The sequence below is a fragment of the Gymnoscopelus microlampas genome (assembly GCF_963454915.1).
Source record: "Gymnoscopelus microlampas genome assembly, chromosome: 3".
Classification (NCBI taxonomy): Eukaryota; Metazoa; Chordata; class Actinopteri; order Myctophiformes; family Myctophidae; genus Gymnoscopelus; species Gymnoscopelus microlampas.
Genome location: NC_139940.1, coordinates 34,992,705 through 35,130,592, shown reverse-complemented (window position 1 = coordinate 35,130,592; position 137,888 = coordinate 34,992,705). Strand labels below are relative to the sequence as shown.

General features: G+C 41.0%; 6 protein-coding genes across 7 annotated transcripts; 4 read left to right on the top strand and 2 right to left on the bottom strand.

The window, feature by feature from the left end:
* Nucleotides 1-18,082: 18,082 nt before the first annotated feature.
* On the bottom strand, nucleotides 18,083-27,145 carry cndp1 (carnosine dipeptidase 1; the record flags this gene model as incomplete). Its single annotated transcript, XM_084052510.1, has 11 exons — nucleotides 18,083-18,158; nucleotides 19,598-19,745; nucleotides 20,648-20,789; nucleotides 20,997-21,161; nucleotides 21,532-21,692; nucleotides 23,246-23,330; nucleotides 24,136-24,333; nucleotides 25,282-25,370; nucleotides 25,617-25,779; nucleotides 26,395-26,538; nucleotides 27,035-27,145. 11 exons carry the CDS (start codon nucleotides 27,143-27,145, stop codon nucleotides 18,083-18,085), a joined length of 1,482 nt encoding a protein of 493 aa, XP_083908636.1.
* Nucleotides 27,146-52,934: 25,789 nt separating this feature from the next.
* ncoa7a (nuclear receptor coactivator 7a) lies at nucleotides 52,935-60,869 on the top strand. Of its 2 annotated transcripts, XM_084053828.1 has the most exons (7): nucleotides 52,935-53,005; nucleotides 56,478-56,670; nucleotides 58,418-58,570; nucleotides 58,965-59,117; nucleotides 59,844-59,939; nucleotides 60,383-60,456; nucleotides 60,709-60,869. In XM_084053828.1, the coding sequence occupies exons 1-7, from the start codon at nucleotides 52,980-52,982 to the stop codon at nucleotides 60,860-60,862; spliced, it is 849 nt and encodes a 282-aa protein (XP_083909954.1). In that variant the 5' UTR covers nucleotides 52,935-52,979; the 3' UTR covers nucleotides 60,863-60,869. The 2 variants fall into 2 exon arrangements, with proteins under 2 accessions (XP_083909954.1, XP_083909955.1); XM_084053829.1 differs by lacking the exons at nucleotides 52,935-53,005; nucleotides 56,478-56,670 and adding an exon at nucleotides 57,485-57,728.
* Nucleotides 60,870-64,712: 3,843 nt separating this feature from the next.
* Nucleotides 64,713-71,014, top strand: LOC311042809 (TLD domain-containing protein 2-like). Its single transcript, XM_084053831.1, has 3 exons — nucleotides 64,713-64,859; nucleotides 69,984-70,057; nucleotides 70,310-71,014. The coding sequence occupies exons 1-3, from the start codon at nucleotides 64,722-64,724 to the stop codon at nucleotides 70,461-70,463; spliced, it is 366 nt and encodes a 121-aa protein (XP_083909957.1). The 5' UTR covers nucleotides 64,713-64,721; the 3' UTR covers nucleotides 70,464-71,014.
* Nucleotides 71,015-97,014: 26,000 nt separating this feature from the next.
* On the top strand, nucleotides 97,015-104,305 carry hint3 (histidine triad nucleotide binding protein 3). The gene is made up of 5 exons (XM_084053830.1): nucleotides 97,015-97,184; nucleotides 98,691-98,808; nucleotides 101,221-101,290; nucleotides 101,613-101,739; nucleotides 102,648-104,305. The coding sequence occupies exons 1-5, from the start codon at nucleotides 97,047-97,049 to the stop codon at nucleotides 102,693-102,695; spliced, it is 501 nt and encodes a 166-aa protein (XP_083909956.1). The 5' UTR covers nucleotides 97,015-97,046; the 3' UTR covers nucleotides 102,696-104,305.
* A 1,840-nt stretch (nucleotides 104,306-106,145) lies between these two features.
* LOC311041828 (actin-binding Rho-activating protein) lies at nucleotides 106,146-106,664 on the bottom strand (the record flags this gene model as incomplete). The annotated part of the gene is made up of 1 exon (XM_084052313.1): nucleotides 106,146-106,664. One exon carries the CDS (start codon nucleotides 106,662-106,664, stop codon nucleotides 106,146-106,148), a length of 519 nt encoding a protein of 172 aa, XP_083908439.1.
* A 3,443-nt stretch (nucleotides 106,665-110,107) lies between these two features.
* On the top strand, nucleotides 110,108-123,854 carry LOC311042083 (tRNA (guanine(10)-N(2))-methyltransferase homolog). The gene is made up of 11 exons (XM_084052629.1): nucleotides 110,108-110,175; nucleotides 111,896-111,977; nucleotides 113,648-113,740; nucleotides 113,897-114,031; nucleotides 114,489-114,645; nucleotides 115,630-115,710; nucleotides 116,142-116,306; nucleotides 117,193-117,265; nucleotides 117,442-117,576; nucleotides 121,309-121,429; nucleotides 123,126-123,854. The coding sequence occupies exons 1-11, from the start codon at nucleotides 110,153-110,155 to the stop codon at nucleotides 123,261-123,263; spliced, it is 1,203 nt and encodes a 400-aa protein (XP_083908755.1). The 5' UTR covers nucleotides 110,108-110,152; the 3' UTR covers nucleotides 123,264-123,854.
* The last annotated feature ends 14,034 nt before the right edge of the window (nucleotides 123,855-137,888 follow it).

Genomic DNA, 137,888 nt, shown 5'->3' with positions numbered 1-137,888 from the left:
ACCTGGTGTTCCAATCTGGGGCATTATTGTGAACACTTTCAGAACTTACTTTATTTACATTTTTTTAAGCCACTTCGCAATATGGGGGCCGCAGGCAGAGGCTATGGCTAGGTCCGTGGCATTGAAAAGCTTGGGACCCCCTGGCTCAGCCAACAAAACAGAAAGAAATACCGTAGATGATAAAAAAGAATAAAAGGGGGTGAAAGATATTGTCTGTGAGAAAATGTACGAATATACTTTTCGTTTCTTTTTTTCCCCTTCTTTTTTTCTTTTAGACCCAGAAGCTTGTTCCATATTTCGGTGTGGATGTTTTCAATGAGATGACAAGCTTTCTGCAGGAAGCTGTGGTAAATGGATTTCACACCACACTCCTCGCAACAGGGGATTTGGGTGCTGGCGGGCGAATGAGCAATATCTGTCGCCGAAATGTCAGCAGTTTCCAATCCACCATTTGAACTGCAAAACACTGTGGCGCCCACGACACAAGACAGTTCATGGCCCGGCAGGTATGAAACAATCCAAGAAATATTTAATAGAGAAAAATACAACCGCACCAGTGTTTTCACCACTTTCACCCTGGAAACCCTATTGTGGGCATGAACAAAAACATTAAATTAAATAGTGGAAATAGCAGATCTACAAGCTCACAACGCATTGCACTGTGAGCTTGTACATCATCAATTTTCGTTATTCGTACTGTATATGACAACGTATAATAGCCTACTGTAGGGCTGGTAAACAAAATGCAAAATAATAATGATAAAACAAGTGAGGCGATGTGTTGCAGGTAAACACTGAGTCTAATGGAGTTCTGTTTGGCAAACCCAAAGTCTTTGTGGAGACCTCAAATCTTGCATTTTTAATACGGAAATTATTACCGCCAAGATAATCCCATACTGCTTAGCTACTTAGAGAGAGAGAGTGGGGAAGGGGGTTGTGCGGGGGTATGTGAAAGAGAGCGAGAGAGGGTAAGAGCGAGGTAGAGAGAGCGAGAGAAAGAGAGAGAAAGAGGTTAGCCTTTAATTCCAGCAGAGGATGGTAGGTATGTTAAAACCAGATAAACCGAGACATTAATTGAGTGACAGAGCCCGCTATAGTAGGTTGTGTGTGTGTGTGTGTGTGTGTGTGTGTGTGTGTGTGTGTGTGTGTGTGTGTGTGTGTGTGTGTGTGTGTGTGTGTGTGTGTGTGTGTGTGTGTGTGTGTGTGTGTGTGTGTGTGTGTGTGTGTGTGTGTGTGCGTGCGTGCGTGCGTGCGTGCGTGCGCGCGCGCGTGTGTCATGCAAGTTGTTCACAATTATTTATTTTTCTCTCTCATGCTTCCTCACTATAGCTTTCTCTCAAGCATGCCAATTTTCTCAGTTTTTCGTTTTTTTCACCTTGTTTGGTTGAGTCCTGTTTCTCAGTTGGAGAGAGAGAGAGAGAGAGAGAGAGAGAGAGAGAGAGAGAGAGAGAGAGAGAGAGCGCGAGCATGCCAGGTGCATGATAGTATCAAGAACATCAGCAATGACTTTCAGAAAAGCCTCTTAATACCAACAGAAACTTGAAATCAGAGGGCTTTGAAATGCCACACTCTGTTTTTGATTAAAAAAAAAGTCCTGAGGAGATGAATGCACAGCTGTCAATTGCAGTAATTGTATGGAGATGGTTCGCTTCTCGCGCATTGTTAACTCACCCCAGTCACAAAGGAAGACAGATAAAAATCTATATCTTTTCTCTCTCTGACTGCATATTATTCAAACCCAAAGCATGTGTGTGAGATAATGTGTTTGTTAATCAATACTCAAATTCTTTTTTTCTGTTTCACTGCGATGCAGTGCACTTCTAGGGCTCCTAAGGCTCAGGGAAAGGGTCCTTTCTCACACGACAGTGGGTGACAGTAACAAAGTGCATTTACTTGCACAGTACTTCAGAACATTTTGAGTATCTGTACTTTACTTGAGCATTTGTATTTTTGGATACTTACCGTATGACAAATATTGTACTCCACTACATTTCTAGGCCGGGAAAAGTACATTAACCACTTAAGCCTTAATATATAGGACCAGGAGTATCTACTGTACATATACTTTGACTCAAGTACTGGAGTTGAGTAATTTGTCCACCCCTACACGGCCAAGCTGTGAGGATACGTTTAATTTCATTTGTGCCCCAGTCTGAGGTAATTTTGACTGGACCCTGGAGCCTCTCGTCTCAGGTTTCTTCAATCTGTTTTTAGTCTGGCCTAATTCCATATCCTCATTTCTTTCTCTACAGTCAGCGGTGTGTTGCGTCAGAGATGCATATATTGATAATTAATATTTAACCACTTAGACCCTCTATGCTTAGTAAAACGGCAATGAGTTGACACTGTACTTCGTCCGCTTTCACTCTACACCACATTCTTCGCCAAATTCTTCGCCAATCTACAAGCTCACAACACATCGCGCTGTGAGCTTCGGCTATTTTTGGCAAATGTTAAATGCCTTAACCACATGGACCTTACCATCCCAGAGACACATGTTTTTTATTTGGCTGAACAGTAAAGTCAAGTATTTTAATGTGTTGTTACAGTACAGTATATTCCTGTGCTGTGAACGGTCTTTCCTTGCCTGTAAAGCCTTTGCAAATCCTTTAGCTGTGTGTGTGTATGTATTTTCTACACACGTATGAGTGTGTGTGTCTGTCTATGCGTGTGTATGTGTGTGAACAGTCTGATATGTGCAGGACTTTATGATCGGCAATAAGTGTCAAAGTTGCTGTCACTGTCTTTATGCTGGTCGTTACTCTCTAGTAAAACGGGCGGTGACTGTGCAACGACGCTGCCACCCTTTACATTTCCCACGTCATTATGAATTTAATGCAACGCAATATAAGTCAACTGCATGCTAAGAGGTGATTCTGCAGCATTTACAATCAACCGGTCAAGCACACGGCATCAATAATACATTTGAATATGGATATTGTGCATCCAACACACACATTGTATACGGACTGATGTGGCTGATAGTTATAGTTGTATTCTGTACATTTCACCCTTCTTTTACTGTAAAGTATTTTTTTAAGGTGTGACAATAAAGTCTTTCTGATTCTGATTCTGATGCCCACAGACTGATGTATCTCAAATGATTTACCTGCTAGAAATGAATCATCTATTCATGATGATTATTCTTTGTCATATTTAATATTCTATTGCATTATACATCTTATATGCTTATATTATATTATGGCATTGCTGATGGGCAGAAACCTTGTATCTCCATGTTTCACTTTTTAACGTTGTTGGGTATTTTAATGCCCTACTACTAATACATATAAGTAGAAGAGTGTCACACTAAATTATTGAAAATAGCCGAAGGTTTCCACCAGACAGCAACGATATTATATTATGAATAATTGCACAAAGGCGTTGGTGCATTGTATTACTGGGATGCAGTGTTCCTTTTAAAGGTGTAACTTAAGATCTTATTTAAGAATATTAGATCAGCTCACCCTGACATGACACCCACCTTTAAATTTCTAAATCTGACCAAATCTGCAATAGTGTGCACTTTTCGCTGCCTCTGATATACCTCAAAAATATACATCTAACCATCTTCTCTCAAAGTCAAAACATTCGGATTGCATTCAGTCCCGCTTTCAAGCTTTAATCGATAATAAAAGCCACAAAAAAAAATCACACCCGAACAATCTCAGCCTTGATTGGTCCCAGGCAACTATGGTCTGTTCCAGGGCCAATCAATGGGGATAATCATAGCTGTGATATAGAGGGGGATACGTGGGCTGTAGGATGCATGATTAATGGGCTTATTATCAGCATGGAGTGGATCTGATCACACCACTTACTGCCTGGGAGGAGGGCAGAGGGGGGACGCCACAGGGAGCCAACACGTGCATGCTATAGGACAGTGGTTCTCAACCAGTGGTCCTTAAATGGGTTCCAGGTGGTCCCCAGCTAAATGATGGACCCTTATAGATCTTTAACTCTTGAGAGTGTAAAATGAAACCAAATGGACCCTTAGGGTTCCATTTAGTTTCTCTCAAGAGTTACATTATTGTTAAACATCTGCATTTCTTAATTAAAGAATTGTTATTTTGATCAACGTTTGCCTGTTATCTCTCCTATGGTGCCACGTCAATACAGCATGGAATTGTGGACAAATCTTATCCAACGATAACAAAATATTCAAAGTCTTGGGTCTGAGAGTCTAAATCTCATCAAATGGTGGTCCGTGGCTCAAATGCCGAATAAATAACGGCCCTTGATATGAAAAAGGTTGAAAACCACTGCTATGGGCCAGCCATTCCCAACCTGCGGGCCGGGGCCAACTGGTGGGCCATCAGGATATTGCAAGCGGGCCCCCAAATAATTGGCAAAACACCACGATTTTATTGATGATATTACATTAATATTAAATAATGATATAAAAGACATGTCATGATATTTTCTCTTTAAAAACCCATTTAGACCTGGAACCCTTATGTACGTTGTTGTACCTTTCAGTCCAGGAACAGTTTGAAAACTTAGGTCAGAATTTAGAAGGCATTTTTTAGAATCGGCCTCAGGTCTAAATTCGTTAAAACCTTGAAAAATATGTTTTCATTGTAATTCCGATAAATTGGAACTTAAGAAGTATAATACGTTAGTTCCATTGGGCCAGGCCCGGAACACAATGGATTGATTGATTGATCATTAAAATGGAACATGCTCTGAAAATGCATGAGGCCCACCCATCTGCCATGTTAAATGGTCAGATTGGTGGGCCACGCTTTTTGAGATTTTTGAGAAGTGGGCCCTGATCCAGAAAAGGTTGGGAACCAGCCACTGCTATTGGGACACATAATTGCAAAATGGATAAGAAGGGCACACACACCTTTATATAGAAGGATATGCACACTGATAGTATGCAACCACAAGCATGTTCACTGTTTAACCCATTCTATCCGGGAACGCATCTGTGTCATTTTAGATTTCTTTGGCTATTTTTGAAAAATCGTGAAAAAAATCGCTTCAAAACATATATATATATTCAAAGATTTGCACACATTTTCCGCAGTTTAAAAAAAAATAGCAGATCTACAAGCTCATAGCGTGGCACTCGGTGCTGCGCTATGAGCTTGTATATCTGCTATTTGTTTGGCTTGTATATCTATTTTTGAATAGCCAAGTGAATGTGAGCACACAAACGTGTGTGTGTGTGTGTGTGTGTGTGTGTGTGTGTGTGTGTGTTTGTCACAGCTCAACTTTGACAACGCTGGGATGAATTCCTCGAAGAAAATAAATTAATTCCTTTTACATTTTCTTTCCTTTTGCAGGTGGGCTGTCAACCTGTGTTTGAACTGAAAACGGCTGGTCCTCCCCACCTCTCTAAGCCTGGCAGCAGTCAACTGAGAGGTAGATGAGTGGTTCTCAAACATTTCCATCATTTTGGTTTTTAGTCTTCTTTAGTTATTATATAAGTAATAATTTCTCTGTTTCTGCATTTATCTATTTTATTTCATTTGTACATTTCACTCTAAAGTGTGTGGTAATTATACACAGTGAAAAACAATCAACCAACCTCCAATAGGCAACATACTGTATAAATATCTTAGATTTAAATGATCAATAGAGTTGTAAATCCAAATAAATAATGAGAGAGAAAGAGAGAGAGTACCTCTGTTCAATATTAGAAGCTGTGTTTCATTCATTAAAACAATATATCAATATAAATGTTTGAATTAAAAAAAAAGATTATTGTAAAAACTTAATATGAGTATTTTGCACAAAGTAATTTGTCATTATTTAAGCTTTGAATTGATATGTTTAGTTAATACTTTACTCAAACAAGCAGTTTCTTTTCTGTCCTGATTCGTTGCTACCAAACAGGTTACGGTCATTCTGGGGCAATACCGGGGCAATACCATGGCAATGCATTTATCATCTCTCAAAACCTCTGCTTATATGATTCAATAGAAAATGATTGTGAAAACTGTTATTAACCCATTAAAACCAGGAAAGCATCTGTGTCGTTTTAGATTTGAGCTGAAAAGCATTATTGTATACTTTGGCTATTCAAAAATAGCAGATATACAAGCTCACAGTGTGTCACTTTGTGTTGCGCTATGAGCTTGTAGATCTGGTATTTTTGAAAAATCTTTGAACTCAAATCTTTGCTTCTGGGGGTCCCTGGAACAAAATATTTTGAGATGGCGGTTGGCGGCCAAATACATCCTTGACATGAAAAGGTTTGAGAATCACTGATATAGCAACATACGTTTTTCAGAAAAATACATTTTTAGAATCGGCCTCAGGTCTTAGGGTTTAAAGGCATAATTTGACAGCTTTACCTCTTCTCTTAGTTTCAATAATGGACACAAATAATCCAAATTACAAATTGTAAATTGTGTAAATGTTTAGAAATCACAAAATATTTGTATCTTATGCTTGGCAATGCCCAAGAAGACCAGGCTTAACAACACTTTGGTATACAGTCTACAGGCTAATAATCCCTTATCAAAGGTTCAATACCAAAATGTGCAAGCTGCAATTTATAGAACAAAATGGTCATTTTGACATAAGATGCCAACAATGTATTAATGGGTTTTCTTATTGACTTCTCTGGCTTTGGTTCCCCGTGATAACTCAAACCATGTTTTTCTTTTTAACGGAAAAACATTAATTATGCATTTTAAAGATTAAAGACAATACTGTCAATTTGATAGTATTATCACTGTATTTGATTACCGTATTTTTGGTCTGAAATGTGCTGGAGAAGTGGTGTTTGACAAAACCCCAAAGTGAAAATTGACCCAAAAATTGATTTTGGCTGCTACAGGAAACGGCAAACAAAAGCCCATACAGTACATCCCTCCCTCTACTCTTTTCTTTTCTGTTCTTTTCTTCCTCACCTCTTTGGAAATAATGCCGTGGTCGCGTGTCCATTGTGACAGGCTGTTAGGCCTGAGCGGAAGGGCAGTTTCTCACTGCCAATCCATCCATTCAGCAAGTTCTGCCCCAATGGACCTCTTTCTTTCTTTCCCCTCTCTCTCTCTCTCTCTCTCTCTCTCTCTCTCTCTCTCTCTTCCCCTCTCACTCTCTCTTGATTTCTTTAGACACACAAATACACACACTCCCCCAGGCTCTTGGCAGACCTCCTATTCTCAACAAATCAGGGGATAAAGCAAACTGCTGGCCACACCATGAAGTTCTGAAGGAATGCTGTAGAACCCCCCCCCCCCCCTACTACTACTACTACTACTACTACTACTACTACAACTAGTTCTTGTCCTATCATACTGTATACTATAGATGTTTATCACACAAAAACTACTTGTTGGATGAGAAGGCTAGGCTTCATCAGATTATCCCATATTGCTCATAAAGAATTACTCATGAAGTCAACGATTGGTAAAATGTTTAAGCCGTACTGCACATTTAAAATTTGTAATTACATTGTATTCAACTGTCCCTGTACAATTTGTTTTGTGCAACTGTGGTGCTATCCAAAGTATTCACAATGATGGTTTCTTCCTTTGGGATCCATATCAGAAACCCAGCACAACTGGGTAATTACATAAATGGAAGACGAGAAAAATCATTTCAGTTATGTAACAGCACTTCAAACACCTCATTCAATTTTTTTCCTATTAATCATTTAATCATTATCAGACTTCATTTTTCTTCCATCATTTTCACATTAAGATTTATAAGACAAGGGCCCTCTCTTTCACCTGGCCTAATCAAGAAAAGCGTTCAGTCTTATTACTGATCTTATCATTTAATGCGGCCTGTAAGTGACTCCGGCCACTGTGTAGCCTCCAGGTGCTTGCCTCAGATTTAAATTATTCTGGGGAATGGATTATAAAATGACCCGCATTTTAAGATGGGACGTGCCTGGCTTCCCATTGTGGTTCACAATGAAACTAATTAACAAAAGTAATATTTTAATGCCGGGAGTTTATCCAGCACCACCGGCACTCATATCCACAGATGACAACTCAGTTGGGGAGATGTGCACACAGAGAAGTGGGCTTATTTAGTAATACCCGCTTAAAGGTAGAAAGAAAGTAAGAATTTGAGCCCTGCGAGTCAGGTTTCACACAGTCTGTCAGTGCTGCTACGCATACTTTTCATGGCTGCGTATGTCAACGAGACACAGAGAGAGATCATGTGTGGTTCAGTCTATCATTCTTCTTTTTATCTCTCTGTCTGTCCTTCATTCTCACTGTTTCTCCAGCAAGACTTCTGCCTGTCTCTGTCTTTGTGTGTCTGTCTGCTTGTCTTTCTGTCTCTGTCTTTGTGTGTGTGTCTGTCTGTCTGCTTGTCTTTCTGTCTCTGTCTTTGTGTGTGTCTGTCTGTCTGCTTGTCTTTCTGTCTCTGGATGCCAGCTGGTTCATGGATGGTGCAGTGTGCCACGCCTGCCAAGCATTCAGAAAACCATTAGCCTAGAGTCGCAGTGTTTCTGTCTGTCTGTCTGTCTGTCTGTCTGTCTGTCTGTCTGTCTGTCTGTCTGTCTGTCTGTCTGTCTGCCTCTCTCTCTCTCTCTCTGCAGCTGTAAAACTTGTTGTTCCGCTGTGAAATGATCTGTAATTCCGTGGGGTTTGCATAGCAGTGTTTGATGCATGTTGTTATGCAGTGACTCACTTGCAGACACAGGCGTTAGTACTGTGTCACTATGCCAGGGATCTCACTGTGGTTTGAAATGGTCTCCTTTACAATAAATCGATGTGCGATTATAAACGGTAATAATTAAAATGAACGCAATTCTGTAATTTGATGATGACAATATTCAAACGGTGGGTCAATTATGTTTGTAAAATAGTTTCATTATGGATTGAATTTAAATATTGTGTGTGTGTGTGTGTGTGTGTGTGTGTGTGTGTGTGTGTGTGTGTGTGTGTGTGTGTGTGTGTGTGTGTGTGTGTGTGTGTGTGTGTGTGTGTGTGTGTGTGTGTGTGTGCGCACACATCCACACGCACAAGTGTGCGTTTGCGTTCCTCGTGCCCATCTGCAGTTTCCACTAACCCCACAGAGTCTTTGATAGCAGCCCATGCAGAGCAAGAGACACAGACCAGTGCTTCCTTCTAATGAGCAGACTGTTGTTTGTCTGCCGAAGGGACTCTGCCTTAGGGCTGGAACACTTTTATGAACTAATTAAGCACTAAAGTTCATGTCTTAAGACTGAATGAATGAATGAATGAATGACTGAATGAATGAATGAATTCAAATAGGAGTCATAAAAAGCCACTGTGAAAAGAAAATTGAATTGCATCTTTCCATCCCTGTCTCTCATTCAGTGGTGGAAATTAACGTATATCAATTAAATGTATATTAATTAAGTATATTTACTCAAGTATTGTACTTAAGTACAATTTACTTGTACTTTACTACATCTCAAATGCAAATGTTGTACTTTTTAATCCACTACATTTATTTTAATACTTTAGATACAATTTACTTAGATTTAGATTATTAGTACAAAACATACTGTACATTATCCAATTAAGCCTTATAATATGTTTCGTCTATTCAGAAATAGCTAATCAAGCTCACAACGTACATCTGCTACTTTTGAAAAAGTTTGACAGTTTTTTTAAAGATATTTTTTAGGCTTTTTCTGCCTTTATTGATATGATGGTGGGCAGACAGGAAATGGGGAGAGAGATGGGGGGGTGACACACAGCAAAGGTTGTCAGGGTCGGGTGTCGAACCTGCGACACACTGTCAAGTTAGATTACCAGCAAATGCAGTATGCGCCTGGACCGCTAGGCCAGTGGGTGCCCCATGGTTGACAGTTTTTTAAACATCTTGAAAAACAAGCTCATTCATAGTGAGTTTTGCTTTTGATACGTATATTTTGATGCCAATACCTTTGTAGTTTTACCCGAGTGAAATTTGGATTAGGACTTTTTGGATTACAGGAGTATTTCTACACTGTGGTATTGCTACTTTTACTCAAGTAACAAATATTTCCTCCACCGCTGCTTTCACTTGTGTTGGACAGCCTAATTGGAGCCAAGTCGAGTTAAAATGTGTAGTGTCTGCTGACCCTGAAAGAAGCTATTTGCCGTTAATAGATGATAATTATACTTCCTGTTGCCCTGGCATAGTCCAGATGGAAGTGGAGATAGTACTGTCATGTTGAGTTTGGCACTTAGATGTAGATCGTTCCCATGTTGACTTTACAGATATCAGGTCTGAGGAAACAAAGGCTTCCCAAGTGACATTTATAGGGAGAAGAGAGTCAATATTTGACATTTGTGGACCTTAGAATTATTATGAGGCCGCTCCAGTGGATATTCACAGTCTTAGCACAGATTGATTTAAAAGTCAAACAGCACTTGCTCCATTCCAAACTGCACTCACAGATGTATTCTAAAATGGCACCTACTAGTATGGCGTATTTGAATCAAGATAATACAGAAATCCTACTTTACATTTCACTGGGTTACAAGAATACTGTAATGTCAAATGTTTTCAATTGCATTTCACCAGGTCTCCAAATCTCTTAATTTCTTTCCCTGTCACCTGGTTTTGACTTGTGGATACTGCAAAAACTAACTCAATCGCAAACATTCAAATGTCCATCAGCAGTTTATTTTTCCTCCCTGCTTTGAGGATCCAGCCATAGAAGCTGGATTGGCAGGCAGAGCTGCTGTCAGCAGGCTGAGGCAGCAGCGTCTCTGTCACCTGTTCCGCTCCGCAGCCGGCTGCTTCTCCTGTGATAAGGGCCCAGTTTATTCTAGGGGCTGAAAATACAGGCCTCGGCTTGGCCGTCTGCCGATCGGGCCGGTCTGTGTGTCTGTCTCCTCCTGTGGCGGAAACTGCACTCGATATTCCCTGCTGTCAATCACGGGCAAGCCCAGACGAGCTTGTTTGTTAATGTCTTTCTCATGTGGCTGAGTGAAATCGCATCAAATGTAGTTCATTTTAGGCCTAACTCTGTTTCATATAAAATGTGTATGATTGCATTTTTTTTTTAATGCAGCCTGCATTTATTTATGATGAGAACAGGCCTCACTATGGGAAACGCGTTACCCTAACAAATGAAATACTGACGTGCAAAAATAGGTTTAAAAACAAAAATAAAAATAAATAATACATCATACTTGTAAGGTAGAGAAGACAGACAATCTATTCTCTTGAATACATGGATGAATGAGTAAACAAGTGAATCGATGAATGAACCAATGAGGGTATAGGCTACAGTATGAATCAATGACTGACTGAATGAATGCTGCATTAGCAGCTTTCACCTCATTCTTCAGAACGCGGTGACAAATCAAGGAATGCCAGCTGTTGGCCTCGTCCTCCTCTATCTCAGGAGATGAATTATGTTAAATCAGTGATGCCAACATCAGCCTCCGGCAGGATGATTGATCTAACTGAGATGGGCAAGGCTCCATTAGGAAACAAAAAGCTTGTTTTCATCCAGCAAGCAGTCTTTCTCTCTCCCTCTTTCTCTTGCTCCCTCTCCATAGTGCAGTGTAAGCACAGCTGTCTGAAAGCAGAATGAGGGATGGACGTGTCCGTCAAGCACATAGAGCCAAGCGCAGGGACTTGGAGAGAGAGGGAGGGTGGAGACCGGGGCAAAGCGAGGAACCAAAGGGAGACATGGTCCGGCACCTCTGGTGGTGATACAGGGAACCTGGGTGTGGTTTCGCTACCTGTGCACACTCAGGGAACCTCTGTAGTAGTGTTGATTTTGACAGCAAATGTTTTATTCCGTTTTAGTCATAGTCTTTTGAATCAAATTCCATTTAGTTTTAGTCATATTTTAGTCATCTGAAATGTTTAACTGTTAGTCTAGTTGACTAAATATCATAAGATTAGTCGACTAAATCTACAGTTGATTTAGTCGACTAAAATGTATTTCGGTGGGCATTGATGGCGTCGTAATGGCTGATTTTACACTTGGTGGCATGCTGAAAATAGCCGATCTACAAGCTCACAACGTGTCGCGGCACAACGTGTTGTGAGCTTGTACATCTACTATTTTCTGTGCGCAACACCTGAGCTCAACCAAGCATAAAATGAGTTGTCTTTTAGTTCTACTGGATCTCATCTCCACTATTCCCTACCTAACATTTTAGTTTCTATTTGTTGACAAAATTGTCAATATATTTAGTCCTAGTTTTAGTCATCATAGCTTAGTTTTTATTTAGTTTTCATCAGTGAAAAAAAGGTAGTCGTCGAACATTTTTCGTCATAGTTTTAGTCGACGAAATCAACACTGCTCTATAGCCATTGTACATCTGGCAGTGCCACTGGACATTGGCCTCTGAGTGAGTTTACTTTTTGAAGTTAACTTATGCAGTTTGCTGGCTAAGGTCCAATCTGCTTGGTATTTTTGTCTTCATCGAGACAGATGGAAGGAGGGCTGTGAGTGGAACGGTGCTGGGAGGGCACAGGAGGAAGTGTTCAAGCAGGATTCCTGCAGGCCAGCATGTGGCCAATTGTGATGAACCACTCTGCCATTGAAGGACACAACTCACATCCATTGCATTCCATTACATAAATAAATCTGAGGTGGCAGTGGCTCTAAGTGTTTAACCACGTAAACACTATAATTCATTGTACGACTGAAAGCGAAAATAGCTACAAAGCTACAAGCTCACAATGCGTGAAGTATGTTAAATTTGTTGGTGTACATTGACTGACTTTACTGATTTGTCAAGGTTATAGATTATCACAATAGACTTTACACAGAATGACAGCAAAATCACAAACATAATAAATTCTATTATAAATAATACTTTATTTTGTCATTGGATGGGGGACCAGGACCATATAATATACAGCAAGGACTTTAATTCTTAAACACTTACTGTAGACAACAAAAGACGCATATATTTGGATGGCCCACCTGTTGAGTCTGACCAACTGTACTGAAATCATCCACTTAAATTGTGTCAGAATTATTGTTATTATTATGGTACCTACCTGACATATACAGTACTTGGCAAACCACATTGTAACAGTACCTGGTACATATATCATCCTCTAGTATGAATGTGTAAAATAAGCATCATCCCTGCCTTGGGACTAGACTGCTCTGCCATTCCTCTGTTAAATGAATCCACTTACTATATGGCTACATGCTGTCTTGTTTCAGAAGCGAGTCATCACTCCAAAGGTGTCTGGTAAGCAAAATATTGTGATGAATGGAATGGGATGATACAAGCAGAATAGTGTCCCGGTCTGTCAGAGGGACTGCTGAGAAAAGTGTGGGCCCTGGCAAAAGTGGAGCAGTTTGCCCCTGAATTGGATTCAATCAGGGGCCACCACAGCCAGACAGAGAGAGAGACAGACAGAGAGACAGACAGACAGACAGACAGACAGACAGACAGTGGGGTTTGATACAGTAGGGGCCACGGAGATTGGATAAAATGAGGATGAAATAGATTCAGGCAGACAATATAGAGGTGTCACAGATAGAGAAAGAGCTTGCTGGCAGATGGTCCCTGAGGAATCCTTCCAGAGATGATATGCGAGAACCACTCAGGCTTTTAAATATAGAGTGCATTTGAATAAAAAAAGTACTTTCTTTTTTGTTGAAAGGAATCAAATAATATCATCACTGTGGCTCTGAAAAATAAGATTGAATGTGAATCTTTTATTTTTCAGATACATTTTACTATATATGCTGTACAGTATGTCCACAAGCGCTTGCAGACATGCAGATTGTAACCCAAGCAATACTTGAAGCCGAAGCCGTGCTGAAAATATTTACAGGATCAAGGCAGCCTCCAGCTTGCACATTTGAACAGTAGAGGGAAATTAAAATGGGAATTTTGCAGAATCCACCGAGCACACCAAACACAGCTGTTAAATAAGATGTCAACCAAAATTATTCTCTGAGTCTAGCCTGTGTTGTCCAATGTGGGTCCAGAAATAGCAATGCACATCTCCAAGCAGCTCTCTTAAGTCTCTCTGTGTCTGCTTATATCAGCCCTCCCTTACCATCCCCAGCCTCTTTCTCCTGGCCATAATCCCCGAGGCTACTGTTAAGATTGCTCCTCAGTTCTTTGTACCCCGATAACAAAAAGTTCAACGCTATGAAATGAGCTAAGATGTGAGGCAAGTGGTGTAGTCAGCTTCCTTTCTTCTCATGCATTCTATGCCTCCTTTTTCTTCCTCCTGTGTTTCTTCCCATTAAAGCCTCATTTATACCTCGGTGTGCGACGGTGTCTCATGCTCAAAATATCCGATCTACAAGCTCACAACGCATCGAGGATGCGCCTCATTGTGAGCTTGCAGATCTGCTATTTATGGCGCGAGACACTGCCGTACGACGGAGCGTACGTTACGCATTAGCCTGTGCACAGTGACATTCTTTGTCTGAAGGACACTGGCGTTCATCCAAAAGCTTCCACCGGGCCGGCCCAGCCGTTTAATTGAAACCGTAAAAGAACTTTCTCTGGCACAAAAGCCCTTATGTGGGCTTTGTCGCAATTAGATTGACCAGAAAGGCCAGCGAACCTGATAAAAAGGGATTAGGAGAAATGTATTGCTGGGATATTATGTTTAGTGTGACACAGGAGGCTGTAGAGAAATTAGTAAGGGCTGACCCTTCCTGGGTTGGTCCAGCAAAAGGATCATTGATTAATGAAGTGGTCAAAGGCTATGTTTCCCCCCCATGGCTTACCGACCAATTGTACTACAAAAACTGTTGGACATTTTTGTATCATGGGCACATTTCAGTGGCAGACACGATAACACTAAAACTACTGTACTGTACTCGCCTGCTGTAGCCTGACACACAGCACTCTGAAATGGTTGGATGGAACTTCATTATATGAAATGGCCTATTGTGGAAACGCATCACAACACTGAAATGCAGAGGAGTGTTTACCCAATAACGTTGTAAGGCAATCTTGCTGTATGTCTTATTATTCTCTCTCTCTCTCTCTCTCTCTCTCACTCTCTCTCTCTCTCTCTCTCTCTTTATTTCACACACACACACACACACACACACACACACACACACACACACACACACACACACACACACACACACACACACACACACACACACACACACACACACACACACACACACTTCACAGAACAAAGACTCATCCCTACCCCATGCTGAATCAGGCAAGCAGAGCAGGCATCCTTCCATCTACCCACTCATAGAATCAATCAATCAATCAATCAATCAATCAATCAATCAATCAATCAATCAATCAATCTAGTGTCTAGTCAGTGAATCTCTTTATCTGTCCATCCCATTTTATCATTTGTTACCAAATACTGTATAGCAATTAATTGAATAGCACTTGCATTCATTTAACACAATGCAAAAGTACATTTAGTTTTTCTTGTTTTGTCTTCATATTTTTTTAAATATTACTTCATATTATTATCATATTATATACAGTATACCATGTATGATATGTCCTCTGATTGATGCAGTTTGTCCACACATCATTTGAAAGAGCCAATATTAATGATGGAAAGAAAGCATCTAATGGCCACTTGGTGGTATACATATTGGAAACTAATTCAGCTAATTCTTTTTTATGAATCGACTTTACGGTGACATGATTTCAGCGCCACCGCTACACAGAATGCAGCGGGTTTACTTAACGTGGATTAGATTAAGTCTTGCCGCTGTGAAACCACAGGTTATTCTCAGCTCCATCACAGCTCTGTCCTCGATTCCAAAGCACTCCACTCTAAAATAGACAACCAAATAGAGCGATGCTACTATATACATCTGAGGGCTGACTTGTGTCTCTAGTGGAATTAAGCCTGATTTATACGACACTGTATGACCGCGTCGCTTCCCGCCAAGAGCAGATCTACAGACATTTTGTGAGCAACATGGTTGTATGGGCGGAGTATGAATGAAGCTTTACAAAGATCATGCAGTTAAAATGGGTTTGCTGTTATAGTCAGCCGCAGTGGATGAGATAAAGCAGTGGTTCTCAAACCTTTTCATGTCAAGGACCCCCAAATTGATATGTATTTGGCCGCGGACCCCCTTCAGATTTTTTTTGTGCCAGGGACCCCCAGAAGAGAAGATTTGTGTCAAAGAAATTAAACATTTTCAAGATTTTCAAATCATTTTCAAGATTTTTTATTTTTTTAATAGCCAACATATACATGGATAAAGTGATTAAAATTTGTGTGATAGCTGGGTACCCCCTGAACACCCTGAACCCTCCCAAGGACCCCTGGGGGTCCCCGGACCCCACTTTGAGAACCACTGAGATAAAGCATTCGCAGTATTGACAAAGGTGTATGAGATTAAATGTCTGCCTCTTGTCACTTGCATTGGGCTCTTGAATCACTTTTTATGTGTTACTTTTATGGATGACTTTCATGGGGTGGATTCGATTTTCCAGGAGATCCAAAATGTCTAGTTGATGTGGACATCCAACATAATGTATATTTTTGTTTTAACAATCGTGATCCTATTGATGATTTAAATAACGATCTTCTAACAACTTGATTTTAATTTCATCCTCTTCCTCTCCACACAGGTCCTGATGGAAGCAACTCATCATCAGAACAGAAAACGGAACGGAGAACCCTTCTATAAACACTGCCCCTCAGTGGGCAGAAAACAGCACTTCATCTATGCTGCTCTGTCTCACTGTCATCCCAGTTAGAACTTGATTTCTCATTATTTAACACACTATACCACAGAGGCAGCTGAGAAGGTAAGTATACAGTACTGGTTAGGTGACATTGTAGGTATACTGTACTTCAATGTTGCTATATATTCCAGACAGTGAGCTTGTACATCTGCTATTTATTTTTTAATTGAAAAATCTTGAAAGTCTGAGAACTACTGAAGGCATTTGTAGAATCAAATTAAGAATTTGTAGAATTTGTAGAATTTCAAAACTATTTAAAAAAAAGTAGTAGATCTACAAGCTCACAGTGCGTGCCACGCTGCGAGCTTGTACATCTGCTATTTTTGAACATTCTTTGAAAAATCTTTAAAGTCTGAGAACTACAGTACTGATTTAGAAGGCACTTTAGAATCGGCCCGAGGTCTTAATGGGATAAACTGTACTGTAGCCTTCAGCCTGTCTAGTCGATTGTTCTGGTCCTGTTCAACCGTGTGGTGGTCCCTGTGCTCCTTGGTGGGGCTCTGGTTCCGTTCTACCCTGGTGGTTCTCGTGGTCCTTGGTGGGGCGGGTCAGCTGGTGTTGTGAATCAGGCCGATGAAGTGTCAGACACGGCTTCTTCACAACACCAGGGTTCCTCCCCACCGCACACACACACTCTGCTGCACGCTGGGATACGACACGCACACATCCTGCCGGAGAGGACAGTACTGTCTGCCACATGGGGCTTCTGAAGCCTCCATTGTTTGCTAATTGTCAGCCAACGTATAGCGAGGGAATATAACAACAAGGCCACCAGTCTGTCACGTTACTACAAACAATAGGACCCTTACAGTGTGCATCCTTTGTATTTGACATGTGCTGGAATTGTTATATTATCAAATAAATACTCTCTAAATGTGATAATAGTCTACGTTTCTTTTTTTTTTTGCATAATTAAAACGAGATGTTGGTGTAGTTCATGTTGCATTGTAGTGCTAGATCACATACAGTACGTATCATTGAGTATGTATACAGTATTTAACATAAAATTATGTCATATGAATTGTGAATGAATTATTTTTCAACTAATGTGAGGCACCTCAGGAAATAAGTGCAGTCACACATAACACCAGGTTTATTATTAGCAAATTCAAGTAATAGCATAAGACAATATATATTCCCATTATGTCCAAAATAATAACAGTTAGATAGGTAGGTAGGTAGGTAGGTAGATAGATAGATAGATAGATAGATAGATAGATAGATAAATACTGTAGGTAGATAGATAGATAGATAGATACTGTAGATAGATAGATAGATAGATAGATGATTGATTTGCATAAGGGAGACAGATATAGCAAGAGAAAGAAGAAAAAAAGACTAGGAATGATAGAGAACATGTGTTGTACAATACAACAGCCTTATGTCAGCCAGAACTCACTGCATCGCTGGCTGGAATGTTAGGAAGTCACACGAACAACGTTGTGACACGCAAATAACAGCGAAACCGCAGTGTTAACTGCCTTGATGCTGGAGATGAGAGCACACCGCTATGATCACACACTCTTCTTAATCTGGGCCACTTCATTTAGGTAGGTGATGAAAAGCTTGGTCCCTTCAATGTAGTTGTACCTGTGAGAAATGAAAGAGATATGGAAATACTGAACGACAGGGGATTTGGAAAAATGAGAGGCTGTGACACAGTGTTTAAACTCCACAGTAATATCTTTGGTCCTTGTCTCATCCAATAGCTGCTGGTGAAAAGGCCTTAAATAAGGCTATAGAGACCCTCGCAGTCGTCGATGTGTTGCACTGGATAGCTCCCATTTGTGATGATGTAACTGTGTATATATATACGTGTATACATACTGTTGACCATTGGTTTCCCCCCTACATTCCCTCATCAAACTACAAACTTCACCTCCTGTGTTGTTCAACAACCAAGTTCCACCCATGATGGCCTAAAGAATGGCACTACATCGCTGTTATTTAGGCCCTGTGGGCACCTGAAGTGGACGTTCTGTCAGACGCAGAGATGCTCTCCTGCTCAATAACAATTTTAACAACCCACCATGTATCCCTGTGCAGCTGTATATTTCAGTTTGCTGTAGCTGTATCCGTGGTCTGTTATCTCTGGAGGCTCTCTCCCTTTTCTTATAGCGATGTTTGTTGTCAGCCGGCAGTAACTAGTCTAATATTAATGTGTCTGTGCTTGGTATTGTTCTGGTCTTATTACACGTTGCCCCAATGGCTGTGTCTGCCCTGTTTTGCTTTTGTTTTAATATATACTGTATACTGCTTTTATTCCCAAAGTTTCGGTGTACACTGTAGGCGAGCTTCTGTGCTGTTTGTTGGGATGTAGTTGCAATCTATGTTCAATGTTCCCGATCCACAGGCTTTTTTCGCCTCATGCCAGCTTGTCATCTAATCAACATTTGATGTCAACTGCTCAGCCATTAATGTAATTTCTGTTTCCAAATAGTCAAGTCATAATACCTTGTTCTATAATAGTACAATATTAATCGATTCACTGTAACATCCTTTGATCCAGAATCCTGAAATAATAAGGACAGATTATTTATTTATCTAACCATTATTTAACCAGGAAACCCTCACTGAGATTAAACATCTCTTTTAGAGAAATGCAAAAGTCTCCTCTGTATTGATCCCATCACCCTCTTTATGTCAGTGAAAATTTACTAGCTATTGCATTTGATAAATGATCTACTGTATTCATAAGATCCCGTCAAGGGAGAACCTAACTAGTTTATTTTCATAATGGCTTCAGAAGCATCTGGAATGTGACCAATATTAGCTTCAAGTACTTAACCCATTGAAACCGGGAAAGTATCTGTCTCTCATTTTAGATTTTAGCGTTGGCTATTCCAAAAAATATTTTGTTCCCCCCCCCCCCCCCCCCCGCCCCAGAAGCAAAGATTTGATTACACATGTTCGCTTTAAAAATATATATATTCAAAGATGCTCACGATTTTTCAAAAATAGACAAATACATCTAAAATGACATAGATGCGTTCCCGGTCTTAATGGGTTTAATGACAGCGGTGTCTAACCTGCTCATTTTCTCGTTCTGGGAGTGTAGCCCATCATCAAAGCCGCCGATGGGCAGCATGATGATGCTTTTCCCTGTCGCGTCCTGAAAGGTTCTGGCGATGGGGATGGTCGCTCCCTCTCGGATCAGATCAGGCTCCACGTCAAAGACTGTAGGAATTAAGGAAAGACTTGTGATCAGCACGTTATCAGTTTAGGTTGATTGACCTTATTAGCTGCAAAACCAATTCAAGTATCCTAATGAACGATGTCAATCATGTTATGGGATTTTCTATAACACGTCTGAAACTAGGTCACTACTTGGTTGTTGTGTGTGTGTGTGTATGTACAGTACTAAGAGTGCCTGTGTGTGTATGCGCACAGATATTTGCCTACTGAGGTGGGGATGGTGTGTGTGTGTGTGTGTGTGTGTGTATTTGTACGTTTTTATTGAGAAGGCGAGATGTGTGTATTTTCAGCATTTCTTTGATTTATAGCATTTGTGAATGTTAATCCAGAGCACTAGGCCTGAGGGTTTCTGGCTATATGTAAAAGAGTCCTTGGAGGCCCGGACTATTTGCCTAGCGGTCCGGGCACTGACTCTAATGTCCCGTTTCCGACGATATTTACTGCATGTCTCCCCCCATATTCATTATGCAAGTTTTCAAATGTATAAAAAATCTTTTGAAAATAGCAGCTCACAATGCGACACATTGTGAGCTTGTAGATCGGCTATTTTCAAATGGCCAAAATGTATATAGGTCTGAAGTGGTTAATGTATGTTTTGTAATAATAATACAATTCTACAAAGTAACTAGTAATTCAAGTTTTCAAATAACTGTAGTGGAGTAAAAGTACAATATTTGCCTCTGAGATGTAGTGGAGTAGAAGTAATGGAAATACTCTAGTAAAGTAAAAAATACCTCAAAATTGTCCTTAAGTACAGTACTTGAGAAAATGTACTTAGTTACTTTACACCACTGATTGTATAATATACAATCAGTGGTGTAAAGTAACATATTATACACTTATTATGTGTACGTATATGTGCAGGCGAGGCGTATATACTGCACCTTTCTTGATAGCAGTCTTTCCAGCTTCATACAATGCGTGCTTGGTGTCAGCCAGCCAGGGCTTGGCCCCAATGATCATAGTCACCTTTAGCGTATTAGGACTCTTCCTCCTAGCAAAAACTGAATGCAGGTAGTCTGTTACCTAAACAAATGAACAGAGAAGATATAAGTTACAGCACAGTTAGTCTGTGGGAGAAAACAATTTACAAACGGACCAGAAAACAACTGACAAAATGGCTAAATGTAACAGTGTATTGTTTATCAAATGATATATTTTATATTCAGAACAGAATATAAAAGTGTTGTCCAACAGATGGGACTTTTCATTTGCCGTTGCACCACAATTTACCTGTTTCTTCACCATAGCAGGCTCCATGTCTGGAACTTGTCTGATGGAGAACTTAGCAATAACCTTGGCAGGGATGACAGTCTTAGAGCCAGGAGCAGAGAAGGCTCCCTCAATACCATGGATGGTAACAGTAGGGTAGCGCCACCTATGGGCCAACAAGTCTACCTGGAATAGACATCAGTTATATGTGCATGCGCACAAACACCATATTTTCATATTCATACATTTACATTACAGATAGACTGCAACATATTAATTGCGACAATTCTTTTGGGCATTTCTGAATTTGTTTTTTATTATCCTCACCTGCCATTTATAAATTACAAACTTGTCCTTGGCCATTCAATATTTCCCCCCCCAATTAAATTAGATTTTAGCTACGGTATATAAATTATATAGCACATTGATTGGCTATGCTAAAATAGCAGATATACAAGCTCATAGCGCGTCACGATGAGCTTGTAGATCTGCTATTTTTGAAAAATCGTGACCATCTCCATATAATGATTTCCAGTGTAAAAGAAAGCTGTTTTACCTTATTAGAGTACATTAGCTGGCTGACGCCGATCTTGCTCTTGTAGTCGTTGATGTCGAACTCAATGTCCTGGTACATCCTCCACTCCTCATCAGACAGGGGAGCCACAGCCTCTCTGATCCCAGGGATCAGGATCTTTCCACTGGGACTGATCAGTGTAGCTGAGGTGTGGGGAATGAAGACAGAGACCAGACAAAGTAAGATTCAAGCAGCTTTATTTGTTGAGAAAAAACACAGAGGCCAACCGGGTGCTCACAGGAGATAAAAATGTCTTAAAAGAGAATAGGCTCTATGCACAGCAGCCATATTGGACAGAAATTGGGCCCCTTCCTTGCTTCCTTCACAGGTGTTACCAATGATACTAATTAAGGATCTGTTCCATTTAGTGGTTCTCAAACTTTTTAATTTCAAGGACCCCCATAACTCTCAGAGTTACACCCCCTCAAGGAACTATGAGGGTCCCTGGACCACACTTTGAGACCCACTAGTGTTTCTAGTGAGCCAACATGCACAATATCAGCACCCTGACTGGAACAGAGCCTTCATTAGTATCATTGGTAACACCTGTGAAGGAAGTAAGAAGAGGCCCAATTTCTCTCCAAAAATGGCTGCTGTGCATAGAGACTATTGAAGATGCTTCTAGGATCAGCGGGAATAGAAGCGGTTATAGGGTCTTCATCAGGGCGAGAACTGCAGAAGACCCTAACCGGTCAAAACATGTTGGCATTTGAGTGCTCGGATCTCCTCCTCCTTTCTACGTTTTATTTGTTACTGACTTATAGAGGTACAAGCAGCAAAATGTTGTTGGTCCCACAGATTGTGCTACTGTCCATGTAACGAAGAAGAAAATGAAATATTAAGCAATACAATAAAATAGAATGACAATAATATAAAAGATAATACATACAGATGTACAGTTATAGGACTATACCCTGATACTTAGGGACTTGTCTTAGACAGGCACAGTAACTTATCGTAATTGTTTTTATTATCTAGAGTTTCTTTTATATATATCAAGAAATTGACTTTTTTTTTTAATTAACTAAATCGATTAGTCTGACTGACCACATAAGCCCTATTTTATACTTCGAACTATATGGTGTCATGCTAAAATAGCCGGTGTAGCTCACAGTGCATCATGACGTGTTCTGAGTTTGTAGATGTGCTATTTTTTGCTACTGTATTTTTTTTATCGATTCGTTTTTATAATAGATTAAATCGATTAGTTAAATTAACCCATAAAACCGGGAAAGCATCTGTGTCATTTTAGATTTTAGCTTGTAGATCTTCTATTTTTGAAAAATCGTGAACATTTGAGCAAATCTTCAAATATAATACATTTTTCAAGCGAACATATTTAACTAAAATCTTTGCTTTTGGAGGGTCCCTGTAACAAAATATTTTGAGATGGGGTCGGCGGCCAAATACAGTACATACTGTATCAAATTGGGGGATCTTGACATGAAAACGACTCATATAGCAACATACGTTTTTCAGAAAACTATTAGGATTTAGATTTTTAGATTAGGCATTATATTAGGCATTTGTAGAACCGGCCTCGGGTCTTTTAATGGATTAACGGTTGGAAACCCTTCTTCATATACACTGCTGCATGGTGCCGACATTCAAAAGACAGAGGAGAGCTCCCAGGGCTACAGAGAGGAGACAGACACAGACTGCATTCAGTCAAGTAGATAAGAAGAGACGCACTCACCCAGAATGCCGATGAGGTCTGTCATAGGTTCAATCACTGTGCCTCCATACACGCCTGAATGTAAATCTTGCTTGGGTCCCTCTACCTGCAAACACACATGCAGGAACAGGAATATGTTGTGCTGTACTGTACTGTATGTCCTGAGGAAGGAACATGGAAGAGAACTGGTCCTATAAAAATTACAGCAACATATAACATCTAGGATTTGCTTTGTATGTTTCTCTATATGCACTGCTTTCAGGTGAATATGCACTGCACTATAATTAGTAGACATCATAAATGTAATGCTTTATAACAATAATCATAACGCCTAATAGTGCTTTAAGGATAGCATTTTATGACTTATACCGTCTCATAATACTAATTGCTGGTCACTAACTGACCTTTTCGTTTGTCCAGGATCACAGTGTATTATAATGCATGTGTGTATAATATAATATATTACACAGAAATACTTTTATAATGCATTATAATCACTGTGTTTATAAGTCAGTATACAGTAATTGGTCATTGGGTGCTTTAAGTAAAGTGATGACATTGCTGTCTGTTCACACACACGCACACGCGCGCACACACGCACGCGCACACACACACGCACGCACGCACGCGCGCGCGCGCGCGCGCGCGCACGCACGCACGCACGCACACACACACACACACACACACACACACACACACACACACACACACACACACACACACACACACACACACACACACACACACACACACACACACACACACACACACACACACCACACACCCCCACACACACACACACACACACACACACACACACACACACACACACACACACACACGCAGAATACGTAGAATAGTTAAATACACACAATTTACAAATAACTTGCCAAGAACGTGTGTAACCATACCTCAGCAAAGAAGTAACAGTTGCCTCTGGTGCCATAGGTGAGTGCGGGCCGCCTGCTGAGCCAGCCACAGTCTGAGATGATGATGAAATCCACATCAGAGAAGAAGGTGTCACGCTGGGCCAGGATCATGGCATCCAAGCCATTGGAGCCTGTCTCCTCCATCCCCTCAACTATAAACTTCACATTCACCGGCAGCTCCTGGTGGAGTAATTTAACATTTTATTTTGTACATAAACGCTCTAGACTTAGTATACTGGACCTGAGTTGGTACTTTGACAGATTTTTTCAGTTTACGCTAAATCCCATCGCCAAAAATATAGCCGATCTACAAGCTCACAAACTCACAACGTGTGAGCTTGTAGAGCGGCATTTTTTTTGCCAATGTTCCCCCCAAAAGATAAATGCCGGGGTTCAATCACATGAACATCTTGCCTGGTGATTGTAATGATATGCTGTTGGATGGAAATCTTCAAAATACCAGGTTCCCACTTGATTCTATTACAAATAAATGTATTTAATCATTTCAAAGTCAGCAGCTAGTGTAGCTAATGTGAGTGCCAACTGCAACAAAAAAAAATCTGCAAGATTCCTGCACATAATGCTTTTTGATGACCATACATATATTATATATATTACTTCCTGGTGTAGGACATATGGAAAGAGACTTTTAAATGGTTGTAATAGACTACTGCAGTGACTTTGCAGAAATTGCAGTGACTTTGCAGAAACGGTTTGGCTGATCAACCCCGATCTCTCCCTCTCCTGAAGGCATCAAGTTCCTTTCCACATCATGTCTGCAGTATTTTCCTTGTATTTAATGGTGTACACAAACATAAATAGTGGTAATCTATACAGTAAGTGTCTGCCTTGCCCGAGGGCACCTCTCTGCATTTAAAATGTTTTTCTAGACAAAGATGTTTTACAAAGTACTTTAATCTATCATTTGCTCTCAGTTAAGGTCACAGTGCCCCTTAGTGGCCATTTGTGTCCAATCCCAAAATATGCTGGAAATGCAGAATGGCATAAAAACAACAACCACAAACACAGGTTTACATTTTATCTTATGCTATGCACATAGAGTCCAGCAAGTGTAAGAGTGATGATAGAGAAATATAAAATGTAGGCCTATTGTGAATGTTTTCTGACCATGTTGAGGGCTTGGTAAGCTTCCACCGCATGCATCCAGGCTAAGACTGGTGCCTTGTTGTCTGAAGCCCCTCTTCCATACAGATTACCTGCAAACAAAATGACCCAAGATGAATGATATTCATTTGTTATACAGATGCATCATATAGTATTCTTCTATTACCAACGCCGTAATTCAGAGGTTGATATCTAAAAGCTCCTCTGTCAAGCTATCTTAATACTATTGTGTGTTTTGTGATGCTGCATTATTTTCTAAACTTCGTATAGCGCGAGTTAGTTTGCGATTAGAGAGAAGACAATCTGTAAAATGTGGTGGAGGTTTTACTAGCACTTACCATTAATGTCAGTTAAGTTGTAGGGATCTGTTGCCCAGCCATCTTCTATCTTAGCTGGCTGGACATCCACATGGCCATAGACACACACTGTGTTTTTGGTGGGGTCACTGCCAAACTGTCCAGTCACTACTTTAGGTAAGGCCAACGTCTGACCATCAGGAAGCTGAACGGACCAGAGAGATCAAAATGGTTAAAGAGGTGGTGCCATGGTTTTGCACTTTTTCAGTTTTTCATGTGTCTATGAGGTTGATAGAACTTCATTAAGCCCCCTGGTGGTGTTTTTATGGTGTTTATGTCTTCTCTGACTATTTTGAGTTTCTACCTGGAGGCTGAAACCTTGAGGGTCAAACGTGCCAATAGAAAAACTTGTTTGTGGTTTATGTGCATCATATCATGATGAACTTAACCCACACACATAAGTGGGGGGAATAAAATTACTTGAGTAGGCCTATCTGAGATCTGAAACTACATGAAGGCATTTAAAAATACATCATGTTGGAACAAAGGGGACAAAGCAACTTTGTTTTCCAGAATGAGAACGAAATAAATAATCTATTTGCGTGTCATTTTTTCCAAAATGACTATCACTTTACCTCATCAAAGTATAACTTCTGGTTCACCAGTCATTAAGGTACTCTCACACAGAGACAGACGCACGCACGCACGCACGCACGTGAAAATTGTGTGAAAACATGATCATATCATTAATTACATACAATAAATACAACTTTGGAATGATTGATCAATGACTTCTGTGTGAAATGGCTCAATCACTGACCTGTTGTACCCCAATATCCACTAGCTGCACAATCCCTCCCATTGACCTGAGCTTCTGCGCTGTCATCTCCACCATGCGGTGGAGTTCTGGCCTCTTCAGGACGTCACTGGAGTCACTCTCCACTGCCACCCAGTCACGCAGAGCCTGGAAGCAAATACCTACACATGTCCAGTACATACAAGTAATGGTCCCTTGTATTTTATTACATTTTTCTACCTTGAACTTCGTTATACTGGGTATACACTGGAATGTTTATGTTTTTGTTTTTGTTTTTGTTTTAATTGATGTGTCTGATAATCCCATGTGGGATGGGTCAAGAAATTGTCCGGATACGGAAATAAAATATTAATTCGAAATATTCATTCATAGACTGTGTTTTTGAATCACTGTAAGTTGGGCTTGTCAAACTTATTATTATTATTTTTAAATAGCCAATACAAGCAAATCTACAAAAGTAGTCAATCTACAAGCTCACAACGTGTTGCAATGCGAGCCTTCTGATTATGAGCTTATAGATCGGCTATTTTTCAATGTTTTTCATCATATTATGCTACATATTTACATATATGTCTTTAATTTTCTTGTGCAAAAAATAAATAAATGGTGTCCTGGAGTAAAGTGAACTGATATATTACTGTACCTCTACATACTCTTCTTGATGGCTGTCAACATACTGTGTCAGCTCCTCAAACTGGAATGCATGCACACCGGATATGACCAGCAGAACGGAAGGCAGCAGCAAGAGTTTCATCTGTTGAAGAAGTCAGTTTGGTACATAATGGTTCTGTATCTGCTCACCTACTCTCATGCCATAGCATTCCAGTATGGCAGAGTCAGATTATAGACAGATAAAAAGTCAAGGCCAAGGTAAACTGTCTTGCTTTGGTTGTGAGTCAAGGGGAAGGGGAAAGCTGGCCTGTTTTTGACATGCGACAGCGTAAATTCACCTTGTTCATCTACAGGGGGTTGCATATCGCACACTGGGGCTATAAATCATGTATTAAATATCATAGAAATCAAGTGGCAAGAAAGGTTACAGAAGAACCTGTGCCTTTTTTTCCCTCTTTTCTTTTATCTGCAAATTAAGTCATTACCAATTTCCTCATGTGTACTATTGTATTCCTTGTTGCTGCCAACCCCCGTTGTTGTAACATTCAGCGAAAACAGGAGATCTACAAGCTCACAACACATCACAATGCATCGCAATGCATGTAGAGTGGCACAGACCTCTGGGGGACTGCAGCCAATTAAGTCTATACTGTAGGGGTTATGTGGTTAATTAGAAACCAGGCTTTCCACAGATACTGCAGAAAGCCTGTGACACAAGGTTATCAATGGCTAATTTAAGAACTAACTTGCGACAGAGCTTATTATACAATAATAAGTGTATTGCTATAAATATTAAACTTCACCACAAACTGTATTTTTTTGTGATTAATAAAATATTTTAAGCTTATTTGTGGAAACCCTTGTGGTTTCTTACACTCTGCATTGCATAAGTCTAAAGCATTAATATAGGCTACACATTTTTCAGATAAGCACTTAAAACTTAAAACCTTTCAAACTGATTTGACGCAAGGAAAGCAAACAGATGGGGTGTGATGTCACGCACCATGCGCCACAGCCTCATCAAAGCCAAGCATAAACACCTGGTATGCACGCATATGCATGTCTTTACTTAGCCTCTAATTGGACAACAGACCAATGTTGGACAGCCACATAAGTCAGAGGCTGTACTGACTGCACTTAGTGAGCAGTGACCACTCATTGAAACCAGTTTTCAGTGAATGCTGATCTGAAAACCAGATTTTGGTTGTAAAAGTCCATGCAGAGTGCAAGAAACCACCAGGGTTTTAATTTGTAAACTTGAGAAAAAACATTTTGAGGGGGGGAGTGGGTCGTTGAACAAATGCCTAGAACTTAATGTGTAGCCTAATAAAATTTTACAGGTGGAGATAAACAAACTGGTATAATAATTTTGTGGAGGCCACATCCTTGATTGTTGCACATTTACTTAATTAAAAAGTGAAAACGAGCTCCTTGGTCCGGGTACTAACGTATAATCTGTTTCTCTGTCCAAATTAAAAAACGTGCCCATTTTTCGTTTTTTTTCTAAATTAAACCCAAAGTAAACATTTTAAATAAAGTTGTACAAAGTTGTCAATTTCATTTTCCCATTTTCCCTTCAAAAACCAAAACAAGAAAACAGAACACTGACCCGTGTTCAGTTGTCCATTATCCATGTGCACTGAAAGTCAATTGTAACTGCAGACGGCTTGTTTCATAGTTTGCTATTCATTCACATTCATCGCCAATGGAACCAACCAACCAGACGTGGTTGAGGACCTTCAAAATAAAGGTCAAGTATTTGAGGATTTTACTGTCGTGATATTTAGCCAATTCATTGTGTAACAGGGAGACCTGCCTCCATTCAGGCTTCTGGGTCCACGCCCCAATTACACATGTGTAGGTAATCACTGATTAACCCCTCCCCTATAAAGCCTGGTGCTCATGCATTCATTCTAGCTTGGCTCTCTGACGCTTTAGGGGCACTGGCTTGTCTGAGCAAGGTAGGCAATGGATGTTGTTTTGCTTTTAAACTGTTTACTGTTGTTTTGTATTTTATTAATGGTATATGTTCCTCAGGCGCCCTCCCCTCTGCCTCACTGTTGAGTGCAGAGCAAAGGCCAAAAGGTGGTTTCTAGACCAAGTGGTAGGGCCCAAACCTCACTTAATCTGAGGTATGTGGTGTAAAGTTGCCTTTGTATGGATTGTGCCCTCATATAGTATGGTGGTTATAATATAATTCTGTATTTATAGGCCCCTGTATGCTCCAGCCATTATAGCCCTGCTATGGTGCCACTGTGTATGCTGCCGTGCCCCTGCCCTATACAGACCTTGACTGTTGAGGTACTTAATGTTTTGTATTTTGATTTGAAAGTATTTTGATATATAATTATAATGCCTGGTGGGCTAACTGTTGTCTTCTGTTTTATAGGTGCTCCTTAGCTCCATTGCTGCCTTTGCCCCTTTTCTTGTTAGTTGTTTCTGTATTATGGGTTTTACTTTTGCATCGATCACCCAACTGCCACTGATTATGCCACTGTTTATATATATAATTATCTAATTGCCATTTCTGTACCCCATTAGTTGGAGGCGACCAGTCGCATTGTGGGGGAGACCTTCTACTGTCCACTGCATGCCGTGTGTGTGGTTTTGTGTGCACCAACCCACCTAGTATTGTGTGTAAGTGTGTTTTTTTAGTAGTTTGAAGTGTTTGAAGTGTCACTGTACTAACTCCTCCGTCTCTCCTCCCCCCCTACAGTCTGACTGTGCCGTTCACTGATATATTTTATTATAGTGCTCTTGATTCGTTTAACTTTTATTTGTGACTTAAATTGTGATTTACCTGTTTAATTAAAGTACTGTATAATAGCATGATAATATTACTGTGGCATTTATAATAAATATGATTGATTACCTTGAGAAGCACGTCTCTGCTCCAGTCAATTACAAACGAACCTGTGTTGTACCTCTGTTATACTTAGTTACTTTAGCACTTTAATTGATTCTTTGGGCGAAACTCCCAAAGTGGCGTAGTCGAAGTTACATGATCTGTTATATTTGTGCCATGGTTACAATTGGTTGCCTGTAGCTTTAGATTAAGCAAAAGTTAGCTAGTTAGTGCAATATTACTTTAGTAGAGTGGTGTTAATTAAAGGTAGGGTAAGTGATTTTCTTTGGTTAAAATAAGTGTTAAATAGCTTTAAATTCTGATAGTACTACTGCTATAGAGTGTTTGTTCAGTAAAAGGAGTCTCCTTGTCTCTCCAGCTCTTTATAAAACAGGAAATGCATTTTTGTTTCAGTTTCAGTTTCTTTTCCAATTTTATCCAATCAGGATCAAGCCCCCAGAGCCGCTGAGAAATCTTGAAGCTGCCACCCCAGTGGCCAAAGCTGGAACTGCAGGCGGGGAGAAATACATGCGCGAGCAAAACATACTGATATATATTTATATATAGAGATATAAATATGTAAACATATTATACATAAATACATATGCATTTACATATACATAGGCATCTCCAGTGAATTTCATAAATATCTCGCGTTCAATCCTTGACACACGGGCTGCCGTAGAACGCAAAAATGACACTAGTGCGCATGCTCATAACTTTATGCCAACCCAAAACCGTCTCAATAATTCTACTTCCGGCAGGCTTCCGGGTGCTTCAAAACGCCAGTGAGCACATTCATTGAAATGATAGCTGGGGGCGGGGCAATCCTCCCTCTAGTTATATTATACCTCTATGATCAGGATAGAGAACTCAATCAGGATATAGATTAAACAAGTGAAATTGGAAGTGATGACACTAAGAAATGAGCAGGCAAAATTGGAACTGGAACTGGGAATGAAGCTTAAAAATGGGTACTTTCTCCTGATTGGCTGAGATTTTGACACCTATCGGTAAATGTATTTTCTGTTTATTAAAGAGCTGGAGAGACAGGGAGACTCCTGTTACTGAACAAACACTCTATAGCAATGATTACTATCAGAATATAGTGCTTTAACCTTTTAACAAAATACTTTTTGTTTTAAACAAAAAATATCACTTACCCTACCTTTAATATGCTTGGTCCAAATTGTCACCCCTCTTCTATAGGGGTATATATATATATAGTCTTTGGTATGACCTGGCCAGGGTTTGAATCCCAGACACTCTAACCACAAGGCCACTGAGCTGGTAAATACCAATCAAGCAACTTATATTAAAACAAAATGTTCATGGGGTCATTTTAACATCTACTCAGGATTTTATGTGCATCCTAGACAGTTTTTAAGTTTAAAAAAAAATATTGAATCAAGCAACTTAAAAACTGTGAGGGATGCACAAAAGCCTGAGTAGATGTTAAAATGTCCCATGTGTTTCAAAGTGAAAATAAATGTATCTACCATTAAATGTGGCATCATTGACTTAATCTATACGTATTTTTGTAATTTTGATAAGAAAATAGCTGTGTTACAAATTGCTAAATTACTGTTGAGCTATTTATATTTTGTTTGGGTTTGAGGGTAGTTAGGCCTCATCTTTATTTTATTTTTGTCTTGGGGATAGGTTATGTAGCCTACAGTATATATGTTATTTTTTGGTATCTGTGTTATCTGGGGGAAAGAAAGAAAGAGCACATTCTGAGCCAACGTCATTTGTCAACCTGCTGAATATAAATATTTGAAAGGGGATCAAGGGCCTCCAGACACCATACTGGCTGCCACACAGGTTGAAGAGAGCATCATTGCATGATGCCTGCATGGCTTACAACTCACAGTTTTACCACCATCTTAAGCTTCTTTCTTTTCCTGGAAATTCCTTGCAGTCCGGTGGATTGAGACGAAAATCGTTCACTTTTTCATAAAAGCGTGAAACTTGGTAGACTTGTACAGTTTGGGGCCCTGAACATTTTCAGATATGGAGCCATTGCAAAAAAAACCCCTGGTGGCCATGGCAGCCATTTTACTTTACACTATTACCAAATGTATTTTTCATCATAACTCCCGAACCAAACATGATAATATAGAATAGGTGATGTCTACACCTATGTTTTGATGGTCAATGATTACAATTATATCATGTACATTACAACATCATAAACTGTTCAGGTGAATAGGTAATGGTTAATTCAATAACGTTGTTTATGTACTCGGCTATTACGCCAAAAAATAGTTGAAAAAAACTGTACAGGAAAATAGGGCATATTTTAGTAACAGTGTCCTAACTGCGTGGCATAACATACAACAAAGCACATATGTACCTTTCAAGCAGGCGTGATTCAGCCAGTCGGGGGCGGGATTTGCCAACCCGTCCTGTACGTTCCCAAATCACGCGTCAAATATTTCCGGTTTTCTGAAGTTTGCGGTTATTATTGTGATTTAATATTATGTGTGTATTTCCTGCTTATTTAGGATCTTATACCGGAGTCATAGGCCGAGTTATTATTCTAGGAGTTGATACATGCTTATATGAAGGTTAATACTGCTTATTTGGAGTTATAAACTGAAGTTATAATCCGAAGGTACAAATATATACAAATTCTAAAAGCCACAACACAGCAGTGGACTTCACACATGTCACTTAAGTGTCACATGAGGGCATGTTGATTGATTAGGTCTGATATGAGGAGCTGGGCGACAGTGGCTATTGTTTAGAACAGTGCTAAAGCCAGTGTTTTGATTAATCAACAGAAGGTTACACCCACATGGGTAGACCAAACCGATATAAATGGAGTGGATGCTCACTATCATGACGAGGTGTTCTACCTGTACGTATGCACCAGTGTTACTAGTTACCAGGGTGTTATCGCTGCATTCGTAATCTTCCATTGCGAGCTCCGAGAGACTGACGGTAAGAATTAAGAGCGTGTTTATACAACGATAATATATTTCTGATATGGTTTATAGTTTTGTGTGTACTGTATATTTCATGTCAGTAATTTGTTGTTACGTTGTTGTTTGTATTTACTTTTTTAGGTTTATAACCTGACTCTTTACTTGACTACTGGCCTACTGGCTTACTGGCCATACTGGCCTAAAAGTGTTAGAGTGTGTTTGTAGTGTGTCAGTATAATAAAACCATCAACGACACGGGTCTGAGTTGTGTCCGCTAACTCGGTTGCTCAAATAACCGTCCCTTTACAAGGGGTATCTCCCCCTTTGTGTTCCCTTCACTGGCTTCTGGTTGCTGCCTGCACCCATTGCAAAACACTGGTAAAGGCCTGCAAGGCATTCAAGGGCATGGCATACCTTCAGGACATGATCCACCCCTACAGCCATTACCTCTCACTTAGATCAGCTAATACAGGAAGGCTGTTTGTCCCTTACCTAACTTGCCAAAGCTCCAAGCGTCCTAGACTCTTCTCCCTCCTGGCTCCCAACCTGTGGAATGACCTTTGGCCTTCCCCACTCAGTCAGGACTGCAGACTTACTCCCCATTTTTCACTGTAGTCTAAAAACGACTTGTTCACGTATGTTATGTTATATAGATAGACATACTCTTTACCACAAATGCTTAGATACCTTGTGTCCTTAGTTCTTTGAAACATTAAATTGTTTTGTGCTCTATTTATGTGATTTACCCTGTTGTTCAGGGTTCATGCCATTTACTCTAATTAGGCACTTTTCAAGTTGCTCTGAAAAGAGCATCTGCTAAATGCCTACAGTATATTGTAAATCTAACAGTGTCCTCCATGGCATGTCTGATGAGGTGTGTGTGTGTGTGTGTGTGTGTGTGTGTGTGTGTGTGTGTGTGTGTGTGTGTGTGTGTGTGTGTGTGTGTGTGTGTGTGTGTGTGTGTGTGTGTGTGTGTGCGTGTGTGCTTGTCACCACCCTAGTTAGATGGAGACTCGTAAGGGGCCACATACTGTAGTTGGTCAACCGAAATCACAACACATACTTTCAGTCCAATATTCTAATTGATTAAATGATTGCAGACCTGCCCACATGCCGGCTGTTGCGTACTCTTCTACCTATTTTAACATGGAAGTTGTTCAATATTGTGTCTCATAACCAGAAATTGTTGATGTCCTTGTCAAAGTTCATCAAAACATTTTACACATTGTATCTTAGTGCTAAGATGTATTGGGTCTAGAGACTTCAAGGTCAATGATCCCTCTGTGACAAAGAAGAGTACATAAACATGTATCATTATAATAGTATGGTCCCGACTCCTTTGTATGTTTAATTCATTTACTGTTTCCCAAACAGTGGGTCGGGACCCATATGTGGGTCGCGGACCAATTTTTATGGGTCGCGAGTAAATACCCCTTTATTTTTTACTTCCTACATGTTGATTTTTTTTTCTTTAATATTATTTCAAAAGATTTTCACCTATGTTCATCGACCAATTTTTATGGGTTGTGAGTACATAAATATGTAAATATCCCCTTTTTTTCATTTCCAACATAAAAATATATATTGCAAAATATTTTCAAAAAGTTTAAACAAAATAAACTCACAACTTTTCATCAATTAAAAACAATTTCAACATTTTTCTAAAGTGTTTCATAAATAAAATTAAAACATCTAATAATTTTCATAAATAAAAAAATAGAAAACGTTTAAGAGGTAGTGAAAATAGCAGATCCATAACACGGAACGAAGCGATGCATTGTGAGCTTGTAGATCTGTTATTTTCGTCAGAGCAAATATCTTATTTCTCTTTTGGGTCTTGAGCTAAAAAGTTTGGGAACTGCTCTAAATGTACCCATCCTAACTATTGGAACTGGATAACAGGCCAGTCTACTTACAGTTATCTGAAATGTCCTAAGCAATATTGTAAAATCAGTCCCAAGATTTCTTACAACTGACCACATAAGGTTCCTATAGCATGACGCAAATGCCTTTGCATTCTAAATTACATTACATTAAATCTCTGACTCTTAAACACATTGGTTTTCCAGAGGAACAAGCAGCTGACTTACCTTGGCTCTTATCGTGTGACAGTCTCCTCTGCCAGGCTGACTGTGGTTGTTGTTTCCCGGGTTCTTTTGTACCACCGCCTCCCATTATACCTCCTGCAGGGCCCCGCCCCCGGGGTTGTGACTGAGGTCAAACGTTTCCTGGATCAGTGCCAGGACAGCTGACAATTTGGATTTTTCTTGCTGACAGGCACAAGAATTAAACTCAAACTATTGATCTCCCTCCAAGAATGCACACTGGGGTGTCCAGCAGGAACAAAAGCGCAGAGTGAAAGGGGGTGAAATGAAAATAACTCCTGGTGTTTGTGATCCCCAGGTAACTTCAGGCAAAACATGCAGCAAAGCTTTTCCCCGTTCCATATGAGACAAGTGTCCTGTTGTGTGGAATTATGAAGGTCTTAACCACTTAAGCATGATTTATATTTCACCATATCATGATGTCGTGCGGCGCTACATGTTTTCGTTTTCTTTTTTTGCCTGTGACCAAATTAGTGACGCCAGGTTGAACGTTTGACATGCAACCATGTCAGCCTGTTCAGGAAAACGATATTGTATGCAGATATTAATGTCATTAAATATTGACATGTATCATGACATGTATTGAAATAACTTGAGTTTCTTTAATTGATGATGTATGGGATTGATCCAATGCATCAGTTGTAAGTGTCATGCATGTATTGTACATACACACTGTTTTCAAAGGTCACAGATTTGTTTTTGGAGAGTCAACAGACTGCGGTCAGACCTGGTACTGTATCAACATAGGTGTTACATGACAGTGTCTCACTGTGTGGCAGTCCTCCAATCAGGTCTCATTAAATTGGGGATCCCATCTTTATAGTCCTCCCACAGCTTGAGATCTAATTATAGATCTAATTGTTCGGAAAATACCGTAATCGCATCACCGTCTCATGTGCATTGGATAGATTGTCCTTGTTAAAGACTTCCTGTCCCTTGAAGTGGCCCAGTGTGAGAGAGGATGTGGCCCCACTGATTTCGCTCCAATTGTTCCCATCAAATGAGAGTAAAAAATAAAACCTGCTAGTTAGTTAGTGACTTTACTGTGTGTGTGTGTGTGTGTGTGTGTGTGTGTGTGTGTGTGTGTGTGTGTGTGTGTGTGTGTGTGTGTGTGTGTGTGTGTGTGTGTGTGTGTGCGCGCGCGGGTGCGTGCGTGTATGTGTGTATATCTGCCTGTGTCTGTCATTTATGAGCTTGGGGTCTTTTATGTATTCACTTAGTGCAAAGATTTAGGTTGGTACCTGGGAAACAGATTAAATGCATTCCTCTGAGATTAAACCCTGGGTAATAAAATTAGCAACCAGTAAAAGAAAAGAAAAACAAAAAAAAACAACTTGGTACCATGTCTAATTTATAGAGGGGAAAGTGAAAATGGAGCGAACACTGAGAAGGGATTTAAATTAACCCATTAATTAACCCAAGTTTTCTGAAAAACTTAAAAAATATATGTTGCTATATATTGTCTCTGTCGGGTGGAAACAGTCCCAAACTGTGACTTTTCAGGATTCAAATTAAAAAATAGCAAAAGTAGCAGATCTACAAGCTCAAAACGCTGTGTGACGCTATAGCATGATCAAGTAGTAGGGCATTAATTTACGAGAAAGGAAAAAAAGTTAGAATATGTAGATAAGAGGTTTCTGCCCGACAACAGCGATATATAGCAACAACTAAGATGACACAGAGGCGTTCCCAGCTTGAAAGGTATCACAACGTATAGGTCTAACAGGTCCTAATGGGTTAAGTGAAGAGGACTGAAGCACACTCAGCACATAAACAAGACATGTTTAAGTGTGTTTAAGAATATTTCAAAGTGAGAATAATACACTTTCAGACGGTACTTGTAAAAAATAAGTAAATAGTAAGTTAAACTTGAGCACTTTTCAAAACTTGACTACTTGAGTAACACAAAGTTTCACCAAAGGTAAACTCAGTACTGTACATACATGAGACAAGTTAAAATGTATTCCTGGTGTCCCTATTTTGGGCATGTCATTATAGGCTCACAACGTTGTGAGGTTGTAGATCAGCTATTTTCGCCATTTGTCACAATGACGAAGTATATAGGACATGTGTTACTGCTCGAGCACGGTCCAAGTAGGAGACCTTGCTCAGAGGATGTAGACTCACTTAAGGTCAAAATGGGTTTATAAGGGACCGGCGATTCACTGATAGATGATGGGGCCAAATTGTGTAGCGCTAAGTAATGAGAAATGTTTAAAAATAAATCATGATTGAATTGGAATCTAGTGCAATGGAACCAGGACTGGCGTCATAATATGACATCACGATGAAGACTATATGCAGTATAGATTAGTACTACATTTACGCTTAAGAGTCATATATAGACACTTCACTATCCTAGTTGAGAAACAATGTGATGGAGCCCAATGTAAAATGTAAACACCAAAAGCAAAACAGCAGTTTGTTACACAACAAGTACAGCTGTTTACTCTATTTATTTGGCAATTCAACCTGCAAAGGCAAGTTGTGACCACTAGATAGCAGATTCTGATTATACCATTTAGATTCTTTAGAGTCTTTTGCACAAAAATGCTTTGGCTATTAGTTTTAGTCAAATTCTAAAATGTCTTTACCAATTAAATTGGGCCAATACAAGTATTGGATTTAAGACATGACTGCACAAACAGTATTATCATGATATATATATCAGATTTTGAAGATTTAAATTATTGGCTATCACAATAAAACTAGCCTATTATTATATGCTCATCATCATGTGTTACAAAATGTTCAGAAAATACTGCAGACACTAGAACATATAATAGCCAACTGACAAACAAACAAAATAAATCTTAATAGCTTAATAACCTCATGAATGGCACCCTGTATTTTTAGCCTTCTGATCTTTCTAAGCAACTACTGGGAAACGATGCAGTTGGGGATGCCACACCTTGTTATGGAATACCTATTATACCCGTTGTCAGAGTACCCGTTGTAACCATCTGTCTGTCTGTGTCCCTTTTGAGCCCATATATGGAGATCTCTATCTGTCTGTCTGCCTGTGTCCCTTTTATGTCCATATATGGAGATATCTATAAGTGTCTGTCCGTGTCCCTTTTATGCCCAAATATGGAGATCGCTGATGTTATCAGCATGGGAATATAGGCCAGGGCGTTGCGCATATATACTGCATGATCTGTGGTTCTGGAAAGTCATTGTGCAGTGGTAAACATCTGTGGGAAATGTCTGAAGAGTGCAAACTGACTGTGAAAAGTGGACTGAAGTAATCAAATGGCGGGCGTGGGGAATTTGACAAGTGTGGGGAATTTGGCAAATTAAGTTTAGACTGGGGTTTCCATGGCAATCAATCAAGTGGGCCACGGCCAGAGCCATTTTTGGCGGTTCTGGAGAACCGCCTATCTGACCGACACAACGCTGGGCACTGCACTCCCCCAGGACACTTACGGGCAAGCAAATCTGTATTGCCGAATACAGATTGCCGACATTAATTTCTTTTTTCGGAATCAGTGGGGTCAAATAATGCTGGCATTGTCTTTGGGGCTGTTTGGAGTTGGCAGAGCCATTTTCATGAATGTACCACCTGGTCTGAGAAAAGGGGGGTGGACAGTTCTTGCCAAGCATGAATCCGAATAAAGCCCCCCTTTAACTTCTTTTTAATCAGAGTCATTGGGATCAGATAGTTCTGACATTGTGTTTTTTTTAGCTGGAATGAGGGGGGGGGGGGGGCTGTTTGTACTCCTTTAAACCTCCCAAATACTCAGCGTACAGCGTACAACATACTATGGTTTATTGTCAATGCTTTCGGTTGGTTATGAATGTTTTGAAATGCATCTGCTACAGCTCTGTCGCTGTTAGTGATAGCAAGCTAGCGCAAACCACTAACCGTTAACATGGGGTTTCCCATAGACAATGGTGGAAATGCTACGAGCTAACCAAATGAGCTGATCTACAAGCTTGGAAACTGCCTTGAGTTTATTTATTCACTTAAAGTCAGTTTGGTATGGATTACAAAGTATCTGATTCATGACTTTTTATTTGTGTATTGAAGTAATGACACTTTTGGTTTATTTTATAAAGAATAATGAAATGATTTATTCAATATATAAACAATCCTATGAGAATTAATGCATGCATGACATTTATATTTAATCATGTTGAAAACAGAATTTAATTATATTGTGGTCTATTCCCCCTTTGCATTCTTTCCCCAAAAGGAGACACTGAACCCTTGGCTGATGCTAAGGCCATGTATTCTGCCTCACAGGTAGACAGTGCACTGTGGGTTGTTTTCTTGTCTTCCATAAAATGAGATGAGAGAGTTTCTCTCACTTAGACTGGCATGCCCAGTCAGCATCATTATGGACTATTAGGCCTGTCATCCTTATTAAAGCCTAACCAACAACAACAAATCAATCAATCAAGATTTTCACTATTTTAAAATGTTTTTCAAAATAAGATATAAGACGCCGCGCAAAGTAGGGCCCATATACTGTATAAGCACTTGTCCTTACAGTAAGCAAGCGTGCAAAAGCTTTAATACCTGAACATCTTACAGTACTTGCTATAAACAGGAAGTTCCAAGTCAGAAATAGAAATTATTCGTCTGACATGATACTGTTTGTGGTATATGGGTGCAACCTGATAGAGATAGAGATATCTAAAGCTCAACCACAGAAGTTGTTCCTTCCGTCAAGCACAGTGTCAGAGTGTGGCAACATACAGGTTACTTTTTACTTCTAAGATCTGATTCAATTGAACCAGCTTAAAGTTGGTCATTCAAAAGGGCAGTAGACTGAGAAGGGAAAAGCAGTAATAGTTTGATTGGCTATTCAAGACCGCAAACAAAATGGGGGGAGGGGGGGTCTTAGTTTATTTTATTTATGTATTTATTTTACTTTTAGAATGTTAACTAGCTCTCCACTCTTATATAACTTATGCTAAAGTAGGTCACATGTGTGGGGCAAGCAGAGATGGGACACTGGTCATTGATGCCAACTTTCAAATTCACACATTCTGTGTGGCTTCTAAAAGTTGGTTCACTTTAAACTTTTGCTCGGGATCAATATCGACCTCTGCTTGCAAAGCCTTTTCAGTTTTTGTAAATGAAATTGTTCCTATGAATGTGGATGGCTGCAAAACTGAATGAATGAATGAGCAATCTCTTTAAAAAAAAAGTAAAATTATCGAAGACATATCATATTGCTTACTGACATGTTGCAGCAGCAGTGGCTAAGGAGGTAGAGCAGCCGTATACACTGCTGTATTGTATAGAATATTGCATGAAAATGTGTCTTTCATCACATGCTCCAACAATCATCAACAACATAAAACACAGAACATCTGACATTTGAGCATGATTAGCTTAATGTGCAACATTGTTTTCTCACTCAACAGTAAACAAACCAACATATAGTATAAGTGTACAAGGTATCTGCACATTTCTAAATTGACAATTTAAGGACTTTTAAAACCTTTTAAGACCTTTTAAACACCTCTGAAATGCCTTTTTTCATTGCGTCAAAAGTAATCAACAAACTATACTATAAAAATGGTCAAACATTGGCCAAATTATCAACTATTACCTGAGAGAGAGGAAAACACTGAAAATAGCTGATCATCTTGCTCACAACGCCTTGCAACGTGAGGCGTTGTGAGCATGATCTACATGTGAGCATGTAGATCAGCTATTTTCACAATTTTTAATTGTGGAACCAAGTCAAACAAAATGTTACGCCTCAATACCTCAACCTACAATTCCAAGTGCTTGTCAGGGTGGGGGGTCCCAGTTCACATATGATTATTTTGGGGGGTCGCGGCCTGAAAAGATTGCCACTGCTCTACATCAGCACTCATCCCATAAAATTGATGGGATATGGAACTACTAATTCAGTGGTTCTAAAACTTTTTTCATGTCAAGGACCCCCAAATGAATGCGGCCAAATATATTATATATAAATATAAAATACAAATATATTATATTTGGCCACGGATCCCCATCTGAAGATAGCCAATGTATATGGTTAAACTGATTTTGATGCTATGTTAACAAATTTAGCTGGGGACCCCCTGGAACCCCTTCGAAGACCCTTGGGGGTCCCCGTGTTCCACTATATTGAGTATATAGAGAGACCATACATAATTATGCAATTTTTCACAATCTGTACCAGGACTCAGCCTCCAGAACAGGTAATAGGCTTCATGTTGTATAGGTTCTGTACAGGACAGACACATTTGTTCAGCCATAATGCCACTGTGAGAGACTATAAAGTTCTCCTTTTTTTAAGGGTCCTCTGAACTCTCACACAAAACACCCAAATGATTAATGTAATGCTCTCATTTACTGCATTCTTTATTGCTTGTGACAAAACGATTGTGACGAAAGAGACTTCACAAACTGAAATGATTAAACAGGCTCAAGTTACCATAAAACTCCTCCTCCAATCCCAGCTCTCTGTTAAGCATTTAGGATTCTAAGCTCACATTTTCCTAAGAATACCGGCCTGTCAGCAGCAGTAACTGAAATTAACCACTTAAATCCCAGCATCGGAATTGTGGGGAAAGCTTTTGCAGAAAATTGCAGATCGACAAGTTATCGATGGGCTATTTTCAGCGAAAGCTTTCGCCATAATAACAGAAAACAGAAAACACACGAGTATCGAGCCCTGAGGGACTCCGGTTACCCATATGGGTTTAAGTGGTTAATGATGAATTCACTCTAGAAAACACAGATCCAAGTCTATTCCCTTTCCATGCAGTCTTGAGGTGGCGGTGGTGGTGATGATGATGATGATGATGATGATGATGATGATGATGATGATGACGGTGATGATGATGATGATGATGCTCAAGGACACTTCGACACGACTGGGGCCGGGAAGCGAACCGGGAACCTTTTGTGTCCCAGCTACGGCCACCAAGATGATGTTGATGGTGGTGGTGATGATGTACTGACCATAGTTTGTGCCTTGCATGGTTGCCTCCGCCGTTAGTGTGTGGGCAGAAGGTGACTAGGAGGTGACTGGTCTTTGTGGCAGTTGAAAGTTATTTTTTCAACGTGGGAGCCGTAGATACTGTAGGAGAGGGTATTTGTGTGTGCGTGCGTGTGTGTGTGTGTGTGTGTGTGTGTGTGTGTGTGTGTGTGTGTGTGTGTGTGTGTGTGTGTGTGTGTGTGTGTGTGTGTGTGTGTGTGTGTGTGTGTGTGTGTGTGTGTGTGTGTGTGTGTGTGTGTGTGTGTGTGTGTGTGTGTGTGTGTGTGTGTGTGTGTGTGTGTGTGTGTGTGTGTGTGTGTGTGTGTGTGTTTGTGTGTGGTGTGCGCGTGCGCTGGAAGTCATACTGGGACAAAACCTGGCCCAGATATGGAGATGAGATGACTGACGTACTGTACCATGATGATGGTTCGGCCTACATCTTGACTGGTTTTGGAAATCTTCCAACGTTTTAACCACAGTGTCGGAGCATGCATCTTCAATGTGGGTCATGGCAAGCTTTGCTCTGTCAGCAGGGGTGGACAGAGAACTCAACCCCGGTGTGTGAGTCAAAGTATAGACACTCCTGGTTAAATATTATTCAACTACAACTTAAAGTTGCTCTGTCTGGAGAGTTGCCCTTGATTAAAAGTACTGGAGTACTTGCTTTCAAAAGTGCATGCTTTTAAGTTTTCAAAAGTACAAATTTCAAAGTATATTTTCTCTTTAAAGGAGTACTTCACCCAAGAAATTACTTTATTTCTAAGGTTTACCTAACCAGTGGTGTCTTTGACTCACAGATAATTTTTGATGAATGGAATTAATCAGAGACCTGATTTAACAACATCAAAACTATATCTTGCATTGCTGCATTGAAATGTAGACACTTAAAAAGCAATAATCGTGAAAATAGCAGATCTACAAGCTCACAATGCATTGCGATGCAATGCTTTGAGTCAAAAATGTGTCTTTGAAATGCAAAAAGTCCAAAAATACAATTGCTCAAGTAAACTGCAGGTACAGTACTCAAGTATTACGTACTTCGTTACTGTTCACCACTGAATGTGGGTCATTGCAAGCTTTGCTCTCTAAGAAACCTCATTAACCCTGAATAGCACTGCAAGGTCAGAGCAATTACACTCTCATCAGGCATAAAACGCACTCCTTCACTGCTCATTACTACATGCCTTACATCACCTTCACTGCAAATTCCTGCACATTCAACTTCATTTAACTCTCAGTAAAAGATAAACCCATAAGGGTTCATTTTTACACTCACACGGTTAAATTAAGACCCATGATTTTACTGTGTTTCTATAAAGAGACACTAAAGTTAAATCTACCTCAGAGCACCTTTGCTTAGTGCTGGCTAAGCAAAAATGCTTAACTGAGGTACTGTGAGGTGGTGAAGAGTGCCAAAGACTTGTCTGGGTAAGAATGAAGGAAAGGAAATGGAGAGGACAGTGTCATAGTTTATTACCTACATACACTATGTATATGAATATCATTCAATAACCTTTTCTATTGTATTGTTTTTGCATTATTTTTTATTCTACTGTTAAAAAATGAGTAGTCCCTCACTGTCTTCACTCTTTACTTTCTTTATCCTTTATTTATTCAGGGAAGCCCATTGAGAGCAAGCTCTCTTTTTCAAGGATGCCATTGACATTGACAAAGACATTTGCATGACATTACAATGTCACAGATGCAAATAAACATAGTGTTACATGAAACAGGTGCAGTCACTATGTAGTGTGTCCTCAAGAAGCACCCTGAATGTCTCTATTGAGACCAATCGCACCAGTTTCAGAGAGTCCTGAAGTTTGTTCCATTTGTGTGGAGCATAATACATGAAAGTGCACCATGTAAGTGAACTGACCTTCATCAGGCAACTGTTATTTAAGTTTTCTGAGTGCTTGACAAACGTGACCATAATTGTAATTCCAGATCCACCAGACCTGGTCACACGCACGCACGCACGCACGCACGCACGCACGCACGCACGCACGCGCGCACACACACACACACACACACACACACACACACAGTCCAAAACCAGATGTAAGCTGTTATTTTGGCTATTGCAACACCCCCATTAACTACCTTCGTGCAGTTAACGGAGAGAGTCCTGTAGTGTCTCTCAGAACCGTTGTGTGGTCTATACCTTGACGACCTCCTTGACCACACAGCAGGTTTTTGAGACCATTCTCCAGGCAGGCCTCCATCTCCACCATGGTGAAATGCAATCTCCTGCGACGAGATACAGCGTTTCTGAGCCATGTGGTGGACTAGTGGTGAAGCAGTTCAACACTGACCAAAATAATGTTGCCAGGAGTTTCCTGGGCCTGGCGTTTATTTATTTATTTGAAAACGATTCCCATTAGCTTACTGGGGTCCACACAAAAACATATTAAAAACCAAAAAAAAATACATTAAATTGCCTTAATTTTTTTATTAGACGAATGTCAAGTGCATCCTTAATAAGTGTTGAATAGGTTTATACAATAAAAGAGTATATCCGCACACTCGTAGCTGCTGATGCATATTTTAAGGTGGACACAGAGACAGAAAAATTAGTGCAACGTTTTGGACAGACTAAGCTGCCTTCTTCAGGGAGAGGAGAGAAGAAGCTTAGTCTGCTTAGTCTGTCCGAAACGTTGGTCATTTTTCTGTCTCTGTGTCCACAGTAAAATTTGCATTGGCAGCTACGAGTGTGGCTAAACTCTTTCATTATTTAGTGTTTAATCCGTTGGCTGGCACCTCACAAGGACCGGTGTGCTGTGCACCTTTTGATAACCGAATAGGTTTATATTCCCATATAGCAATAGAACGTTTGTGCAATATCAGCAGTCTCCCCATCTCTCCAGTCCTCAACAGAAACATCCATTTTCAGGTTGGGGTACCAATTGCAGAAAATCAGGAGAGAGAACTCATACATACAGGATATAGACAAGTGAAATTGGGAGTGATAGATAAATGAGCAACTATTTCTAAATAAGCAGAGAAGATAGGAACTGGAACACTACCAAATTGAAGCTCATTAAGGATCTTTGTGGGGTTCTCGCCCCTGATTGAATAAAATTTGTAACCTGAACATGTATTTTCTGTTTACTAAAGATTGGGAGAGGAGACCCCTGTTACTGAACAAACAATCTGATTACTATCATAATATAGAGCTTTAATATTTTAACATACACTTTTTATAAATAAAATAAAATAACTTTAAGCACCTTTAATCTTTTGACCCCATACAAATCACAAAGAAGTATAAACTGATCCAACTAATACCACTGTTATACCTCTCACCCTGTGTGAACTGCGAACTCTGCTCTGACTATGCTATTGATTGATTGACACACGTGGGAAGTGATTGGCAAATGCTGGGACTTACGGGAAGGTAAGTGTGCATGCATGCAGAGTACGTGCTAGGAAGTGTGCATACACATGCAGGCACATAATTAGGCACACCCACAAAGCAGTAATGTACGCACGCACGCACGCACGCACGCACGTACGCACGCACGCACGTACGTACGCACGCACGCACGCACGCACGCACACACACACACACACACACACACACACACACACACACGCATGCACACTGGAGAGCTAAGTTTGGACAATAGCCTCTACATGAACATAATGGAAAGCTTAAAATAATCAATGTCTTCAGTTCAGAGGTCATGTTGTATTAGCAATCAGCTCTGTACTGCATGTTGAGTCAACTGATATAATTATGTGAAAGTGCACACTATTATAGCCAAAAAGAAACTGTTGGATCCCTTGAGTTTAACCAACTCTAGCGTCCCTAGCATGGGTATGTCATAATAGGCAAACATTGTTGCAAATGTGGGCGAATATTTGACGAAAATAGACGAATGTAAACTTGTACATCGGTTATTGTATTCAATTATTATTATTATGCATACAAAGTAGTTTGACAGTTGAGGTCTAGAATATTGTTAATGCACCCCCCCCTTTGAGCTGCCCAATAGGCTTGTACAGAAACAAAAATGTGGCAAAGCTGCATAACAGTACACACAATATTAACACAGCAAAAAAACTAAAAACAAAAACAAAAGTAGGCTAGAAGTGATAACAGTTGTTAAACAAATAATAATAAATAGAATAGAAAAGAAACAAATATTACACATTATGATACACAACTGCTGTACATTTTAATAATATTCATTACAATATAACAATATATTGAATATTAATCATAATAATTATATCCATATACGTATGTATTTGATATAAGAATAATAAAAATCACACCCAGTGTGAAGTGAGCGGTGTTATTTAAGGTCATCACCGTGATGGAAGCTCACTTAAAAAAAAAAGTAATTTTTTTGAAGTGCGTGGTGCTATTTATAGGTTATTAATTTCATCATGCGTCTCGCTAGCCAATCACAGTACTGAGCAAAGAGTGTGAATAGAGTCAGCCAATCACAGTACAGCGAAAGACACATTTTCACGACGGTCCCAAACCCACTTATAGGAGCGGCTACACCGCTCAAAAATAATTACAATAATTATCCTTCTCACGAAAGTGTGTGAGTGTGTCCATCTTGTATCTGTAGAATCGCCTGACTGATTAACACCTGACAAACTTGGCTTGTGTATCACAGAGGAGCTGATGGGCTGAGTGGGAAGTTGTCGAATCGGCAGTTGTCCAAAAATATTGATAAAATCCCCATATATGGTACCCTGATATCATCAATATGGCATCATAGTACTGATGTCATAAACTTGCCTGGACTCCATATTTGGGCATGGCCGACACAGACTCCATGTATAGGTATAAAAGGGACACACACAGACAGATACAGAGATCCCCATATATGGGCTTAAAGGAGACACAGGCAGACAGACAGAGATCTCCATATATCGGCATGGAAGGGACAGAGACAGACAGACAGGTACAATGGGTACCCTGAACGGGCACCAGTGGGCTTGCAGGTTTGGAAAAAGAAAGCTGTGCAATCCAGCAGTGAAATTATATTGTTCCTGCATCTTTACATTTAGCTGCTCGTAAGAATTAACCTGGGATTGTTGACCCTGAGTCCCTGACCAAACTTTGAGTTTCCACTGAATCAAGTATGTTTGGAATTTGAGCTCGTATGAGTTTAAGCTCACACAACAATGTTGATGATGACCATAGTGCATTAGAATTGACAGGACAACTGTAGTTTGCCCCAGGCAACAGTGTGCCAGACAGTCCTTGCTTATTCTGCGGCAACTATGTGCCAGACAGGCCTCACTCTGTGTACGATATAGTATAGGCTACAAACTGAATATGTTCAGAGAAAGACCAAATGCCAACACAGATTCTGCCTTTGAAGTAACGAGAGAGAGAGAGTGTGTGTGTGTGTGTGTGTGTGTGTGTGTGTGTGTGTGTGTGTGTGTGTGTGTGTGTGTGTGTGTGTGTGTGTGTGTGTGTGTGTGTGTGTGTGTGTGTGTGTGTGTGTGTGTGTGTGTGTGTGTGTGTGCGCGTGCGTGCGTGCGTGCGTGCGTGCGTGCGTGCGTGCGTGTACCAATGAATGCTCACATTCACAGCATTATCTGAAATTAATGGCAGAAGTCGTAAGGTCCTGACCTGACGGTGTACGTGTTTGTAAGCATGTGTGTGCCTTGATATTTGAGTCTGCCTGTGTCTGTCAGTGCGTTGCTGTACCACGCTGTCTCTCTCTACAGAGTGGGCATGCTGGCTGCTACTGTGCCGTACTGTAGGCCTACTATACGTCCCATTTGTGGTTGCAGGCATGTTTGGACAGAGTTGAAGGAGAGGTGAAACAAGCTCTGCAGCAACAATGGCTGAAGTAAATGACTCCCATTGCCTAATGTGAGACTCTTGTCTATTCTCTGCATACTGTATGTATAAAAATGGACATTGTATACATGTATTAACTGATTCTGGATAATAGGGCAAACTACTTCAAAGCTTGAGGGGCTGTATATAATTATGTTCAGAAAGAAAATAAGACATAAAGCAACAAGACAATAAGACATATTATAACAATACAATAAAGACATACTGTACATAGACATATAAAACAGTCAGATAATCATACAGTTCAAGATAAATAGTAATCGTAATGAACATTGTAACGTTATAATCAACAATGTCTGCAATTCTAGTGGGCACATCCCTTTGCAAGCAGGGTTGAGATGATTGTCCTCTGTCTCTTAACAATATTGGATGGATAGATGTATGGATGTATGGATGTATGGATGTATGGCTGGCTGGCTGGCTGGATGGATGGATGGATGGATGGCATCAATCCAAAAACAAAGTGCATAGAAATATCGATACATAGATACTATACTAATAAATAAATAATCAACAGTAATAGGCAGCATAAGAGTCAATTTGTGTAGGGGGTAGAAAGAACAGGGGAGAGAAAGAGGGGGTGTACTGTCACTGACATTAAGAGAGAATAATAGCTTAATAGCTTAATAGAGGGAAATAAATTAAACTCCTCTTCCTTGTTTTAACAATGTAATTTCAAGGCACAAGTTCTTAGTATCGGACAATTGATTCCTTGCATTGCAAAAAGATTTTAGATCGATACAAGTCACCCTAGAAGTTTGCTGTTTGCATATCGAAGTAGTTGGATCGAAGTAGTTGGATCGTTAGAATTTAAATTGATGCATCCATGCAACAATTACTGTATCGTTATACCCCTACTCTGCAGTGATTTCCGCTCCAAAACAGTGCAGTTTCCATACCTAGCTATGATGCAATAAGTGAGGAGGGTACTTTCTATGGTGCAATGGCAAAAATAATTAGCCCTATTCTCTAATTTGCAGGCATTGGAAAGACACCAAACCTCACGATTGATACGCGCTGCCGCCATGTTGTCTCTGCCGATATAGCCAAACCATTGTTTCACCACTGAAAACCATCGGTTTTCAACTGAGAACGTCAATATAATTCAAGATTATTTGGGTTTGATTGATTGATGTACTTTATTTAGTAAGACATGAGAACAACAGTACATGGAAGTACAAATTCACAATACAAGGTCTACTAAACTGGAAGACTCATAAAAGCACTGAGCTTGTTTCAAATGAGTTCCCCATGCACACAAATCATGATGACATATAAGAGACAGACAGATATACACAACTACTATAGAATGTCATACAATCAGTTTACAGGTTACTGGTATGAAGAGTGAGAAATATGTACAAAAGGAGAAGGAGAGAGGGGGGGGGGTAGGGGGGTAGGTTAGGTTAGGACTTAGACAGGGGCCATTTTCCAATTGCAGCCTCCTGAAGGTGTATCTTTAGGGCTGTTTTGAAAGAGAGTAGGGTTTTACACTCCTTTACTCCTTTTGGTAGGGCGTTCCACATTTTTGATGAATAGCATGAGAACGAGTTACTTCCCTTTGTTGAGCCAAAAAAGGGTTGGACAAGGTTTGTGGAGCTGCCTCTGGTATTGTGATCATGGACATCATTAACATTTTGGAAGTATTTTGACAAATACAGGGGGATCCCAATGTTGTGATATATCTTGAAGACCAGGCCCATAGCAAGTTGCTGTACTCTGTCCGCAACCCTAAGCCATCCAATCCTATCAAAATGATCAGCGGTTAGATGGGTTTTGTAGTTGAGGCCAAGAAGTAGCCTTACAAGTTTGTTTTGGGATGTTTGGAGCCTTGTTTTTAAGGCCTTGGAGGTGTTGTGATACCATGAAGTACATGCATAATCGTAATGACCTTGTATGAGGGCCACTGCAAGAGTCTTCAGAGTCTTCTTACTGACTTTACGATCAATACTCCGCAAATAGCGTGTTTTTTTGTGGACCGTTTTGATCGTTTTTTCAGCATTTTTGTCACCAGAGAGGTCAGCCTCCAAGATAGAGCCCAGGTAGGTAATTTCGTTTTTTCTTTTGATGATATCATCACCCGCTTTGATCGTGAAGCTCTCTGCCTTTCTGAGGTTAGGAGTGGACCCAAAGAGGATGCATTCCGTTTTGCCCAGGTGTAATGAGAGCTTGTTGTCGGAGGTGCCAGATGCAGATCTTGTTGAGTTCAGAGCTGAGAGTTTTCTCAACCTGTCCGAGACTAGCAGGGCCGAGTCATCTGCGAACAGGAACAGGTTGCAGTCGCAGGCTGACGACATGTCATTCACATATATCAGGAACAGTAAGGGTCCTAGTATACTTCCTTGGGGAACACCACAAGTCACTGGGAGGGGGGGGGACTGGGTGCCGTTTATTTCCACCACTTGCTCCCTCCCTTCCAGGTAGGATCTCATCCAGTTCACTGACGTGTCATCAAAACCTATTGCTTTGAGCTTATTGATCATAATCGGGTGATTAACGGTGTCAAAAGCCTTCTGGAGGTCCAGCATGACCATGCTGCAATATTTGCCCTTTTCAATCTCTTGTTTGATAGAGTCGTTCAAATAGAGAAGGCATGTGTCAGTGGAGTGGTTTGTTCTGAAGCCAGATTGGAATTTGTAGATTAGATTTTTCTCGGCAAGATACTTGTCGACCTGTTCATAGACTATTTTTTCCATGACTTTCGAGATGGAGCTTAGAATAGAAATAGGGCGGTAGTTGCCAGGGTCTAATTGGTTTCCTTTTTTGAACAGAGGGGTCACCCTAGCTTTTTTGAAGTCGTTGGGGACCTGTCCCTGTGTGGTGGAGAGGTTTAATATGTGGGTAATGATTGGAGCAATGGAGGCGGCTGAGTCTTTTAGAAATTTGGGGGGGATATTGTCGAGGCCTGTGGCTCTGTGTTGATGAAGAGCACTCAATTTTTTAAACACCTCTTCTGTTTTCACAGGGGAGAGTTTAAAGTCATCTTTGCAAACACCCTGTTTTTCGTAAAATGAGACAACATACTCCTCACCATATCTCCCAGAGTGTGGAGGAAGTTTTTCAACCAAATCTGAGGCTACGGTCGTGAAGAATATGTTGAGGATTTTACTCACTTCGTGTTTGGATGAAATGAGAGTGTCATTCACCTTGAGGCTTAAGTTTGAAAGCCTGGTTTTCAATTTTTTGCTGCAGCCTAGGAGGTTCTTGAGTACCTTCCAAAGCTCTCGTGTTTTTTTTTGATTTTCCTCAATCTTGTCATCGAGGTAGCTTTTTTCTGCTAACAGGAGCATGCTATTTACCTTGTTTCTTAGCTTGTTTTTTTCCTTTTCAAGTTTAGCTACGTGGGATTCGAGACCTTCGTTAAAACATTTGGCTAGTTTGATCCTACTTTTATGAAGCTCAGAACACTTTTTGTCTCTGACTTTCATGGCAGTAAGGATGTCCGAATTCATCCATGGTACCGAGCGGGTTTTGACCCTGATGGTTTTCATGGGAGCCACACTGTCCAAAATTTGAATGAATTTGGTTTTGAAACTAAGCCAGGATTCGTCTACCTGTGTGCTGTTTAGAACGTCGGACCAATCCTGTTCCTCCAGTCTGTGATCTAAGTCCTCACTCTTATAATTTTTGAGGTCTCTGATTGTGACTGTTTTGTGGTAACCGGTCTTAGGTTTACGTTTCTTTCTGGTGCAGAAGATCATGTTGTGATCAGATATGCCACAGGTGGAAACACCACTATTTAGGATTTTTTCCTTGTCCGTTGTTAGAATGAGATCTATGGTAGTTTGAGAGGAAACACACAGCCTTGTGGGCTGAGTGATCAGCTGGTGGAGTGAATGCCGATCACAACACGCCTTGAATGACTTATACACTGACGCTTCCTTGCGGAGTATGTCAGTGTTAAAATCACCAAGAAGAATCGTCTCCGCATGGTCCACTTTAGCTAAGCATTCATCAAGTCTATCATAGAAATCAGTCTGGTTAGGAGGTCTGTATATGGTACCGACTAGCACAGGTTTGGCATGTTTAACTAGTTGTACGAACTCTTGTTTTATTGTGGTACTGTTTTATTGGATCTTGTTTAGTCGATACACTTTTGCTCATTTGATTTTGCTATTTTGTCTCATCTGTTTAAAAAAGTTGGTAGCTGATATATTGCACTTTTACCTTAGCGCTAGGTATACTGTTGGTCGCTCGTTTTTGCAGGAAATGAACTTAAGACTTCTGGTGATTAGTAGTTTCGTTCCCTACCTATGTTGAATGCACTTATTGTAAGTCGCTTTGGATAAAAGTGTCTGCTAAATGACTGTAATGTAATGACTCATGTTGTCTTATCTGAATTCTATCTACGTGCATTTGTCCACACACAAGCACACCCACGCACGCACGCACACACACGCGCTTATACTCATGTATACAAATACTGTATGTATGTATTTGTCTATTGATCCTGTCTGTGCCTTAACCTGGGCTATCTCATATTGATACAATCCATCCAATGGCCTCATTGATCCTAACGTCTCCTCATCTCATAGTCTTGAGATGTGACATCTGAACAAGAGTTAACCAGCTTTTACCTGCTGCAGTGGGCAGGGACTATAGAATCAACGTAGCAAGCAATAATGGCCTGTTAAAGCAGAGTAAAAATAAATAAATCATTATATAATCTAACTTCTATCTCATCTTAATGGCCTGAGATAGAAGACAAACAATTCTGTGATTCTATTGCGCATTATTGTAAAGAGATACTGACTAAATAATGTAGCAGACACATAAAATGTATCATGAACTGTATAGATTGGAGACGCTTTGGATAAAGGCGCTGTAGCAATGCAATAAATGGTCTGCATTCGTATAGTGCCAGTCTCTATGTCTCTAAATGTTCCAATGTATCTAAATTTGAGAGACATTGGGTTATGTTAGGATGGACAAACAATGGTAAGAGAGAACAGTCAGTTGGATATCCAAAATATCAGATGTATATTTGGGACATGGGGACAATGATGATAGACAATAAAGTCTAATTTATAGTTAATACAAAATATCAAACCTAAGTCTTTCCAACAGACTGTCTCACCCTGACACATTGCCTTGACATATAGAGAATGTCTGAACTCCAGCCAACCTATAGGGACAGTGAAACAGCAGGTTGAGTTAATATGTCACCAAATTTACCATTGTGAAATCTTTGTGCGAGTATAAAAGACTGACCATGCAGAGATCACACTAGACACACTGCCTGAGTGTCTCACACCCATCCACTCTCTCTCTTCTTTTCTACTCCAGTACCTCTCTCCCAACTCTTCACCAGCCATGGGAGTCGCCTACAGCATTGGAGAGTAAGTATGAGGAATGAATGACAGGGGGTCATCCCCCCCATGTGTGATTAATTTATTTTTATAATTACACAAATTATAATGAAAAAAGCAAGTCAAAATTTTGCAAACAAACCATTTTCCTATTTGCATCATTATGGCAAAGGGGACTAGCACTCCAATGGAAGGCAAGCAGGAGTGTGTGAGTGTGCGCGCGTGCGTATGTGTGTGCATATGTGCATGTGCGTGTGTGTGTGTGTGCGTGTGTGCGTGTGTGCGTGTGTGTGTGTGTGTGTGTGTGTGTGTGTGTGTGTGTGTGTGTGTGTGTGTGTGTGCATGCTTTGTGGGAGAATGGGAAAGGGTTGGTGAGACAGACAGACAGACAGACAGACAGACAGACAGACAGACAGACAGACAGACAGAGTGACATGCAGGTACATAGAGAGAGGAGTTTCATTTATGTACAACTAGAGTTTCGGGGGGCTACGCCCCCCTCAACCCCAGCCGCGCACGGGGCCCAGCGTGGCCGTGTGTATATTGGGGGACCCAAATCGCCGGAGTGAAAGTGTGGAAAATTTTTTTTGAAAAAGGAAAAAATTTGAAGAAAGAATATTTGTTATGTTTCAGGGGGTCCACAGGGGGTCCGCGGACCCCCTGATGGTCCACTGACCCCCTGTGGAGTGTTGGGACGCGCGGGGACACCCCTGGAACATTGCGGACCATTTTGGTGTTTTTTTTTTTTTCATGAAGGTGGTTGCTTGTTTCTGGCGCAGGCTGTGCAAACCTGGCAACCCAGCGCATGCTGCCGCACGTTGAAGTGGCGTAGCGTCATGAGGGTCAGTGGGGCCGTGGCTCGGTCAGTGAAGACCCTGTAGTGCGGATGATATGTGGCATAGAGGGGCAGATTGTAAATCCACAGAGGAAACATCCGTGGGCTACCATTGGTTCAGGGATGTGTGCGGTCGCCCTGCGGCCCCTCCTCCTCCACCAATGTGCAGTATTGAGAGCCCTGACGTCACAACAATTGGAGCGATGGGCACTGCACTGTGGTTGGTTAGGGTACACCTAGGGCCCAGGTAGAACCCAGTTAAAGCCTGCATGGGCAAACCCAGTTAGGACCCGCCTTGGTCCCACATAAACATGGCTAGTTGGGGCCCACCTAAGGGCCAGGTAGAAGCTACTTATAGCCTGCATGGGCATCGCAGTTGGGACTGAAGTGGATGCCGCTGACATTGCTGACATGGGGTCCATATGGTTTAGCCCACCTTGAAACCATATGGGAACTACGCTGGCATGCTGGCTGTAATGCAAACGCTGCATCATACCTGCAGTGTGTAGTTTGATGTTGTGTGTGTAGCAGATATACCTGCAGTGTGTAGAGCAATGTCCATAGGAAAGTCAATGGCCAGCAGTGTTTTTTTTCGCCAGCAGAGTTTCTAGTGTCTCTGTGTCTCTCTGGAAGAGGTTGCACATGAACTCTGCAGCCGCACTGAGGCGCTCCAACACAAACACTCTGACATTAAGCTGCTTCACACAACAAACATCAGCACCACGCTGCTGTTTGTCCAAAAGACACAAAATCTCCTCTCCCACCGACGTCATGTGTTCATTTATCGACAGCCGTACAGACTCCTTTTGACACATTTTACGTCGTTTATCCAGCTCTCACTGACTCTCTACATCGGGCTGTTATTTTGCTGCGATCAAGTCAACGATGTGAGAGATTAGCAATCACAGACGGACGGACAGGGGGTGAAACATAGTCTTGCGCCATGCCTTTCGGCCTGGCGGAGACAATAAAAAACCGAAAGTAAAGGCAATGGCCATTTCTGCAACAGAAGTAGTCAATAAACTATGCTCTGAAAACATGGGCGACATTGGCAAAGAATGTAAGAAAGAGGCAATCATGTAGAAAATAGCCGATCTCCAAGCTTACAAAGCCTCTGAACGTGAGGCGTTTCGAGCTTGTAGATCGGCTATTTGCACAATATTTACTTGTGGAACGGAGTCAAACAGAATGGGGGGGTCCCAGATCAAGTATGTGTATTGGGGGGGGGGGGGGGGGGGGGGGGGGGCGGCGTGCAAGGGTTGATAAGCACTGCTCTAATCGGAGCGAAATTATCTGAAATTACTACATGACCATAATGCAGCCTAACATGCGTTGCAGGGGGCGGTCCTGCCATTACGTTAGTTACTGTAGTTGCTGTGGAGCTACATAGTTCTCCAGAAGACACACACAAACATACACCATCTACAATGGACGAACTGAGCAGCAATATAGACATTCACCACACGAACGTGCATTGTTGACAAAGTGATTGCACAGCCGCTGCAGGCATGACAACCAGGTTAGCGTTAGCGACATGGCAGCTATCACAGCGCCCTGTCCGTCGTGCTGCAACTGCCTGTGATGGCTACAGCAGTAACAGCAAGCTGTCTGCGATGCCATTGTCTGGAGACTGCTCTTAGCGTGACACGACCAATGAGAGTGAGCGCTGTAGTTGTTGCTAAGATACGGTGGCGTCTCTGCCCCATAGCTTGTAGATCTCTCACACATGATTGGCGTAGGCTGCGTTGCCAGGTCTGACTTTGTGTCTAAGCAATGGTCGGCTTATTTTTGCGCGCCTTTGGGCTCGTTTGCATTGTGCGCACGGCAGCGCTTGTTTAGCGTACGTCAGCGCGACGTGGCAACGGACGTGGCAACGTGAAAGGTGATTGGCTGGTGAAAAGAAACATCCGACGTTACACCAGAAATGGTGCCTGGAGAAAATGGTGACCAAAAAAAAATTTTGGAAAAAAAGGAAAAAAAAAACACAGCGGCTGCCTGCTGTTGTGGTGATGAGGTCGTGCGCACGGTAAACGGTACGAAGCTGGCTCCCCTTCCGTTTTGTCCGACATTTGGTGAGTAGAATTAATAATGTTGCGCGGTGGAAACGGTGTAGTGAGCAGTGAGATGTCCCCTACGCGAGGCGTAAATTCAGCGCGGCCGGCGTGGCGAGTCAGTAGGCGACATGTGGTCTGGCGGTGCGTTGTTTATTCGATAACAGAGCTGTGGGGTGTCACCACCGAGGGTGCGGAAGTTGCTCGGCATTTATATAGTTAGATTACCCTTAGAGTAAATAAACTTTAAAAATACACAGCCAGGGTATAGCAGTTTACAATTTTGCATATTTAACACAATATCCTACAATACATGTGCCCAGGAAAACATGTCTTACTCTGGGAAATATTTACAGATAGCTTGAAATGATAACAATGTTCCAAACTTGCTGTGTTGTATTTTGGCATCATTTGGTATAGAGGCAGTAATGATTCATTTCATAAAGAATTCAAAACACATTCCTTCTTCCCACTTTTCACGTCAAGGCCTGTCCGTACAGTGGCTTGATATGGTTTCAAATTGGCATTAGTTCAATATGATTGCCATTCTTTTGCAAGTGCTTTTGTGGAGTACAATAGAATGCAAACTATAAATGCTGTGTGTTTGCCTCTGCAGTGTGGACCACCTCTACACGTTCTTTGTGGAGTTGTCTCCTGATATCCACGCCAAGAAGCACCTCAAGCCCCGCTACCTCGTCAGGGAAAAGAACAGCAACAACCGCTACCTGGTGGTGGAGAAAGACAAAGTGGCCGTGATCAACCAGCTTCTCAGTAATCCTTCTGTCAACCCATCTGCTAAGAACTGGGAGGTGAGAGGACACCCTCACATGAACCCTAGTGTCCCTATTCTTGGCTTGTCGGAATAGCTTAACATTCGGTGAAAATAGGTGAACATTTGTGAAAATAGCAGATCTACAAGCTCATCATACGAGGGAAAAAGGAGGGGACCAAGGTGACCCACTATAGCCCAATAAAACCCAATAAAACCGGGAAGGTTTTATATTTTAGCACTGGCTATTCAAAAATGTACAAGCTCACAACTTTTACATGTTATTCTTTAGGAGAAAAAAGAAGAACAATCTTGAAAGTGTGAGAACTACTGATTTAGAAGGCATTTGTAGAATCGGCCTCAGGTCAGGATATGTATGACCTTTACTTGTGCGTAAACGGTTTATTTGTCACCCACTCATATACGCAGTGAAAGGTTGGAAACTGTACTATTATGTAACACCTTAATTTCCCCTTGGGGATGAATAAAGTGCCTATACCTACCTACCTACCTACCTACCTACCTATGTATACTGTAATGTTTATTGTAAGGTAGCTTATGTTACAGTATACCTTGGTATAACTGAAAAGTATGTGTATGCCTTTCTTTTGTTTGAAAGAAAACACATTAAAGGCTCTTTAGCTGTGTATTCTTGTAAGTTACGTACGTAGGCCGTCTGTCTATGTTGGATGTCTGTTTATCTTTTAAAGATACAATCATGAAGCTTACACTAATCACAACAGTGATGTAATGGCAACTTGCCAGGTAGCTGCGGGAAATCCTACCCTCCTAACCTATTTATGGCCATAACTTCCTCCCAAACCAACCCCTCTAAGCTCCTGTTTTGTGTGAACAGAAACCATTTTTCGAACCGCACCGTTAGACCAACGACGCTTCCTCTTGCAATGCTCCCGACCAATTGAATAGTTGCTTTTTTTTTGTGCTAGAATAGCGGTTACAAACAGGTGGGGGTTAATAGACATGTGGTGCTTGCAGAGCAATATGAGTGTGAGAGTCAGATCAAAAACTATGAGGATGCTACCAGCCAATATCAGGGTGCTTTATTTTGCAAATCACAGTTTGGAGCCTTATGTTCAGGTAGGACTGCTCTCTGTCCAGCTTGAAAAATATGTGTATGTTATGTTTGTGTGTTTATGCACTGTATGTACTGTGTAATGTATATTATGTGTAAAACAAAACATTTATTTATCCTTATTTGTAATATCAGTAAAGTCCTCAGTACTAATTTAACTCCTAGAGCGTAAAAATGGAGTCCCTTATGGGTCCAGGTACTCTAGGGCACTTTGTGCTGAAGCTTGTAAATCTGCTATTTTTGAAGATTTTTTTTTTTTTTTTACATCATCTTCTCTACTGGGTGTCCCTGGCTCAAAACATTTTCAGATGGGGGTCCACGGCCAAATACATATCCTTGGCGTGAAAACGTTTCAGAACTACTGGAGTCAAACTAAACGGAAATAAGGGTCCACTCTGTGGGTATAACGGTAGTGTTTGACAGTATGGGAGGGGGTCAGCATCTTGTAGCATCTTGAATAACTTTCTTAAAATACTTGTGGTGAGGCGTCATTTCATAAAAAAAGCCGGACTTCAAACGCATTGTGAGCTTGCGGGTCTGCTATTTTGCTATTTTGAAAAAAGAACAAAAATAAATGACATGCCCAAAATAGAGTAGCCAGTTTTAAAGCGATTAATTAATGCATGGTTGCAGAAATAAAAGTAAGTGTCCATATAAGTGTTTAAAATGTGTATTGTCTTTCTTTACCTTGCAGATCATCACTGTGAAGGACTCCAAACATCGTCAGAGTATATGTAGCACAGAGGAGTCTGAACCGGAGGAGTCCGAGGACCAGGAGGAAACTGACGACCTCCTTCCTGTCCTCAGAGACCATAGCCAGCTACTGGATGATCATCACCTAGAGACCGTGAGTCACTAATAGTGGTATTTGGAAAACTTCTGCCAGTAATTATAACCCCAACAGGGCCTGCAGACTTCTTTCCATACATCAATATTGCTTTTATAGTAATAGTTGAACCACTTGAACACCAGCAGCCAGAAAATAGCCGTTCTACAAGCTCACAATGTGTCGCAATTGCGACGTGCTGTGAGCTTGTAGATCGGCCATTTTTGGGGGAAGAGAGTTTGGTCCTTCTTACATAGAGGGTGGTTAAATAGCACACTAGCAACAGTGCGCTACTTTATTTATAAGGGTAGCCATACATTTGGCTTTAACGTACATTAAACTGGATTTATCTACCAATGCTCGTACTATCATATCCATCAACATTTTGATTAATCCATTCTTCCTGTACCAACAGCTAGCAAACCACATGCCAGCCAGAACCCAGGGGTATCCATGGAAACTGGTTTACAGCACTGTGCTCCACGGCACCAGTCTGAAGACACTTTACAGGAGCATGGCTGACCTGGACAGCCCTGTCCTGCTGGTCATCAAAGACGTGCATCACAAGGTTGGCATATACCTCTCTTTCTGTTTCTGCCTTTTGTCTTTGCAACCACACCACGTTCCCCTCTCTCCCTTCCCAGCAGTGGTGGAAAAAGTACTCACATTTTTTACTTATTAAAGTAAAAGTATCAATACTGCAATGTAGACATACTCTGTTACAAGTAAAAGTCTGGAATTAAAAATGTATTGAGTAAAAGTACAAAAGTATTGGTATCAAAATGTACTTAAAGTAAAAAAAGTACTCATTTTGCAGAATGTCCAATTTCAAATGTAGCCTATAAAAATCTTTTGAAAATAGCAGATCTACAAGCTCACAATGCGTCGCATCGCAACACATTGTGAGCTTGCAGATCGGCTATTTTCAAATGGCCGAAATGTATATAGGGCTGAAGTGGTTAGGTTATTTTGTAATAATAATACAAATCTATAAAGTAACTAGTAACTAAAGTTTAAAAAGTATTGTGGTGGAGTAAAGGTACAATATTTGCCTCTGAGTTGTAGTGGAGTAGAAGTAAAAGTACAGAAAATTTGAAATACTCCAGTAAAGTAAAGAATACATCAAAATTGTACTTATAAGTACAATACTTGAGTAAATGTACTTATTTACTTTACACCACTGCTTCCCAGCAATGTCAGTCGAAGCATTGTCTGCCGCCAAGCTCTCACTTTGATGAAGAGCAACGCATTGGAGTGCTACTGTAAACACTAACCAGAGCCATCTGTCTCCCAGGTGTTTGGAGCCTTTTCCTCTGACCCTTTCAGAGTCAGTAGATATTGCTATGGGACAGGAGAGACTTTCCTCTACAGTTTCAACCCCGATTTCAAGGTAAGACAGGAATAGAATATTCAACTTTATTGGTGGGGGAAGTCCCAAAATGAGACTTGCTGGCAGAGAATGGTTTAGCTCAATGGTTCTCAAACCTTTACATTTCAAGGTCTCCCCTTAACTCTGACTGTATACAAATGGAACCAAATGGACCCGTCCATTTGGTTCCATTTGTATACTGTCAGAGTTACAGACTTGTAAGGGTCAATTTAGACCCCCCTAAAGGAACCCAGAGAGTCCCTGAAATCCACTTTGAGAACCACTGGCTTTACCTTGTCAGTTGACTAAACTGGGAGAACTGAATAGATTGCCAAGAATAGAATAGAATTTTCCGTAAATGCTGAAATATTTGACAAACACACAAAAGTTGTAATCATTGTCACCGTATTAATTATGATTTTTGGTCTGTGCCATTTTTAAGTGCTGTTTCATCTCTCACACAGGCATACAGATGGACCGAGGAGAACTCTTACTTTGTGAGAGGCCACTCAGATTCACTGCAGATTGGTGGAGGAGGGTAAGTCATCTGCTTTATTACCTTTTTACATGAAACTGTATACTTTTCAGGAGTGCATAACACAATACGGTAGCTTCCCTAATCATCTCTGCCATGTAATGATTAAAATAACACTTTCTACGGTCGTAAAATAAATACCTTATTTCTAAGAAACACTTCAAAGATTATGGCATGCCTTTTTATGACAAGATAAAACAGCAACCCTTTGTAGGGATTTGGTTGTAATGTGTTATTTTCTTGCTCTGCTTGTAGGAGTGGCTTCGGTCTATGGCTGGATGCTGACTTGTACCATGGTTCCAGCTCCAAGTGCGCCACCTTCCACAACCCACCTCTTTCCACAGAGCAAGACTTCATTATACAAGACCTCGAAGTCTGGACCATACAGAACGAATGGGGGAAGAACTGAGTAGAAATGAAGAGAGAGAGTACAAATAAGCTAAATGTAAGACGTAAGCGCTTCAAAGCTTGCTTCAGGCTGGGATGGGTTTAGCCCCTTGCGTAACTTCTCAGAGCAATACAAGTGTGGTTTGGGTACACCATGTTGCCTTACCAAGTGGTTCTCAGGCTGTTTTTTTTATCCAGATTATACCCTGTTGTCTTGTGCTAATGTACTTCTGCTTGCTAGTTTGATTTGCATTTTCACCTGATTCTACATAATGTTCTCAAGGCTCGAGAGAAGTGCCACGGTTCAGGGTATAGGTGATTTAAACCACTAGATATGGTCATGTTTCTATAAGGCAAGTAACTGGCTTCAAATGCTTTGATCCCTCCATCGTTTAACCTTGTGGAGAGGAGAGGGGAGCATCGTAACATTAAGTTTAAATTACTGCTATTGAATGAAGATCTCTTATCCAAAACACGCTGTTTCAAGCCAAGGGTCATGAAACGGAAGAGTGGGCACTATAAGGAAGAGTGGGCACCTCGATGTAAAATTGGCTATTTTGGGGGGAAATTGTTATCATCATCAGACTTGAATTTACCCTTCAACTCCTTGTTTATGCCCAAAATGACTGGCTAAACAGGTTTCTTAGCAATTTGTAGCAATTGTAGAAATATTAGGCCTCAATTGTCGACTGTTAAAGCATGTTCTAATCATGTATAGGCCTACTTAGCTACTCAAAACCATTTTCCAAATATATATTTTTTTACATTTTGGAAAATAAATTCCATTTACATTGAGGTACCCACTCTTCCTGTTAGCCTACCGATGAAACATATATATCCAGTATATATAAAGAGCCATAGAAAAGCCCCAAATCAAATAGAGAAACATTACCATTGGGTGAAGTGTGGTTTTCACGTAACCGCAAAGATAGCCATGTAACATCACACGTATCTGTACGTTTTTTATGTCCCGTGGGACAATAGTTTGAATGTTCAGTGCTTAAGATGTAGCGTAAAGCTGCTGGTGAAGAAGACTTAAAGACTCAGGTACAGAATAAAAATGTTGTTGCACTCTATAAACATAATGGTATCTTTGAAGTAGCCTAAACAGTTCATGAGACATGTTTCTGATGGGATTATTTGACCTTTTTGATTGTTGAATGCTTTATTTAGAGGTTTGCAGAGAAAAAGCACATGAAAGTTCAGTTTAAATACAAGGTCAACTAAATAGGATTAAAAATCCCATGAAAGCCTAACGGCTTGTTTCAAACGGGGTCCTTATGTACTCAATTCAAAGTGAAAATAAAACCCTCTGCCCTCTGTTGTAAATGCAATTTGTCATCTAAAGACATGAAAGAAAAGACAAATGTTCTTAAATCCTCTTTTAACCACTTTCAACTAGTCGTTCATATTTTCTACATGTCATTTTTGTCGAAACATTTCAAAAATGTCAAAAGATGACTTATTTTTTGTCTTTTTTTTTTTTTTTTACATGTAGCTCTCGTACAACAAAGTACAAAATTGGGATTAAGTGGTTAATGAACCATATTTAAATGTCTATTTTTATTTATTTTATAACGAATGAATCCACGGTGGTGAAAAGTATGCTGTGCGCCTGTTTGTGTGCGCTTCCTGTGTTTGAATATCTGTCATGCAGTGCTGGCACTGTCAAAGTCTGTTTGAGGATTGAACCATATTAAAGCATTGGATTTCCTAGTGCTCTGAATTTCTATTAAGGAGAATATGAATATTTTATTTGCAGCTTTTTATACATATATATAATATACAAATAACAAGTAGACAGGTACAAAAAGTAGACACGTACAAACACATCCTTCTCTCCCCTCCCACAAACAAACACATAAATAAATGAAAATAAAAAACTAACAGGAGAGATCCATGACTTCAATTTAATACGACTACACAAGGAAGCTGAGACATATATCTCTGTAATCCTAAATATTTATTAAGTACAATAACATCAAAAGAAGAAAAAAAGAGAAGAGTACTGAACTCTTCAAATAAGATATGTACGGTATTGCATTAAATGGAACTTGCAATGATTTTGTATCCATAATAAACAATTGTTTTAAGCAATAGCATTAATTTCCACTGAAGCTGAAGACTGTTACCCTATAACATTGCAAATAAATTCACCTACTGGGTGGAAAACTCAATAACAACACTCATTTCATTTCTTTTCTAATGATTAATAGAGGAATTTCGCATACTCAACCACGCGCACACACACGCGCGCGCACACACGCGCGCGCACAGGCAGGCAGGCAGGCAGGCAGGCAGGCAGGCAGACAGACAGACAGACAGACAGACAGACAGACAGACAGACAGACAGACAGACAGACAGACAGACAGACAGACAGACAGACACACACACACACACACACACACACACACACACACACACACACACACTGATGTGTGTTGATCAAATCTGTGACCATGGTCCTACTGAGGTTTCTGCTAGCCTCCCTGTCCACCTTAGGTATAGGCCTATTAATAAATAACAGTATTGTATGGGTGTAAGCTAATTTTTTTTGGGTTGACTCTGTATTTGATCATTCTAATGCTGAGTCTGATACTTCTGTGGAACAGTTAATGACAAATGCTGTTGCAAGCTCTGTTGTAAACCCTTTCCATTTTGAACCTGTCAGTCTCTGAAGTCTGTAAAGCTCTGAAAGTGTAGACTGTAAAATGTCAGTAGTCTTGAACAAACTTCAAGACCCATATCTCCTGAAGACATTTTCTTATTACAGGGCCCATACAGCTTCTGTTTTAATAGGTTTATGAACAGCACAACACCCCAAATCTGCTTACGTCCTAGCATTCTTTATTAAAAAGTGATCCGATGTGAATAACTATGCCATTATTTTTTTTATAGCAAAGTCTTTGAATCCCTTGTGAATGCTCAATTAAAGCAGCTCCAGTTCCTAGGAAAGTAGCATCCTGATTGGGAGTCATGTCCTGCAGCAATGCTAGTGGCAAATTACATCATTGATTCACTTTACAAAAAACAGTCTGTTTGTTGACTTCTATAATTATTTTTATACCCTCAAATTATGTAGACTGCATGGGCAGGAAGAGAGTTCTTTCTGTACATTTAGGAACCCATTGAATACATAGGCCACTACTTTTAATCAATAGGTTATATAGGTCTATGTCTTCATGCGTTTTATGTATAATTTTATATTGCTGCTTCATGTTGCCGCCTATATTGAGTCCCTGGTTAAATACAGTGTTGTAAAGTCACTAAGTACATTTACTCAAGTACTGTACTTAAGTACAATTTTAATTTATTTTTTACTTTACTGGAGTATTTCTAATCCTCAGTACTTTGATTATTATATACATTTCGACCATTTGAAAATAGTCGATCTACAAGCTCACAATGCGTAGCAATGTGACGCATTGTGAGCTTGTAGATTTGCTATTTTCAAAAGATTTGTATACATTTGAAAACTTGTGAAATGGGACATTCTGCCTAATGAGTACTTTCTACTTTTGGTACTTTAAGTGCATTTTGTAATTGTTGTATACTTGTAACAGAGTAGGCCTATATGTCTACATTTCAGTATTCACACTTTTACTCAAGTAAAAAATGTGAGTACCTTTTCCACCACTGGTTAAATAAATAAATAGATAAATGAATGGATGGATTTGAAACACATTATAAAACAGAACAGTGAATAAATATCATGTGCAACGAGCCTTTCTGCGTCTCTGTGCCGCCCTCTAGTGGCCAGATGGAGCCAGCCATATCAATCGATCACATCGTCAATCGTTTGCCCTCCCCTTTCCGTGCAGCTGAACTCGACTGTTCACGCCTTAATGTTGACAGTTCCACAGGTCAGCCAAGTAATATCATGTCAACAACAATGGCAGCAGCCGAGGAGACATCAGAACCTAATAAAACAAACACTAACCACAGCGAAGGATATGACAAGAAATGCATATTCTGCAGAATCGTGAACAAAGAGATGGGCACGGAGCTTCTTCACAGTGTAAGCACATATTATAGAGTACTACTAGCCATGGCTCACATGACGCGTCCGCAGCGTCATGGAGCAACTTTTACCTGGTTTTGGCATTTTCTCCATTTACACCCCGTACATCTACATAATCGTTCAGATTTCAAATGTAAAGTGGTAACCCCATGGCCATGGATGTAACACGTTGAAATGCTCGGTTCTAAGTACCCGTATCTTCCGTATTGTTCAATAAAAAGCATTTTAATCCGTTCAGCGGCCATTTCCCCACAGAGTTATAATGTATAACCGATAAGATCGCGTAATTGAAAGCATATGAAGAACATTTTGAAAAAATGGCCACCGATCGGATTAAAATGCTTTGTTATTGAACAATACGGAAGATTCGGGTACTAGACCCACGCGTTTCAACTTGTTACATCCGTGGCCGTGGGGTAAGCACTTTATATTTGAAATTTGAACGTTTATGTAGATGTACGGGTTGTAAATGGAAAAAGTGCCAAAAGCAGGAAGAAGTTGCGCCAGGACTGTCATGATATGACTGATTGATTGATTGATTGATTGATGTACTTTATTTAGTAAGACATGAGAACAGTACATGGCAGTACATAACAGTACATGGAAGTACAAATTCGCAATACAAGGTCTACTAAACTGGATAGCTCATTAAGCACTTAGCTTGTTTAAGATGAGATCCCCATGCACACAAATCATGTTGACATATAAGAGACAGACAGATATACACACTACTATACAGAATGTCATACAATCAGTTTACAGGTTACTGGTATGAAGTATGAAGGGTGAAAAATATGTACAAAAAAGAAAGAGAGGGGGGGGGGGGTAGGTTAGGTTAGGACATGGGGTATGTTAGGACTTGGACAGGGGCCATTTTTGAATTGCAGCCTCCTGAAGGTGTATCTTTAGGGCATTTTTGAAAGTGAGTAGGGTTTTACACTCCTTTACTCCTTTTGGTAGGGCATTCCACATTTTAGATGAATAGCATGAGAAAGAGTTCATTCCCTTTGTTGTGCCAAATCTGGGTTGAACATGGTTTGTGGAGCTGCCTCTGGTGTTATGATCATGGACTTGATTAACATTTTGGAAGTATTTTGACAAATACAGGGGGATCCCAATGTTGTGGTGTATCTTGAAGACCAGGCCCATAGCAAGTTGCTGTACTCTGTCCTCAACCCTAAGCCATCCAAGCCTAGCAAAATGGGCATGGGTTAGATGGGTTTTGTAATTGAGGCCAAGAAGTAGCCTTACAAGTTTGTTTTGGGATGTTTGGAGCCTTGTTTTTAGGGCCTTGGAGGTGTTGTGATACCATGAAGTGCATGCATAATCATAATGACCTTGTATGAGGGCCCCTACAAGAATCTTCAGAGTATTCTTACTGACTTTACGAACAAGCCTCCACATCCTCCGTGTTATTTTGTGGACCTTTTTGGTCGTCTTTTCAGCGTTTTTGTCACCTGAGAGGTTTGCCTCCAAGATGGAACCCAGGTAGGTAATTTCCTCCTTTCTTGTGATAACATTTTCACCCACTTTGATCGTGAAACTCTCAGCCTTTCTAAGGTTAGGGTTGGACCCAAAGAGGATGGATTCAGTTTTACCCAGGTGTAATGAGAGTTTGTTGTCGGAGAGCCAGATGCAGATCTTGTTGAGTTCAGTGCTGAGAGTTTTCTCAACCTGCAGCCTGTCCCTGTCCGAGACCAGCAGAGCCGAGTCATCTGCGAACAGGAACAGTTTGCAGTCGCAAGCTGAGGACATATCATTCACATATATCAGGAACAGTAGTGGTCCTAGTATGCTTCCTTGAGGAACACCACAAGTCACTGGGAGGGGAGGGGACTGGGTGCCGTTTACTTCCACCACTTGCTCCCTCCCTTCCAGGTAGGATCTCATCCAGTTCACCGACGTGTCATCAAAGCCTATTGCTTTGAGCTTATTGATCATAATTGGGTGATTAACGGTGTCAAAAGCCTTCTGGAGGTCCAGCATGACCATGCCGCAATATTTGCCCTTGTCGACATCTTGTTTGATAGAGTCGTTCAAATAGAGAAGGCATGTGTCAGTGGAGTGGTTTGTTCTGAAACCAGATTGGAATTCGTAAATTAGATTTTTTTCGGCAAGGTACTTTTCAACCTGTTCATAGACTATTTTTTCCATGACTTTCGAGATGGAGCTAAGAATAGAAATAGGGCGGTAGTTGCCAGGGTCTAATTGGTTTCCTTTTTTGTACAGAGGGGTCACTCTTGCTCTTTTGAAGTCGTTAGGGACCCGTCCCTGTATGATGGAGAGGTTTATTATGTGGGTAATGATTGGGGCAATGGAGGCGGCTGAGTCTTTTAGAAATTTAGCGGGGATGTTGTCGGGACCTGTGGCTCTGTGTTGTTGGAGTGCACTCAATTTTTTAAACACCTCATCTGTTGACACAGGGGAGAGTTTAAAATCATCTTTGCGTACACCCTGTTTATCGTAAAATGAATCAACATACTCTCCACCATGACTCCCAGAGTGAGGGGGTAGTTTTTCAACTAACTCTGAGGCCACGGCCACAGTCATGTGTCAGGGCTAAGGCTAGTAACTGTACCACTACAGTATAATAGTACCACCTCCCTCTTCTGTATGTCGCTATAGTTGTTAAAGGTATTGGCTAGAGCTATAGAAGAGAATTCAGATTTATGAATCTTTGTTATTAACATTCTCTCTGAAAACCTCAGGGTGGTATATTTGTATTTTTTGTAATCAGCTACTGAATTTGAATGCTGTCGTATTTTTATTATTATTTACCACTTAACCCCATATGGTTGAGCGGAGTCCCTCAGGGCTCTATGCTAGTGTATTTTCAGTTTTCTCAGTTATTGTGGGGAAAGCTTTCTCGGAAAATAGCTACACTTTGTTTCTGCCTTTTGTCTTTGCAACCACACCACGTTCCCCTCTCTCCTTTCCCAGCAGTGGTGGAAAAAGTACTCACATTTTGTACTTATTAAAGTCAAAGTATCAATACTGCAATTTAGACATACTCTGTTACAAGTAAAAGTCTGGAATTAAAGTTTCTTGAGTAAATGTACAAAAGTATTGGTATCAAAATGTATTTAAAGTAAAAAAAAAAGTACTAATTTTGCAGAATGTCCCATTTCACAAGTTTTCAAATGTATAAAAATCTTTTGAAAATAGCAGATCTACAAGCTCATAATGCGTAGCATCGCAACGTATTGTGAGCTTGCAGATCGGCTATTTTCAAATGGCCAAAATGTACTGTATATAGGGCTGAAGTGGTTAGGTTATTTTGTAATAATAATACAAATCTACAAAGTAACAAGTAACTAAAGTTTTAAAATGATTGTGGTGGAGTAAAGAAGGTACAATATGTCTCTGAGATGTAGTGGAGTAGAAGTAAAGGTACAGAACATTTCAAATACTCCAGTAAAGTAAAGAATACCTCAAAATTGTACTTATAAGTACGGTACTTGAGTAAATGTACTTATTTACTTTACACCACTGCTTCCCAGCAATGTCAGTCGAAGCATTGTCTGCCGCCAAGCTCTCACTTTGATGAAGAGCAACGCATTGGAGTGCTACTGTAAACACTAACCAGAGCCATCTGTCTCCCAGGTGTTTGGAGCCTTTTCCTCTGACCCTTTCAGAGTCAGTAGATATTGCTATAGAGACACACGGGCGGAAACGGAAGGCCTACAAATTCACGCCCACTTTTGAGATAGCGCCGCTACTCGAGGTCCGTTAGAACGACGAACTGCAGCTCTCAATGCATTCCCTATGAGAGGATATGAGAATTAGCCTACTTTTAAAATTATCCTGCATTAACTGGAGACGATATTGATTTAAATAAAAATATGTTTCCAAATGTATGGAGTGTCTTTGTCAACATATCTTCTTGTTTTCTTAATAGTTGATGTGTTTCACATTTAATTTGCCACTTTAACGAGTTACCCATAATGTTAACACAGCAGAGGGTAGACGGCAGACAGACAAGTTGTCGCATTTCAGTGACATCACTGACTTTACGAGCGCCGAGCGCCGACCAGTGGTGTACACTGTAGAGGCAGGACAGGCGGTCGCCTGCCCAACTAAGATCTCGCCTCCCCTAAAAAAAAACAAATAACCCGAAAATGTGTCATTGCGTGCTTAATGTCCTCAACGTCACGCACCCAACAAGCTTTGAACTGAGCAGATTGGACCTTCTGTTCCAGAGATAATGACCAAAACATATTGAAAACGTCCACTTTCGCCAGTTTTCTGGGTATTGAAAACCTCAAGGGATGCGTCCGTGACGTATATACCATGCGACCACTTAAAGTCTAGATCTCCGATGCTAGCGGTTTTGACATACTGATGGAGTATATTATAGTATATTGTGGGTAGTATATCGAGATGACATATATGGGACATTAAAAAGGACAAATCAAACAAATGGGACACTTTATTAGAACACCAAAAAAGTCGCTACAGCCTCAGTAGTTAACCAATGAAATGACGGTATTTTACAATGCCTCTCATAAAGATTGCATTGAGAGCTGCAGTTCATCGTTGTAACGGACCCCGAGTAGCAGCGCTGTCTCAAAAGTGGGCGTGAATTTGTAGGCCTTCCGTTTCCGCCCGTGTGTCTCTATGGGACAGGAGAGACTTTCCTCTACAGTTTCAACCCCGATTTCAAGGTAAGACAGGAATAGAATATTCAACTTTATTGGTGGGGGAAGTCCCAAGATGAGACTTGCTGGCAGAGAATGGTTTAGCTCAATGGTTCTCAAACCTTTACATTTCAAGGTCTCCCCTTAACTCTGACTGTATACAAATGGAACCAAATAGACCTGTTAGGGTCCATTTGGTTCCATTTGTATACTGTCAGAGTTACAGACTTGTAAAGGTCAATTTAGACCCCCCTAAAGGAACCCAGAGAGTCCCTGGAATCCACTTTGAGAACCGCTGGTTTAACTTGTCAGTTGACTAAACTAGGAGAATGCAATAGAATTTTCAGTAAATGCTGAAATATTTGACAAACACACAAAAGTTGTAATTATTGTCACCGTATTAATTATGATTATCATAATTTTAAACATGCATGCATTTTTGGTCTGTGCCATTTTTAAGGGCTGTTTCATCCCTCTCACACAGGCATACAGATGGACCGAGGAGAACTCTTACTTTGTGAGAGGCCACTCAGATTCACTGCAGATTGGTGGAGGAGGGTAAGTCATCTGCTTTATTACCTTTTTACATGAAACTGTATACTTTTCAGGAGTGCATAACACAATACGGTAGCTTCCGTAATCCTCTCTGCCATGTAATGATTAAAAGAATACTTTCTACGGTCGTAAAATAAATACCTTATTTCTAAGAAACACTTCAAAGATTATGGCTTGCCTTTTTATGACAAGATATAACAGCAACCCTTTGTAGGGATTTGGTTGTAATTTGTTATTTTCTTGCTCTGCTTGTAGGAGTGGCTTTGGTCTATGGCTGGATGCTGACTTGTACCATGGTTCCAGCTCCAAGTGTGCCACCTTCCACAACCCACCTCTTTCCACAGAGCAAGACTTCATTATACAAGACCTCGAAGTCTGGACCATACAGAACGAATGGGGGAAGAACTGAGTAGAAATGAAGAGAGAGAGAGTACAAATAAGCTAAATGTAAGACGTAAGCGCTTCAATGCTTGCATCAGGCTGGGATGGGTTTAGCCCCTTGCGTAACTTCTCAGACCAATACCTATCAAGTGTGGTTTAGTTACGCCATGTTGCCTTACCAAGTGGTTCTCAGGCTGTTTTTTTTATCTGGATTTTACCCTGTTGTCTTGTGCTAGTACTTCTGCTTGCTAGTTTGATTTGCATTTTCACCTGATTCTACATAATGTTCTCAAGGCTCGGGAGAAGTGCCAAGGTTCGGGGTATAGGTGATTTAAACCACCAGATATGGTCATGTTTCTATAAGGCAAGTAACTGGCTTCAAATGCTTTGATCCCTCCATCGTTTAACCTTGTGGAGAGGAGAGGGGAGCATCGTAACATTAAGTTTAAATTACTGCTATTGAATGAAGACCTCTTATCCACAACACGCTGTTTCAAGCCAAGGGTCATGAAACGGAAGAGTGGGCACTATAAGGAAGAGTGGGCACTATAAGGAAGAGTGGGCACCTTGATGTAAAATTGGCTATTTTGGGGGGAAATGGTCTCAAGTACATGCATGGTATCATCATTTTCAGACTTGAATTTAGCCTTCAACTTCTTGTTTATGCCCAAAACGACTGGCTAAACAGGTTTCTTTGCAATTGGTAGTAATTGTAGAAATATCAGGCCTCAATTGTCAAATGTTCAAGCATGTTCTAATCATGTATAGGCCTACTTAGATACTCAAAACCATTTTCCAAATAAATATTTTTTTACATTTTGGAAAATAAATTCCATTTACATTGAGGCACCCACTCTTCCTGTTAGCCTACAGATGAAACATATCCAATATATAAAAAGCCATAGAAAAGATCCACATCAAATAGAGAAACATTACCATTGGGTGAAGTGTGGTTTTCACGTAACCGCAAAGATATCCATGTAACATCATACGTTTCTGTACGTCTTTTATGTCCCGTGGGACAATAGTTTGAATGTTCAGTGCTTAAGATGTAGCCTAAAGCTGCTGGTGAAGAAGACCTAAAGACTCAGGTACAGAATAAAAATATGTTGTTGCACTATAAACATAATGGTATCTTTAAAGTAGCCTAAACAGTTCATGAGACATGTTTCTGATGGGATTATTTGACCTTTTTGATCGATTGAATACTTTATTTAGAAGTGTGCAGAGAAAAAGCACATGAAAGTTCAGTTTAAATACAAGGTCAACTAAATAGGGTTAAAAAGCCCATGAAAACCTAACGGCTTGTTTCAAACGGGGTCCTTATGTACTCAATTCATCTGTTTTAAATGCAATTTGTCAGACAAAGACATGAAAGAAAAGACAAATGTTCTTAAATCCTCTTTTAACCACTTTCAACTGGTCGTTCATATTTTCTACTTGTCATTTTTGTCGAAACATTTCAAAAATGTCAAAAGATTACTTATTTTTTTGTCTTCTTTTTTTTTTTTACATGTAGCTCTCGTACAACAAAGTACAATACAAAATAGGGATTAAGTGGTTAATGAACCATATTTAAATGTCGATTTTTATTTATTTTATAACTTATGAATCCACGGTGGTGAAAAGTATGCTGTGAGCCTGTATGTGTGTGCTTCCTGTGTTTGAATATCTGTCATGCAGTGCTGGCACTGTCAAAGTCTGTTTGAGGATTGAACCATATTAAAGCATTGGATTTCCTAGTGCTCTGAATTTCTATTAAGGAGAATATGAATATTTTATTTGCAGCTTTTTATACATATATATAATATACAAATAACAGGTAGACAGGTACAAAAAGTAGACACGTACAAATAATAACAAACCCGTCCCTCATCCTTCACTCTCCCTCCCACAAACAAACACATAAATAAATGAAAATAAAAAACTAACAGGAGAGATCCATGACTTCAATTTAATACTGTAGGAGCCAATATGGGTGTTTTTGATTTATTTGATTTATATTCCTTATTTGGTGGTGTCATTGCACTGTCAAGCCACAAGGGAGCATATGGCGCATTGGTGGTGGTTCACGTCACCTACTCAATGATATAATGAACACACGTGTGCAACTCCGGTGTTTTTTGGACTCGGAGAGAAGCATCAGTTCTTACCGCACGCACGTTATAGCACACACACACTTAGGAATTTTGGAAACAAACATATAAACAAACGGAATTAGGAAATACACACACAAGGGTGACTTTGGGGTATTATTATTATATTGCCGATACAAGTGCTACAATGGAAGGAGCCAGGCTGGAGTGAGCGAGGCGAGCGCGTCAAGAACAAACTTTTGGTGAGTCCAAACGCCACCGTGACCGAACTGAAGGCGGTATTGGGCCAAATTTAGTTCAATCACTACAAAAGTAAGAACTATATCTCTATGGAGAAGACATTGAGGACATCGTTGGATCGTTTATGTTCACAATGAGGACAGCGAGGGACTTCAAGTGAGGACATCGAAGGATGGAAATCGTTTTCATTTGAGGACTTCGTTGGATTGTTTACGTTTCTTTGGACAATTAGATATTGCGACGGCATTATTTAACGGATGAACGTCATCTGCAACGTTAAAAGAAGACATTGATTGTGGTGGGTGTGTCCTTTCCTTTCTTTAACGCTGCCTGAAGTTTTGGAACAGTATTGGGCTGTATTTAGGTGGCGAGTTAAAAGACAATGAGGAATTTGACCGTCAAATTGATGTGTTCGTTTGTAAGCGTTTGCATTTTGATGTCATTATATGAACTATAAGCCCCGCGTCAAATTAAAATGGACGGGGCAGAGGATTTGGATAAAGACAATGCACCCCCCGCTGGGGATTCCGAAGCCGTTCAAACCCAGGAGGATGGAACGGAAAAGAGGCCAATTACTATGACCGAAAAAGGGTTCCAAATGTACATTGAAAATATCCAAAAAGAGAGAAAAGCTAAATTTGCTAAAGCAAGTAAGCTGTTAAAAGAAATTGAGAATCATATGCAAACAAATGAAGTGAAAGAGGTTCAAATGGGTTTGAAACAGTTTCAACTCAGTTGTGAGGGTGCTGCTGAATCGCACCAGCAGTTGCTTAAATTACCACTCCCAGAAGGAGAGTATAAAAAGCAGGATTATTGGTTTAAAACAAAAACAGGTTTAAATAATCAGTTTGTAAGTCTTGTGACACGGTGGCTGTCTGCTAATGCTAATGATGATGATAATGAGAACAATGAGGACGTTATTGTTAATCCAGAAGACAGTATATCAAACATTTCCAAGAAACTCTCAAAGACAAATGTCTCAAAAATAAGTACTACTTCCTCAGCTTATCGAAAAGCTCAAGCAGAGAAGGCTGCATTGCTTGAGCGTGCTGCTGCACTAGGAGCTAAGCATGCATTGGAGGTGGAGGAGGAAAATATAAAAAGGAAAAAAGAACAACTGGCCATGGACACTGATATAGCTGCTGCAAATGCAAAAATACAGGTGTTGGAAGGAAGTGGTGTGTCTATTGGAGCCAAAAGCAAAGGTGATGGCATGAACGCATACCTAGTCAACTCAAAACAGCAAACTTTAACTGAACCAAATATTACATCAAAAGAAAAGCAGCCTGCACCATTGCAGGCCACGGAAGGGCCTCAGATCAGATCAACAACTCAACCTACATATACACTTGCATATTCACAGGACGCTCGACCAAAGGAACCCAGACAAACACGTCAGCCACATCTACAATACGAAACAACACCAGTTGAAAGGCCTCATCGAGGACAGCAAGCTCTCTCACTTGGAGCAATGGATGCTGCTGAATCTCAGCCACCCAGTAGACCTCAAAGAACCACAAGGGACCACCAACATCAAAGTCAATAGCCAGGACTGTCTCTACTACTTAGAGCAGTATACTAAAGGAAAACCTAAAGAGCTTGTGAAAAGTTGTCAATACTTACCCCCCAATCAAGGTTACGAAAGAGCCAAATTACTGCTAAAAACTCATTTCGGCAATGAAAGTAAAATAGCTTCAGCTTACATGGAAAAGGCTTATTCTTGGCCTTTAATCAAGCCAGAGGATGTCAGTGGCTTTCAGTCTTTTGCTTTCTTTCTACGGGAATGTTGTACTGCTATGGAGGAAATCGAGAATATGGAAGAATTAAATATCACATCTAACATCAGATCAATAATCATGAAATTGCCATACAGACTTAGAGAGCGATGGAGAGTTGTGGCCTGTGAGCTTCAGGAGCGCAGAGGCTACAGAGCTCTGTTTCCAGATCTGGTTAATTTCGTTGAGAAACAAGTAAAAATAATGTCTGATCCTTTATTTGGTGATATTCAAGGCAAAGGCAAAGTTGACACTGACAAAAAGAGCTTAAATGTCAAAAGTCAAAAGTACAAAGGAAGCAGTTTTGCTACTGTAGCAGCTGCTATTGAGCCAGAACAGCCACAAGTAGCATCTGGCAATCCGAAAGAGCTCTGTTTGTGCTGTGAAGGAGCACACCTATTGGGGGAGTGCTACAAGCTGAAAAGGAAGATGCACAAGGATAAAATTGTCTTTCTAAAGGAGAAAGGCGTTTGCTTTGGCTGTTTAAAAGTAGGACACATGAGCAAAGACTGTAAAGGGCGGCTCATTTGCAATGTGTGTAATGCCAAACACCCCAGCATCCTTCACATTCAGTTTAAAGAAAGAGAGAGCAAAACAGTTCAGCAACAGGAAGCACCAGTGAGCAGTGCTATTGTAACAATGGAATCATGTGGCCATACAGGGGCCGGACAGGAGGATAATTGTGTTCTCTCAATTGTGCCTGTACAGGTGAAATCACAAAAGGGTGATAAAATGGTACAGACATACGCCTTCTTAGACCCAGGAAGCACAGCTACTTTTTGTACTGAGAATTTATTGAAACAGTTAAACTTAACAGGAACACGTAAAGAAATACTGCTCCGCACAATGGGGCAACACAAAGTTGTAACTTGTAGTGCATTTAAGGGATTGGAAGTGTGCAAGCTTGATGGTGATCAATTTCTTCACCTCCCAGAAGTAATCACACAACAAACCATGCCCGTATCTAAAAACAATGCTCCTAAACAAAAGGAAGTACAGAAATGGCCATACTTGAACAAAATCAAAATCAAAGAAATTGACAAGGACGTGGATCTACTCATAGGAACGAACGCTCCCCATCTAATGGAACCACTGGAGGTTATCAACAGTCGCAAAAATGGACCTTACGCTGTGCGAACCCAATTAGGATGGGTCGTTAATGGACCGCTGAGAAGTGGAAATGACAACAGTGATATTGTAACTGCAAATAGGATTTCTGTTGCCAAAATTGAGGAGCTGTTAATTTCACAATACAATCAGGATTTCAAGGAAAAGTCAATGGAGGAAAAACTTGAAATGTCAAGGGAGGACTTGAAATTCATGGACATCATGGAGAAATCAGTCAAACTTAAGGAAGGCCATTACTGTTTGGATCTACCATTCAGAAATGATAACATCACTATGCCTAGCAACCGCAACATTGCTGTGCAGCGTCTGCAGAATTTAAAGAGGAAGTTCAAAAGAGACTTGAAATATCAGCAAGACTATGCAGCTTTTCTAGGTGACGTTATTGACAAAGGATACGCTGAGATTGTTCCACCACATCAATTACAGCGTAATGACAATAAGACATGGTACCTCCCTCATCATGGAGTATACCACCCCCAAAAGAAATCATTGAGAGTAGTTTTTGACTGTGCAGCAGATTTTCAAGGTGTCTCGCTTAACAGCCAATTACTGCAAGGACCAGACCTTACTAACACTCTGCTTGGAGTTCTCTTAAGATTTAGAGAAGAACATGTGGCCTTAATGGCAGATATACAAGCAATGTTCCACCAGGTCAGAGTGTCAGAAAAAGACATAGATTTTCTCAGGTTTTTGTGGTGGCCTAAAGGAGACTGCTCCAAAGATCCAGTAGAATATCGAATGCTGGTGCATCTGTTTGGTGCTACCTCATCCCCCAGTTGCGCTAATTATGCCCTTAAGAAAACTGCAGAAGATAACAAAGATTCTTTCCCTCCAACAGTGTGTGACACTGTCTATCATAACTTCTACGTGGATGATTGCTTGAAATCACTACCATCAAAGGAAGAGGCAATGCAAATGGTACAAGACCTGGCTAATATGCTTCAGAAAGGAGGATTTCATCTTTCAAAATGGATCGCTAACAGTCGCACAGTGTTGACATCTATTGCAGAGGAGAAAAGATCTAAGACCACCAGAGATCTAGATTTGGATAAGGATGACTTGCCCATGGAGCGAGCTCTTGGACTGTACTGGTGTGTGGAAACTGACACATTTCAGTTTAGAACATCTGTGGAACCACGCCCATGCACCAGACGTGGCATCTTATCTGTGATTAGTTCCATCTATGATCCCTTAGGCTTTTTAGCTCCGTTCATTCTCCCACCTAAACGGTTGCTGCAAGAAATGTGTAGGAAAAACATCAGCTGGGATGAAGAGGTACCTCAGACAACTTCTCGACAATGGCAAGAGTGGTTGGCAGAGCTGAAAAAGATGTCAGAGTTTAAGGTGCCGCGGTGCATCAAAGATAAATACTCTGGACTGCCAGAAAGTGCACAATTGCATCATTTTTCAGACGCAAGTGAATATGGTTATGGAACCGTGTCTTACATTAGACTAACATTTAAAACGGGAGCACAAGTTTCTTTTCTATTAGGAAAGTCTAGAGTTGCTCCAATGAAACAAACCACGATTCCCAGACTTGAGCTCACGGCTGCTGTGTTAGCAGTGCGTGTCGACAAAATGCTGAAGAAGGAGCTTTCATTTCAGTTGAAACAATCCGTATTTTGGACGGACAGCATGACAGTACTCAAGTACATCGCAAGTGAAACTACAAGGTTTCTAACCTTTGTAGCGAATAGAGTGGCTATCATAAGAGAAGCGACAGACCTCTCACAGTGGAGATACATCAACTCAAAGACCAATCCCGCTGATGATGCTTCCAGAGGGTTGTCTGCAGATCGCTTTCTGACTTGTAAGAGATGGATCAAGGGCCCAGAGTTTCTTCTGAAGGCAGAAGAGGAATGGCCAAAACTCACCGTGGAGCCCCATCCAATTTCCATTGATGACCCAAATGTCAAAAAGAATGTTCATGTGAATGTCATAACTGTGAATGATTTAAAGAATGCCACACAACAGCTGTTGTGCTACTTTTCAGATTGGACTAGACTAAGAATTGCAGTAGCTTGGTTTCTCAAATTCAAAGACACTCTGCTTAAACTTGCAAGATGCAGAAGAGAAATGCAAGCCTCTGATCAAAACGATTCAAAAATGACTAAACTTAAAGCTGAGCTTGGTGGACAGTCAGTAACTGTGGAAGATGTTTCAAAGGCTGAGATTGAAATTGTTCGTTTTAGCCAGAGAGAGAGATTCCCAATGGAAGTTAGCAACCTGGAAAAGGGGAAAGCTGTAAAAGGCAACAGTGACATTTCCAGATTGGACCCTGTGTTCGAGAATGAGCTGTTGAGAGTAGGAGGCAGACTCAGTAAGGCAGCCATGCCTGAAGAAGTTAAACACCCTGTGATTCTGTCCAAAGATCAGTTTGTTTCCAAACTCATTCTACAACACATTCATACCCTCTTAGGACATGCTGGGCGAAATCATATGTTATCTACCCTCAGAATATTATATTGGATCACAAATGCCAATGCAGCATGCAGGAAAACAATATCTCACTGTGTTGTGTGCAGACGTTACCAAGGAAAGCTTGGAGAACAAAAAATGGCTGATTTGCCACCAGAAAGACTTATTCCCAACCTACCTCCTTTCACGAACACAGGAGTTGATTATTTTGGACCTATTGAGGTTAAGAGAGGTCGCAACATGGTCAAGCGCTATGGTGTTATATTTACTTGCATGGCTAGTAGAGCCATACACCTTGAAGTGGCGTATTCATTAGATACAAGCTCATGTATAAATGCTGTGAGAAGATTTATATGTCGCAGAGGCCAAGTAGTACATTTGCGATCTGACAACGGCACAAATTTCGCTCAGAGAAGCATTGTCATCCTTGGACCACAGCAAAATACAGAAGGCTTTATTATCAGATGGACTAAAATGGAGCTTCAACACACCCGCAGGATCTCATCATGGAGGAGCTTGGGAACGTCTTATACGTCTTGTTAAGAAAGTGCTCTACTCTGTTCTCAAACAACAACATATGGATGATGAGGGATTGCATACCATCATGTGCGAAATTGAAGCCATTTTGAACGACCGACCTATCACAAAGGTTTCAGATGACCCCAATGACCTGGAGGCGCTCACGCCTAATCATCTGCTACTTTTGAAGAGGAAACCGTTGCTGCCACCTGGACTTTTCAAGGAGGAAGATCTTTACACCAGAAAAAGATGGCGACAAGTTCAGTATATGGCAGACCTATTTTGGAAAAGGTGGTTGAAGGAATACCTCCCACTATTACAGGAAAGACAAAAGTGGAACAAACAAAAGAGAAGCTTTGCTGTTGGTGACTTGGTCATCATTATGGATCCCACTGCGCCAAGAGGTTCATGGCTGATGGGAAAAATAATAGACACTTACCCTGATAAGAGAGGCCTAGTGCGATCAGTGAAGCTAAAGACAAAGACTGGACAGTTGGATAGACCAATCAACAAGATCTGTCTACTGCAAGAAGCCGCAGAGGTTGCAGACAACACCTCTGCTGCACAAACAGTCTAAAGTTCACTTTATTATTGGCTCCATAGGAATTTGTTTTGTTTTTGGTAATTGTTTATCACAATTAAGGGGCCGGTGTGTAGGAGCCAATATGGGTGTTTTTGATTTATTTGATTTATATTCCTTATTTGGTGGTGTCATTGCACTGCCAAGCCACAAGGGAGCATATGGCGCATTGGTGGTGGTTCACGTCACCTACTCAATGATATAATGAACACACGTGTGCAACTCCGGTGTTTTTTGGACTCGGAGAGAAGCAACAGTTCTTACCGCACGCACGTTATAGCACACACACACTTAGGAATTTTGGAAACAAACATAGAAACAAACGGAATTAGGAAATACACACACAAGGGTGACTTTGGGGTATTATTATTATATTGCCGATACAAGTGCTACAATGGAAGGAGCCAGGCTGGAGTGAGCGAGGCGAGCGCGTCAAGAACAAACTTTTGGTGAGTCCAAACGCCACCGTGACCGAACTGAAGGCGGTATTGGGCCAAATTTAGTTCAATCACTACAAATACGACTACACAAGGAAGCTGAGACATATATCTCTGTAATCCTAAATATTTATTGAGTACAATAACATCAAAAGAAGAAAAAAAGAGAAGAGTACTGAACTCTTCAAATAAGATATGTACGGTATTGCAGTAAAAGGAACTTGCAATGATTTTGTATCCATAATAAACAACGTTTTAAGCAATAGCATTAATTTCCACTGAAGCTGAAGACTGTTACCCTATAACATTGCAAATAAATTCACCTACCTACTGGGTGGAAAAGTCAATATCAACACTCATTTCATTTCTTTTCTAATGATTAATAGAAGAATTTCACATACTCAACCATGCACGCGCACACACGCACGCACGCACACACACGCACGCACGCACACGCACACGCACACGCACACGCACACACACACACACAGCTTTACGCTGTCTTCTGCTCTATTCAGAAGTGGAAATAGGCTAAAAGAAACAACCACAACCACTGCTGTACATGTTCTGGTTTCAAGCTCTGATCCAAGTTGCAAGTAGGCTACGCACTGTACTGCTAGGAGGTCAAGAATAAGTGTTTCTATTCTATTTGAAAGGTATTGCTGGAGATAAAGAATCCCACAAAACTGTAAATTGATCAAATCTGTGACCATGGTCCTACTGAGGTTTCTGCTAGCCTCCCTGTCCTGTGTAGTGGAGTAAAATAATATTTGCCTCTGAGATGTAGTGGAGTAAAAGCATTGAAAATTGGAAGTACTCCATTAAAAGTAAAAGTTCCTAAAAATGTTGAGTAAATGCACTTAGTAGCCTCCAGCCACACCCTTACCACAACATCATACTATTGTGTATGCTGTAATAAATTAACTAACAGGTGTTAATAGTATCAATCAATACATAGTATGTGCTCACACTATCATTCTCAATGCATGTGCCAAATGATTCAGTTCGTTCTGATTTAAACCACTTAGGGAATCAAAAGAAAGAGGGGTGGGAGGAGACAGGTGGTGACAGGTGGTAATAAACTATGGGCTGGGCTGTCCCCTGTTGTGGGCTGGTCGATTCTTCTGCGTCTGTAGGTGGTGGTGTCACAGCAGAGGCTGTAGGGCATGGCGCTGGGCCCTCTGCCACTGGCCTCGCTTCACTGATGAAACTAAGACCCCACTGATTCTGTAGCAGCTGTTGTGGGCTGGTCGATTCTTCTGCGTCTGTAGGTGGTGGTGTCACAGCAGAGGCTGTAGGGCATGGCGCTGGGCCCTCTGCCACTGGCCTCGCTTCACTGATGAAACTAAGACCCCACTGATTCTGTAGCAGCTGTTGTGGGCTGGTCGATTCTTCTGCGTCTGTAGGTGGTGGTGTCACAGCAGAGGCTGTAGGGCATGGCGCTGGGCCCTCTGCCACTGGAGGATCCTCTTCCGGCGCTCCATATGTAGCCCCCGACGAGGTGGAGCCTAATAGAGCGAATGAAGTTAAAAGTCAGACCAACTGCTATGAAAGTAGTTTTGATTAAACACAAGACAAACAGCACAGGTCAAGGAAAATGGTACCTGCAGCTGAAACCCTTAATTGATGGGTTTGGTTCATCTCCAGGCTCGCCACTCTGTTAAGACACTCTGTTAAGACGTTGGTAAGAGTCTCGATCTGGTTTTGAAGGTCTCTGCGTGTCTTGAAGAGGGGCAGCAGTTTATCCTTCAGGTCCTTGTTATCCTCCAGGAACTTCGTCACACTCTGCCGCTCCTTTGACTACACGCACGCACGCACGCACGCACGCACGCACGCACGCACGCACGCACGCACGCACGCACGCACGCACACACACACACACACACACACACACACACACACACACACACACACACACACACACACACACACACACACACACACACACGTGTGGTCAGTGTTAGAACCAATAAGATTGATCTGTTTCACTGTGATCTATATGAATGTGTGTGTGTGTGTGTGTGTCTCTCTCTCTCTCTTACCGTCAGAATGTTCTCGCTGTCAAAACATTGAGACCAGTCCTTCCAGACATTTAGCTCTATGTCGAGGAGCTTGGCACTCTCACTTTCCGTCACGTCTGTCTTCATGGCCGAGATCACCGTAAAATTTAGAGTCTGGATCTGAGCTCACATGGAGGTACAAACAATCACAGTGTCACAACAGTCTGGTTGTAAAACGAGAAACTCTCCAACTAACTTTTATACTAATGACTGACAGTAAAAACTATTGATAAGCTGATAATCGGCTAGTTCTTTAGAACCGGACTCAAGAACCACTGTGAAGGCCTAGCTGGGTTGTAAGGCCAGCTAGTCGTCCTGAATATGCAATCTGTGATTAACTGGGTTGTAAGGCCAGCCAATCTCCTGGTGCTCTGGAGAGAGTAATTAATGTCTCTCGGAATCACTCTGGAACATGCCCTTCCTGAGTGGTTTCGAGCCTCTCTTATAATGCTGGCTTGCGGTCCTGACATCACTATGATGATGTCAGATAGTGTCAGACGTCTCCATATATGGAGCTGCCGATGTTAGTTATGGCCAAATATGGGATCAAGACTTCAGCCCTGGACGTGATGGCTATGTCTATACATGGAGTTTCGGGGAAGGGTTGGCTGATGTCAGACTCCGTACATATGGCACATTTGGGTCTCTATGACGACTTTGCAGGTCTATTATCTCCATCTATGGGGATCTCCATATATAGGCTATTGCTGGCAACTATGCCCTGAATGTTTCCTAAGTATGCCCTGAATGTTCGTAACAACTATATTATCAATTAAACATTTTTTGTTTTCCAAAAATAATTCAATTATTTCTTAAAGTGGTTAATAATTAACTATAACTACAGTGTTTTTATGCAGTACTTTAGAAAACCAGTAACAGGTGCTTTCCATCATAAATAAAATGACTATTTCTGTAAAAAAAAAAGAAAAAAAAAGATCTGAAACAAATACATTAAAACACAACAAGGAGCAAGACAAAGTAAAAAAAGAAAGAAAAAAGTTTGCAAAAATAACAAAATAGTGAACAAAAATGTATCAATATTAAAAGACTGGTTGACAAAAAGCTTACTTTGAACTTTTGCACACTTGATGGGAGTATTATACTGTAGCAAAATATACTATCTATCTATCGTATTGTGGCTAAAGCGTTGTATTTTCCTGGTTTTAAAGGCTGCATTACAGTACAGTCAGTTGTAATTTTCTGAACTTACCTGACTGTTCTATCTGTTCCATTATTTGCCTTTTCCCAATTACTGTAGTTATAATTTAGGGCAGGCAATGCTTATGATTATTTATCAGAAATCCCAATGTGTAAATATTTTTGCTAAAGCACCAATAGTCATCCCCACAATATAGTCATAATTTTGATATCAAGGTATTTGGAATAAATAGATAAATAAATAAAATAATTAAACAAAACATAACATATCTATATCGCCCAGACCTAACACAGACAGACAGACAGACAGAGACTCAAAGAACTGCACACATACCTCATTAATGTCCTTCTCCAGGTCTTTGAACTCCAATGCATTACCAAGCATTATTATGCGGTTCAAATACTCGTCTAACTGTTCATCTTTCACCTCAAAGTTGGCTGAATGCATTATCTGGTTCCTCACATGTGTAACCTTTGTAACACAGCACAAGACAGAGGTCCACTGGCCTTATTGTATGATTGTATTGATCCATTCATTTTAAGCCTATGAACCTCAAATAATAATATTGATCCATATGTAATGTTAAACTGTGTGTGTTTGCGTGTTTGTTTATAGGACTTCTAGGCCACATATCACATTAAACCCTAAATATCTATCAAACGAGACAAAACTAAATCTATAAACATTGCATCTTTGAAGGCCCCTGGAATCTTTGTAATTACACCTCTATACTGCACCCCTGTAAGATGAGATAAGATACCTGTATAGATCCCAGAGAGAAATGTGGGTGTCATAGCAGTAACAGTAGTGTTAGAATTAAACATATGGCACATCGCCAGAGAATATATAATTATAAATGTATGTACTCTGTACAGTCTATCAACAAAGAGTATACAGAAGGATATATACAGTATACAATGTGTATTAACAGTCTATCAATACACAGTACATGAATGAATAGTATGTACAGCCAATCAATGAATATACGAATAATATGTGCAGTCTATCATCAGTATATGGGTGGATGCATTGTCTATCAACAGTCAATCAACACTGAGTATATTAATATAATTTACCATGGGTATACAATGACTATAAATAATGAATATATGGCATACATTAATTAATATAATGTACAGTCTATGTCTATCAACAATGAATATATACAAATTAGTTAAACACATGTATGCGTGAATGTGATCTGCATGTGCTCATCAGCGCACGTGCATACTTACATACCTGTGTAAGTAAGTTCTTGTTGTTGACCACAAACTTATGGAAGTAATCACATTTACTCATGAGATTAAGAAACGCAGATACATCGAAGGTATCAGATTAATTATGGTTTGCATTGCCACGGGGCATGTACACCTGAAAACACACGCACGCACACACACACACACACACACACACACACACACACACACACACACACACACACACACACACACACACACACACACTTACTTTATGATTAATGTAGAAAAATACACAATATTTTAAAATCAATATTTGTGCTTACATCTTTGAAGTCAACAGTAGGCTGGACTGTACCTTAGCCACCTCCCATTCATTATTGGGCCAGAGGTGGGGGGAGAAGTTGTTCCAGTACACCTGAGGCCCTTTGTGATGTTTCCAAATTTCATCCCTCCAGGGAACACACTTGTTACATACCTTAGGTAGAACCTGTAATTATATTAGAATTATAGTCATGCTGTAGATTTCTAAGTCATCTGGATGCTCGTTCCCCCTTTCCATACAGTCAGTCAGTGCATCATTATATGACAAATATACCCTATAAAACATATAGTAGCCCTAGTGGCTGATATCCCACACATTACAGTGTAGGCATGTAGGCTAGTGGCTACACAAAGCCATAGAACACTCGATCAATGCATTTTCGTGGATTGGTTCATCTCGGCAGCATTTGACAGGTGCGTTGCAGTTGGTGTGGGGGTCACGTCACACCCATAGAGTTATATATCAGGTAACAGGGAAGGTGGGCACCAAAACCACCTGGGCACTAGGGACAACTGGGCACCAAAACCATCTGGACACCGGGACGATTGGGCACTAAGGGGCGGAGATAACTGGGCACATGGACGAGTGGGCCCACATGTCCCTGGTGCCCAGATGGTTTTGGTACCCAGTTGTCCTGGTGCCCACTCATCCAGGTGCCCAGTCATCCCAAAAATGTGGTGCCCAGATGGTTTTGGTACCTAGTTGTCCTGGTGCCCACTCATCCAGGTGCCCAGTCATCCCAAAAATGTGGTGCCCAGATGTCCCTAGTGCCCACCTGTCTTATATGATTGATTGATTGATTGATTGATTGATTGATTGATGTACTTTATTTAGTAAGACATGAGAACATCAGTACATGGAAGTACAAATTCACAATACAAGGTCTACTAAACTGGGAGGCTCATTAAGCACTGACTGGGCTTGTTTAAGATGAGAACCCCATGCACACAAATCATGATGACATATAAGAGACAGACAGATATACACACATTACTATACTGAATGTCATACAATCAGCTTACAGGTTACTGGTATGAAGAGTGAAAAGAAAAATGTACAAGAGAAGAAAAAGAAATGGGGGGGGGGGGGGGGGGGGGGGTAGGGGGTAGGTTAAGACTTAGACAGGGTGACACCTGTCAGTTGTTGTGTCTGTAAGTTTGTAAGTTTAAAGTTTATTGCTGCTGTGAATGCTGCCACAATGTTGTCAGTGTTCAATGGCTGTGTGTAAACTACAGTAGTAGTAATAACTACATGGAATGAGTAATGCATGAGTACGTTTTTTAAAATGTTCATTTGAATCCACCTTCGTTGCCCTGGGTTGAGACTCCTTTAACGTGCATTTCTTCTCACACTCCAATTGTCCGTTGCTCCTCCAACTGATATTTGTTTTTATCAATTTGTGATAGTTTTCGGTTTCCTTTTGCAGAAACGTTTCCAGGCATGTTTTCAGATACATCAAGGCCAGTGATGCTTTTATCCAATTCTTATAACCGTCATCTTCAAATCTCTTACACGTTCCCATGGTGAGGAGGATGCTGGCAGGCTATCCGTCAATGGGTGGTGAATAATGAAGCGTCATTCCTCCATGACTGGAACCGTTGGTGAAGCCACGCCCCTTTCTCCACTTGCACAAAGTTCTCCGCCCACTTCCGCCTTCCGCGTTCAGAGCACCTCAAAGCGGGGACACAGGGGCTACCTGCATGGTGGCTCCCTGCTGGCCGTGGATCATGGCACATTATGTTTCTAAACAAACGATTCATTATTTTATATTTATTTATCCTAATATCAACCAAAGCTCTCACTGTGGTTGATATAATTCATTTATTTTATTTCTTTTATCGGATATTTATATCCCCGCCCCTTGTCAGTCAACCAACACATGAGCCCCCCACCCCGTGACCCACGCACCCCACGCACCCCGTGACCCATCGTGATCTACCTACTGTACGACTGGACACACCCCCCTTTCGTAGCAGAAACTCCAGGAAGACAGAGTCGAACTTTTGTTAGCAGAGATGCCACAACATCGTCGCTGTGTTTTTGGTTGCGCTAATTACAGCTCTCTTTTCCCCTTTCCCCGTAATGAAGCATATCCGTGGCATCGGAGAAAATGGCTGGAGTTTACACACTTTGAAGAAGGGGGTGTCTTCAATAACTCGCGGTTGTGTGACAGGCATTTTTTGGATGGGTGCTTTGAGAACAAAGGCCAATTCTCGGCGGGATTTGCGAGCTGCAAAACCCAGATGGTTTTGGTACCTAGTTGTCCTGGTGCCCACTCATCCAGGTGCCCAGTCATCCCAAAAATGTGGTGCCCAGATGTCCCTAGTGCCCACCTGTCTTATATGATTGATTGATTGATTGATTGATTGATTGATGTACTTTATTTAGTAAGACATGAGAACATCAGTACATGGAAGTACAAATTCACAATACAAGGTCTACTAAACTGGGAGGCTCATTAAGCACTGACTGGGCTTGTTTAAGATGAGAACCCCATGCACACAAATCATGATGACATATAAGAGACAGACAGATATACACACATTACTATACTGAATGTCATACAATCAGCTCACAGGTTACTGGTATGAAGAGTGAAAAGAAAAATGTACAAGAGAAGAAAAAGAAATGGGGGGGGGGGGGGGGGTAGGGGGTAGGTTAAGACTTAGACAGGGTGACACCTGTCAGTTGTTGTGTCTGTAAGTTTGTAAGTTTAAAGTTTATTGCTGCTGTGAATGCTGCCACAATGTTGTCAGTGTTCAATGGCTGTGTGTAAACTACAGTAGTAGTAATAACTACATGGAATGAGTAATGCATGAGTAAGTTTTTTAAAATGTTCATTTGAATCCACCTTCGTTGCCCTGGGTTGAGACTCCTTTAACGTGCATTTCTTCTCACACTCCAATTGTCCGTTGCTCCTCCAACTGATATTTGTTTTTATCAATTTGTGATAGTTTTCGGTTTCCTTTTGCAGAAACGTTTCCAGGCATGTTTTCAGATACATCAAGGCCAGTGATGCTTTTATCCAATTCTTATAACCGTCATCTTCAAATCTCTTACACGTTCCCATGGTGAGGAGGATGCTGGCAGGCTATCCGTCAATGGGTGGTGAATAATGAAGCGTCATTCCTCCATGACTGGAACCGTTGGTGAAGCCACGCCCCTTTCTCCACTTGCACAAAGTTCTCCGCCCACTTCCGCCTTCCGCGTTCAGAGCACCTCAAAGCGGGGACACAGGGGCTACCTGCATGGTGGCTCCCTGCTGGCCGTGGATCATGGCACATTATGTTTCTAAACAAACGATTCATTATTTTATATTTATTTATCCTAATATCAACCAAAGCTCTCACTGTGGTTGATATAATTCATTTATTTTATTTCTTTTATCGGATATTTATATCCCCGCCCCTTGTCAGTCAACCAACACATGAGCCCCCCACCCCGTGACCCACGCACCCCACGCACCCCGTGACCCATCGTGATCTACCTACTGTACGACTGGACACACCCCCCTTTCGTAGCAGAAACTCCAGGAAGACAGAGTCGAACTTTTGTTAGCAGAGATGCCACAACATCGTCGCTGTGTTTTTGGTTGCGCTAATTACAGCTCTCTTTTCCCCTTTCCCCGTAATGAAGCATATCCGTGGCATCGGAGAAAATGGCTGGAGTTTACACACTTTGAAGAAGGGGGTGTCTTCAATAACTCGCGGTTGTGTGACAGGCATTTTTTGGATGGGTGCTTTGAGAACAAAGGCCAATTCTCGGCGGGATTTGCGAGCTGCAAAACCCAGATGGTTTTGGTACCTAGTTGTCCTGGTGCCCACTCATCCAGGTGCCCAGTCATCCCAAAAATGTGGTGCCCAGATGTCCCTAGTGCCCACCTGTCTTATATGATTGATTGATTGATTGATTGATTGATTGATTGATGTACTTTATTTAGTAAGACATGAGAACATCAGTACATGGAAGTACAAATTCACAATACAAGGTCTACTAAACTGGGAGGCTCATTAAGCACTGACTGGGCTTGTTTAAGATGAGAACCCCATGCACACAAATCATGATGACATATAAGAGACAGACAGATATAAACACATTACTATACTGAATGTCATACAATCAGCTTACAGGTTACTGGTATGAAGAGTGAAAAGAAAAATGTACAAGAGAAGAAAAAGAAATGGGGGGGGGGGGGGGTAGGGGGTAGGTTAAGACTTAGACAGGGTGACACCTGTCAGTTGTTGTGTCTGTAAGTTTGTAAGTTTAAAGTTTATTGCTGCTGTGAATGCTGCCACAATGTTGTCAGTGTTCAATGGCTGTGTGTAAACTACAGTAGTAGTAATAACTACATGGAATGAGTAATGCATGAGTACGTTTTTTAAAATGTTCATTTGAATCCACCTTCGTTGCCCTGGGTTGAGACTCCTTTAACGTGCATTTCTTCTCACACTCCAATTGTCCGTTGCTCCTCCAACTGATATTTGTTTTTATCAATTTGTGATAGTTTTCGGTTTCCTTTTGCAGAAACGTTTCCAGGCATGTTTTCAGATACATCAAGGCCAGTGATGCTTTTATCCAATTCTTATAACCGTCATCTTCAAATCTCTTACACGTTCCCATGGTGAGGAGGATGCTGGCAGGCTATCCGTCAATGGGTGGTGAATAATGAAGCGTCATTCCTCCATGACTGGAACCGTTGGTGAAGCCACGCCCCTTTCTCCACTTGCACAAAGTTCTCCGCCCACTTCCGCCTTCCGCGTTCAGAGCACCTCAAAGCGGGGACACAGGGGCTACCTGCATGGTGGCTCCCTGCTGGCCGTGGATCATGGCACATTATGTTTCTAAACAAACGATTCATTATTTTATATTTATTTATCCTAATATCAACCAAAGCTCTCACTGTGGTTGATATAATTCATTTATTTTATTTCTTTTATCGGATATTTATATCCCCGCCCCTTGTCAGTCAACCAACACATGAGCCCCCCACCCCGTGACCCACGCACCCCACGCACCCCGTGACCCATCGTGATCTACCTACTGTACGACTGGACACACCCCCCTTTCGTAGCAGAAACTCCAGGAAGACAGAGTCGAACTTTTGTTAGCAGAGATGCCACAACATCGTCGCTGTGTTTTTGGTTGCGCTAATTACAGCTCTCTTTTCCCCTTTCCCCGTAATGAAGCATATCCGTGGCATCGGAGAAAATGGCTGGAGTTTACACACTTTGAAGAAGGGGGTGTCTTCAATAACTCGCGGTTGTGTGACAGGCATTTTTTGGATGGGTGCTTTGAGAACAAAGGCCAATTCTCGGCGGGATTTGCGAGCTGCAAAACCCAGATGGTTTTGGTACCTAGTTGTCCTGGTGCCCACTCATCCAGGTGCCCAGTCATCCCAAAAATGTGGTGCCCAGATGTCCCTAGTGCCCACCTGTCTTATATGATTGATTGATTGATTGATTGATTGATTGATGTACTTTATTTAGTAAGACATGAGAACATCAGTACATGGAAGTACAAATTCACAATACAAGGTCTACTAAACTGGGAGGCTCATTAAGCACTGACTGGGCTTGTTTAAGATGAGAACCCCATGCACACAAATCATGATGACATATAAGAGACAGACAGATATACACACATTACTATACTGAATGTCATACAATCAGCTCACAGGTTACTGGTATGGAGAGTGAAAAGAAAAATGTACAAGAGAAGAAAAAGAAATGGGGGGGGGGGGGGTAGGGGGTAGGTTAAGACTTAGACAGGGTGACACCTGTCAGTTGTTGTGTCTGTAAGTTTGTAAGTTTAAAGTTTATTGCTGCTGTGAATGCTGCCACAATGTTGTCAGTGTTCAATGGCTGTGTGTAAACTACAGTAGTAGTAATAACTACATGGAATGAGTAATGCATGAGTAAGTTTTTTAAAATGTTCATTTGAATCCACCTTCGTTGCCCTGGGTTGAGACTCCTTTAACGTGCATTTCTTCTCACACTCCAATTGTCCGTTGCTCCTCCAACTGATATTTGTTTTTATCAATTTGTGATAGTTTTCGGTTTCCTTTTGCAGAAACGTTTCCAGGCATGTTTTCAGATACATCAAGGCCAGTGATGCTTTTATCCAATTCTTATAACCGTCATCTTCAAATCTCTTACACGTTCCCATGGTGAGGAGGATGCTGGCAGGCTATCCGTCAATGGGTGGTGAATAATGAAGCGTCATTCCTCCATGACTGGAACCGTTGGTGAAGCCACGCCCCTTTCTCCACTTGCACAAAGTTCTCCGCCCACTTCCGCCTTCCGCGTTCAGAGCACCTCAAAGCGGGGACACAGGGGCTACCTGCATGGTGGCTCCCTGCTGGCCGTGGATCATGGCACATTATGTTTCTAAACAAACGATTCATTATTTTATATTTATTTATCCTAATATCAACCAAAGCTCTCACTGTGGTTGATATAATTCATTTATTTTATTTCTTTTATCGGATATTTATATCCCCGCCCCTTGTCAGTCAACCAACACATGAGCCCCCCACCCCGTGACCCACGCACCCCACGCACCCCGTGACCCATCGTGATCTACCTACTGTACGACTGGACACACCCCCCTTTCGTAGCAGAAACTCCAGGAAGACAGAGTCGAACTTTTGTTAGCAGAGATGCCACAACATCGTCGCTGTGTTTTTGGTTGCGCTAATTACAGCTCTCTTTTCCCCTTTCCCCGTAATGAAGCATATCCGTGGCATCGGAGAAAATGGCTGGAGTTTACACACTTTGAAGAAGGGGGTGTCTTCAATAACTCGCGGTTGTGTGACAGGCATTTTTTGGATGGGTGCTTTGAGAACAAAGGCCAATTCTCGGCGGGATTTGCGAGCTGCAAAACCCAGATGGTTTTGGTACCTAGTTGTCCTGGTGCCCACTCATCCAGGTGCCCAGTCATCCCAAAAATGTGGTGCCCAGATGTCCCTAGTGCCCACCTGTCTTATATGATTGATTGATTGATTGATTGATTGATTGATTGATGTACTTTATTTAGTAAGACATGAGAACATCAGTACATGGAAGTACAAATTCACAATACAAGGTCTACTAAACTGGGAGGCTCATTAAGCACTGACTGGGCTTGTTTAAGATGAGAACCCCATGCACACAAATCATGATGACATATAAGAGACAGACAGATATAAACACATTACTATACTGAATGTCATACAATCAGCTTACAGGTTACTGGTATGAAGAGTGAAAAGAAAAATGTACAAGAGAAGAAAAAGAAATGGGGGGGGGGGGGGGGTAGGGGGTAGGTTAAGACTTAGACAGGGTGACACCTGTCAGTTGTTGTGTCTGTAAGTTTGTAAGTTTAAAGTTTATTGCTGCTGTGAATGCTGCCACAATGTTGTCAGTGTTCAATGGCTGTGTGTAAACTACAGTAGTAGTAATAACTACATGGAATGAGTAATGCATGAGTACGTTTTTTAAAATGTTCATTTGAATCCACCTTCGTTGCCCTGGTTTGAGACTCCTTTAACGTGCATTTCTTCTCACACTCCAATTGTCCGTTGCTCCTCCAACTGATATTTGTTTTTATCAATTTGTGATAGTTTTCGGTTTCCTTTTGCAGAAACGTTTCCAGGCATGTTTTCAGATACATCAAGGCCAGTGATGCTTTTATCCAATTCTTATAACCGTCATCTTCAAATCTCTTACACGTTCCCATGGTGAGGAGGATGCTGGCAGGCTATCCGTCAATGGGTGGTGAATAATGAAGCGTCATTCCTCCATGACTGGAACCGTTGGTGAAGCCACGCCCCTTTCTCCACTTGCACAAAGTTCTCCGCCCACTTCCGCCTTCCGCGTTCAGAGCACCTCAAAGCGGGGACACAGGGGCTACCTGCATGGTGGCTCCCTGCTGGCCGTGGATCATGGCACATTATGTTTCTAAACAAACGATTCATTATTTTATATTTATTTATCCTAATATCAACCAAAGCTCTCACTGTGGTTGATATAATTCATTTATTTTATTTCTTTTATCGGATATTTATATCCCCGCCCCTTGTCAGTCAACCAACACATGAGCCCCCCACCCCGTGACCCACGCACCCCACGCACCCCGTGACCCATCGTGATCTACCTACTGTACGACTGGACACACCCCCCTTTCGTAGCAGAAACTCCAGGAAGACAGAGTCGAACTTTTGTTAGCAGAGATGCCACAACATCGTCGCTGTGTTTTTGGTTGCGCTAATTACAGCTCTCTTTTCCCCTTTCCCCGTAATGAAGCATATCCGTGGCATCGGAGAAAATGGCTGGAGTTTACACACTTTGAAGAAGGGGGTGTCTTCAATAACTCGCGGTTGTGTGACAGGCATTTTTTGGATGGGTGCTTTGAGAACAAAGGCCAATTCTCGGCGGGATTTGCGAGCTGCAAAACCCAGATGGTTTTGGTACCTAGTTGTCCTGGTGCCCACTCATCCAGGTGCCCAGTCATCCCAAAAATGTGGTGCCCAGATGTCCCTAGTGCCCACCTGTCTTATATGATTGATTGATTGATTGATTGATTGATTGATGTACTTTATTTAGTAAGACATGAGAACATCAGTACATGGAAGTACAAATTCACAATACATGGTCTACTAAACTGGGAGGCTCATTAAGCACTGACTGGGCTTGTTTAAGATGAGAACCCCATGCACACAAATCATGATGACATATAAGAGACAGACAGATATACACACATTACTATACTGAATGTCATACAATCAGCTTACAGGTTACTGGTATGAAGAGTGAAAAGAAAAATGTACAAGAGAAGAAAAAGAAATGGGGGGGGGGGGGGGGGGTAGGGGGTAGGTTAAGACTTAGACAGGGTGACACCTGTCAGTTGTTGTGTCTGTAAGTTTGTAAGTTTAAAGTTTATTGCTGCTGTGAATGCTGCCACAATGTTGTCAGTGTTCAATGGCTGTGTGTAAACTACAGTAGTAGTAATAACTACATGGAATGAGTAATGCATGAGTAAGTTTTTTAAAATGTTCATTTGAATCCACCTTCGTTGCCCTGGGTTGAGACTCCTTTAACGTGCATTTCTTCTCACACTCCAATTGTCCGTTGCTCCTCCAACTGATATTTGTTTTTATCAATTTGTGATAGTTTTCGGTTTCCTTTTGCAGAAACGTTTCCAGGCATGTTTTCAGATACATCAAGGCCAGTGATGCTTTTATCCAATTCTTATAACCGTCATCTTCAAATCTCTTACACGTTCCCATGGTGAGGAGGATGCTGGCAGGCTATCCGTCAATGGGTGGTGAATAATGAAGCGTCATTCCTCCATGACTGGAACCGTTGGTGAAGCCACGCCCCTTTCTCCACTTGCACAAAGTTCTCCGCCCACTTCCGCCTTCCGCGTTCAGAGCACCTCAAAGCGGGGACACAGGGGCTACCTGCATGGTGGCTCCCTGCTGGCCGTGGATCATGGCACATTATGTTTCTAAACAAACGATTCATTATTTTATATTTATTTATCCTAATATCAACCAAAGCTCTCACTGTGGTTGATATAATTCATTTATTTTATTTCTTTTATCGGATATTTATATCCCCGCCCCTTGTCAGTCAACCAACACATGAGCCCCCCACCCCGTGACCCACGCACCCCACGCACCCCGTGACCCATCGTGATCTACCTACTGTACGACTGGACACACCCCCCTTTCGTAGCAGAAACTCCAGGAAGACAGAGTCGAACTTTTGTTAGCAGAGATGCCACAACATCGTCGCTGTGTTTTTGGTTGCGCTAATTACAGCTCTCTTTTCCCCTTTCCCCGTAATGAAGCATATCCGTGGCATCGGAGAAAATGGCTGGAGTTTACACACTTTGAAGAAGGGGGTGTCTTCAATAACTCGCGGTTGTGTGACAGGCATTTTTTGGATGGGTGCTTTGAGAACAAAGGCCAATTCTCGGCGGGATTTGCGAGCTGCCTTTTACTGTCCAAAGACGCAATACCGTCTATTTACACGGTTGGAAATTCTCCTTCACCAAAGGTAAGTCATTCTACTTTCAGTAGTAACTATAGTAGTTAGTTTCAGAGGTTATATAGGCCATTGGTTCTCAAAGTGGGGTCCGGGGACCCCCAGGGGTCCATGAGGGGGTCCCCAGCAAAATGTGTGAATATAGCATCACAACAATTTATACCTTGTATACTTTGGATATTCAAAAATAGCAGATCTACAAGCTCCATGAGCTTGTAGATCTGCTACTTTTGAAAAATGTTGGAAATCTTTGAATATATTTATTATATATTATTATTCTGGGGGTCCCTGGCACAAAATATTTTCAGATGGGGGTCCGCGGCCAAATATATATCAATTTGGGGGTCCCTGGCATGAAAAAGTTTGAGAAGCACTGATATAGGCTATGGAATGATTGTTTTCTCTACGTGTTTTAGCCAGCTACCCGAGATTTCGGCTGTCAATATGGGGTGGAACAGAAGACCGCCAGTGTTCAAATGAAGGCGCGAAAAGCATTTACGAGGAGTAAAGGTATGTGTGTGTGTGTGTGTGTGTGTGTGTGAGAGAGAGAGAGACGTGCAACCGCTTATCAACCAGATGTTCTAACTGTGTGTGTGTGTGTGTGTGTGTGTGTGTGTGTGTGTGTGTGTGTGTGTGTGTGTGTGTGTGTGTGTGAGAGAGAGACGTGCAACCGCTTATCAACCAGATGTTCTAACTGTGTGTGTGTGTGTGTGTGTGTGTGTGTGTGTGTGTGTGTGTGTGTGTGTGTGTGACTAAAACACATCAATTCAAGTCATATGGGTTGTATACAGTAGGCCTATATAATATATATCTCCAAGCTCACAACATGTCACAACACATTGTGAGCTTGGAGATCAGCTGTTTTTGTCAATCAATCAATAATCTTTGCCTAGGCTATAATGACTTAGGTATTAATAAATAACAGTAATGACAAATGCTGTTGCAAGCTCTGTTGTAAACCCTTTCCATTTTGAACCTGTCAGTCTCTAGTCTCGCGTAGCCAGACCCCACATAAAATGAAAAACAGCGACCTCTGCTTTTCTGATATTCTGTGGAGTCTGGCAGGAGTATAATGTTAGACTAGAGCGCAGGGAAACACCGGTTTCATGTCTGCCTATAGCGCATCACTTCCGGTTGGTGCGACCATGTTTTCATTCCCACTAACAATATTTCTACACGGAACACTAACACCACTTCTCCCAGAGAACATGGATGGTTTTGGTTATAAGCCCACTTGTTTCTATGATGAAAGAGTAATTTAAAATGTGAATATCTTTCCGTGGTTTTGTCCGCTCCGAGGACGCTATTGTTAAATTAGTTTCGGCTAGTTTCGAGGGGGGGAGGGTGGATCATGGTGGATGGACACGTGAATCCCGCCCACTACATTTGATTGGGTAAAGCGCGGCCCACTTCCTGATCTGAAGGCACGCCCACTTGTATCCAATGCGCACTGGTTAGGACGAACCGCTCCGACAGATTCCACCGCAGGTCGGAATCTGTTCTTGAGAGATTAGTCAGTCTCTGAAGTCTGTAAAGCTCTGAAAGTGTAGACTCTAAAATGTCAGTAGTCTTGGACAAACTTCAAGATCCATATATCCTGAAGACATTTTCTTATTACAGGGCCCATACAGTTTCTGTTTTAATAGGTTTATGAACAGCACAACACCCCAAATCTGCTTACGTCCTAGCATTCTTTATTAAAAAGTGATCCGATGTGAATAACTATCCCATTATTTCTTTATAGCAAAGTCTTTGAATCCCTTGTTGAATGCTCAATTAAAGCAGTTCCAGTTCCTAGGAAAGTAGCATCCTGATTGAGAGTCATGTCCTGCAGCAATGCTAGTGGCAAATTACATCATTAATTCACTTTACAAAAAACAGTCTGTTTGTTGACTTCTATAATTATTTTTATACCCTCAAATTATGTAGACTGCATGGGCAGGAAGAGAGTTCTTTCTGTACATTTAGGAACCCATTGAATACATAGGCCACTACTTTTAATCAATAGGTTATATAGGTCTATGTCTTCATGCGTTTTATGTATAATTTTATAATGCTGCTTCATGTTGCCTATATTGAGTCCCTGGTTAAATACAGTGTTGTAGAGTCACTAATAACATTTACTCAAGTACTGTACTTAAGTACAATTTTAAGGTATTTTTGACTTTACTGGAGTATTTCTAATCCTCAGTACTTTGATTATTATATACATTTCGACCATTTGAAAATAGTTGATCTACAAGCTCACAGTGCCGCATTGTGAGCTTGTAGATCTGCTATTTTCAAAGGATTTGTATACATTTGAAAACTTGTGAAATGGGACATTCTGCCTAATGAGTACTTTCTACTTTTGGTACTTTAAGTGCATTTTGTAAATTTTGTATACTTGTAACAGAGTAGGCCTATGTCTACATCTCAAGTAAAACATGTGAGTACCTTTTCCACCACTGGTTAAATAAATAAATAAATAGATAAATGAATGGATGGAAGCCTTTCTCCCTTTCTGTGCCGCCCCCTAGTGGCCAGATGGAGCCAACCATATCAATCGATCACATCGTCAATCGTTCGCCCTCCCCTTTTCCGTGCAGCTGAACTCGACTGTTCACGCCTTAATGTTGACAGTTCCACAGGTCAGCCAAGTGATATCATCATGTCAACAACAATGGCAGCAGCCGAGGAGACATCAGAATCTCATAAAACAAACACTAACCACAGCGAAGGATATGACAAGAAATGCATATTCTGCAGAATCGTGAACAAAGAGATGGGCACGGAGCTTCTTCACAGTGTAAGCACATATTATAGTACTTACTAGCCATGTCTCACATGACGCGTCCGCAGCGTCACGGAGCAACTTTTACCTGGTTTTGCATTTTCTCCATTTACAACCCGTACATCCACATAATCGTTCAGATTTCAAATGTAAAGTTTTAACCCCATGGCCATGGATGTAACACGTTGAAATGCTTGGGTCTAAGTACCCGTATCTTCCGTATTGTTCAATAAAAAAGCATTTTAATCCGTTCGGCGGCCATTTTCTCATGGAGTTATAATGTATAACCGATAGGATCGCGTAATTGAAAGCATTTGAAGAACATTTTTTTAAAAATGGCCACCGATTGGATTAAAATGCTTTGTTATTGAACACTACGGATGATTCGGGTACTAGACCCAAGCGTTTCAACTTGTTACATCCGTGGCCGTGGGGTTAGCACTTTATATTTGAAATTTGAACGTTTATGTAGATGTACGGGTTGTAAATGGAAAAAGTGCCAAAAGCAGGAAGAAGTTGCGCCAGGACTGTCATGATATGGACAGTCATGTGTCAGGGCTAAGGCTAGTACTAATAACTGTACCACTACAGCATTGGTTCTCAAAGTGGGGTCCGGGGACCCCCAGGGGTACTTGAGGGGGTTCCAGGGGGTCCCCAGCTAAATGATGGACAGGAACCAAATGGACCCTTATGGGTCTGTAACTCTGAGAGTGTACAAATGGAACCAAATGGACCCTAACGGGTCCATTTGGTTCCATTTGTACACTCTCAGAGTTAAATTAACAATATAAATTGGGGTCCCAGAGGTATAAATGCCATTAAATGGGGGTCCGTAGCCTAAATGCATGTTAAACTGGGGGTCCTTGAAATCAAAATGGTTGAGAATCACTGCTAGAGTCGTTAAAAATCTTCTCTTATGGGGGTCCCTGGCATATCTTTTGAAATGGGGGTCCGCGGGCTAATAAGTGTCAATTTGGGGGTCCTTGACATGAAAAAGTTTGAGAACCACTGCACTACAGTATAATAGTACCACCTCCCTCTTCTGTATGTCGCTATAGTTGTTAAAGGCATTGGCAAGAGCTATAGAAGAGAATTCAGATGTATGAATCTTTGTTATTAACATTCTCTCTGAAAACCTCAGGGTGGTATATTTGTATTTTTTGTAATCAGCTACTGAATTTGAATGCTGTCGTATTTGTATTATTATTTACCACTTAACCCCATATGGTTGAGCAGAGTCCCTCAGGGCTCTATGCTAGTGTATTTTCAGTTTTCTCAGTTATTGTGGGGAAAGCTTTCTCGAAAAATAGCTGATCGATATAAGCTCACGTTGCAACGGCGTTGTGAGCTGGTCGATCTGCTATTTCCTGCGAAAGCTTTCCCAGAATACAGATGCTGGGGTTTAAGTGGTTAAACAAAATAATATGTTTACAAATTACCACTGACCAGATCAGCACCTTATGGCCACGATGACCATGTAAATGTTGGCATTGTAATTCTCTTCTGTTATTATTACCACAGGATGAGGAGCTCACCTGTTTCAGAGACATCAAACCAGGAGCCCCCCACCATTACCTGGTGGTCCCCACTAAACATGTTGGAAACTGCAAGAGCCTCGGCAAAGAACACATACCAATGGGTAGGACGTATTGGTCACTACAGCTTATGAAATAGTTGAGCAGTTTATATTCCACATAGCTGACATGCCAAGGAGAACCAGAAATACTGGTTTGCAAGTAGAGGTGCTGCGATCATGATTTTTGAGATCCGATCCGATTCCGATCAGGCAGCATAAAACCGATCCGATTACGATTAATTCCGATCCGATATGGCACGGCAATAATATTAATATGTATTTTACTAAATGTTAAAAAAGGATTGATCAAGTGATATTACTCAAAAAGAGAACATAACCTCCACAGAATAATAGTCAACAAGTTCCACAACAGTAGTTTAGAAAAACTGCCCCATTTATTATTAACCAGTGCCAATGGGTTCGCTTTAACCTAAACAGCAACATTAAATAAAATACAAAATAAAATAAAAGATCCTGTGTAACACAAACTTGGCTTCCGTTTGACATGGTCATTTCAGGTAAAAAAGAATTAGTCACATATATAAAAAATAAATAAAATCCCTTTATACAATAACAATACACACACAATATTGTCCAATTGTATTGTCCAGGGCTCCAATTCTGCCCAAAAGCAATGCTACCATTGGTCTACTAAAACAATAGGGTGAACAAATAATAAAACATGTTATTAATAGTCCACAAGTTCCACAACAGTAGGTTATGAGAAAAACATGTTTTATTTATTTTTTATATATGTGACTTATTTTCTAACTGAAATGACCATGTCAAACAGAAGCCAAGTTTCTGTTACACTTACACAGGATCTTTTCATTTATTTTGTATTTTATTTAATGCTGCTGTTTAGGCTAAAGCGAACCCATTGGCACTGGTGATGGGGTCCACGCACCCAGTGCGCAGTCAGACTCAGTAAGGACATGTCGTGAAACTAATTGCTTATGCACTGATTGCACTCTCCACATATGCCGCGGCATAAGGAAACCTCGCACTTCTTTATGAATCTGCGGGATGGCTGTGTCAGTAATATAACTGTGGCTGGGCACATCATAGCGAGGCTCTAGGTGCTCTATTAAGCGTTGAAATCCGACATTATTTACCACCGACAGCGGCTGGTCATCCAGCACTATAAACAGGACAATGTGCTCTGTTATTATTTTGCCTTCTTGCTCTCTCCTAGAAGTTTTTCACGCTTTTCAAATGTATCTTCCAACGTTGGTTGTTGGGGGCCAGCGTGTGGTCGCTTTTTCTTTTCTGTAGCTTTATGGTGTTTTATAAGATGATCAATAACGTTGGTCGTGTTGTACCGTGTATTGACGTTGCCACCGCGTGGGACGTCTTTTAGAAACGACTTGCACTGGGCTGTTGGGTCCTTTTAACACGAAATACTCCCATACGGCTGACATCGCTGCTTTCTGCTCGTACCGTAGCTCTGCTTTGTGTCGGAGCCTCCAGCCGTGCTAATAACAACAAACACTGGTGCGATCACATGGCCGCCCGCTACATGCTGGAGCCAGTGTTGCCATATTTTGTGAGAGAAATAAGCGACCACGTCTAGGAAAACAAGCCCAAAAGAAGCAACGAGGCCACAGGCCCACGGCACATGAGCACTGTAAACCTATTTGCAATTATGCATGGCTATTTAAAAAAAACTCTTGCAATAACATTTGGAATGTTTGGAATATTTTTTTTAAAACATTCTAACAACACAAATGCTCCCCTGGGCACAAAACACGTATAAACATATTTGAGAACCACTGGTTTAAATAATAATTTAAACAAATTGGAAGCAAGCCAAAATAAGCAAGTACAGTACACAATAGAAATAAGCCCCAAAAACCGCAACGCGCAACTACCGATTTTTACAAGCAACTTTACAGAAAAAGAAGCCCAAAATCGCTTATAATAAGCCGACATGGCAACACTGGCTGGAGCCAACGTGCTGGGAGTGGGAAGGATCAAAGTGCTGGAGCGGATTACTGGAATGGAGTGCTTTAATCGGAGCGTTTTATCGGTCATTTTGCTGAAATCCGATCCGATCCGATCCACATTTTTTCATTGATATCGAGCCGATATCCGATCAGTAAATCGGATCGCGGCATCTCTATTTGCAAGTTTGAATTCATCAAGCAACAACTGAGTGGCATAAAAGAGTGACTATATTGTCCTTACGCTCCAAGTTAACTCACTAAAACCAGGAAACCATCTGTGTCATTTTCGATTTTTGCATTGGCTATTCAAAAATAGCAGATATACAAGCTCACAGCGTGTCTCTTCGCGCCGCGCTGCGAGCTTGTACATCTGCTATTTTTTTTTTATCTTGAAAGTGTGAGAACTACTGATTTAGAAGGCATATGTTGAATCGGCCTCAGGTCTTAAAGGGTAAAATAGTTTATTTTGTTCAAGAATAACTGCACAAATATGGAAACTCACACAATAGTGTTGTGTTTTGGTGTCCAGTGGAGCAGATGATGGAGACAGGGAAGGCGATCCTACAGAAGAACAACGTCACAGACCTCAGTGATGTCAGGTGGGACAATGGTTATTTTTGTAAAGTAATGCCCTACTTTGTTTTATGACAGTGTCAAGTAAACCTAGGAAAAAAGACCATCTACAAGCTTACAATGCGTCATCATGATGCGACGCATTGGGAGCTTGAAGATCAGCTGTGTTAGCTATTTATAAATGTTTTGGAAAGTGTAAGTGGTTAAGACTGTGTGGTTGTGTTTATACATATTTAATCAATGAAAAGTAGAGCTTGTGACTTAATAATTTCTACACTGGATCCATTGGAACACATTTTCCACCCGACAGCAACGATAGACTGTGTATACTTTCCCTTTTGTCTGTAGGTTTGGCTTCCATTTGCCTCCATTCTGTTCCGTCACCCACCTACACCTGCATGTCCTAGCACCTGAAAGTCAATTGGGCTTCATGTCCCGCCTCTTCTACAGACTCAACTCCTATTGGTTCATCACGGTAAGCCTCATCAGATCTGCATAGTTTTGTCATTATTTCTTCAAGTACTAAGGATGATATCTTACAACCGCGGATTATAGATGCCAAATAATTGAATCCTATAGATCAGGGGTTCTCACAATTTTAATAGCTTAAACAAACACACTAAAAACGAAAATAGCAAAAACCTTGTGAATGATGTGTTCCATCATTCACAGTAATTACATGCTCAAAATAGGGATGACAGTTTGGAAGTGATAGCCCCCCTGGGGAGGGTTGCCAGATCTGCTTATTATAATTTCCCCGCAAGATGCGACACGTTGTGAGCTTGTAGATCGGCTATTTTCAAATAGCTGATGCATGTTAAAGTGCGCATGTGGCCCATAGTCGCTTGTTTTGGGCTGGTTTTCCTAGACCTGGTTGCTTGTTTCTCTCACAGAATCTGTGAGCCCCTATTGGTGGCTGCGGTCCCCACTTAGGAAACCTGTGATATAGGTTTAGCATCGGGTTTTGTTAACTGGAATAAGAAAAGTCTGTAGACAAAGCTATTACTGTTAACTGTGTTTTGTTACTCTTACATACTGTACAGTATGTGTTGCTGCTCATTTAGACTGTGCTAATTTGTTCCATCATTCAACCACTGCTACTTCTGTGAACAGTTATAATGCCACCACTTTCTGGCACCAGTTTCTTTTATTTTCAAATAATCATCATCATAAGTCGGTTGTTGGTTCTAAATATGTTTCGATATGTTTTTATTGAATTGCCCAACCCTATTGTCTTGGGTTTGAAATTCTGAGTGGGAGGGGGTATGTCTAATCAGTAAGGTCCTACTGTTTATTAGCAAGCACCTCACATCTCAGTCATCAATTGGGAGTAAAGTATTAGAGCTCTAACTCCCATGCCATGTATCTGTTGATCTGTTGTAGGCAGAGCAGTTGATTCAAGACCTCAATTCGAAAGGAGAGACCAATTGATCACTTTGTTTGGACGCACTGCATTCTTGGATTACCTGCCACAGGCAGGTGTCCAAGGTTCCATCCTGTTCCAGGCACTGTGATGGATAGTAGGCTGCTGCACACACTACAGGAAACTGTACTTCAGTCATGAATGTATTGCCATGACTGATGTCGATGTTTTAAAATGAGGAAATATTTATAACAAAAGACTTCTTGTCTTTGCAACTCCAGTATTGCCTAATTTCATAAGATGCCAAATATTGCTTTTTGTTTTTGTTGCTACTTGAAACATAACATAATTATAATATTTTGGCACTGTAGGTAGTATAGGGTACATTAGGTAGCTACTTCTTTGCTTTGACAGTAGGAATGAGCTAAATTAAATCTTCATTTGTTTGCAGCAATGACGAAACATGCATGATCTACTGTAAATGCATCCACTATATTTTATGGACCAATTTTGAAATTTTACTTGACGATTAATCGTCGCTCAAATAATTGCGATTTAATTGTGTTTCTGTGGTTAGGTAACATTATGAATGAAATGTTTATTTCTGTTCGGTTTTTAGGCTTTGTACACAAAATGTGCACAGGGCAGATACAGTATGACAAATAACACATATTTAATTACGGTACTTTAACTACTAAAAAATAAAAAATAAACATTAATAGTGGAAATAACCGATCTACAAGCTCAACATGATCATTTTAACATGGAAACGATTATGCAAAAAATAATTGCGATTATGTAATAATTGTGACAGGCCTAACCAAGAGAAGAGAGCATGAGATGTTATAGATTACTAAATAAATGAATGATATTGAAGGCATTCTTGTAAAGAGACAGAAGGGTGCAGTGAGTAATAAAAGTCCACAATTTGGCAGATTAACTGACATAAGACTGCCTCATTAAAGGAGTACCAAAAATGACTTGAAATGTATATCTGTCTGTCTCTTATATGTCATCATGATTTGTGTACATGGGGATCTCATCTTAAACAAGCTAAGTGCTTAACTGAGCTATCCAGTTTAGTAGACCTTGTATTGCGAATTTGTACTTCCATGTACTGTTATGTACTGTCATGTACTGTTCTCATGTCATACTAAATAAAGTACATCAATCAATCAAACTTATGTTCTATCAATTACATACCCCATGAAGCCTTGAATTCATGGAGATTTTTTTGTTTTTGTCACATTTCTGAGCCAATCATTTGATGACCAACAGGAGACCAAGTTATGTAATTGAGTCTCCTACTGACTAGCCACATGGACATGGTCATCGAATTATTGGCTCAGGAATGCGACAAAAAAAATCTCCATGAATTCAAGGCTTCATGGGGTGTGTAATTGATATAATTCTTTTTTTGGGTGAACTACTCCTTTAACTTTCTAAACGAATTGTTTTGCATGGACATTTTTCACTCAGTTCAATATGATTAATATGTGCTAATAAAATATTGAAAAACATCAATGTAATGGATTATCATCTCTGTGACATGATGGCCAGTTTGTGCCTGTGCATACTTGTTAACTCTGTTATTCTTAACTCTTAACAGTGTGCTGAGTTACCTCAACATAGAATACATTCACTGAGATATTTGCTTGTGCTATATATGGAAATTATGTAAAACAACTAAATCACATGTACAAGTATTTGTCTTTAATGAATTGTAACTCTGATTAAATGTTATTGCGGTTCCCATTGCAGTGTGTGTAGTTAGTGAGTGACACGACTAGGGCTAGGCTAATACCCTTCAATGGTATCACTTTACACTCCTGCTGCTCATTCATTACTTCAAGCTACACCAATCACCAATAGTGCCTCCACTTTATAAAACAAATAGGCTACAACAATAACAAGACGTGTAATGCTTAATTTTTATTTGTTCAAGCATATAGTAAGTAAAATAGGCAAAACCTCAACTTGAGAAGCCCATCCTTTTAAATGCACATGTAATTAGAAAATATTGACCTTATCTGTGCTCTGTATCTTGCAGATGCCAAAATATATTTACTGTTTAATGATCATTCCCTTTCGCTATGCCATTTATAGCAGTCATTGCTATTCTGTTAATGTTGTATTCAATGCTGCTTTACTAAAGTTATCTATCTTTTTGCTTACCGAAAATAACAGATTTTCAAGCGTTGTGTGGATAGCTTGAAAATCTGGTATTTTCAGCAACCGATATTGTTGTACAAGAAAATATACATTACAGCAGGCTTAAGGCAGCATTTGAAGCCTCTTGCATATGTGCATATGCTGTTTTACACAACATTGTGTTTACCATACAATGGTAAAGATAGTAGGAATGGCTAAAGAACAGGGCAGACGGAAGTTGCATGTCCTCCAGTCCCTTGGCCAGTGGGATCAGGTTCATCCTATAGCACCATATTGCCTGTCATGGGCCTACTCATGTTCTCCTTGGCCGTGGTCCAGTCCCATTAACCAATCTGACCTAATTTCAGCCGCCCCCTTGTCCAGGAACAATTGTGAAAAGAGATGCATTCAGCAAATTGTGAAGGGAGGGGGGGGGGGATTTCTGATTCGGACATACATTTTGGTGGAATATCCCAGGATAATATGCAATTTTACCACTTTAACAAAATGTTTTGGTTTATTTTTTACAATACTAAATTTAGAGTAATCAATGTACCCTCCCCACACAGTTCTGTGTTGCCACTGCTAATTGTAAATGCACCCTACTGGGTACTTTACAATACATATTGAATGGATCTATACCTAAACTTATAACAACAGCCCTTCTGTTTCCTATACCAATTATTTTGAGTTCTCTGGGCTGCATAATTTCTCCCTAATATCATGATAGCACTGATAGACATGGTGACAAAACTATTCCATTCCTGAAGGTACATATACATTTGAATATAATAATAGCCATTATCACTTGGTTTAACACATTTTGGTCTACAATGTCAATTAGAATTTCAGCTACTCTCAATGTCAAGTGTTAATTTCTCAGCTCGGTAAAATAGCAAGCAAATGTTCTACTGGTGTTGAAGCAGAAATAATTTACATATTTTCATGGATGCTGGTCCGAAATAATTATGCATTGTCCTTTCCACTGAGGAGGACATAAAGGATGATTAATGTTCAGGGTTTTATTTTGAATAATTTGCAAAAGCAACATTTGCTTTATTAGATTGTATAGTGTAGAGAAACAGGAAACCGAGGCCATAGAGAAGGGAGACATGCAACACATGATGGGAGTCGGATTCAAACTCGGGTCCTCACAACTCACAAGGAGCATGTGTTCCGTGCACTAACCAGTCTCCAGACACCCCAATGTCCAATGTTAGTCAATAAAACGAGTTTTTCTTTATTTACAATGTGCAATGAAAAGCTCAATTATCCACCAAAAAGTGTAATTTCTTTAATGAATGCAGTGCAATGGCTCTCCTCCATAAACCCTCTTCTTTGAACCAGTCCAGAAAGCATTGTCTTGGTCACTGAAGCAGAGTGATGACCACTCTGTCATCCTGCCCCTGCCACAGCATCTCTCCCTGAAAGTGAACCAGCCCCTGTTTCCTGGCTCGTAACAGAATCCCCACTAGTTTGCTAGAGATGGTCACATAGCGCTCAAACAGTTTCCCAAATTCTACCGTGGTCACCTTCATGTTATCACCACCACCACCACCTCCACGTCCATTCGTGCCCCGTGGCTCTCCTATGTCCCTTATCACCTCGCACAGCTGCTGCACCTCCCGGCTGATGTGCGTGTGAGCGTCCTTCCCCCGCTGCTCCGTCATGGAGCCCTGGAGGGGCTTCCCGTAGCCATCCTGTCCCCTCTGGAGGACAACCGCGGTGGGCTTGGCGTCGTGACTGAAGGGGTTGTGCTTCTGGTACTCCTGGCGCTCGTCGGACCACTTCTGCCAGTTCTCCTTCAGGCCCTTCACGGAGACCACACACGCTGTCTCATCATCACTGCACTGAGGAGGTGGAGAAAGGTCACTTTCTGTCTGCATGATGCGGCCTCCTTGGATACCCTACACTTCAAGGGATCTATGCAGTCCTACAGCAAATAGAAGGAAAGAAAATAACACCTGTTTATTTGGTTATTTTAATTACATGAAATAATGACTTATGAAGAGAAATAAGTCATGTTCTTGCACTATTATGCCTGTGCACCTACTGTACCTAATCTGCTGTATATAGAATATACTGTGAAGTTGTTTACACAAAGTTAGGTGGCAGCTACTGAAGAAAAAAGGCTGGTGGTGTATACAACATACCACGTTTTTTCTTTTTATGCACATGTATATTTGATTTGATGATGCTCTTTTTATTCTCTTTTTTCTCTTTTTGCACTCTCTTTTCTTTAAATCTTTTTACGTTTTCTATCATTATTCTATTGTTGTTGCTGTAATTGTTGTTATGCTGCTGCATTGTCTGAAGTAAGAGAAAAATGAGTTTTACTCTTATGTACCCAAGATGTAACAATAAAGTACAACCTTGAACCTTGTACTTGACATGTAATAACTTGACATGTAATGACTATACCTTCCTTACCTCTTTAAAGACTTGACAGTAGATTCTCTCAGTGGAAAAAAACATGGATAGCCTAATTACATTTGGGTCATTGTTGAAACATAAATACATTGTAGATTGATTATGATCAAAGGGATTAATAGTCGTCTACATGAATCTGCTTCACCCAAAGAAAAAGGAACAAATCACTGACTCAAATACCTACCATATACCCCCCTTTTCCACATAAAAAAACTAACGCAATAGGATAAATGCAAAGATTGGTGGTGGAAGTGGTGGAAGAAGTACTCAGATATTTTACTTAAGTAAAAGTAGCAATGCCACAATATAAATACTCTGCTACAAGTAAAAGGCCTGTGCTCAAAATATAAAAGAGTGAAAGTACAAAAGTAGCAATGGCTAATGTATTGGCATCAAAATATACTTAAAGTACCAAAAGTAAAAGTACTAAAATGTTTGAAAATAGCAGATCTACAAGCTAGTTGTGAGCTTGTAGATCGGCTATTTTCAAATCGCCTACGTATAAAATAGGGCTTACGTGGTTAATGTATGTTTTATAATATAATGTAATGTATATCTGCATACACAATATTTGCCTCTGAGATGTAGTGGAGTAGAAGTATAAAAGTATTGAAAATTGGAAATGCTCCAGTAAAGTAAAAATACCTCAGAATTGTACTCAAGTGCAACAGTACTTGAGTAAATGTACTTAGTTACTTTACACCATTGCAAATATGTGTCGAAATTGTTTTTCTGATCTGCTCTGAGTGAGTGCCAAAACAATGAAGCATATATTCCTACCTTACATGATTTTCAGAGGACTCTACTCAGGCTACTGTCTCTTCAGCTGCAAAAGATACCACTAACTGTAGTGGCCTAGTAACGACACAGCACAGATAACATTGTACTCATGCATGCTATGAATGCAACTTTAAAGTGTCTGCTCACTCTGCTGACAGAAGCACAGTACTGATACTTTGCTTGTCCCGGGTGACGGACACACAGCTCAGCCAATGGCCTTGTGGACACGGTGTGGGACATGGATATCTGTCCAATCGTTGCGGGGATTCCTTTCAGCTACGATGAGCGTGGTTGTGAAGAAAAGCAGCTTATACACAGTGTCAGTGACAGGACACAAATGATGTTTAGTCAGGCCACTGCTGCTGCTGCAGTGCACAATGCCATCCACTATGCGACAATCATTTTTATTAAAAATAAATTACAAAACAAATAAATACATATAAATGCATAATGGAAGTTGAATGTATTGTTTATAGCCTTTCATAGAGAGCTCTCTCTCTCTCTCTGTAGAAACACTGTACATACATACAGAGCTATTGAAAATGAAAAACAGCTGCTGTTTGTGCACAACCCTGCAACATTTGATCCCAAGCTAACCTTTCCTATGTGGATATATAGGCTAACTATTTCTGACAGCAAATGCACAATTCGTGTGGTTTTGTATTAGATTTCCCCCATAGAGTTAAAAGATTTCCCCTCATTTGCAATGTAACAGCTCTGTGTACACATAGTTTCTATTCCCTTGTACAGACATTATTTTGATTTGATTATATTGTTCCACTTTTGCTTTGGCAATGTTAAGGTATGTTTTCTCATGCCTCATGAATTGAGAGAGAGAGAGAGAGAGAGAGAGAGAGAGAGAGAGAGAGAGAGAGAGAGAGAGAGAGAATTGTGTATGCCATGGTGTACAGTAAATTATGTGTGTACACACTTTTTTTCTCTGTGATATGTTGATATGTGGTTTAATCTCAACTGTATTGTATTGGCCTATAATGGTCTTTTATGGTCTTTCCTATTTCCTTTTTTTTTTTTTTTACACTTAACGGCAACAATCTATCTGAAGGAGCTCGTTTCAAGTCGGACATATTTTGAGTGAGAGCATCAAACATGGCAGCTCCCGGTGGTCGGTCATGCTTACATTATTTACTACATCTGGCCCAGGATAATCTGGACTTCAGGTTACCGGTAACTGCTCATGAATCACTTATATTGATGTTTATGCTTTCTTTGCACTGATGCGATGTGTTATTTATCTGAATAAACCATCAGAAATGGGTGAACGACTCTCAGCATGTCTAAGTCGGCTAGGTTAGCCTAGCCTTCGTGGTTAGCATTATTATTTGACATTATACTAGATATTTTAATTATATCTAGAATATGATTTTGTCATGCAGGGCTGCAACTATCGATTATTCCCGGCTAGTGGTTGTTTCGATTATGTTTTCGAAAAATCGAGAAGGTTATTTAGTTGATAATTTGCTGTATTGTTTTTTTTTTTATATCAAACACATTATTTTAATATTTGACTAAACTGATTAATCTGATTAGCCATATTTTATACTTCATCATACAACAGTGTCACACAAAAATAGCTGAATGTTTTTGGTATTTTTCAAATATTTTGAAAGAAGAAAGCAAAATGCACCCCCCCCCCCCCCCCCCCCACACACACACACACACACAAACTCGATTATTTGTTTATTGAAATACATTTTTGATTATTTTGTATAATAGATTCAATTATTGTTCCGATTAACTGTTGCACCCCTAGTTATTTGTGAGTAGTAGCACAGAGAGCCATTACTGATCTGTGAATTCCGTCTTCCAGGAAATCAGAGCTCTCCTTTCTCTCAGAGGAAAACTGTTTAATCCTAGAGAGAACTTCAAAGAGAAGGTAAGTCATGTGGTATGAAGTCGTCCTATCTCCTGCATTGGTTGGCTGTTGGTCCGCAGTTATTGCGAAATGTTCCAATTAAAGACTACTGTATATGGCAGCTGAACACAATCAAAGTGCTAAATTATGACTCATTCAATGATGTGATTGGATTGAAAGGAGTTTGGATGCAACAGTATTCTGTCCTATTGTCACTTTAATTCCTCCCTCCCTCCACAGTCTCCGTTCTGGTGTCTGGATGGCGTATCTGAACAGGATGTCCACAGTGTCATGGCCAAATCTGTCTGTGCAAAGTGAGTGTTTAAATTGTAATTCCTGAATCCCAACCGATTACCCGTGGTGAATGCTACTTTCAACAATACCTCATACAGTCCTTAACGCACTTTAACTGGGTGTATTAGGCCTGAACATTCTACAGTTGTATGTACAGTGGGGCAAAAAAGTATTTAGTCAGCCACCATTGTGCAAGTTCTCCCACTTAAAAAGATGAGAGAGGCCTGTAATTTTCATCATAGTTATACATCAACTATGAGAGACAAAATTAGGGGAAAAATCCAGAAAATCACATTGTCTGATTTTTAAAGAATTTATTTGCAAATTATGAGGAAAATAAGTATTTGGTCAATAACAAAAGTTCATCTCAATACTTTGTTATATACCCTTTGTTGGCAATGATAGAGGTCAAACGTTTTCTGTAAGTCTTCACAAGGTTACCACGCACTGTTGCTGGCATGTTGGCCCATTCCTCCAGGCAAGATCTCACCCCGTAGGATCAATTTTTTTTTTTTTTTTTAAGAACGGTGAGCAAAAATCCCAGAACCACACGGGGGGACTTAGTGAATGACCTGCAGAGAGCTGGGACCAAAGTGTAACAAAGGCTACCATCAGTAACACACTACGCCTCCAGGGACTCAAATCCTGTAGTGCCAGACGTGTCCCCCTGCTTAAGCCAATAGATGTCCAGGCCCGTCTGAGGTTTGCTAGAGAGCATTTGGATGATCCAGAAGAGGATTGGGAGAATGTCATATGGTCAGATGAAACCAAAATAGAACTTTTTGGTAGAAACTCAACTTCTCGTGTTTGGAGGAGAAAGAATGCTGAGTTGCAACCAAAGAACACCATACCTACTGTGAAGCATGGGGGTGGAAACATAATGCTTTGGGGCTGTTTTTCTGCAAAGGGACCAGGACGACTGATCCGTGTAAAGGGAATAATGAATGGGGCCATGTATCGTGAGATTTTGAGTGAAAACCTCCTTCCATCAGCAAGGGCATTGAAGATGAAACGTGGCTAGGTCTTTCAGCATGACCATGATCCCAAACACACCGCCCGGGCAATAAAGGAGTGGCTTCGTAAGAAGCATTTCAAGGTCCTGGAGTGGCCTAGCCAGTCTCCAGATCTCAACCCCATAGAAAATCTTTGGAGGGAGTTGAAAGTCTGTGTTGCCCAGCGGCAGCCCCGAAACATCACTGCTCTAGAGGAGATCTGCATGGAGGAATGGGCCAACATAACAGCAACAGTGTGTGGTAACCTTGTGAAGACTTACAGAAAACGTTTGACCTCTGTCATTGCCAACAAAGGGTATATAACAAAGTATTGAGATGAACTTTTGTTATTGACCAAATACTTATTTTCCTCATAATTTGTAAATAAATTCTTTAAAAATCAGACAATGTGATTTTCTGGATTTTTTCCCCTAATTTTGTCTCTCATAGTTGATGTATAACTATGATGAAAATTACAGGCCTCTCTCATCTTTTTAAGTGGGAGAACTTGCACAATGGTGGTTGACTAAATACTTTTTTGCCCCACTGTATGTGTTAACTCTTGCAGTGGTGGATGATGGTATGATCTGGGCAATCTTCTTTTAAACACATTTTTGACGGTGTTTATGAGTCCACATTTCTGTTCTCATAATCACACATTCCTGTTGGACAGCATTTCCCGGTGGCTGGTGAAAATGTACATTGCCATTGCTATAATGTCTCCTTTTTTTCATTATCTTCCTACTAGGTCGGCTTTTGAATTATGGGGTCATGGACGAACACACAGTGAACTCAGAGAATCCCTCTTGAAGTATCCGTCAGAAAACATGGTTTGTGTCTCAAGGCTTTGTGGTTGTGTGGCAAAGACATTTACTTTTGACATTTTATGCTTTATTTCAGATAGGTCTGTATAGAGAGACATGAAACCAAGAGCAGAGAGAAAGGAGGGACATGCGAGACAAGGCGGGGGTTGGATTCAAATCTGAGTCCTTGCGCTCACTAGGAGCATTATGGTCTGTGTGTAGCAGTAGTGGCTCAGAACCTCTGCCCGTACATCAGTAATAGGATCTAAAAACAATGTCCTATGTGTCATTTCATGTCATCGCGTGTGCACATTCTGTATGCTTGATGAGGTGAAATTATGTATTTGAAGTAATTAGCCAACTATCAGTTAATTGCTAATAACAATTGTATCGATTTTATTTTAAATGAAACTATCAACTGACAAATAATATTATCCCCCCATTTCAAGAGGGATTTTGTTAAAGCCAGTGCTAATGATTTTTTAAAGTAGGCCATATAATATTGTATTTAATAAGTGTTTGCTGTCCTAACAAACAATTGCGAGAAACATGTGACTAGTCGGTGAAGCGTAAACGAACGCAGTTAAAATATATCGGTTGAACTAGTAGTATTATCCACAATGCCAGGGAAATGTTTGTTTAATAATTTGTGGCTTACAAATGAAAAGTTTAAAGACTGGGTAAAGCGAGAAGAGGACCCGAATAGAGCTGGCTGCAAGTTATGCCACAAATCTTAGCCGGATACTGTACTGTTCCTAAAATAAATGGCACTTTAAGTTTACCACTCTTGATTTGTTTTACATAATTATGTTCATCCCTCCTTGTGTCTGACAGTATCCTCTTGTTGAAAACTTAATAGGAAAAACATAGGAAAACCTACAAAAAAAGTGTAATTTAAAACATCCTTGCATCCTTCATTACTTTTAAATTCATAAATGGGGCAAATGCAAGGCAATATTATTTAAAAAAAAGAAGTCATACGGATGCCATAATGAGTCTTGTATTCCAGTGAGCTATGCCCTAATTTTGCACGAAATTTTGAATGGAATTGTACCATTCTATATTCTGCTTTATTTTGCTACACTGCCTATCTTTGGGCATTGTACATAGGAGTAAGAGACACATTATTGCGCTGAATGATTGTTATATAGGCCTGGAAATTGGGCTAAATATTCTGGAAAAGTTTTGGAAATTCATTGCTAAAAATGTGTGGGGACCCTGTTCATTTCCTATTCTATTTGATATTAACTATTTAGGAATGTAATATGCATTTTTGATTCTGTATACTGTATACTAAGCTATATTGAGCTTTTTTATATTATACATGTAGGTGAATATAAACCTTTATTAATCCCAAGGGAAATTCAGGTTGTCAGGAACATTTTAAATAAACTGTTTATCAATTAATTGATGATGTTTTGATAAGGTTAACAACGATGAATTAATACAATTCCTTAACATTAGCATCCATAGTTGGACATCAGTGTTTCAGGGGGGAATGCAAAGAAGACATACATGTAGGGTATTTTTTGCCACACTATTATTGATCTCCTCACATCAGAACGGTGGGATATACAGTAGGCTGAAAAGTGGCCAAATTTCCCTTTAATAGAATTAAGCTACATATGTAAAGCGATTAATTTAGTTTCTCTCTGTATTGTCTGTTTCCTGTTTCTGTCTTCTTGTTTCCACCATAGGCACCATTCACGCAGAAAGACTCCACTTACAAAATCAATGTCTACACGTTCAACAAGACTCTGGAGTTTACTGACAGAATAACGAAGATCGATGTAAGTTTAAATCTCGTTGGGATAAGGTTGTCCTATCTCCTCCTTAGCTGATTACTGTAAGCGTATATATTTAAGTGTATGAATAAATGTGCATGTGCCTTGGTCTCTTGTGTCTGTATAAAACGACATGATTCATTTTGTCTTGTCTCCTTTTAGGCCCTGGAATACCTTTCGTTTGAGGGCTCCGTAAGCCTAAAAACTCCTCAGCACGTCTTCTGTTTGTTAGAGGACTACGGCACTGACCCCAACAACATCCCTGATGATCCTTTCCATGTTTACTTTGGCCGATGGGTGAGGCATGTTTGACTGCGTGAGGCATGTTTGACTGCAGATTTATTCAGGAAAAGGTTTAAAAGCAATTTTCTTCAAGATTATTTTTCAGGAATGTCATAGTACAGTACAAAGTAAAATGAATGTTCACTTATCCATTTGTAATTGGACAGGACAACCTGTTATCCATATGATTTAAAACTAATCAAAGTTATCATAATTGGCCCGGATCGCTGACCTAGCGGTCTGAGCACTTAGGCTCTAATGTAGCCTGACAGCGCATTGCGGGTTCGAGTCCCCTTCCCGACGATCTTTGCTGCATGTCTCTCCCCATCTCTCTCTCTCTCCCTGTTTCCTGTCCATATCCACTATACAGTATGAATAAAGGCAGAAAAAGACCCAAAATATTGAAAACAAGTTATAATTGAACAACATATCCAGTGCAAACTTCTGAATTATGTCATTTCTGTTTTTCTAGATAGCGGATGGGCAGCGTGAGCTCATTCGCTCTCACAGTGTGAAGAACAGACACTTCATCGGCAACACCAGTATGGATGCTGGCCTCTCGTTCATCATGGCAAACCATGCCAAGGTCAAAGAACATGACCTTGTCTTTGACCCATTCGTTGGCACTGGTAAGGGAGACTTGTCACTGATACATATAGTTGGTGTACGGGGTATAACAGTACTGTATACTTGGTTATTATAAAGCTCCTTTGAATTGAATACTTATTAATCCGTTTGGTTGATTGGGCACGCACTATGAACCAAACTAACGATTGGCATTTTTTTGGCGATGCAATCAACAAGGCAGCCCAAACCGCATCATTGTTGCGATGGGTCGAGAGAGAGAAAGAGCGCATGTGATAGCGTGGGATCATATTAAATTAGCCAGTGAACGCACCAGTCCACTGTGTACACTATTTATGTATTTATTTGTCAGTGAATAAATGCGACTACTATTGTTTGAGTCTCCTGCACCAGTATAACTCTCTTGCAAAGCTTGCAAATCGCCTATGTGATATCCATGGGCTCTGTTTGTATCTGGTTAAAACCAAGTCGATATTGGCAAATAGACAATGTCACAGAGCTAACAAGTTAATGAGCTAACCTGGCCTTAAGGTTGAATGACCTTAAGGTGGACAAGCAATTGTCATTTTGTGACAATCTCAGCCGCTCCTCCTAAATAGATACGTTAGCTGCTGAGGCTCTCCCAAGTTCTATAAATGAAGTACATTTCTCTGGCATGTCTACTATTTTGCTAAACAGTGACACCTCTGTATCGAATCAAACTGAATCGTAAATTTTATGAACCGTTTCACCCTCAGTGTGCACTCTAAAGTCCTCTTCAGTGTTAATTTAACTCTGAGTGTGTACAAATGGAACCATATAGATCCGTAGGAGTACAGTTGTACATACGTTGTACATTTACTGAGTTAATCAAAACTCTTGTTTTACTGTGTAGCTTATTTGTCTTGCACTCTCTCCTTCTCTCTTTCTCGAACTGTTATCAATGCACAAAACTGACGCATGATGAAAAATATGTGTTACTGTACATTATAATTATATTAATATGTTGTTTTTATTTATTTGATCCTCATTGGATCTCTGTCTTTTAGGCAGCTTGTTGGTTGCATGCTCTCATTTTGGAGCCTATGTCTGTGGAACAGATATTGACTACAACACAATTCATGGGAAAGGTACGTTCTATTTCATTCTTCCTGCAGTCATCTCGTACTGTGGTCGTTCTATGATGTTAGTCATTTATGATGTATCTATGACGAATGATGTCATATTTGGCCAAGGTTTCAGCTCGACATTGAATCTTGACCATCAGGTCAAATTTCGTGTCAGATCCTGTGTCTAGGTGAAACATGACCTTTGACACAATCTAAATGTCTCAATAGAAGAGCATGGAGACAAAATACAACCAGCCAAATTGTATAAGTTAGATTGTATTAACATGCTCTACCATACAGATTGGACAAAATTACGTTTTATTCATAAAAAATACATAGTGAGGCTTTAATGCTGCGTGAACATTTCCACATATTCTTCTTTATCAGCCAGTAGTATTTGATGTTTTGATTCTAAAGTTCAGAATTTTTAACTTCTCTTCACATTATTCCAGGGAGATCCAGTCGGAAAAACCACAAGTGGCGAGGTCCTGATGAGAACATCAGAGCCAACCTGCGTCAGTATGGAACAGAGAAGTCCTACATAGACGTCATGGTGTGTGATGCATCCAAACCTGTCTGGAGGGAGGGCATGCTGTTTGATGCCATTATCACTGACCGTAGGTCCCTGTTTTGTTGTCAAATGGGCCTATATACATGACTGTGTCTGAAATGATATAATGTTGGCAATTTTCCATTAAGTATTTTGAGTACACAAGATTCATTTTTTGAATGTTGACACTATGTTTGACAGCACATATTAATACTGTGTTAAATACAGAGTGAGATCAAATATGTTGATAGCTTTTTATAGTTCCACTTTATGCTGTTAAATAATGCTAATGTTTATTGTGATGAAAAATCTCTGCAGTAGAGCAAAAACAAAGCAATTTGTTGCAGTGTTTTTTTTTATTATTTTTTTATCTTCCACTGGGGTTAGGCACTTGTAGATCTACCAACTGTGGAACTGCCAACAAATAGAACCAACCGTTGGGTGAAGCCTGTTATTATAGAAGTAATATATAATAAAGCACATTGCTGTTTTGGCTAAGAAATCCTCCAATTTGCTTCTATTCTGCATTAATGCTTCAAGCTTTTCTAAACAATTCCTCTTGGGGGCATACTAGCAGAAAAGTAGTGCAGCAAACAAGTGAAACGCGGCTTCTATTTATGAGACATGCATCAGTTAGATCAGTGGTTCTCAAAGTGGGGTCCAGGGACCCCCAGGGGTATTTGAGAGGGTTCCAGCTGTGAGCTTGTAAATCAGCTAATTTTGAGAAATATTTAATTATTTTGATTATTTTTTAAAAACACAAATAATCTCTAATGGGGGTCCCTGGCACAAAAATTCAGATGGGGCTCCGCCGCCAAATACATCAATTAGGGGGTCTTAACATAAAAAAGAAGAGAACCACTGAGTTAGATTACCTAGAAGCTCTTTACCCAGGAGAAAGAATTTCTCCTCAATTGGGATGTGAATGTATCATCTATTGTCTTGTACTGTAGCTCCTTATGGTATCCGTGAGTCCACAAGGAGAACAGGATCCAACAAGGATGTAACTAGACCGTCAGATGAATAGTAAGTTAACCTGATATTACGATTTCTAATTGCACATTATAATACCCAGAGTTGTCATGGTTCTCTGACATGATTAAATGAATTGACCTGTTAAACGGAACAATTGATTAAACTAAAACTAGTAAATAACTGTTTGCAACACAGTTGAACTTATTCTACCCTTTCCCCCAACCCAGCTTTGGAGAGAGCCATGTTCCTGTCTCTATGGCGTACCATCTGAGCGATATCTTTTCAGATCTCCTAAACTTCTCTGCCCACCACCTGGTCATGGGTGGAAGGCTGGTTTATTGGCTGCCCATCTACAGGCCAGAGTGAGTATATAGACATGGACTTTGATATTTCATATAACCCAACATGAAACCACACGAAAGGCAGGAGTACAAAGTATATGGACAGACAGGACTTGGCACATTGAAAACCTTATAGCGGTCTATCTGTCTATTGTTTCACAGTTTCTGAACTGCAGAAATGCATACAAAGCAGTTTACATCTCCAACACTTTCCACTGGGGCTTTTCTACCTTAACCATTCCCTTTTGGCCTATTCCGTTCACCTTCCTATAAAATATACGACGTCCTGAGGAGAACCACCTGTGGGATTGATGTTGTTTACACAAGTATACAGGTGTGTTGAGGTGTATCCACCCGCACACCTGGGTCATGGTAAACCACAACTATAGGCTATAAAAGGCACAATTATATGAACAAGTTCTACATTGTTGAATGAGTCTACAGTGCTGACTGTAGCGCAGGTGTATAAGCCACTACAGACGGTTATCATGGCTGTAGATGTGTTTGTTTAAGGAAACCCCACAGGGCTGGGACTCCTCCTGGCCACTGATTACAGGACTGCAAAGGGGGATGATGTAATCATGATACGTTTGTGTGTGTCCGTGTGTAACCACCTGGATTTGAACTCGGGTCTCCCGCATGAGACTGAGACATCTATTTTTCAGCCAAAGGTGAATCCCCCCCTGGCCAAGGGAGATATTAGGCTTCAGGGCTACAGGGAGGTATACTCGGGCTACATTTGACCTTTGGTTGTGGATGTGAAAGAATGCATGTGTGTTGTTGGTCTTGTGTAAGAGTTTGCTTCCCTTCTGCACATTTTGTCTCGGGTACTCATATATTCTTTGGGTTTACAGTACCAGCGCTTGACAGAGTATCTATCAGAGCAGACAGAATTAAGTCAGATATTTATACTTAAACGATCCGTCTCTATGGCTCAGACAGGCTGACGTGTGTGTGTGTGTGCGTGTGTGTGTGTGTGTGTGTGCGCGTGTGTGTGTGTGTGTGTGTGTGTGTGTGTGTGTGCGTGTGCGTGCATCTATGTGCACGTGTGTCTGTAAGCCCCGATGTAGCCTGTCTCCTGGGCCTAATCGAGGGCTCTACACTGGAGAAAAGGGAGATATCAGATTTCTCTTACCCCCACATATGTTTGTGTGTGTCTGTCTGTGATGGTAAGGATGGTGGCTGTGTGTGAGTGAGTGATGACAGGTGACACAAAGTCCTGTCAACACCAGACCACATCTGACCAGGTTAGACCCCTCCTGAACTAGTATATCCTTCTCAATATCATCTAAACCTAATAAATGAAAGTATGAAGAGAAAACCCATGAAGACAGATTATAGAATCTCGGTCATCATAGTCACAAATTGACCTCATGAAGCACAAACATTTAAATTGCATATTTGTACTGTCAGAATTAAAGACGATATTTTGTGTCAGTGATGGTGTAAGGGGGCCATTAATGAAATAGAGGCATTTTAAATGCCTCTAAATGGAAGTGACCTGATGTACAGTAGCATTCTTTCGGTCTAGTGAAAAACATATTTATATTAAAACAATGAAGACAATGGTTTTATTACTAAGCATTATGATCCACCACTTCCTTTAGGTAGAGTCTATGTTCAGAAACATTGTGCCTTGAGCTGTGTGTACAATATCATAAAAATAATATAATATATATTGTACGTTCCTACAGTAGATCTGGGATAAAATGTATCCTTGCATGCATAGCTTGCTGTCTGCCGGCACTCTTTTATCATGAAGATGCAGCATGCACTTTAAGCCATTAAGACCGATTCAAAAAACGTCTTCCTAACGGTTTTCTGAAAAACCTGTTCCTATATCAGTGGTGCTCCAACTTTAATGTCGAGGACCCCCAAAATTATATGCATTTGACCCGGACCCCCATCTCAAAATATTTAGTTCCAGGGACCTCCAGAAGCAAAGATTTGAGTTAAAAACAAATGTTCGCAATTTTTGAATATCCAAAGTATGAAATAATGGTTTAAGTGGTTAAAATAAAAAATGACACAGATTCTTTCCTGGTTTTAATGGGTTAAGGCAACCTGGGTTGTGTGTTAAGACTATTGTTTCAAAAAGATGCTACGCACACCAGATCCTTATAGTGGAGCTGGCTCACGGCAGAAAAATCTAAAGGTGAATTGCCAAAAGACAAAAAGTGTCCGCACACACCGTTATAAACAAAGTACAGATTTATTATAGGACGCAGAGTAAAAAGTAACCAACGTTTCGGCACAAATACCTTCTTCCAGGTATAGCTTATAACCATATACCCTGAAGAAGGCATTCTTCAGGCACACCTCTGCTCCAGAAATGTTCAGGACCATGTTACCAGACTCTTTTTACTCTACTCCACTAGGGGGCACTGTTGACTGTTTGATCAGATGCTAGTGGTGGGAAGTTTACAATAGATGATTTGTTGGGTCGAAAAGGTTTTGTTCCGTATTGACAGGTTGTAATCTATTCGATTTACATGTTGTCATCTGACATTTGTTCCTATTTTAACACTGCAGCTGTAACTGACTCCAGTACCTGTATACAGACTATCGTTAGCAACAAACAGAATGGAGATTTCTTTAGTAGTCTAAATAAAGAGTCAAGACTTTGAGATAAAGAAGAAAAACATTTCGGTTGCTGTTAAAAAAATGAATCTTCCGCAGCTTTGTGATACGTACTTCATACTTTATTCTCAAAGTCAAAGGTTCTCATGGAAACGGATGCATGTGTTGAAGGCGAAAAACAAGCCCCACCTCTGCTTAGAGACGTGAAGGCCAATCACGTGGCAGCTTGGCAAGTCCAGCTCTATACTAATGACTCTTGATTGGCAGGAAAGAATTATCACCTGGCTACATCACTGCTAGTCACAGTGCCCACCAAACGTCCCTTTGCTTCAGAGGCCTATAATTACAAAGTGACCATGGCAACTGGGGAGACAAACAGTGAGGTGAAAATCTGGCCTGTTGCTACTGTAATGGTGGTTTAGGAGAAAGTGCTACTGACACAAATATGCAAACACATACATCATCCACTGTTAATAGGCCTTAGCCGGGCCTGGACAGCTTTTAGCTGCAGAGCTTGGCTGGCGATGACAGAGCCAGCAGTCAACCTGTCATTCTAGACTCAGTTTTTCCGCCATCTTTGCGTAAGCTCAGCTACCTTTGCTTTTACAGCAGGCTTCACGCCTCCCTGGTACATTGACGTGATCGGTAGCAAGCAGAAGAGAGACGGAGAGAGAGGAACACATATGACCTGAATGTCTGAGTCATTTTTATTTAATAAAAGAAACACTGAAGAACTACAGTCGAACATTCTGAAGCTTTATACTTACACCTCTTTCTGTTCTGTCAAGCTGCTCTATTGGGGGATAAAGAATGATGAATAGAGACAGAATCAGACCGTTTGTGTGGGTGTGTGTGTGTCTTGATATGTCGTTTACTTGCTCTGACAGAATAATGTCTAATTTTATACTTTGTTGTACACTCCCAAAAATGACAGATTTTCAACTGTTAAACTGACATATAACAGGCTAATCCATCGTATGACGAACAGCAAAAATGGATGGTCTACAAGCTCACAGCACATTGTGATGCCACGTGATGTGAGCTTGTAGATCTGCTATTTCTGCTATTTTTGAAACATTGTGATTTTAAAAAAAAAAAGGTTTGCCTATAATGACATAACCAAAATAGGTACACACCAGGGTTAATGTGGTTAACTGTGCGTTCTTGGTCTAGGTACTGTGAGGAGACGGTCCCACTCCATCCCTGTCTCAGGCTGATCAGTAACTGTGAACAGACTCTCTCCAGTCACACCTCCCGACGCCTCATCACCATGGAGAAAATCAAGATACCTGAGGTGCGTGTGTGCATGCAATGCATGCATGTGAAAGCCAGTGTGTATTTGCCTGTGTGGAAGTGTCCTTGTTTCAATCAGTCAAAACTGTATTAAGGACACGTGGTCCATAGCACAATGGTTGGCTCTTAAGAGCAAAATGGCCGCTGTGTGAATGTGGTCAATTAATGAATACTTAGCACACTTCTGTTGTTACACTATGTTCTTTTTCTAATCTGCTTTTTTCCGGTTGCGGCTCTTAAACATAGTGCCACAACTTAAGTATTTTCTCTTCACTACGCACAGAATGGCACAAAAATCTTCTGCGGTTGTGTGGTTGACGTGTGAAGACAAACAACCAACTGTCTCACAGTTTCTTTTATGTATGTTTGTCATGTGTGTGTGAATCGAAACCTGACCATATAATCCAATTTTAGAAGGCTTCTCTTTGGAATTGTACTGCAACTTTCTACACCACACATGTTTTAAAGTGTATTGTGGTAGCATAGTTATGATAAATGTCTGCAAAGCAACTGTCCATAAGTGCTGTAGAATTGCGTTTACTCAGTCTGGATGTGGGACCACGCAGAGCCAAGCAATATGAACATAATATAAATGCTAGATGTGCACATACAGTATACTCGTCTATGCATGCTTTTCGTGTGGTTTGTCACCTCGCTCGTTGTGTATATTATATAATTGTATGCTGTGTACATTTATGTAAAATACATATATAGCATCACAGTGATGCTACATATCCAAAGCGATAGTGTCTTTCTCTCTGCCTGGCGCAAACCTCAGCATCTGTCTGTGATTGGCTCGTTTCTTTTATACTGCGACCCTGAACAGTTAAATCGCACATTGTATGGAAAACAATCCATCTCTGCTTCTGACAACAACTCTAGTTCAAAACCCCAAATTGTTCCCATAAAGCAGCCCGTGTCAAATACACTCATACACGTACACACGCACGCACGCACGCACAGATGTATACACGCACTTGCAGCTGTTTGATGTAATCTGACTGGCATTTATCTCAGACCCCCTATGCCCCATACTACCTTTAATATTGGCTTAAAATATGAAGACATCATGCCTTTCATCACTCATGAGCATTCTCCATGGTTCACACAGTTTGGTGTGTGTGTGTGTGTGTGTGTGTGTGTGTGTGTGTGTGTGTGTGTGTGTGTGTGTGTGTGTGTGTTTGCGTGTCAATCAGTATGCAAGTGCGTAGCGTACTTGCATGCATTCATGCACACGTTGTGCATGTGGGTTAAATGAAGTGTGGTTCCATCGTGGCCTCTTGGCCCATCACCTCATTTTTGTTCCCCCTCTAAAATGCTCTGCAAGAATTGTGGCTCCAGAAGCCATCATGAAAGCAAATAAATATTTCCTCCCCAGTCCCAGACACCAGTGTGTAAAAGCTGAAATTGGCCCAGCAGTCTCTAATTTTGACCGGTCTCCTCTACAATCCGGCTTCACAGTTTTCACAGGTTTTTGATCTTAACCGGAAAATCAGTTTTTACAGTTTTGTTTAGCAAAACTCTTTTTACATATGTCAAAAGCTTAATTTTGTGACCAAGTTCTCCATAGTAAGTTGGTGGTGTAGTCCACCCTATCTACGGCCTGGGGCTGAGGAAGGATAGGCAGCATGTGGTTTGGTGTTTGTGTGTAGTCATGACAGCCATCTAAAATTATGTTAACCTTTCTGTCTATACAGGAGTCAGATACTCGGGTCCACCTGTCAGACCCCGGCTTCAACCCTTATCAGGGACACAATGCCTTCAGAGAGAAGTACTTTAGCGGACTCAACAAGAAGAATGCTAAGGAGGACAAAATGCATGTCAATGGAGAGTGACTGCATTGAAGCCCGCACTTTCAAATAGACTTTGAGGCAAAGGCTGACTAAACAGAGGACTATAAACATGTCTTTGATGTTTGATATTTTATTTGTCTTATATCTTCCGGCATTTTAAGCCATTTGTTCACAAATAAATAATTTTCAGTGATATCTAATGGGATGATGGACTTAAACAAGATCTACAGTACAGTAGGTGCTGATCTCTTGTGGTTAATAATTTGGTTACGTTCTGATCAAGATAAGACTGTTAAGAGCTGCTGGCAGCAGTGGTATGATATCTGACAACAATGCCTATTGACGATGGGTTGATGGTGTGAATACACCCACAATATATGGGCACTTTATATTTTATATATTTATACAATATAAAGGCACTTAATATTGTGCTGATGTTTGTTGAAATCTCATTTACATACAAAATCTTGATTATTCAAAACTAACTAACTAACCAACCCTCTTGCCTGTAACACCCAGGGCAGCTTAAACCTTTTACAGAACCTCACTGAAACCTCACTGCTTTATATCCCTCCTTCTTCTTAAACCCGCTGATGCTTAGCATTAAAACCTCTTGGTGCCTGGTTGACCTTTGATGACTTGGGTTTTGATTGATTTAAAATGTGCAAGTAAACCCCCTGAGGAGGATGCTATTCTGTCGCATCGTATGTACCGTATACTTTAACTACAGATGGTGTCTGAATACATATACAACCACAGCCCCACTTTAGGGAACGTGTTTAGGCGAGAGAGGCCTCCCCGGGCAGGCAGAGCCCAAATAACAGGGCGTCCCCACCTCGCCACACACCACTCCAGTTAGTCAGCAGCTTTTGTTGTTTTCCAACCACAGTTTACATGCAGCCGGGGTCATTATTCATCTCCTGCGAGCGATGCAGCAGGCCTTTATGTACTTTACCCCTTCGCTGTGTTTATCAGTTGGGCCCCTGCCTTCCCACCACACTTCCCCAGTTTCCCCTTCTTCAGAGGGAGAGCAGGCCAAACATGATCACACGATACCCGGCCTGCCATCGCTTGCGGTGCGTGTCGTTTACAGTTCCCACAATGGCCTTTTTGCGTGTCATCATCAGGGGAAATCAACTGATTCTGCAAGACAGTTAGCAAGACCTCCTCCACTTTTTATTCCTTCTGCCGTCCGTCTCACATCTATCTAAACCCCCCCCCCCCCCCCGCCCCCACCTCAAATCTTAGGCGAGATAACCAGTTCCCCAGAGAACGTTTTTAGATTAAGGTTGTTCCTTTTATTGTGGCATGTCTTTTTTGTGTGAGGACTGCTTTGGTCGTGTGTGTGTGTGTGTGTGTGTGTGTGTGTGTGTGCACACGTGTGCATGTGTGTGGTGTTTGTCTTATTGCCACAATAGAGTGAAGAAACGTTTACTCAAGGACCTTCAGTCTCCAAGTGATGCAGACTATAATTAGCAGAGGGAGGTTCCTCTCTACACCATCTAATGTTGTCCAGACATTGAGGGTTGTGTGTGTGTGAGAGAGAGAGAGAGACACCATTTCATCCTGGGTGCTAACGGGAACATAGTTGATTTGTCTGTGTTTCTATCATTTTATATGATTTTGTTATCATATGCTTCCTTTGTGTGTACTGTATATATTTAATTGTTTTTTTCTATCTAATGTTCATTCCAGTCATGTAAAATACAGTCACAAGATGTATCATGAGAACAGAAAGAATGTCCCTTCTTTCTGCAGTCAAGCCTGATTCAATTCTCTCTCCCCACTACTGCTCCTTTCTCCTATCTCGCTCACTCCTCTCCTCCTTCGCTCACCCCTTTCTCCTTATCTCGCTCGCTGATCTCTCCCACATGCTAAAGGCTTTTCACCTTGTCTCCTACGTCAGGCAGCTCTCCCAGATTTATTTTTATTTTACTTCTCTACTACTTTTATCACTCTCCACCTGCCCTCTCACCTTCCATCATCACACCCTTCCACACCTCCCCTCTACCCCTTGCTCCTCCATTGACCGTGTTCACACAGCAGCCATTTTGCTCTTAATACTTATGGGAGGTGGGTTTCCCACAGTATTAAGAGCAAAAATGTCGACTGTATGGTCAGTTGACTCAAATTTCTCCCATCTTTCTGGACAACCCTCCTGTCTCTTATTCTTCCACTCCACCCTGTTCCACTTCTTTTCCTCCTTGACCACTTCCATCCCCCCCTGGCATTCTCTCTGTGTCTCTCTTTCCTTTATGCTTGCCTCTCCTCCTCTTCCCACCGCAGGGAGGATAAGGCTGCTGTCTCGGAACAATGACTCCTGATTAAACTCCCTCCTGTGTGAAAGTGACCTCCAAACTGCTAACTCAGTCGGTTGGGATTGGAACCACACCATGAGAAGCGTTACACACACATTTTGCCATCTTGGGTCAACACGAGCAAGGCCACACAGGGTAATATGCAAACACACATACTCCAAGTAACAAATTGAAGGAGGTCAATACGCGTGTGTATTGCGTGTGTGTGCGCGCAGGCCGCGCGCACACACACCCTCTGAGATCTTTAGAGTATCTCTGCAGCTGGTGGGAGGGATATATTCATCACTATGTCCCCTTCAGAGCTGGCTTGAACCGATGAATTGATAGATGGTGCCCACATGTAACTACTGATGGATTGCATGTGATTAGATACATAGTACTTGCCTGTAACATTAGCCAACCAACATATTGATCTATTTTCATGTATGGGGTGCATGACGGAATGTGTGTGTGTGTTAAGAGTGGAGATCGTAAGAAAGGGATTGAGACCATCTACCCAGCGCATAGCGTTAGTCTTGGAGGAGATCCATGCTCCACATGGACACACGTGAGTGACTGAACATATGTGGCACAGGTGGATTGCACCTGTCCAACCAGGGGAGTTTGGACACCTGCAGGCACCCCCTCCCTCCTTTCCCATTATTCACTCTACCTCCCCCGCCCTTTAGGTCACCCCACTGCCCTCATCCACCCCAGGACGCCCTGCCTAGCCTCCCTGGTTGTTGATGGAGGTAAGGTGAGAGGCTGTTATCTCATAGTCTGGGAAGAGAAGAACAGCGGGAAAGGAGTCATTATAGGGCTACAAATCACCACATCAGTCCAATCTCTCACATGGTGTGAAACCCAACCATGCTTGGATGAAAGAGCAAAATGACATAAAAGTGATGGAAATGGTGGACAAGAAAGGAGTGGACTCAGGTGCAGTATAGAGGGAATTCTTGATACAGCGGTCTATCAGATGGTTCTGCTTTTTGAACATTTGAAGACAACTTGTCCCTCTTTGCAGAAACAATGTACAGTATATTGAGACGGATCCAAGTTATTGGCTCTTTAAAATGTTGATACCACTAGATGACAGCCTTGAGCAGAGAGAACATTCAAAGAAATCCCCTGGGCGATGGCCAATGCAGGGGTGCAACACTCACTGTAACCTACAGACAGCCTGCTACAGACTGCCATACAAATAATGTTATCTGGCTTGTAAACACAGTTTGCCGGCCACACTATTGAAGTGCTGCTCAGACAGAGCTGTGATTGAGAAAGTGCAGATCAACTCTGAACACATAACATCCTCTTTAAGATACTCGCCTGGAAGTGGCAAGGGCTATTGACCCAGGAAGTAAAAGGGGTCACTGAACGACTTGTCACATAACTTCCTTGTTTTTTCCGCTGCCTTTTATGTCTATCATGTCCTTCTGTGATTGTGATTTACCTTGTTTGACTTCACTAGTGTTGTTTCATAAATGTAATGAAGCTGCAGGCTTTGCTCATTTTGTGTACATTACTGTATGTGGCATGACAAATTACTATACTGTAGCTGCTCCAAAACATATTTCACTTTTTGTATAGTTTTATTCCCTATAAAAAAAAAGCCACAAAACCATATTTATAAATTGCTATGGTATACATAAAAATAAACTAAGATAATTTCCTGTCAATGCTGCCAAACTCGTTTCCCCCACTGGCATTGAATGCTGTTAATGGTTGAAAACATACGATGCATTGAACGAAGACCCATGGCAACTTAAACTGTCCTGCAATGTGTTTTTTCTTGCGGCCCAGAGGCACCAAGGACACGGAAAGACTAGTTTCCAGCGTCTGACCTCTAAGTCATGCACAGAGGATTGCACGCATACATTGTTGTTTTTGTAAATTTCCATGATTGTGTGTGTGTATTTGTGTGTGTTTATAGGGTCATCACACTTTATACAGCCGGAAAGGGGGCGGCGTTGAGCAGAGATCAGCTGGGAGCTGAACCAAAGACAGTGAATGTATGTGTGTTTGTGCATATGTGCTTCATTCTGTGTTTACAGTGCTAGTGTGTGTGTGTGTTGTTCTTGTGGCTGTCTCTCTGCTGTGCTCCATTAATGAGGAGAAACCGCTGGATGGCTCCATCCCGCCCTTTTTTAATGACCCTGAGCTGCCAAGTGGGTACAGATGCACACAGCCAAGATGGCAGACGTGGTGGATGTGACACATTTCCTTTTCCACTCCTTCAAGGGTCATAAAGAATTAATGCCTTTAATCAAGCCTTAAAACTCAACACAGGGAAGGAAGTTGTCTAAAGTACTTATTAGCTTATGTATATATGTATACATATATTTATATATATCGTTAACACACGCACACTTTTTCTCCCTCTTTTTCCAGTCTTAAATGAGGAGGAAGCATCTAATCTGCAGGCATAAAAACATTTATAAAATGGGGCAACAGTAATTTTTGTATTTTTTTCTCTGTCCTGTCCAAGACCACTTTGAAGGATTTCAGATGTACCTGCAGACGCTCCTCTCCCATCCTCTGCATTGCCACTCCCACCTTCTTCGGCTCACTTTGCCCCTTCAAAATTGACATCTTTCAGGATGCCCTGCTCAGCAGTGAAGAGTCTGGCTTGTGGGGGTCGCTGGGTTCAAACTTCGGCGACGTGCCTCACTGGGAGGGTCTGATAGAGGTTTGCATGTGTGTGTTTTTTTTCATTGCGCAGTTGTGTGTGTTCTGTGCATGTCTATGAACATGCATGAGTGTTAAACATCCCTGCTTACGTACAGTACATACTGCAGGCCTGTGTAGATATGTGCTTTGTATGCACATTTTACTGCCTATCATACCCTTGGCTCTCACGGCTGCTTTGCTTAGTGGAATGCGTTGTCCATGAGGGTGTGCGTTATAGCCCAGGCCAGGAAATATGCATGGCGCTGAAATGTTTTCTCCTTCCAGGCCCTTGGAGACAATCGCCCGTATAGTTGATGGGTGTAGCATAGAGGAACCTCACACCTGTCTCCACTGCAGGTGAGCCTGCTCCAGACCAGCCCAGGCCAGTTTACCTGCATGTCTGCTGATGTCTGCCCACTTACGGTAAATACTCAGTGCTAATTTTACTCTGTGCAGACATTTTTACTCTCATAGCTAAAATATCACTAAGGTTTTCACTGCCTATCTCTCTAGATGTGTATCTCTTTGTTTGCCTTCTTTCCATTGTTTCGGACAAATATGGTTTCTTTCCCCATGTCATTTATCTGTTTGGTGTTCATAAGTTTCTGCGTATGTCTCAATCACTCCCTCTCATTCAAACATAATTCTCTAGCTAGCAACATTGTTTAATATCAATAAAAATCACACCCAGTGTGAAGTGAGCGGTGTTATTTAAGGTCATCAAATTTGAAGTGATGCTCACTTCAATTTTTTTTTCTTTTAAGTGCGTGGTGATACTTATAGGTTATGAATTTCATCATGCGTCTCGCTAGCCAATCACAGAGTGGTCTGAATACTCATCAGCCAATCACAGTACAGGGAAAGACACATTTTCACGACGGATGGGTCATGGGTCGCAACCCCACTTATAGGAGCGGCTACACCGCTCAAAAATCCAAAGAGCAAAAATAAGCACTACATGTAGCCAGATACTGCCATGCTGAGTAACTGAGTCCAGGTCAACTCTGTAAGAGTTGATGGAACCCAATCTCCATGGGGTGTAACCATTTTCTTTTCCAACAAATTATAAAACACAGAAGTTCAAATATGGTGGAAAAAGCGGCATCAAAATAAAGGATGCAAGACGGGCTCAGATGCACATTCTTCTATTTATTGAGAACGCCTAAAGCGTTTCGGCCTCAGCCTTCCTCAGAGCAGATTAGAAACAGAATTCATGCTGTTAGCAAAATGTTTCTTTTGTTGTCTATAAAGTTAAACCCAACCCATTAATTGTTGTTTAAAAATAGAATAAAAACACTTCTGTATTTCCATGGTAAGCAACTGCAGAGGCAGAGCAGGAGGCATTACTAGACTAGGTTTATATGACTTGTGAAAAAACAAATGTTATGGGCAGGTTAAGAAGTTTCTTTTTTTTATTTATAAAAAGACAGACTTCTGTGCCAGACTGCCAGGAATTCTGCTTATTTTTGCTCTTTGGATTTTTATTGTTATTAAACAATGTTGCTATGCTACCTCCTGTTGTTGTAAAATCATAAACCGCAAATGACCCTGCTGGCAGAACAAGGCCTGGAGGTTGGGTTGCTGGGTCACTGGGTTATACAGTATTTGCCAAGTGCTGCTCTCAGCAAAGTATCTTTGAGGTTTGTTGGTGAGGTTTTTTTTTTTTAGTTTTTTCCTCCAAAATATTTTTTCTGAACATGTAAAAAAAAAAAAGACCCAAAAAAGACAAATAAATGTAGCTTCAGGAGACCATACTGTATAAACTGTCAAGGAAGGTGTAAGAAACTATGTCATGAACTCAATGAAACTGCTGGCAACACAATCAGATGATATTCACCTTGATCAGGGGACCCCGTAGTTCACCACTTTAATGATGTGGATTGCACACTACTATCTGTAGTATGTAATATGAGGATGGTGGGAAGTTTGGTTTATTTGTGTACTTTATGTGTATGGGAATTGTAGAAGGGAAATTGTTTTCCTGGTGTTGTTGGTTTATTTCATTCTTGCATAACTTTTGTTGAACACTTTGGGGTTTCACAAGTCTAAATAAATGAGGTGTGTGTTTGTGTAAGCTTCTGCATGTGCTTGCGTCAGCATACAAAAGTGTGTAAGTGTGTGCGTGTGCTCACGAATGCTGTGTGTGTGCATGGGTGCCTGCATACATGTGTGTTAATGCGCATGTGATCTGAACCATCCTCTTTATGTATCATAGGGGGCTTTCCACAACATGTGTCTCTAGCTTGCACTTTTTCCCTCCAGCTGCCCCCATTGAAATGTTTGTCTCTACATCAGATGCAGTCTACCTCCCACCTGTCTGAGTAATGAAGTGACTCATCTGCCATAAAACAGTAAACACCCCCAGTTGTCTAAACCCCAGTTTTATTTTTGAATTGATTTGCATGAAGGTGTAGCATGTGGTCACTTTGTGGCCAAGGGATTTTCCTATTGCACAGCAAAATACATATTTTTTTGCATATATAATGCAACATCCTGAGTGTTGACTTACCTCAGAGAGTGTAAAAAAATTGGGCACATTTTTAATTCACTCAAGATTTTTCAGTGCACTGACACAAAAAAAACGACCACACCAGACAAAAGTAGTTACATTCAATAGCGGTACATGCGCCGTATTGAGTTTCTAATTTCAAAATTCAGTCCTTGGCCTGGACCGCTGGCGTAGCGGTCCAGGCACCTAGGCTCAATGTAGCCAGACAGCGCGTCGCGGGTTTGAGTCCCGATCCCGACGGCCGTTGCTGCATGTCACTCCCCATCTCTCCCCCCATTTCCTGTCAGCCTACTGTCCTATCCAGTAAGGCATAAAAGCCCCCAAAAATAAAAATGAATTCCTTGATGGCTGCTAGATTTTGCTACCTTTACCCTAAAAGAAAAGCTCCAGCAGTAACCACCCGTCTCACACCTGCTGGTTTGTGGATGGATGGTCAAACATCTCTATTTGCAGTGCAACCATTGGAGGCAGTGCAACTACAGTATCTCTTACTTCCTCATAAGGCTATGAATGTGTGAAGAATCCTTCCTCAGTTGAACTATCGTTGTAAGCAGGCCAATCTATGGTGTTTAGAGTTGCGTTGGATCTGACTAGAGTGCTATAATACATAGAAGATGTAAAGCAGGTATTTACAGTTCTCTGATAGTTCTCGTTTTGTCTACCAGTCTCGACACTTCTCCACGCCTCACAAAGTTGGTCATGGTTCTACAGAGAACTGAGCCAGATGCTTATAGCTGCCAGTAAAGCTGTGGGATATGAGAAATAGAGAGATGACCAGAGTAGCTGCAGAAGACAATGGCCAACGGTGGAGGGCAAATCAGTCTGACGGGTTCTTGGCACCCGTTTCGGTTCTTGGAACAACCATGGCATGAGAATGAAAATATAGAAGAGTTTTTTTTTTCTTTTCTGATACCTGATTAGTTGCGTAAGTATGAATGTGTTTGCGTGTGAGAAGGAGAAAGGAGAGAGACAGGGGAAGGAACACAGTACAATTGTGTTGTGCCATCAAGTCTTTGTTCTTTGTTGAAGCTGGACCAGCTGTAGCCCTCTGTTTGCCCACCTTGTGCAGGGCAAGCTCATGAACCAACCGCACATCAACTCAAATAACACTGGAAGGTGAATGGGTTTTCTCAATTTTATTATAGACATTGGTTATTCATTATGATTCCCTTTGTGTGGTAGCATTATGGAAGAAATCATTAGAATTTAATGAGAATGATTTACAGTAGAACAATACCTGAACAAACAAATCAGAATCTTGAGTATTTCACCAACCTGTCTTATCAGCTTGCTGAGAAGGCAAAACTGAACTCATTAAAGTTTCAGCGAAAAAGGGTTTTTGGAAGTGAAAGTGGGCAACTAGCAATTGACTTCATGGCCAGTGGGCACTGGGTAGGCTACATCAGCTCTATTGTAAAACACTACCACGCTTTCAGAGGGTGCTTTCATCAGTATTCTGCCCACAGTATGATTGCTTTTGCCATATGACTAACTGAACAGAACCACCGACTTCATCGCCATCTGGCACTTGGTACATCAGTCCAATGTGGAACTTAGCAATGGTTGTTGAGGAGTTATGAAGGCAGCCCTGTCCTGATTCAAGCCTTTATTGGGCACTTAGCACCTCATCACAACCCACCAGACGGAGACATTATAAAGGGGATGATTGGAGGAGCGCCAAACTACGGCCATGGTGTGTGTATGATCGACATGTGCCGGGTGTTTCTGCCGGTGGCGGTTACCGGCAGGGTTCACACCACATGAGTGCGAGAACTGGAATTAGTCTCATCTGGATTTATCAGCTACTTTTTTTTAAGGGTGATGGGGTGCTACAATTTCAACCATTAAAGGTGTTAAAAGTTTGGGGCATTTGTCTCCGTCATCTGTCCACCTGCCCCAGGCCCTGAAACGGTCTGGAGACCAGACAAATTGGTGTTGTGTGCCACGGTCTAGAGCCCATTGTAATGCACACTTTTACGTGGGCACACATTTAAGTCTAATTACTGTAGGTGCAATATGACCCAAAACGTTTTAAATGAGAGAAAGCTCTGATATGGTGACCAATGGAGCACTTTGTTGCCATCTAATCTCTTTAACCACTTAAGCCCTATTTTATACTTTGTTGAAAAACGGTGTCATGCAAAAATACAGAAGTTGTGAGTTTGTAGATCGCTGTTTTTGAGCAGTCTTGATAATTTATGACATGCCCAAAATAGGGACTGCCGGTTGAAAGTAAGTAGGCAAGTAAGCTCACCACTACTTTAGCTTTATTGAACTGGTTCAGATAGTCTCGGGAGAAGCATTGCTTTGCTGTCGGGCAGCAACCTCGTATCTCCATATACTGTATATTATTTTTCTTTCATAAATGAATGCCCTACTTCATACAAAAGTAGTGAAAATAGCAGATCTCACAACCGCAATGCGACACATTGTGACGCTTGTAGATCGGCTATTTTCACTAATATAAAATGTTTTTAAAATTATAACAGAAAGGGAACGATTTTGGACATTCAAGTTTTCCACGTGACTGCAACGATTGCCAAAGTGAGGAGAAAATGACCTCACCTCTGTCCCCACCTCACCTCCCCAGCCTCTCTCTCTGTCTCTTACCTCCCCATACCCCTCCCACCCCCACCCACCCATCAAACGAACTTGTACCCATGGTGAAAGGTTGTGTGTGCTTCCAACAACCATTTATCATTATATACTTACCTCCAAAAAAGAACCGTTTGTATAATGAAAGCAGAGAAGAGGGGGGGGGGGGAGAAAAGCGTTCAACCTGTAATAAAAAACAGACATGCCAAGCAGCAGGAGGAGGCGAAGAGGGGACGTTTCATTTGCTGCCAGGGTTCCCCAAGGTGGGGGGGGAAACGTTACATTATAAGGAATGAATTAAGGCTTGGATGCAGAAAGAGAGAGCTTAGATGCTCTTTGCTTTTATGGGTCTTCAAGCAGAACCAAAACGCACCGCTGCTGGGTTGGCTCATAAGAGCTGAACCCTCCCCCCTCAATGGCGTCTCCACCCATGGATAGCCATACATGTATTCCCAGACTTGAGCTACATTTTTCCATTATCCAGAATGCCACTAAACAGTGGTTCTTCTGGGTGTATGTGTGCAGTGTTATACAGAGTAGAACCTGTTTATAGTTGAGGTACCTGATGGGAGGCATGCAGGGCCATTGGAGAAAGGACAGTAAACAGGAAAAAAAAAAGAGGAGAAAAAAATAGAAAAGGATGCTCCTCTGAGCACATCTCTGCCAGGCTGGCTACTAGCTACCAAGGGTTCTGTACCCAGGGATGGTGCAACTTGTTGCCTATATGGGCAAAAGTTATAAAGTGCTTTTGAAGGTGAACTCTTTAGAGGCCCCTCAACATGTGATTCCAATTTGGGGTTGATTGGATGTTGCATTCATGACATATGACATTTTTTGTAAGAAATAGGCCCCGCCCACACATTTTTTAAGGCAACTACAGGCAAACAGAGTATCAAAACCCTGTTTGACGGTTAATATTAGGCTTGTCACATGACTCACGAGACCGTACCAAAATTTGGTACAACAGTGACATTTGTAGCGTGCCCTATGGGTGTAAGTAAATAAACAAGACCAGGAGACCTGGTTCTGCCAGACCCGGAATAAGTACTAAGATCAGAGCACTACGTCAAGGCTAAGCCGGACTTCACATGACGTGTCAGCCTGTGTCTATGCCCATGTATGGACGAAAGGGGGACAGACTTTTATGGCTGGGGCCCCTCACACCTACAGTATGTCGCACCACCAATCCGACCGATCTGTCTGAGCCATAATGTCGGGGGCTTTGTCGTAGCCGTCTGTGTCCCTTTTGTGCCCATATATGGAGATCTCTGTATCTGTCTGTCTACCTGTGTCCCTTTTATGCCCATGTATGGAGATCTTGGTATCTGTCAGTCCTTGTCCCTTTTATGGCCATATATGGAGGTCGCTGATGTTTTCAGTATATGGCCATACCCTGTATATTGGCATGCCCATTATGGGCATATTGGTCGGATCGGCGGTTCTGGACAACTGCATATCCGAACGACTCGACAGCGGGCACCGCACGCCCTTCAGTCCTTGCCGATGCGGCGCTGCGAGTTTGAAGTCGATCGATACCATATATGCACGTGACCATATATGGGGATAGCAGTCGGATCTGTGGCTCAAGACAACCGGATTTCCATATATACCATTACCTATATATATGGGCTTATTGGGTTTGTAGTTTATGGTTATGTCTGAGTCATAGTGCCATGCCTATATATGAGTGTATCAGATTTGTGTATGGTTATGTCTGAGTCAGTGACATGCCGTGGTCCTGCCTATATATGGGAGTATTGGGTTTGTTTATGGTTATGTCTGAGTCAGAGTGACGTGGCCGTGGTCTGCCAGCCGGCCCGCCGCCCTCCCATTGGCCAATTTTAACATGATGTGTAATGTTTTTATAGAAAAATGTGAAAATAACATCTACAAGCTCACAACACGTCAAATCCAATCGTGATCTTGTATAATGAAGAAGTTTATAGGACTTACAGTAATTACTTACACATTTTAGCCGCTCTATACCTTTAGGTATAGAGCGGATCCTGCTCTATACCTGACTTTGTCCGTGTTCACCGTCAACGCTCTGATTGGTCAGACCCGTCAACGCTCTGATTGGTCAGACCCGTCAACGCTCTGATTGGTCAGACCCGTCAACGCTCTGATTGGTCAGACACGTCAACAAAGTGATTGGTCAAGCTTCACGTGACACGTGGCTATAAACACATTATAAACACATATCGATGACAAAATGTATCAAAGGCGCCGCTACCTTCACACAGGGTGTGATTTTTGTTTTACAAACCAAATGCGGATTATAACATTATCCATATCCATCTTATTGTTTCAAATCTTTGCCTGTGCATCATGGCCCTACAATATGTGACGTGAAATCACCCTGGGAAATTATTGCCTCAGCAGAGGCAGCTGGTTGCCTCTCCAAAGGGAGCTGAATTCTGAGGTTCACCCATTTCCATCCACCCTGATGGCAAGGTGAAACTGGGTTTGTGAAATACCTACGGTGATTGGCATGAAACAGCCTCTAAAATCCATAATATGGCTATTACACAGTAGAGGCTTTGAAGCCATGTGGTAATGGACTACCGTGTTTTTTCTTTTTCTTTTTCTTGACACCCTTTTTAGCAGAGGATCAGATCCAGCACATATGCCAGCAATGAAAGCTCTGTGATTTAGAGTTCGGTTAACTGACACTAATGGCCGGTAATTGATCGTTCATATTATTTATTGAGCATTGAGAATTTGCCATTCGTAACTTCAGCATTTTCCTATACCCTGCTGCTCAGGGGAGATGGTACCTTTCATTGTGAGCCATGCATGTGCATGAGAAGATGAAAAGCTTGTTAGAAACACCTTGACAGAACACGCATGCATATGCGAATATTGCCGCACATTCTGCATCAGCCCACACCTCAGTCTGTTGGTGTGGCCAAGAGACTATTTGGCGAGAGAAAACAGAAGAAAATCATAAATTATAATTCTTGAATAATCTCTTTCAAATGTCAAAAGAATCAAAGTCAAAAGTGATCGAGTGTCATATGTACCTAAATACCTTTAACAGCCTTTTCATTCTCTCCATGAAATATTGTAATACTGTGAAGGGGAACACAGCTTCTCTGGAAGATGCTGCAAGCCTTTGCTCCTGTGTTTGTGAAACCAAAGAAAAAGCATAATCTCATAATCTCGTATATTGTAGATTTATTCTCTTGCTCCATGTAATGTTGATCCTTTAAAAAAATCCCTTTTGTTAACTTGTAACTTCTCAGTTTATAGATATGATAGTATACAAACTATTTCTGTCCGATGTACCACCTTTCTTTCTTTCTTTGTCTGCCTGCCGCTCTTTCTCATACACCTTCCTTCCTCTATATCGTCTCTTTACCTTGCCAGCCCAGTTACAGGTCTTTATTTGTGTGCTTGGCATTCTCCAGTGGTTAAAGTACCTCAATGTCAGCAGGAGCCCAGACGGTCCCCTGGACACCGTCTGGTTGGGGTCAGACCAACCATCTCTTAGGTTTACCTCTCAGTGTGACTCTTGCTCTCCTCATCTTGAGACCCCCCCTCCCCTGAATCACTACTTTCACCGAGACCTCACCCATGCAGTAACAGAGGAAAACCACAAATTGAGCTACTGCTGGTAACCAGGAAGTATGGAGAAAATTAGTCTATGGAGGGGACCACCACTGTAAAACAGATACAGCCTGAGTAAGGGTGAGGTTACCTTCATGTTGCCGAACCAGGGTCGTTCTTGTGGTTTCCCCTCTAAAGGTTAAGATTATGGTTTGCTTGGAGTAAGCTGATACCCGGTGCAGCACCAAGCGGGGGGCATCCATTTAGTTTGAGAGCCAGACATTCACGGTGGTCATGGTCTCACGAGGCTCGCATACTGTACAGTGCAAGTACAGTACACTGTACTTGCATTCAATGACACACATACAGTATCAATTCATTCATGTGCAGCAGACCTCATTATGGATAAACAACCCATTTGATATGACTTCACTCTGTGGCCTAGAAGAAAGTAGTGGTGTCTTAAAAGGAAACACTGGCAAATGGAGCAAAGGGAATTATGCTTTGAGCTACAGTATCTCTTTTTAAGCCTCCCCCCCCCAAACCCTCCTAGCCTGGGTCTCCCCCCCCGCCCTCCTATTTATTTGTTCATGCAACTGCAGCATGTGGCCTGCATACTTTTACAGGCACCACCATAATGTTCGCAGAGGGTGGGAGCAGTGAGAGGATTGCCTTTTGACAAACCCCCAATCTCAGTTCGCACATATTTTATGAGTTTAACTCTCTTGGATGCATCTCTCTGAGATGAATTGTCAGTTGTGTGAGTCATCGGCCCACTGTTGAAGCCTTTCAGGTTCCTCCGAGACTTTCTCTTTGCCTGAGTCTTCAGGTGGCTAATAATGGAGTCCAAACCCACCTGACAACAACTGCCTCGTCATCACAGATGAGAGTGATCAACACGAACATGAATCTGGTTCATGTCTAATGTGATAGCTGATATATTTGGAAGGAAGAGAGGTTGCGTTTCAGGCGCATCAGGGTTTTGGGGTTTTAGAGTTGACTCATGAAAGCTTTTGATGTATGACAGAAATCACATTCTCATTCTGT

Excerpts from the sequence above, each read along its gene's own strand:
- hint3 (XM_084053830.1), top strand. The coding sequence starts at position 97,047 with ATGTCAACAACAATGGCAGCAGCCGAGGAGACATCAGAATCTCATAAA. Across the intron at positions 101,291-101,612 it reads ACAGACCTCAGTGATGTCAG|GTTTGGCTTCCATTTGCCTC; the intron begins GTGGGACAATGG and ends TTTTGTCTGTAG. Across the intron at positions 101,740-102,647 it reads ACTCCTATTGGTTCATCACG|GCAGAGCAGTTGATTCAAGA; the intron begins GTAAGCCTCATC and ends GATCTGTTGTAG.
- LOC311042083 (XM_084052629.1), top strand. The coding sequence starts at position 110,153 with ATGGCCAAATCTGTCTGTGCAAA. Across the intron at positions 114,646-115,629 it reads TGACCCATTCGTTGGCACTG|GCAGCTTGTTGGTTGCATGC; the intron begins GTAAGGGAGACT and ends TCTGTCTTTTAG. Across the intron at positions 117,266-117,441 it reads ACTAGACCGTCAGATGAATA|CTTTGGAGAGAGCCATGTTC; the intron begins GTAAGTTAACCT and ends CCCCCAACCCAG.
- LOC311042809 (XM_084053831.1), top strand. The coding sequence starts at position 64,722 with ATGTCAACAACAATGGCAGCAGCCGAGGAGACATCAGAACCTAATAAA. Across the intron at positions 64,860-69,983 it reads GCACGGAGCTTCTTCACAGT|GCATACAGATGGACCGAGGA; the intron begins GTAAGCACATAT and ends CCTCTCACACAG. Across the intron at positions 70,058-70,309 it reads CTGCAGATTGGTGGAGGAGG|GAGTGGCTTTGGTCTATGGC; the intron begins GTAAGTCATCTG and ends CTCTGCTTGTAG.
- ncoa7a (XM_084053828.1), top strand. The coding sequence starts at position 52,980 with ATGGGAGTCGCCTACAGCATTGGAGA. Across the intron at positions 56,671-58,417 it reads CATCTGCTAAGAACTGGGAG|ATCATCACTGTGAAGGACTC; the intron begins GTGAGAGGACAC and ends TTTACCTTGCAG. Across the intron at positions 59,118-59,843 it reads TCAAAGACGTGCATCACAAG|GTGTTTGGAGCCTTTTCCTC; the intron begins GTTGGCATATAC and ends TCTGTCTCCCAG.